Source organism: Rhinatrema bivittatum, chromosome 1, assembly GCF_901001135.1.
Source record: "Rhinatrema bivittatum chromosome 1, aRhiBiv1.1, whole genome shotgun sequence".
In the NCBI taxonomy this organism is placed as follows: Eukaryota; Metazoa; Chordata; class Amphibia; order Gymnophiona; family Rhinatrematidae; genus Rhinatrema; species Rhinatrema bivittatum.
This window is the reverse complement of record NC_042615.1, coordinates 617,045,254-617,167,149: the sequence shown is the minus strand read 5'-3', so window position 1 is coordinate 617,167,149 and position 121,896 is coordinate 617,045,254. Positions and strand designations below refer to the sequence as shown.

Genomic DNA, 121,896 nt, shown 5'->3' with positions numbered 1-121,896 from the left:
TCCAGTTTTTAATGCAGAATATTTTCAGATATTCATGTTTTTGTAACAGTTTAAAAGTTGAGACTTTTTTCCTTTTTACTGTGTTTGGCTTGGATATAGATAAATAGTGAGGAACTGCAGGTAGCACATGTGGTTAAGTAGCAGTGTCAGTAAAACTTTTTTTTGTCTCCAACTGCTGGAAGGAAGGCACAACCCAGGAGTCTGGACTGATCCGTGGTACTACAGGAATGAAAATTAGCAGGTAAGAATCAATTTTCCCATGTTATCCATGGCATGTGACATGTCCCCATGCTTTCTTTCCTATATTTTCTTTCATGTGTGCTACTAGGAGGAATCTTGATTTTAAGGTCATGTCTTACTTTCTAGCCGGCCATCTATTTTATTATTTTACCAGATATCTTTTACAAATGCCTCCATTTTCAAATACATTTTAAAGATGCTTTGTATAAAAAAGCAGTTTGTTCTAAAAGTATATATGTCCTTTATATGTCCTTTAAGAATCTTTATTGTGCATTGCATTACTTCATTTTTTTTTGTTTACTATAGCCAATTCAGTATTTTCCAAGAAATTCTGCCAATATTACAAACCTAATTTTATAAATGATTGCTTTAATGGTGCTTAAGCCTAGGTTTACATAACTCACAAAAAGGTTATTCATTCCTAACTTTAGAGTTAACTAAAGTCTGAACATCCTTTGGACAAAATGTCAAAAATATTTAATCTTTTTGGCCTGATTTGCCAAGCCACTTTGCATGCAAGCAGCAAAAGGTCTGAAAGAGGCTTCTATTTTATGCCATTCAGAAATGTATACATAAGTAAATCTCCCCAGTTGGCTCAAATGTATTTTCAGCATGAAGAAAAATGTTGTGGGTTCACGTGTGTCCAGATAATCTGAAATTGATGCGGTTCAGGACTTTTAGAGTAGAGCACTAATATGTAAGATATGACTGTTATAATTTCCATGTGTGCCTGGAGAGTTTGGTTTTAAGGTTATAACCCTGCCACACCCCCAGGGGACAATAAGTTCCTATTGCATGTACACAGCATGCTTCATGCTGACAGACAAGACAAATTCTAAAACAATCTGTCATCTTAAGCTGAAAAACAGTACAGCAAAATAGCTGCTGGCAGTAGAAGCAGGGGAGTAAGAGAACCACTACACCCCACACTTAGGGTGTCAGCCCAGATAAAATACAGGGAGTATCAGATACAAAACGTACTCAATACATCTGAACAGGAACCAGCTTATATATGGTAAATGAGCCTCATCAGTTTCTATCTTCCCAGATCCTATTACTAAGTACAATTATGCTCATTACACGATTAAACAGAGAAATAAATGTTTATTTTCTCAACACATGCACTTTTGAACCCACATTAATATTAATGTAATTCCACAAGCGATGACAATCATCATCTCTGAGACCATGGTCTGATACTGAGGTCTCACATTTCATCTAGTTACCAGATGCTGAACAAAAACAAAACGCTGACATTAATAGATCAACTAATTCATTCACATAAAATGGCTAGAACTGAGGGAGTGATATGGGTTCAAAGGGCCATTTTATGTCCTTCACAGCTGTCTAATGTTAGCAATTCCGAAAGTATATATAATGAAACTTGTTTAAAATCAGTTTAAAATAAGGGAAAAGCAGTTCTGTTGACCAGAAGTTTGTTTCCAATTTTACTCTAATGTACGCAGATAGTATTACATAGGTGCCACATTTTACAAAGATTTTGCTTGTTAATTTGCATTTCTACAAAAATAAGAAATACAATTAAAAAAAAAAAGAAAAATACAACCCTCCTGCTACATCTTAGATTAGTGTATGATTCATGTCTTGTTGAGACTCACTATAGAGAAACGGTATTGCCAGCATTATGCTGTTCATTCCCTTTAGAGGTATTATGATTTATTGTACTGTCTGAGCACACCATCACGCAAGACAGGTTCTCTAGTTACCCAAAGATTTTGAAGTATTTCACAATAACTCTGTTCATCTTTCTTGCCTATAAACCTTGCCTCCATGATGGAACAGCCCTACAGGGGAGGAAAAAAAAAAAAGACAAAACAAAATATGAAATATTAACATGCCATAATGAATCACAGGATGCAAAAAAGTATAATAATGAAAACAGCTTTTTTTCTTCCTTTACCTATGTGGAATGTGCAAAAGTGGTCCTGAACCTGTTGGTCCTGTATTTTTCGTACGTTCCACCCATCCCTTGGTAAATTGGCATAGCCTAGACGCATCTCTTTTAACATGAATTTCAACCTGTCAAAAGTTAAAAGAATAGAAATCAAAATTTACATCAATGACATTATGTGCATCTGCAAAATCAGCTCCAGGAAACCCTTCAAAAAGACCTGTACAGAGAAAAGGCAGAGTTGCTTACCTGCAACAGGTGTTCTCTAAGGACAGCAGGATTTTAGTCCTCACACATGGGTGACATAATTGGATGGAGCCCTGGTCCGAAACTTTGATCTCAAAGAGTCTAGAACTTTCAGTCATGCCCTACTAAGCATGTGCGGCTGTAGTCATCACACTGCCCCCTGCACAGAGTCCTTCAGTCCATGATATAGCTAATGCATGGAGAAACCAACTCCCAAGGGAAGCAGGTGGATTTTGTGAGGACTATCATCCTGCTGTCCTTGGAGAACACCTGTAACAAGGTAAGCAATTCTGCTTTCTTAGAGGACAAGCAGGTTGGTAGTCCTCACACATGGGTGAATTCCAAGCTATAGGTTGTCCGAGCAGGACAAAGCAGGAAACCACAGTGCTGAAAGGACCACCTCTTTCCCTTTTGCCTGTGAGGCAGCCGACCCACAAAGGGGTCTAGGTAGGAAAAGAATTGGGTTCTACAATGAGAAAATCATAGAAATGACAGACACCAAACCCCCTTGCATAGCAGGGGCACCAAAGGCAGAGGAGTGATGCGAGTGCCAGCAAGAAACATACTCCGCATCACAGAAAACATTACAGACAGGGTTTCAGATCAGGAAACTCTGACAATGACGGTAGGTCTAGAACTCCTGGATACAGGAAAACTTTAGAGCTGTAAACAAGAGAAGGACTCTTGGACAAAGACTACAGAGTTTCCTTCATTGTTACAAGACAACCGATAAACCAAATGGAGCTTGAGAACTCCTAAAGAAGAAACTACAGTCCACTGGTATCCGAAGGTAAGAATGCATCTGCAGAATTGTGCCCATGTTTGGCTGATAGGCACAATGGACAGAAACACCCAAGCAACACTTGGAAGAATAATCAGCAACAATGGCAGGTTTGTGACAGACCCTATGAGCCAAAGCACCAGACATAGCTGACCATGTAGGACAGCATTAAGAGTTTCAGGGAATGAAAGACAATCCTGAATGGAATCGCCGGCCCAAACCCCCGAGCAGGGAGATAAGTTAGGCCTGAAGCTCACCCACACTGCACCCTGTCAAGGGCAGGGCTATACATACTGTCTACAGGATAGTTCAGGTGAGCAGGAAGGCACTTTAGACAACCTAGTGAAGTGAGAAAAGCTAAAGGCAGTACTGGCCAGAACTTGGTGAAAATATAAGGAAAAGTGGTGTCTCTTTCCTTGCAAGTATACACTAAGACATACCATGAATGCCCTAGTTTTTCCTCCTCTCCCCTCGACATTCCAACTAGAAATCGGAAGGAGCGAAGAACACAAGGATGCAGACAGCTGGACTGCAGGGGTTAAAAACAAGTTGCTAGGTTGTATATCTCAACACCAAGCAAATAATTCACTGCTGATTTCAGTAGGGAATTACCCACTGAGACAGAGACCTCAGCCTGCTTGGAACAACTGAAACAGAGTGAATCCCCCAGGGAAGAAATCCAGAAACATTCCATCAAAAGACAGGAAGCCAGGGTACCGCAAGTGCAGACCCTTGTCAAACAGGATTTCTTCACCAGCCTGGAAACCCTAAGGGTACTAGGGCAGGGTTACTGTGAAAATATTGCTATGAAACTAGCTTAGGTATTAATACCTCAGTCACGATTACATATATTTCTCCCAAGGAAGCACAGGGTCACAAAATGGAACAATCATTGCATGAACCAGGACTACTCTGTCCGCATACAGGGTTATTGCTAAAATGGGGAAGTATAGCTTGCAAGCCCCTGCAACCAAAGAGCAGCACCTCTGTTGCGGGATCCCTCATCCCCAACTCTCTCAGCCATGGATAAGGTGATAGGTTGAAAAGTATACTTACCAAATAGAATAGAACCCTCCTCACTGAGGGAGGGTCCCTGGAGCAAGGATAACTGGCAATAGTGGTCCTTATCAAAAAATGCCCACTGAGCTCAGCAGGCATCAAGAGGTGACTCCTGGATGGGAGAAACCCCTCATCTTCACCAGGGAGCTACACTGGAATGGCTCCCTTGCGAAATAGACCTGCTGTGCCTTAGGACGACCTATGGGAAGCGCTACCGCTTGACCGGCTCTCGAAGCCCATAAAGAACAGAGAGCGGGCGCCAGTCAGAAACAGTGACACCCCTTCTCCAAGAAACAGAGAACAAGGGACACCACTTGTGTAGGGGTGGACAACCAGATGTCCAGAGGGGAACCCATAAGGGTTGCCCTGGAACCCAGTCAAATCTCCCGTCCTGAAGGGACAGGCAAGCAACGGGAATAGGGGGCCTCCCAATTCCGAAAAACCTTTCAACTCTCCAGTTGAGAGTTGAGCTACAATCACTGATCTGAGATTCAGAAGCGATCAATCTGCCACTGGCAGCTACCCTCAGATTGGGTAGGCCACCTTGGTAATCAACAGAAGGACCCCAGTAAAAATGGTCCAATGACCGCTGCTGCTGTCCCCTGGTCCTGACCTACAAGGAGATGCACAGATTCAAAGAATCTAGGCTCCAGTTTGGCAATAACTTGTAAGGGATGGAGCCCCAAGGGCTTCCCCACAAAGGGGATTTGTGACCCAGGAGGGGGCAAATTCCTCCTCCAAGGAAAGAAAAGACTCCTGACACTACTCTCCTAGTTTCTACTCCCCTAAGGGTTCAACCAGGAATGCAGGCCTAGGTCAGTTCTGAGGCACACAATCTGTTGTGCTCTCCACGAAGGACCAGACACAGACACACACACAGAAAAGGGTGTCTGGAAGAATAGAGCCGTCCACTGTAAAAGCACGCTGACTAGTACTCATAGTGGTATCCCATCCTACAGGTGGCAGCCCACCTACAAACCTACTTGCCGTGCTTGTGGGTAGAATCCCACAGCACCGCAAGGACCGAGCACCACTTGTTAGAGTCATTGACTGGGTGCTGCCAAAAAGCAATTACAGAGTGTGTGATGAAGCTTTCCTCGCCAGTGCTCCCCAGCACTTTGTGGTGCAGAACTGGTGAGGAGGCTGATACCTTGATGTGACGATGGCAGAACCCTGGCATGTTGAGTACTGCACAGACAAGGAGAATGCCGCCTGCCATCGCCCGAGGTCAACTTATACCATGCAAGAGGAACCACAAGAAGCAAACTTCCAAAGTCTTAAAAGCTCTGGATAGTTTAATAAAATTCGGGTTATGCTTGTTAGAGGATTTCTGATGCCATACCATCTAGGCTTAGTCTGGCAGGAGTTCAACACTGCCTATTTAATGTCATATAAACTCATCCCTACTACCCTTGTCATAGTTTCTGAGCATCAGTGGGGACAAGGCTTAATATATCCAAATAAACTAAACTAAAGAGAAGATGGCCCTGGGGCTTATTTTATGACCTCCTTTAATTATGTGCTTTGGTTGAAAATGCAATACAATTATAATCACTATAGATTGTTTAAAAAAATAAAAATTCAGATTCTTAACTATGCTCAGATCAGAACTGAAAGGAAGTGAAGTGAACACTCAAGGATTCCTTTCCATGTGTGCTACTTTGATTATCTAATGTTTTTTCATCTAATGCTTTGCTTTTGTAAGTGTGCTGTTTAAATAAAATGAAATACTAGAATACAAATTCACTCAATCTCTAACCTGGCTTTACATAAATACAAACCATACTGATGAGCTATAATGGATTAAAATTATCGTAACCAAAATCTATACTTCACATCCTAGTTATACTGAAATCTATTCTAATCCTTTTCATCAAACAATACAGCAAGTTCATTACCTTTTCTTTTAACTTTGCCAGTCTTTTTTCTCTCTCTGTGATTTCTTCTTCTTTTGCCTGTTTATTTAGAGCTTTTAGCTCTAATTTATGAAAATCCTGAAAAATATACCATGAAAGAAACACTCAGCAGGACTTTTGGTTTGAAAATAGAAAGCAAAAATGAAAACAAATGAAAGAAACCATCTCAGCATTTTAAATGTGATACACCTCTTGAGGGCATGAGCTTCCTTCAGCCATTATTAGTAACCAGGCAAGAATGCATTCGCTGGGACAGAGATCATCAGACTTTAGTCTTTAATTTCAAAAGTCCTAATAGAGGCAAGTGCTGCATGCAGAAACCAATATGCCATACAATTCACACCTCTGCTCCTTTGTTTGGGAAGGGTGTTCGAGGAGGGCAGCCTGTTCTATTGTTACCATCACATCATTTATAACTAGGGTTTCTGATATTAGGTATTTGTAACTAGCTCTCTCGCTCATTTTTCAAGCAATTAGGTCTTTTTGGAGAGTACTAGAAAGCAAGTTTGCTTACCATACACAGGGCTCACTGTAGACAGAAGGATGAATTAGCCATGACACATGGTGACATCATGTGACCCATCTCTCTAGCTCAGTAGAACTACTGAGCATGACAGGAGTTCCCACTTACATGTTGCCTTGTGAGCCACTCAGTCAATTGCAGAGCTTAGCTTTAGCTGGATAGTTGACTTTCCAGAGAGGCGGGTGAGTATTAAGTATGACTAATTCATCCTGTTTACGGACAGCCCTGCTTTCGGTAAGCAAACTTGTCTTCTCTGTTGACAAGCAGGGCTAAATTAGCCTGACACATGAGGGGTCCCTAGGCTGAAAGTTGCATTGAAGAGCCCCCATGGAAAGTGATCTACTGGAAGAACAGACTAGGCAAAACTGTTTGTCCAAAGTTACTATCGCTTCTTGATAGGTTGTCCAAATAGCAATGGGACATAAGGTTGTGAACTGATGACCAAATTGCTGCTTTGCAGATGTCTTCAATGGACACAGCTCTTACATAGGCCACTGAAGTAGCCATGGCTCTTACTTCTTCTTCACAGAATCTATGATCTGGAGGCCAGCCAAAGCATAGCAATGCACTATATAGTCTGCTAGTCAGTTGGACAATGGATGTTTGGCATCAGCTGCACCTAGCCTGTTAAAGCTGTAAGAGACAAGTTGAGAAGCCGGATGATGTTGTTGAGTTGTCTGCAGATAATAGGCCAAAGCCCTCTCACAGTCCAATTAACAGAGGGCCTTCTTCCCTTTATATGCATGAGGTTTTGGAAAGAACATGACCAAAAAAATGTCTTGATTCAAATGAAAAGCCAAAAACATTTGGTAGAAACTTGTGGTAAGTGTGGAGTACCACTCTGTTGTGGAAAAACTGTAGATATGGACAGTAATGAACCAATGCTTGTAGCTCGCTGACCCTTCTAGTTGAAGTGATAATGACTAGAAATACCACCTTCCAGGAAATAAACTTGGGAGCTGATTCCAATGGCTCAGAGGGAGGCTTCATCAGTTGTGCCAAGACAACACTGAGAAGCCATGGCACCAATGGCTTTGCAGCTGGAGGTCTCATATGTCACAAACACTTCATGAACTGATTCCAGAGGATGAATGGAGCTCTGCTATGCATCCACTGAGGATGGTAAGAAGCAGTGGCATTGAGATGCACTTTGACCGATGATAGACTGAGACCTGAAAAGGAGAGGGTGAATAGTTACTGAAGCAGATCTTTCAGAGCACAGGCGAACGGCCTTCCCGACGTCAAGAGGAAAATTGTTTCCATTTGAAATGTACACTTGTGTCAGACTGCTTCCTAGCCAAAATCATGTCTTTAATCTCCTTATATAATGACAACTATGAGATTAGCAAGCACGCCACATCCATGCCATTAAAATGAGGAAGGATAAGTTCAAATGACAGACGAACCACCCCCAGAGTTAGTAGAGCTAGATCATATCACAGAGGGATCGGTGGATGGACTGACAATCTGATGAGGTAAAAAAATCTTATTTGCCTGGGTCAAGCTTGAAGGATTAGGATAAAATGAGCCTAGTCCTTGAGTACCTTCTACACTATCCTTAATACCAATGGAAATGGAGGAAAGGCATATAGTTGATATGTATCCCATTTGAGCAGAAGGGCATCTGGAGTGGATTTGAACTTGCTTTGAAGACTGGAACAAAATTCATATAATTTCCTGTTGTCTGATGTGAATAGATTAATTGCCAGATAATCCCGAAGGTCAAATAATCTGTCTGCCACATTATGGTCTATGGACTACTTATGGGGACAGAAAACCCTGCTGAGACTATCCACCAGCATGTTGGAGATTCCAGGAAGATAAGTTGCTTGAATAAAATCTCTCCAATTGTAATTTTCAGAAACCCCTAGCAGAGGGTTCAAGACCCTGTACCCCTTTGTTTGTTTACATACAACATTGCAATTTGGTTGTCAGTTTGTAACAGAATTCTCTTTCCTTGAAGGAAATGCATGATCACTCGACACATGGCGAATGGCTTGTACTGTAGCTCGAAAAGGTTTATCTGAAAAAGGATGTTCCACTGCTGACCAGATCCCCCGAGTTCAGAAAGGGCCCATGTATGGACTCCACCTCCTGGTGGATGCATTCATCACCAACATTACCTGATGAGGCAGAGTTTGAAGGGGACTTGTGGATCTAGCTACCACAGACTACAGAAGAGACATTTTCATCTCTTTGGTAACCTTCATGGAGAGCGATAAAGGCTGGAAAGCTGTTTCCACTGGGTGCAGAAGCCCCATTGGACACTCTCATATTGAGATGCATCAAAAGGACCACATACACCACTGCCGCCATATGCCAGAGGACAACTGGCTTCCTTGGGCCTGGATTTAATCCCACTATAGTACATTCTGGACTAGTGCTTGAAGATGGAGCCTGATCTCATAGATAGAATGCTTTCTTATCCAATGAGTCTTATTCACACCCCAATGAACTGGATTCTCTGGGTATGAACCAGGTTTGACCTGGCCAAGTTGATTATGAACCTTAGTGAATGAAGTAGCCAGATTGTCGTAACATAGTAAATGTTTGAAAACAAGACCCAAGTAATCCATCCAGTCTGCCCAACAGGATTTTTTTTAGGATAGTAATTGCTGCTCTATGCAGGTTGTCAGTATTCTATATCCACAATATAATTCAGCAAGCCTCTTGGGCCACGATACACTTATACCTAACAATCTAATCAGGGCTAAACTGATGATTCTGGAAATTATTACACAAGAAGGAAACCCTCAGACAGTGGATCCTTCCTGTCTTAGTAGGGGCTAATGGTTTGTTTGATAAAACACTGAGCAATTTCTACATGAACTACCAATATGCTACCAGGCTTATACTAGAAACTTTCGCTAACAAAAGTTAAAACCATCAAGAACACTCACTAAACAAGAAGGCAGATATTAACTTGAAGGAAACCTACTTTTGACTTTTACGTAAAAAGATCCTCTCATATCCCTTTTGTCTCTTGAATACATCACAGAACCATCTCAAACTGTTAAAAGGGCCATCCACATATACACACACACAAACTTTTCAACCTTTTACAGACCTCACCTCTCAGACTCCATCAGCAGACTTTACCCCTTCTCTTTGTCTCTCTTTCTGTATAATAGCTGCACAATACTGTATAATATAACTTTGTAACAAGCTTATATCTTATATAAAATATTATTATTATACGATTACCTACCTTTGTTTCTATCTCCACCTTAAGATGAAGCTGGATCGAGTGAGACGGATCAGGATTGAAGACTAAACATTGATACAGCTCAGAGAGAAATGTAAAACTGTACCCAGACTCCACAACTTTTGAGACTCAACAGTTCTTGGTGATCTTTTACCACTCTTCAAGGAAAGGTGAATTCATCCCTTACTAGAGGTGGGTTGAGTTCTAAGGATTGAAACTTGTCAAAAACTCGGACCAGTCCTGGGCTGGACTTGCTGTGGTGCTTTAGGCTGACGCTTTTCATGCTGTCCACAAACCTGAAGCTGCTGCTGTGGAAGAAGCACAGTTGAGTGCAATATCACTGGAATTGGCGGAAGGGGAGTCTCTGGAAGGATGCTTATAAGAGAAGTAAGAACATCTACATGATAAAGGCTGCTCTGCCCCCATCAATAAGAAATGGATAGCCACATGCTGCCCCTTGATCTAAGCAATGATTTCTCTCATCTTGTCCCAAAAAAGACTGTCCTACCAACACAAATCAACAACCAACTTTTCATAAACATCCTCACATAGGCTGCTAGTTATAAGCCAGGCCATTGGGCATGCTCCAATTGCTGCAACAGAAGATCGTGTCACGTTGTCTAACAATTCATACCCTGACTGGAGATGATGAAGCTCACACTCCTCTGCATCCAGAAGGGCCTTTTGATAGCTCTCCTGTGCCCCATCAAGGGACTCTACAAGAGGCTTCAATTTATTGATCCAGCCATGTAAGTATTGTACCGCAAAGTTGATGGGCAGCAATGAGCAATCGAGCTCTAGAAGATGTTCTTTCCGAAGTTGTCCAATAACCTAAGATCCTTGCCCAGGAGGGGCGTTGGAGAAAAGTCTTGTCATTTTAGCTTATTTCAATGGAGACTCCACTACTATGGACTGGTGTGGCAGTTGGACCACACCAAAGCTTGGAGATTGTTGGACCCTAAATTTGAAGTCCAGTTTTCTGGCCACTGGGGGAGGAGGTGAAAGAAAGCTGGATTATCTCACATTCTTGTTTGCATCGAGTAAATCAGTATCGCTGCCAGCTCAGGAGTTTCCAAAGTGCAGAGGATCCCGAAGACTTCTGCATGGAAATCATTGTCTTATGAACATGAACTCTGATCGCCTTACCCAATTTAAACAGGAATTCAGCACAAGAAGTCTTCTGGGAGAGATTAATGTTCCAGCGGGTCAGATAAGAGGACTGAGGGGATCCCTGTAGACCCTTCCTCCAAGTCCAGAGGTGTACTAGCACTAGCACATGATCTAGAGGAAGTCAAGAGTGATCGGGCAAGGTCCTCTGTAGTCTCTGAGGGGAACAGTCCTAGGGACTACTTTAGATGGTGATATCCCAGCCTCCATCCTTGGCCTGGTTGGATTCCTCAACAGAGAGAGAGAAAGGGCTAGATTTCATAAATGGGACCTCTGAGGGCTCCCAAGGAATGGAGGCAATTAGGACTCTCCCTTATCTTGGGCAGGAGAGTTGAAAATTTGACTTCAGCTACCTGGTCCATGGGCTGCTGTGTCCTTTGACCCAGATTTGAGGAAGAAACATCCTCTTCTGAACCCAGTACAGGATTATCTTCTTGAGCAGCACATACTAGATTCTGGAACAGGGTCCCTTCCTAGGTCAGCTGTGCTGACGGCCACATGGAGACAAGAAGCACAATGGGGGTCCAGAATATCCAGACGAAGCTATGGGCCAACAGAAGGGAAGCTGCTCCAAGATGCTTGAAGTCAGGCCCATGGAGGCAAGATGGAGACAAGGGCACCAGCATAAAGGAAGGCAACTGAAAAGAGTTTTGTCCAGGTCGTCTTAATGTTTGCTCCTATATAGCGCACTTCAAATGCATTGATGGCATCGGGGCCAGCGCACTGATTTTGTCAACGGCACCAAAAACTGGTGCATTGATGGCGCTGAGGACTGGTGGTGTGTTTCAGTGACTGCTACAGTGCTGGCATTGAGGAGTGATGCTTTTTTGTCTGTGTTGACAGGTCCCACAAGGAAGGGGAAATGTCCTTATACACCAAGGAGTTTCCGGGCTCATTTGCTCGATGCTTCTGCTGTGCCTTGCTCAACCCCTGAACATAAGATCCAGAACCCAGTACTGCAGTTGGGGAAGTTTTGCCCAAGGAGCTTTTTCTCAACTCAGTGTGGAGGGAGCTTAAGGATGCTCTACTCTGGGAGGAGGAATGGCTCTCACTTATGACTGTTCCTCTAGGACTTTCAATCGCAGTTAGTTAAATTGTGATTTGGACCAAGGCATCAGTAACAAATATTGGGTTGTTGGTGATGGATGTCTTTTGGCCACAGACACTCTTTCTGAAACCACTGAAAATTGTTATTCTTTTACTTTATTTTTCATAGTAGCACTGAAAAGTGCTGTTGAGGAGCTGCTGAGGGAATTCTGAAATGAGTTAGTGAAATAAGGAACTTCAGAAAAATGAAAAAAAGGTACAAAAAAAGAAAGAGAAAGAGAGAGAATACACATCCATGCAGAAGCTCAGACAAAAAAAAAAGAAAGAATGAGGGGCTCACAAGTCAGGGCACACTTGGGAACTCCTGCACATGCTCAGTAGTAAAAACTTCTGAGCTTGACAGATTATTTCACTGCATAACATAACTAACTCAGCTCTGCTTGTCGATAGAGAAGTAGGCATTTATCAATTTTCATGGTGCAAAATAAAAATGTAGAGGCATTATTAGGTTAATTTAATAAGGCATAAATCTATTTATCTTCAAATTTATACATACCATTGTACAATTTTAACTTAAATAATAATCAACTTCACAATGCTTTCTTGTGGAGTGGGTGGGGATGGTTCAGAGGCTGAGAGTTCCCTCCTCTCCCCATTTCATTCTCTCTTCCCCACACCTCTTCACTCCTCCCCTTAACTCACTTCAACTGTCACCTGCTCCCATGAACATTTTTTTTTTCTTGGAATCTGCAGGGCTTGGCTCCCTCCTGTGGTGCCTCTTCTGGGTTCCCTGGCTCCTCCTATGGCCTTTTTTCCCCTCTTAGGCCAGCAGGGTTTGAGCTCCCCACCAGTATCCTCTTCCCTTGGCTTTTTTCTTCTTGGCCTAGCAGGCCTTGGACTCCTCTCCAGTCCCAGTCCAATGACCATCAGGCCATTGTTCTTCAGCCTTTTCTTGATTCGCAACAGTTGAATGTCATCATTGGAGCTCCTCAAGGTACACTTTTTTTTTGGGGGGGAGGTTCAATTTGAACTAAAGATCTAATTCCTCCACCAGGGGTCTTTCAGTTTCTTTTTTTTTTTTTTTTTTTAATGTAATTTCCAAAATTATACAAGACATTAATCTTGAAAAAAATAAAAAATTGAAATAGAAAAGGAAAAGAAGAGCGAGAGCCGCCATTCAATACAAATACTTATTAACATTCTTAAATTTTCAAACAAGTCCTCAATATAGGGGGGGGGGGGGGGGGGAAAACCAATCCACAACACAAGGAATAGATAAAGCAAAAGATCATGGAAGCAACGAATACAAAATAGGGAACTGTAGCAGGACTATTAAGACTGGAGGTCAACAGAAGGATCAGTAGAAGGTGCATTACCTATCAAAAATTGGGTCAACTGAGGAGGGTCAAAAAATTTATATGAATTATTTTGGTATTTGACCATACACTTGCATGGGAATTTAAGGAAAAAAAAAAAAAAAAAAGACTCCCCACTTATTGAACCCTAGAGCGCAATAAAAGAAATTGCTTTCGCCTCTTTTGGGTCTGCCTGTAGATATCCAGGAAAACTAACTTTGAACCATAAAAAAAGGTTCTAATCTATGCCGAAAAAGATGATACCAATATTTGTAATAGGGTAGACACCTAGGAAGATATGGAAAACAAGAGGAGGGATCTAGTGAAGCCTGAGGAACAGTCTAGAGTCTGAGAGCTAAGATTTAATACCAAAAAGATACACAGTCATGCATTTGGGCTCCAAAAACCCAAAGGAACGATATAGTATGGGGGTGAAATTATTTTAAGCATTCAACAAAAGTAGGATCTGGAGCTGATCACCTCTGATCTAGAGTTTTTGGTGGAACTTGCAAAATAAAATAGACAAAGCCATGGAGCCTGATGAGATACATCCTGGAATATTAAAGGAACTCAGAGAAGTTCTGGCAGATCCACTTAAGGCTCGGTTCAATAGATCTTTCGAGACTGGCGTGATGTTACAAAATTGGAGAAGGGCAGTTGTAGTCTCACTTCACAATAGTAGTAGTAGGGAAGAGGCAGAAACTAAAGGCCAGTTAGCCTCATCTCGATGGTGGGAAAATTAATGGGCACTGCTAAAGGAAAGGATAATGTATTATCTATATTCCAGCAGGCTGTAGGATCTGAGACAACATGGTTTTACCAGAGGAAGGTCCTGTGAAAGGAATCTTATTTATTTTTTGATTAGGTGACTAGAGATTAGATCAAGGAAGAACATCTGATGTGATTTACTTGGACTTAACATTGCATTCAGTCAGCAACCTACATCTCTATTAAGGAGATGTAGGTTGCTGACTGTAGGAGGCTCAGGAATAAAATGGAAGCCTAGGAGTGGATCACAAGATGATGGAATAGATTACAAATTGGCTAACTGACGGACATCAGGGAGTAGTAGTAAATGGAGCCTTCTCTGAAGAGAGAAAAGTGATAAATGGGGTTTCTCAAGGATCAGTTCTGTGCCACATCTTTGTGAGCAATACTGCAGAGCAGTCAGAATTTAAAAGTTTTCTTTTTGCAACAGTGTGTACATGTGTGAAAGAGTAGAGAGAATGAGAAGCAATCTAAGGAAGCTCAAGGAGTAGCTGGGATTCAATGCCAAGAAGTAGAAAGTCATGCATTTGGGGTGCGGTTATCCAAAGAAGCTGTACATGATGGGCAGTGAAAGACTGACATGCATGGATCGGGATAGAGACTTCAGGCCTGGATTTATCAAAATGCAGTAAATATCGCAAGCGTTAGGAAAAGAGGTGTGTTTTATGGTAATAGGCAGTTTATCGCAAAGTGCAGTAATACCTATGTGAAACGCTAACCTTTTCACACTTTGCGATACATTTCGGAATTGTTGTATTTCCTGCATACAACCACTGGGTGGACCATTTTTAGTATTTTTTAAGCTCCTTGAGAGCCAGCCTAGCTGAGAGAGTGAGAGTGAGAGAGAGAGACTGACTAGCCATAATGCCCTCACACTAGATAGGTATTTATATCTCTATGGGAAGCCCACCTAGTAACTCGAGGTGAGATTTAGTTATTAGTGTAGGGGTTAGGGGCCACTTTGACATTCAAAGTGAGATGTACGAACACCACAGTGCTCTCTTGTGAAGATTTGAGGACCATCAAACTACGTTGAGAGAACATTGCACAAATCTCATCTTTGGGTGAGTTTCCTCACTCCGAAGGTCCTCAAATCTTCACAAGAGAGCACTGTGCTGTGCGTACATCTCACTTTGAATGTCAAAGTGGCCCCTAAGCCCTATACTAATAACTAAACCTCACCTCGAGTTACTAGGTGGGCTTCCCATAGAGATATAAATACCTATCTAGTGCGAGGGCATTAAGGCTAGGCACACGCTCTCTCTCGGACAGGCCCTGATAGCTAGGCTGGCTCTCTGGGAGCTTCAAAACAACTAAAACCGGCATGGGCAAAAACATTGCAATCTATCACATAGCCTAACGCTAATGAAAAAGGTGTAGTTAAAAGGCTGTGCGATAGGGCTTCGCAAAACTGTGCCCAGCCCACTCCTGCCCCTAACTCCTCCTCTTTTTCAGATTTGCATCGCACCATGCGTTATGGTGCTATCGCAGGTGTTAAAGGTGCTTAACGCTTGCAAAAACGCCTTAACGCTATTTGATAAATGATACTGTTAGGATGATAGTGTCCTATGATCAGAAGGTAGAGGAGAAAAATATATACTGATTTGTGATGGGATATTCGACTCAATCTTCCATGAATGCACTTAATGGTTCATGTCATAAAAGAGTAAATCATGCCACAAAGTCCTAACTTCAGATGCCAAAGGGCAAAATGGACAGGAGAGCCAATAATCAAATTTGCTTATGCCAGAGTACAAAATGCACACATATTGCAACCTCAACATGAGGATTGTCTTGGCCACAAGAAATGGCCTGTCTCAAAGGTAATTGGAAAAATTTGGGTGCCAGCCAACATTTTAAGGAGCCGGTAAAAAAAATTATTTTCTCTATTTGATTTTTTTTTTTTATAATTAAATTGCTGTTAATTTTTTTTTGCAAAAGTAAAAGCATCTAATGAAAACTGTGTGTCTGTATGCATTTTTGAATGCGTACATGGACATCAGGAAAGAAGGACAGAGAAAGAGAGTGAATGGGATCGGAGAGAGTGATGGTGTTCTCCTGCTTATGATATGTGGATATTACCAGGGCGCAGTTGTTAGAGAAAACTCATTCCTGGTCCGTCCAGCCCAGTCCTGCAGTACTCATTCCCAGCCACCAACTTCCACTGCAAGTTTCCCTAAGCGCCGCCCCCAGCACTTTTTTTTCCCAGCTCCTGTTCCCATGCATCTCTTGCTCCTCTGCAACCAGAGCCTTAGCTCTGGAGCACCTCTCTGCCATAGCTGCTGACCTGGGAGATGCTGGCTGCCCTTTTCTTGCCAATGGTCCCTCCCGACTCACATGTTGCACACTGCAGGGATCCACCATCAGCTCTTCCTTCGAGCAGCCAATTGCTACAGGGGGTGGACAGGTCAGCGACTGAAATGTACCTACGAGCCATGCACTCTCAAACTTTGTTTGAGGGAAGAGAAGGGAGGGAGTGGATAACTTTTTTTTTTCCCTTTGTTTCTTTCCCTCATCACAGGATCACATTTAAAATCTGGATGTAGTTATTTATTAAGAGGTCAAAAGGATCTGAGTTAAGTTGTGTTACAGAAGAAAAAAAAAAAAAAGACATGCTGTGGAAATCTAGACTATAAGAAGACCTGGAATCTGCTAAAGGAAAATAAAGCAATAGCACAGAACCCAACATGTACTGCTCCTGTATCAAATGCCAAATTCTGTGGAATTTCACACAGTACATCCACTCATATGAGCATCTATTACCGGGATTTAAAACAAACAAACTGTTCCCAACAATAGGGAATTATATAAAACTGACAGTGGGTTTCTTAAAATTACTCAACAATTCAACCTCCTAATACTTTAAAATGAATTCAGCAACATTAAGCAGAAAGGCTAGAAAGTGCATCCATTGTGACTCAAAATAATCATCTTAATAGAGATGTAGGTTGCTGACTGCAATGAATTACTGTGTTTAGGTTGCACAGTAGCCTAAAGGAAATGAAATTGCTGCCTCTGAAGGCTGCTACCCTAAAGCTGGGGCTGTAGTGAGCTGTGCTGTTAGGGAGCCCAACAAACTTTGGCATGGAGCTCTGCTTGCAGGATTTCACATAAGCCTGCTAAGGAAAGAAAGAGAAAGAAGTATAGTAATTTTCACCCAATCTGTGGCCCTTTACTTATTGGTTTCATTTAACAACATATAAGAGCCTGCTATCCATTTAGGCTAACAAACTAAAGAAAATGAACAGCAGCGCCACACCACTCCCAGCCAACATGTAAAAAAAAAAAACGACTTACAATTGGGGAAAGGGTATGCAAAAAGAAAAATAATATATAGATATAGATCCAGAAAATGGAAATCTATAAACCTCAAATCAAAGTTCTGATTTTGTCTCTATTAATGTGTAGAAGGGAATTCCTGTTTACAAATCAGGACTTTGACGATAAGGTTGAATACTCATGTGCAATGTTGGAAACTGGGCCTGGCACCAAATCCAAAAATGGTAAAATGCAAGAGTTTGATGATTTTAATGTGCTTGTGCACACAAACTCACTGAAGGACACAGGAACTGAGGGGGAGGGGGAATTGATGTCCTCTCCTCCCCAACATTTTAGAATTACATTGCATGTGCTTTATATAGTTCAGACTATTTCACAAGTTCAGCTGGACAGAACATGTTATTCTGTATAGATATTGTGAAGGGGCAGTGGGCTAATAATCACAGAATCTCTCACCCAGAATATCAACCGGACTTTTAATTTCAGAATCATACTAGCTAAGCAGAGCTAATTTATTGCACAGCTATCAGTGGGCTCATTGGGCAGAAACCGAACCTCTGAAAGATCTTTACAAAATCAGCTTGCTGATTGCATTTTCCAGCCATTTCTGTATCAGAGAAGAAGCTAAAGATTGTTTTTCTTTGTGCCAAGGTAAGATTTGTAACTGAAGCTGGACTTCAATTATTTTGGCTGTGACTGTGGCCACCCTCTTGTTGCAGAGGGGAGAAACTGTTCAGTCTCCAAAAAACATAGCTTTTGCTTTGTAGTAATGCAAGACTTTCAAGTATGGGGGGGGGGGGGGGGGGGGGGGCTTTTTAAGTTACTGTCCAGGAAGGAGTAATTTGAGACCTTACCCAAGTTTAGCAAAGTATTCCACTTTTCCTCTGTGTAAAAGAAAAAAAAAATCTTTCTATGTATATACATTCCTCACAGGCTCTGAGGAAGATAACTGAAACAGACATCAGGAAGTCCCTCTGCCATTAATGAGAACTCCAGTTTTCACACTTTTCAACAAGACAATACAGTTCAGGCTAAGCCACTGATGACTGCCAAAAAAACAAATTTAAAATCACAATGGAAAACACTGTTACTCACTCTCTCCTGAAATTTGCAGATTCCAGCAGAGGCACTTCTCTGCCTCTCCTCCCTTTCTGCTTCCTCCTGTATCTGTTTTTCCAGCCTCAGAAACTCCTCCTGGATCTTCTTCTGCTGTGTGTACTCCTCCACCAGGAGTTTCACTTCCAGCTGCCGCTGACGCTCCTGTTTTTGCCTCCTCTCTCTCTCTTCCTCCTCTTTTGCTTGCGCTGCTTGTTTCACAGCAGCTTCTGATTCCTTCTGTTTCCTCCATGCTTCCACTTCTTCCTGCCGTCGTCGCCTCTCCTCCTTCAGCTTCTCCTTTTGGGCCTCTGCCTGTACTAGATACTCTGACTCCAGAACTTCCTTGGATTTTCCTTGATGCATTAACATTGCGTCTTTATCTTGCAGCTTCTTTAGCTTCCACTTTTGAATAGACTATATAAAAAAAAAAAAAAAAAAAAAGGACATTAAACCCCCCCCCCCAAATACACGTATTTTATTTTCTTTTTGTTATTTTCCCTATTTCCCCTCTTTCACTCTCTTCCCAAATCATCACCATATAAGTAGTAACTGAGACAGGGTTAGAAGTATGCACATTCCCTCAAGAACCCCAGATAAGGGTTTGGCATCAGCATAAACAGTCTATAAACCCAGGTCCCATCCTCTGACTGCAGGTACAGAGGGGTTTGATTTATTTGTTTATTAGTTTTTTTTTTTATATACCGCAAATAGGACAGGAATCTGCCCATCTAAGCGGTTTACAGTAAGACATTCACAGTTAAAAGCCGAACTAAGCTATCATAAAATAAATCACATTTACAGTAAAAACATTAATACAGTTTCTGCAGCAAGTATGCGGTAATAGTTATTGAATACTATAGGCAATGGTATAAAGATAAGTTTTCAGAGCTTTCTTAAATTCTTTAGTATTAGCGGTTAAGTGAATTTGTTCTGGGAGAGAGCTCCACAGGATCGGGCCTGCAATGGAGAAGGCCCACTTTCGAGTCGGTGCTAAACTTGCGATTTTTACAGACGGTACTTCTAGTGTGATATGTCCATGGATCGAAGCTGTCAAGTGGGTTTATATATTCTTAGTAGGGAGCAGAGCCAAACTGAGTTAGAATTATATAACAAATTGTGGATAATTAACAGAATTTTATAGGTGATGCGATAAGATACTGGTAGCCAATGGAGCTGCTGGAGGATAGGCGTGATGTGTTCTCTCCGAGGTAAGTTAAACAGGATCCGAGCTGTAGCATTTTGGACGAGTTGCAGGGGGTGGATAGTTGATGTGGGTAGTCCTAGATATAATGAATTACAATAGTCTAAGTTTGTTAGAATTAAAGCTTGTGTGACTGAGTGGAAATCTGAAGGTAGTAACAGGGGGTTTTAGTTATTTCAGCATATGTAATTTAAAAAAGGATTTTTTTTTTTTTTATTTTTTTTACTGTGGCTGATATGTTATTGGTCATTGCAAGTCTGGAGTCAATAAGCATACCTAGGTTTTTTGCATGTGGCTTTATAGGTATTGATTGCCCTTCGAATGTAAAACTTTGTGGGGGTTGGTGAATAGAATCCGGTACTGTGGACAGGTTAATTAACTGTTTTTGAGGCGTTTAATTTTAGTCTGTTGTGTGAAAGCCAGGTTTTTATTGTTTATGTCTAAATATGGGGTATATGCATGTGATTACCCACCCAGATTCTAGGGCAATCATATGCCTCTCTGGGAGCATTTACAAACCAAGTAAAGCCTGCTAGTCCATGCATGTATCATGGAATTCATTAGGAAGAGCTCAAAATGAAGTTATATTACTGCAGATCAGGACACTTGAGTTTTCTAATTCATTTTGTCATTACATAAAAGACAAGAGAAAATGCAAGAAAAATGCTTCCCATATATACTTGCTTTCCCCTCCCTTCATAGCCCATGTGCTTACCTTGTACCAATGCAATGACTGGGGCAAGCATGCTGTCCACGTTAAGCATGTGCATACACTTGAAACAAATGGGATAAAATGCAACAAATTAGTCCATTTTAATTTTATTTGTGGACCTCTGCAATGAATGGAGGTTGTCCACAAATTTAAATGAAATTTCTCATCTCAGTCGTTTACGTTTCCTATTCAAGTCTATGGCTATACTGAGCAAACAACAGGAACAGGCAGGGACTAACTGGTAACTTTAGCCACCAATTCTCGCCTATGTGACATGGCAGCTTCCCGGGAGCCAAGGTGTGACAAGTTGGCAAGAAGACTGGATGGAAGACAAATCAAGGTGAAGCATCTTTAAGTAGCATATAGTTGACATCTGGATCAAGTGATGCTGCCGTCTTCCCATTAAGAGGCCTTAGCACGTGCAAGAAACTATTTGATCCCTTGCATTTTGCAGAGATTAGTTGTACATTCAGAAGCTCTCGTAGAGAGGAAGAAAAGCTTTTAAAAAGAAGACATTGGCAAAGGGCTTTTTCTGATCTCTGCTGCGGTCTGTGACAGAGAGAGGCAATGGCACTACTTCGTGTGTTCACTGAAGGCAGTATAGGAGTGGAGTGGAAACTGAAGCAGTGCTAGTGCAGACTGATTTTGTTTAGCTGCAAACAGACTGAAGTGAAGTGAAAAGAAGCATAGCCTTGCTAGCTTTCTTCTGTTTCTAATAGTTTTTTTGTACATGAAAAAGGAATCAGTAAGTAGGGCATACACATACACTGTATGTGTGTCAGTGTGTGTGACAAGAGACATTTTTGTACATAGTGTGGAGAATAGCCCTAGAAAGGCAGAGACTGAGTTTTTGCCACCACTAGCAAGCTATTGCTGCTAACTATGCTTGGGAAGTTGGCTCTGTGCTTATTAAATGCTGACACGAACTCAGTCTGAACTAGACTGAATTAGTGTGACAGTCATACTCATTCAGTAGTGGAGTGGTACCGTAAATGCTGCTACAGCATCAAATGCTACTTTGATATCAAATCCCTGAGTAGGCACTTCAAATTCCATCATGCCACTGTGAGGAAAGGGCAAAAGTAGAGGATTGGGTGTTGCTGTAGAGTCAGCCCAGCTTGTGAGTAGTATAAACAGTACTAGCAGCAGAAGCTAAAAGGCAGTTCTTCCCCTAAAAACTTAAAAAGACTTTTTTTAGCTTCAGAAAGCCAATAGTGGAAACCAGTTCAAGCCAGAAGAAACTGAAATTGAAAGGATGTGCCACCGTCTACTGCTCTCCCTTTTGTTTTGAAGAGGGCAAAAGATGGAAGAGTCATCGAAGGTTGATGTTAGGACAGGAACAAGGTCAGGGGCAAGGACAGGAGCAGCAGAAGTGCAATATCCAAAGCCAGCAGTGCACTCCTTGATTACTGCTTCTGCAGTAATAGAAGCAATATATTCAACATCTGATTCTGAGGAAGAATCTTGTCTGGGATTTCATGAATCAGAAGCTATTGAAGAATTAGTAGCTGAAGAAAATTTTGGAGGTCTAGTTAATAGGGTCTTAGCTTCCATTGAGTTAATGAGGGGGGGGGGGGAGGGAGGGAGAGATGATAATACTGATGGGTACTGAGAGCAACCTCCAAGAAGAGCAGGTAGTGTGAGAGTGATGCTCTTGGCTTTTTTCCTCATGGTCCACCCTCAACCTCAACTCCATTGCCAGCCTCAATGCCCAAGAATGCAGAGAAAAGATCATACAAGGCATCCCTGACTTGCAATCACTTTAAAGTGAGGAAGGACATCAGTCCAGGAAAGCAAAAGGGGGGGGGGGGGGGGGGGCAAAAAACAAGAAGGAAGTCAGTCTAGCAAAGCCGTGAGGAATATAAAGCAGAGAAGCCGAAGTCCTCAAAATTCTTTATTTGGTATTTACTGTTTTACCAAATAAAGAATTTTGAGGACTTCGGCTTCTCTGTTTTATATTCCTCACAGGAAAGCAAGTGGGGCATCTAGCAACTGTTGGTAGGCAGCATCACCTGAAGAAGCAACATCCGCTTGCATTGGCATCAGCGGAAGGCGGTAGTACTAGTGTGGGTTCCCCCTCTGCCATTCAAAGCAAAGAAAAAGCTATAGGAAAGGAGTTAAAAAGGGGAAAACTTTCCCTTAAGCTAATCCAATGGCCCCTTCCATCAGTCAGGTAGCAATCGAGCAGTCTCCTGCCATGCGTCTGCAGCAGAGGAAATGAGATGGTGTTCTGTTTCACTGGCATGGGGAAGAGGCAGGCAGCATCAAAAGTAGTAATTAGGTGCATCAGGGAAATAATTGCTCTGGCTGACCTGTCCCTGCAGATAGTAGACCTGGCCTTTAAGTACCTGCTACACCTGTTAGCCCCCAATTATAAAGTGCCTTCCAGGACTACATTTACTAGACAGGTTATCCCCACCCTGGACACCCAGTACCATATTTGCATGCAGATGTAACTGGCTAAAGCAGAGGGGAGAAGAGTGCATTTCATCAACAATATCTGGGCCATGCTCTGCATGCTTACCTCTCCCTCATGGCACATTGGTTGGAGCTAGACAAAACAGGAGCAAGCAGCAGCTCTAGCAGGGACCAAGTATTAGGGAGCAGGTAAGGTGTGCTGTACACCCAGGTAATGGAAAGCATTCATACCTTGTTCAATAATCTCTCAGCCATAAAAAGGTGCTAGAGAGTTGGCAGTGGAGAGGCAAGAGTCTTCAGGCAGGTTTTTTTGTGACTGACAGTGGTACAAATATGATAAGGGCAATGGAATATGGGAGCTTTAGGGATATCTATTGCTTTGCACGCTTGCTGCATCTGGCAGTAAAGGATGGCAACTAATACTTCCTCCCTCACTTCAGTACACCAAAGCCAGTTTGCCCCCACCTAACCATCTCTCCCAACACAGGCTGTATCTAAAGCAGCTGGCAAGAGAGATCCTCGCCTTACCCTAGCAAAGCAGACACCAGTGAAAATTTATTTGACATACTATCCAACAGAGCCCATCAAGGACATGAATACAGATGTACTGGCATATTGGGCACACAGTCCATGGTTGAGCCACAACTGGCCAAGATGGCTTAGCTTTATCTTTCCTGCCCACCAACCAGTGTGGCTAGTGAATGTGTCTTTTCAATAGCAGGGGACATTGTGAGCCCTCAGCACTCAAGGTTGGTGCCATTTGATGGAAAAGCTTGTCTTTTTGAAAATCAATCTGCTTTTGATGGACTTTCCAGAATTTCCATGTGAGTAAGCACTTGCGGGTCTTGCTGCCCACTCTGCCTAGCTGCCATGTCCATGATGCTACACTTTGGGATTCTTGCTGCCATACTCTTCACATTATACCTTGGGGGTCTTTCTGCCATATCCAGATTTTACATCTTGAGGATCTTGCTGCCAGTCTGCCTTGCCGCTATACCCCTCATGCTATACACCTTGGGGGGTCTTATCAACTCAACCTTGCTTCCATACGCCACACTCTTCACCTGGGGTGTTCTTGCCACTGTGGGTGGCTGCTTTGCACTTCTTATGGTGTCTTGGAGTTTTCATGCCACTCTTAGCACTTCTTTGTCCCGCTATCAGTGCCTGAGTTTTTTTTTTTCCTGCCACCTTTGCTGTTTGTTACTCTTCATGGTGCCTTTGGGTGTTCTTGCCACTTTGTGCCACCTTTGGTGGTTCATGTCATTGTACCAGTTGCCCTCTTTTGAAGCCTTGGGATGTTCTTGACACTCTTTTCTCCTCCGATGATGCCTTGGAGAACTCCTGGCACTGCTGGTACGCTTTTGCCCCTTTATGGTACCTTAAGTTATTCATGCCACTTTGCCAATCTTGGTGTTCTCTTCCCCCTTCTGCTGTTTCTACCCAAAAGCTTCATAGAATTGGATTAGAAAACCCCAGTTTTGATGTTCAAAATAGGCTGCATTGTCTCCACCACTGATTAACAAACAAAAACACACAAAAAATATTTTTAAATTAATGAAACAAATGCAGATGACCTATGAAACAAATGAACTAAAATACTTTTGCATCTGCATATGCCTAGTCCATGAACCCCTTGAAATATTTAGATTCAGATTGTTCAAACTCTTACCTCTTTTTTCCTGTCCTCCAGAAACAAAAACTCTTGATACCATTTTTCATGCTGCTGGATATCCTCCTTTGTTCTACCTGGAATATACTCCGTAGCCTCTTCCATGCATGTCAGCTTTCCTCTCTGCTTTGCCAACAATTTAAGGAAATTCTGATGGTCATAATCATCCCAGCCTCCTTGTCGCCCTCCAGTATGTTGGAGGAACTTTTCAAATTCCAGCACCTCTTTCGGGAGATGGCTCACCATCACTTTTTCCACTGCCATCTTGCCAGAGGGCAATCTGTAGCCTCTCTCTGCAGCTGAATTAGCCAACACCCAGGTCTCTCTTTTTTTCTCTAAAGCAATAATTTCATTCATCACTTTTTTCTCCTCTTTTATAAGTTCTTCATAACTACAACAAACACAATGGAGGTAATTTTAAAATGAGTTACATGTGTAAATGCAATATACTATTGTAGCAACTGTCAAAAGTCATTTACCCATGTAAAATATACTTACACATGAATATCCTATGGACAATTCAATGGTATGTAATATAACAATTTTCAAAAGCCCACTTACATGGGTAAAGTGCATTTATAGATATAAAATCCAATTGTAAGCATGTAAATGCTTTTTAAAATCAGACCCAATGTTTGCAATAAGGCAGGTTCTTAAACACATATGGACTACAGTCAGAGCTGGCTAATATATATATAATATAATCTCCAGAGAAACACATTCTGTTGTGTGAATATTTATATTTATATATTTACATATAAAAATAAAAACAAACAGTACACAAAAACTTAAATGTGTTACCTAATCCTTAAAATGAATGAAAAAGTCTCATTATACTGCCAAGCTGCAACAATGCCAGAAAAGGCATATTACAATTTTTTAATCACTGGCATAAAAACATTCACTTATTAATTTCTTAAATTGAGATTCAATTAGTTGCAGTTATAACATCCATGCAAAACAAACTGTTTTGAGAAAGAAGGATGTTGAAATGTTTGCACCTGATTAGTTACTGACATTCAATTTATCATGTAGATTGTGTCCTCTAGTAAAAGCAAAAATTGGTGTCTCTTTGAAATCGTCATGAACTGCAAGAATGTCCCAGTGTCAAAGGATGATGTGTTGAATGCTACATATTCTTTGCGTACAGAGTAACACACAAACCAAACAGTTTAGAAAGGTTCTTTCAACAGTAAATCTCTATTGGCAAAAAAAGTTCTTTTGTGCACTTGTTTAATGAACTTGCGCAGATATCCTTTCTGTATGAACCTTTCGCTCATCTTATTGGCTTGGTTTTCATATTCATCTATGGTGGTACACAAGCAATGAAATCTTAAAAACGGACCAGCTGGTAGGGTGATAACTAGTAAAATGTAACAGTGGGGTTTGCGTAGATTATAGTCTATGCTATATGCTTTAGGAACATGGCTTAATTTTGTGGACGTCAATTTGTAGTTCCTAAGCGCCCCCCCCCCCGGGTCAGTCCAGACGCATGGGTTTTTCTCCAGCAGATAGTAGAGGTACAAAACCTGCAGTCTGGAGATTCAGGGGGGGGGGGGGGGGGAAATGTACTTCTGGGGTTATTAGAAACTGTGAGGGGGCCATCCCCCCCAATACAGCAGGGCAAGCAGTGGGGGTGATCTTTCCTTTCTTTCTACCCATGAACGAGAGGAGACTGAAAACCAGTGGTGCTGGTTCCCTTGTTTCCCCAGGGAGGACACCTTCTCTCCCTCTCTGGGAGTGGATATTTTTTATGCTAGTGATGATTTAAAAAAATTTTAATGCCTTTTCTGGCATTGTTGCAGCTTGGCAGTGTAATGAGGCTATGAACAGGCTTTTTCATTTATTTATTTATTTATTTATTTATTTATTTAACAACTTTTAATATACCGACGTTCGTATGGCACATCACGCCGGTTTACAAGTAACTCAATTAAAGGAGGAAATTACAATGAACAGGGGGCAGGGGATGGGAGCAGGCCAGAAAAAAGGAGGGGGGTAAGGGAGACAGGAGAAGAGAGAGAAAGATAGGTAGCGTGAAAGAGAGTAAGGAACAACCGTCAAAAATAAGAAATAGGAGGAACTTATTTACAGAAGGGACTATTTACAGCAGTTACAACTAGCAATAGATTAATTACATCGGATACAATGAGCAATTTTGTAAAATAGCAGAACGAGGGCGGGCAAAGGAAAGGCGATAAGGAGGTGCCTTAGAAGGGCTGGCAGGGTGTGAGGGATTAAGGCTGGGGGCTGTAAGTGAGGAACTAGGGTAGGAGTGACTAGGTTTGATTGGTTTCCGGATAGGCCTTTCTGAAAAGCCACGTTTTTATGCCTTTTTTGAAGGTGGCCAGGCAGGGTTCAAGGCGGAGAAAGGTGGGGAGAGTGTTCCAGAGTGAAGGGCCTGCTATGGTAAAGGCCCTTTCTCTCGTGGAGGTGAGATGAGCAATTTTGAGGGAGGGAGTATGTAGGATACCTGTGTGGGAGGATCTGGTAGGACGATTGGTTATGCGGAAGTGCGGTGAGTCCTTGAGCCAGGGGTTGGATTTGTAGAGGAGGTTGTGTAGTATAGTGAGGGTTTTATACTGTATACGGAAAGAGATGGGTAACCAGTGGAGGTCCTTGAGTATGGGGGTGATGTGGTCTCTTTTTCGGGTGTTCGTTAAGATTCTCGCCATCGCGTTCTGCAGGATTTGTAGGGGTTTGATGGTCGACTCTGGAAGGCCAATGAGGAGGGAATTGCAGTAATCCACTTTGGAGAGGATAGTGGTCTGCAAGACTAGACGGAAATCTTGTGTGTGGAGCAGTGGTTTTAGCTTTTTCATGATGTGGAGTTTGTAAAAGCCTCCCTTAAGAATGGATTTAATGTGAGCTTTGAAGTCGAGGCGTTGGTCAAGTTCGATACCGAGGTCTCTGACAGTTGGTGGTGGGACGTGGAGAGAGGATGTGATATTAGGGAGTGATAGTTCAGGTTGATTGGATATTATGAGTATCTCGGTTTTAGAAGCATTAAGGGCAAGGTGGAGGTTGGATAGGAGTGAATTGATGGATGTAAGATGGGAGTCCCATAGTTGGAGGGTTTCTTTTAGGGTATTTTGGATAGGGATGAGGATTTGAACGTCGTCGGCATATAGGAAGAAGTTCAATCCTAGGTCAGAGAGCAGGTGGCACAGGGGCAGTATATAAATATTGAAAAGGGTGGAAGAGAGTGAGGACCCCTGAGGAACTCCTTGTGTGAGGGAGATGTGAGAAGATTCAGCTTTGTCAATCTTTACTATGTATTCTCTATTAGCGAGGTATGAGGAGAACCAAGATAATGCAGTGCCTGCAATACCTATTTCTGCAAGTAGGGAAAGTAGGATTTGGTGATTGACTGTATCAAAGGCAGCTGAGATATCAAGGATAGCGAGGAGAAAGGATGTCCCTTGGCCCATACCTATGTGGATGGTGTTGGTGATTGCGAGCAGGAGATTTTCTGTATTACGCTCCTTACGGAACCCAAATTGGGATGGATGTAAGATGTGGTGGTCCTCGAGGAAGTCTGAAACTTGGGAATTGACTACCTTCTCAAGTACTTTGGCAATCAGGGGGAGGTTGGATATAGGACGATAGTTTGCTGGGTCAGATGGGTTAAGGGAAGGTTTTTTGAGGAGGGGTTTGACAACAGCAATTTTGAGTGGGTCTGGGACTTTGCCAGATGCTAATGAACAATTTATTATGTCAGCTAGGGATTTAGCGATGGAGGTGGGAATGGAGAAGAGGGTTTTTGTGGGGATTGTGTCTGCTATATGGGATGCTGGCTTTATCTTTTTTAGGATAGACATTATTTCTACGGTGGATGTAAGGTCTAGGGATTTCAGCACGGGGCCATTATGGTTAGGGAGCAGTGGGGTAGGGATGGGCGTGGGGAGGAAGCGCTTGATGATGTTTGCAATTTTGTTGTGGAAATACTTTGCGAGCTCTTCGCATTTTTCCGTGGGGTTGCTTTCTTGGGGTGTGGGACGGGAGGGCTTTGTGAGGTCAGCAACATAGGAAAAGAGGGCACTTGAGTGCACTTGAGTGCACTTCAGGACTTGAGGGCACTTCATCCATTTTAAGGATTAGGGAGTTCAGTATTTTTGTGTCATGTTTGTTTTTTTTCATACAATAAGATCAAGGACACTTTTTTGAAAGGTATTATGCTGGATTGTTCACTATAATATATATGTTATAGGGGTATATATCTATATCTCTATATATAGATATATAGTGAGATAGTGTGCCCCTATTTACCTGTGCAGGATGGGGCTAGACACCTGGTCCATCTTAAATCCCCTAAGGAGTATGCTCTGTGGGTAGGATCCTGCAGGGCAGGTGGAGCTCAGAGGGCATGACCAGAGATTGGGGAATAAAGGTCTGAACCTAGCTAGGATCAACAGACCAGGCTTGGGTCTCCAGGAAGAAGATAGCTCCTGTAGAATATTGCTGACCAAACACTGAGCTGAGACGAAGCTGAACTGTGAGTAATTGAGTATACTGTTCTGAAGAGAAGACAGATGACTTATGAAGCTATAATAGAGATACGTGTTTTAAGAAAGGCTGGAATCAGACTAGTTTATTCCTGTGGGAGTGTGTGTCTCCTGTAAAGAAATACAACCTGATTCCCCTGAAAAGTTATTGGAGTCCCAAAACTATAACAATTGGTTCGTTACTTTTGGTAAAAATGGATGGATCTGTGGCTCTTAAACCTGTCTCGGAGAAGAGCTTGCAAAAAAAAAAAAAAAAAAAAAAATTTAAAAAAGTACCGCCATTATTGCTTCTAACAGGAAAGTTCCAGCTATTTGTAGAACTTTTCTTTAGCCTTGGATACTGGAAACAGTCAAGAGGGAAAACGTATCTGCTAGAGTGGAACAGCCTATTGGTTTGAGCAACTGGCTACAAACCAGGGAAACCAGAGTTCAAATCCCACTGCCATTCCTTGTGACCTTGGGCAAGTCACTTTATTTTCCATTGCCTCATATACAAATTAGATTGTAAGCCCTCTGGGGATAGGGAAGGACCTACAGCAACTGACTGTAATCTACTTTGAAGTGTCAAAAAGTGGAATATAAGTAAAATAAATAAATGTTTCAGCTACAAGGCTGACTTCTTTCATTATGTGGACTGGGAATAAGCAGAGGAGTGTGTACCTAAATGCATAGAGAAATTGGGAATCTAAGCACAGACACAAGTGTGTAGCAAATAAAAAAACATTTGTTTTATGTTATTAAGCTAGTTGCATCCTCAGGGCTTGGACTTCTATAAATTTCCATTCACTGGATGGCACTGTAGACTACTTAATCTGAGATGATTATTTCTAACCAATACCAGATTTATATAGTGATGTCGTTAGATATGGGTGACATCACTAAAATGCTAGCTTGTTACTATGGATAGAAACTTAGAATAATGAGCAAATATGTAAATTTGTAATTTATCTCCTACATGTGTAACAGGAAATATTTCAGCTTTCTTTCTCTTTTGCAATTATCATATTTGCTGTAATTGATAAATTCCTAACAATAAAGTATACATTAATTATTCTATAAAGAACGTCTTCTTGTGGTGTCTAAGAAAAGAAGGGGGCCTGGCAGATAGATCCATGTATTCAGGGGATTTACAATTTTCACCTAATTTTTATTTAACAATGCATAGTAAATCTAAAATGTTTGTGTTTTTACTCTGGATTAAAATATTGAGTTTAACTATATCTCACTGTATGCAAAATAAGGCAACCCAAGTCTCCTGGATTTTCCAGAAGATTCCCAGACTGTCTGCTCACTCTATTTGCTCCTCCATTAAGAGGGTAATTTTCAAAGGGGCTTCTCTAGGTGAAAACTGTGCTTTACTTGCAGAAATGGCCCTTCTGAAAAACTGCTTAGCTGATACACATGTAAAACTATGTGCATACATCCTGGATGCGAGTAACTTTAAGCAAACAGGAGAGAGGGGTTCTGGGTGGAGTCTGGGCAAGATTTGCATTTACACGCATGCTTTTGAAAATGAAAAAGTACATACATTTCCCCTGAAAACTTTCTCTGCATAAAGCAGCAGGTGCAACTTTGTGCAGGTAGTTCACATGGGATAATTCTCAAAGTGAACTTACATGCATAGATTTGCTTTGAAAATTGGTCCAATTTACACATAACAGCCTGCAAATTTAAGCAGACTGCTATAAAATTATCCCCTTAGTCTCCCAGAACATATGGCCATGGGTCCAGAGGAAGGAAAGCTTATGGTTTCACATCTGTGCTGTGCACATCTCTTATCTAAACAGGAAGCATAAGGGAAGAAAGAGAAGCCAAAAGACTCAGAAACTTGAGCCCAAGTTCTTTGCCTGCTAGCCCCATGGTTAGTTTGCAACTACTTTGATCTAAATTAAGCCACCTGCCAACTTGTTCCTTCATTCTATTACCTGCTGCACATTGATGCAGACTGGAAGGAAACTAAAAGATGAAGGGAGAACTAGATGTGCCTGCTGGGTCACTGAGAACATAAGAACATGCCATACTGGGTCAGACCAAGGGTCCATCAAGCCCAGCATCCTGTTTCCAACAGTGGCCAATCCAGGCCATAAGAACCTGGCAAGTACCCAAAAACTAAGTCTATTCCATGTTACCGTTGCTAGTAATAGCAGTGGCTATTTTCTAAGTGAACTTAATAGCAGGTAATGGACTTCTCCTCCAAGAACTTATCCAATCCTTTTTTAAACACAGCTATACTAACTGCTCTAACCACTGTTACAGTTTTGGCTGCAATGCACCCGCCTCACCACCAGGGGTCCCTCTAGTGCTGGCTTTCCGGACAGGCCCAGTCCATCTTATCTGTCCACTCTGTGCTCTGGGTGTGTCCTTATAACCCTGCCTGCCAGTTGCCTCGGTGCTTCGGCATCGAGCTCACCTGGGCTCCCTGCTCTAGCCTTGCGCGGCCTTTCCTTTCCTTGCGCGGCCTCCTTCCTCGTTGTTCTCACCTGGCCTACGGGCCTTCTGACCTGCTTGCTCTGCTTACGGTGTGTGGCCTTCGGGCCTTCTGACCTGCCTTGCCCCGCTTATGGTGTGTGGCCTACGGACCTTCTGTGTGTGTGTGGCCTACGGGCCTTCTGACCTGCCTTGCCCCGCTTATGGTGTGTGGCCTACGGGCCTTCTGTGTGTGTGTGGCCTACGGGCCTTCTGACCTGCCTTGCCCCGCTTATGGTGTGTGGCCTACGGGCCTTCTGTGTGTGTGTGGCCTACGGGCCTTCTGACCTGCCTTGCCCCGCTTATGGTGTGTGGCCTACGGGCCTTCTGTGTGTGTGTGGCCTACGGGCCTTCTGACCTGCCTTGCCCTGCTTACTGTGCCCTGACCCAGCCTGAACTTAGACTCTGCTCATTGCCGCCTGCCCTGACCCAGCCTGAACTTAGACTCTGCTCATTGCCGCCTGCCCTGACCCAGCCTGAACTTAGACTCTGCTCATTGCCGCCTGCCTTGACCCAGCCTGGAACCAGACACTGTTTCTAGCTTCCTGTGTCTCTCCGCCTGGAGCCACCCTGCTGGGTGGTGTTCACGCCTCCTGACCGGAGCCCAAGCATAACAGTATGCCGAAGCCATCAAATTTCCAGGGGAAGAGATGGTCTGTGTCCTGCCGGTGAGTCAACTTTTTCACTAATTCAAGATGCCTCCTTCTTTAAAGTTTTATACCTGCAATTCCTGTCAGACTTTGAATTATCCAAGCTATCAGAACTGTCTAGCCTGTGAACTTGTTGGTCAGGAACACTGGTCATGCAATAATTGCAACAAGAAAAATGTCTCTGTCTATCAGGAATGTTTGAACTGTCTGGCTCCTAAACCAGGGTGGTGGAAATGCTCCTGTCTTCCGTGTTTGTTACCACCAGGCAAACCCTGCCCCCGGTGTTCTGCTCTAGGACCAGCTGTGCCATTAAAAAAAGCTATCAGCTCTCCTAACCAGTATTCTGTTTCTGGCTCAACTAAAACAGACATTTTTGCTGGCAGTTTGTGGATAGAAAAACCCAGGACTTACCTGGCCAAGAAGGCTTCTGTGACACCAGTGCTAGAGCCTCAGGAACAGGTTTCTCTCAAACGGAGAGAGTTGATTAACTCTAGCAGGGCTCTGCTGCCCACAGCTGCTGTTGAGACACTAACGAGCACATTCCCTAGACATCCTAGAACTGCCTGTGCTTTCTCTAAACTGCTCCTCCAGAAACAAAATAAGGAGCCTCAGAGTGTGGCTCGAGGTATCAAGCCCACAGCAGTGCTACTTGAGTCTTCTATGTGCACTGCTTCAAACCTTGCTGCTCTGCCATCTGAGCCTGCTTCATCACCCCAGGGGGGGCCCAAGCCTGCTGCATCGCCCCTAGAGGGGGCCAAGCCTGCTGCATCGCCCCTAGAGGGGGCCAAGCCTGCTGCATCGCCCCAAGAGGGGGCCAAGCCTGCTGCATCGCCCCAAGAGGGGGCCAAGCCTGCTGCATCGCCCCAAGAGGGGGCCAAGCCTGCTGCATCGCCCCAGGAGGGGGCCAAGCCTGCTGCATCGCCCCAGGAGGGGGCCAAGCCTGCTGCATCACCCCAAGAGGGGACCAAGCCTGCTTCATCGCCCCGAGAGGGGTCCGATCCTGCTACAACGCCCGGAGAGGTGTTCCAGCCTGCTGTTTCATCCCGAGAGGGGCCCGAACCTGCTGCACTACCCTGAGAAGAGCCTGCTAAACCGGTCCTGCTGCCACCCCCGGAGGGGCTCAAACCGGTACCACTAACAGACTTTCTAACTCAGCCATCTGAGCTTGTTGAATGGCTCCAGCTGTTGTTGCCCTCGGAGGGGCCAGATCTCATCTTTGAGTACCCCCTGCTAAGATGGGACCCAGGAGGAGGGGGAGGCCTTGAGGAGGGGGTACTGTTACAGTTTTGGCTGCAATGCGCCCGCCTCACCACCAGGGGTCCCTCTAGTGCTGGCTTTCCGGACAGGCCCAGTCCATCTTATCTGTCCACTCTGTGCTCTGGGTGTGTCCTTATAACCCTGCCTGCCAGTTGCCTCGGTGCTTCGGCATCGAGCTCACCTGGGCTCCCTGCTCTAGCCTTGCGCGGCCTTCGGGCCTTTCCTTGCCTTGCGCGGCCTTCGGGCCTCCTTCCTCGTTGTTCTCACCTGGCCTACGGGCCTTCTGACCTGCTTGCTCTGCTTACGGTGTGTGGCCTACGGGCCTTCTGTGTGTGTGTGGCCTACGGGCCTTCTGACCTGCCCTGCTCTGCTTATGGTGTGTGGCCTACGGGCCTTCTGTGTGTGTGTGTGGCCTACGGGCCTTCTGACCTGCCCTGCTCTGCTTATGGTGTGTGGCCTAGGGGCCTTCTGTGTGTGTGTGTGGCCTACGGGCCTTCTGACCTGCCCTGCTCTGCTTATGGTGTGTGGCCTACGGGCCTTCTGTGTGTGTGTGTGGCCTACGGGCCTTCTGACCTGCCCTGCTCTGCTTATGGTGTGTGGCCTACGGGCCTTCTGTGTGTGTGTGTGGCCTACGGGCCTTCTGACCTGCCCTGCTCTGCTTATGGTGTGTGGCCTACGGGCCTTCTGTGTGTGTGTGTGGCCTACGGGCCTTCTGACCTGCCCTGCTCTGCTTATGGTGTGTGGCCTACGGGCCTTCTGTGTGTGTGTGGAGCCTACGGGCCTTCTGACCTGCCTTGCCCCGCTTATGGTGTGTGGCCTACGGGCCTTCTGTGTGTGTGTGGCCTACGGGCCTTCTGACCTGCCTTGCCCCGCTTATGGTGTGTGGCCTACGGGCCTTCTGTGTGTGTGTGGCCTACGGGCCTTCTGACCTGCCTTGCCCTGCTTACTGTGCCCTGACCCAGCCTGAACTTAGACTCTGCTCATTGCCGCCTGCCCTGACCCAGCCTGAACTTAGACTCTGCTCATTGCCGCCTGCCCTGACCCAGCCTGAACTTAGACTCTGCTCATTGCCGCCTGCCTTGACCCAGCCTGGAACCAGACACTGTTTCTAGCTTCCTGTGTCTCTCCGCCTGGAGCCACCCTGCTGGGTGGTGTTCACGCCTCCTGACCGGAGCCCAAGCGTAACAACCACATCCTCCGGCAACAAATTCCAGAGTTTAATTGTGCGTTGAGTAAAAATGAACTTTCTCCGATTAGTTTTAAATGTGCCCCGTGCTAACTTCATGGAGTGCCCCCTAGTCTTTCTACTGCCAATGTACCTGTGAACATTTCTAGGCACAAGGAAAAATTTTTGTATAAATTGTTTTCATTGCTTTTCTTACTATATTGTGTGTTTCTTTCAGCTTATTTTGCTCATTTATTTTCTTTACTTCCCTCTCCCAGTCTTTTTTACTCTATCCATCCTTTTTCCTCCTTTAGACAGCTTCATCTTCCTTCCAGCCTCTCCCCAAAGCTCCTTCTCATCTCCATTAACCACATCTGGAAGTATGGCCAGGCCCGCACTAGGCCAGAGCTATATGTCCTTTTCGAGTGGCCACAAAGGGAAGTAGGACTGGGGAGGCAAAGAAGTGCCATACCAGCATGTTCTCTTCCTCTGGCAGACCAGTGTTCTGCACTGGCACCGCACTTCCCTCTGCATCAGCCTTTTCATCTTCTCCACCAGGCTGCACCAGCATGTTCTCTAACCCTGGTAATCTGCACTAAAACATCCTCTTTCCCCTGCTAGCCCACACCACACTGCATGAGCATCTCTTCTCCTGGTAGCCCATGCTACACCATGTAGAGATATGAAGGTCTTGAAAAAAATAATGAAGCTGGAAAGTGTCACTTTTTCACTTCTAGTTTTGGGGGGGGGGGAGTTTTTTTTCTAAATTTTCCACACATCTCTGTGTGATCCTAATATCTCTGGCACCACACTGTACCAATATATTCTTCCATTCTCACCTTGACAGTATACACCATGGCAAACTTCACTGGCATCTCCTGTTCCCTCAGTGACATAGAGCAGCATGAATTCTATAACAGAGCAGAGCTATAAGAGCACACCCTCCTGAATGGAGTTTGGCAGGAGCCATCAATGAAACTAGCACCCAGGATTTTTCCCAAGCTATCTACATTAATTGTCCTTGCTTTACTGTCTTCCAAACATTTTAAGATATGTAAGAGTAAGGTGAAATTCTTTATATATAATTGACTTTAAAAAGTCTCTCTCTCTCTCTTTTTTTTTTTTTTTAAATCCGGAAATGAGAGCCTTGTTAAACTTGTGGAGGTCTTCTGTTATAGTTCGGGAACATATGTTGATGATAAGTGACTTTTGCAGAGCACTCGGCCGAGGCAACAGCATTAGTCATTTGTCCATGTTCTGTTTTGACCTGGGGATATCATGGGCTTCTTTCGTGAGAATCTTTCGGAACTGAAGTTCGAGAGCACATGAGAAACAACAAACTCCACAAGAGAAATCCAGCGCACTGAGTGGATGTGGGGGGAGCCTGGAGCTCTTGGGGCACGCGGTGTGCAGCCTGTGAGGCTGGGGGGTGTTGGAGGGGGAGGATGGCACGAAGGAGCTGGAAAATAGGGCAGAGAGCGGTGGCCAATCCGGCGTGGGTACCATGGTGAGATCGGGCTTGGAGATCGGGCTTGGGCAGGCGTTAATTTCTGAGAGTAAAATGTGCACACTACTATTACCCCTTATATTGTAAGGCAGTGGTTCTCAACCTTTTTTCTGTTGGGACACACCTGACAGATGGTTCTCACATGCATGAGAGAAAGAGAGAGAGAGAAAGAGAGAGAGCTTATTTTTGCTATTATTCGCATTTATTATTATTATTATTGTGTTTTCTGGAGCTTTTTGCCCACGTAACGTTTACAAAGGAAATTAAACAAGCAATTTGTAGTCTTAAGAAAATTGAACTCATACATGCTGTTTTTTGGGGGGTTTTCCCAGAAGTCCCTTTTCCAGATATTTGTTTCCATAGGCAAAGAACTGAGCTATAGCTATGCTGTTGAAAAGGGGCCTTTGAAGTGAAATGTAAATGGTAAAATGTATTTTATTTGATTGCTTTTATATACCGACATTCATTGGAATATCTCACATTGGTTTACATTATAACCATGAAAACTAGTAGGACTAGGAGTCTTAATTTGATACATTGTAACATTGCAGAACATAGATAACAACTTAATGAGCTAAGGAATATAAGGATTGTAACTGTGAGAACTAGTAGGACTAAGGAGTCTTACTTTTGATACATTGTAACATTGCAAAAACATATAAAACTTAATAACTTAATGAGCTAAGGAGGCTTGAATTTACGTCAACTCTAAACATTAGAGCAAGTATATTATTTAAAACTTTAGTCTACAGATTAATACATTACAACATCATAGATGACTTAAGCCACCTTTTCCACTAATAAGGAGGTGCTAGGGATGCGCTATTGTCCCTAGCGCCTCCTTTTTAGCACGCGGACTAATTTAAATAGAGAATCGCGCGCCCAGTAGAGGCGCACCCAGGAGAGGTGGGAGAGCCGGCGCTCAACACGGAGCGCCGGCTCTCCCGCGGGTTTTTTGAAATTGGCCTGAAAGAGAATAAATGTAGAAAATCTATGTTTCTTCTTTATACATATTACTATAAAACCTATAGATAAAACTTGATTTTGTTGATCTTCGTGTTCAAATTATGCATGCTTTATGAAAAGAAATGAAAAAGCTGCTTACATCAGTCGCTGTTCTTTCTTGAACGAGCTTATTGCATTTTCAATTTCTTCCATCATTTCTCTGAGCTTATCAATGACTGCAAGAAACAGAAACAAAAAAGGAAATAGCTATTTTCCAAGCAATTCAGTATAGCCAAGATGCAGAATGTTTTATATTTTATTTATTTATTTGTTTGTTTGTTTTATTACTAGCAACACAAACAGCATCCAGAACTGCAGGCAGAAATCAATGAAGTGGGGCACAAAAAGCATTACCCACATAATTCCATGGAACACTTCAAAATAATTACTGAGCTTGGAGAACTTGAGAGCTAATGCCCACTATGAGTCACCAAAGCGGCACATTGCAGAGACTGGCTTGTTACTAAGCTCTGAAAAAATGAACTTTAAGTAAACCAAAAGTATTGCTATTTCGTTTCAGGCAATTACAGTTCCAATAACAAACACTCAGTGTGGAGGCATTGGCGAGCCATCGATGAAGATGGCTCTTTAGTGTCCTCGTCTCCCTCTCATTTTATTTCTCCTTTTGTGTAGTCTTAACACAGTGAAAATCTCAGGGGAATTTTTTGCTGCTACCCATTGTAAGTGTGTTTTTCAGGCAGATGTAATAAATTCAGGTTTGGTACACAAAACATTACATAAAAACAGAAATAATGTATTTAAAAATATATAAACAATAAACAGAAGTAAAATAAAACAAATCTTACAACAGGATGGGAAACATTTTAATATGAACAAATTATAATTTAAAAAACTGACACAGGGAGATCACGTGATGTGGTGAGCTGGGAGGACGCTCGCTCTCCAGCTCCAGGGCCCATCCCACCAAACCGCGAGAAATCCGGCCTCGTTTTCTTCCTTACGGTGGACAAAACCTACACACCGGGAAGCGCCTATGTCCATAGTCCGATATATGAATAAATTAAGCTCCCCGATGGCGACAAAAGGCGGACGCAGAGAGAAAGAAAAGTCGGTAGCGGCCTCTCACAAAATGGCGACCGCTGGGACCGGGGAATCCCCTTCGACTTCCCCGGGGATCACTATTGTGGACATCAAAGCGGCGATAAGTGAAGCCCTCGATGATAAATTAAACCACATTACCAACCAGCTAGGAGAAATGAAGGAAACGCTGGGCGAACTTCTACCTCGACTCGAACACATCGAGAACAGGGTTTCCAGCGTGGAGGATGACGCTTTGCAGACAGAGCGGAAAATGGCCACCGCAGAGAAGCAAATCAGCTCGCTAAACGCCAAATTAGAAGAACTGGAAAACAGATCGCGCCGGGACAACCTCCGCTTCTTAGGTTTCCCGGAGAGCGTGGATGACAGATCTCTCTGCACGCTGCTAGAAGAGTGGCTCCCTGAATCTTTACTCCTACCGCATCTACAGGGCAAGTTAGTCGTCGAGCGGGCTCACAGGCTTGGTGCCAGGAAAGAAGGCCAAACTCGCCCCCGCTTGGTAATAGCCAAAATATTAAACTCGGCCCATAAAAGCGAGGTATGGAGGGCTTCTCGAGGGAAGAGGGAGCTGTGTTATAAAAATCACCCGATTCGAATCTTTCAGGATTTTTCCGCGGCCATGTCGGAAGCGAGAAGAGGCTTTTCAAACGTCTGCACTGGCCTTCACAACAAGGGAGTGAAGTTTTCTCTCCTTTTTCCGGCTCGCCTCCGCGTGTGGCATGCGGACCAGGTTACTGTGTATGAGACCCCAGAGGACGCGAAAAAATTTTTGGATCGGCTGCCGACAGACTCTGGACTGTGAGTACCTACGGATTGACCCAGTCTGGTTAGATCGGAAGCCCCTTATTATATCCATCTTCTGGGGAGGCCGGTATAACGGGGGCTGCCGGCTCCATATGTGGAGGGGGGACAGGTACTGAGACTCAATGCCAAAAAATGACATTTAGCCCTAATGAAGGGGCGGGGGTGCCTTTTATTTTTGTCTCGGGACTTTTCCCACAAAGGTCGCACTGCCTGGGAAGGCAAAATGAACGATCTGAGGCCATGGCGCATGGTGGAGTAGCGGGCTAAATTTAGCCCAGGCCGGTGTTTGTTGTTCTTTTTATGGTGCGTGCCATGGCTCCTCTCCTCATCTTCTCTTTCCCCCGCCAGGCAGTTTTTGTTTTGTTTTTGTTTGTTTGTTTTTGGAGGCTGATGTCTGGGCCTACCCAGGCTCTAGGGCGGCCGGCTGGCGCGCTCGTGCTGCGCTCCCCCTGATGAACATGCATTTGGATTACAAACTGACATTGGCAAGTTTCCTAGCCACACCTGTTTTTTTTTTTTCTTCTTTTTCGCTTTTAAGTAGACAAAAAGGGATTTTCAAATGACTCAGGTATACCAGCCCGGGGAGGGCCGGATGAACAGTTGTATAGTTAACACTCCTGGCTGGTGGGATGTGGACCCTGGTCACATGAAACCGGATCTCTAGGCCTCTTGTTTTTGGCAGGAGGCAAAAATGACTGGTTCAGTTTTCTTGGGGGAATATGGGAGGAGGGAGGGGGGGAATGGGGAACGTGCGGGGTATCACAGCAAACCCTGGTTTCTCTATAAAGGTAGCCCTGGGAGTGATAGAGCGGTAGACTCACACTTATCTTCTGCTGGATATTATATGTGCTGGTGCGTGTTAAGATTTGCATATTTGTGTTCCCTTGGGAGATCAATGTTCTGTCTTGGGGGGGGGGGGGGGGGGTGTCAGGCTGGGGACCCACCCTCGACGAATTAGCAGAATTCACCGCGGTTCTCCAGCCACGACCTCATGTGATCGATGGTCAGGTTAATTTCTTGGAATATAAATGGGCTGGGAACCCCTGTAAAGCGGAAAAAAGTTCTGACACACTTGAAACGCCTTCATGCGGATATCGCCTGTATACAGGAGACACACCTTTCTGCATCTGAAAGCTTAAAGCTTCAAAGAGATTGGGTGGGCACTTGTGTGTCGGCGCCGGCGCAACACCGTAAGGGTGGAGTTGCTATCCTAATCAACAAAAATGTCAATATGCAGATAACTCAAACGGTACCTGACTTGGAGGGGAGATATTTAATTGTAGTGGGCACTTTGAACAATAGACCGGTTACTATCTGTACGATTTACGGACCGAATACTTATAACCAGGACTTTTTTCAGCACCTCTGTAACCTACTGTTAACCCACACTCAGGGCACGTTGTATGTCACAGGAGACTTCAACTGTGTTCATGATGCCTCCTTGGACAGAAGTGTGCCCTTGTCACAGCCCCCGGGGAAACAGTTGAAGGGCGTGGCTTTCCTATGTCAGCACCTCCAGCTTTTAGATGTCTGGAGAACCCTGCACCCCACGGAAAGGGACTACACCCACATTTCACGCTCTCACCACACACTCTCCCGTATTGATTATATCCTTATGTCCAACTCCGACTTTTTTAATGTAGCACAGGCGAGTATTGAGGCCCTAGCAATATCTGACCACTCTCCGATCTCGATATCGACTCACTCACAAATCCCACATTCCACTAGGATATGGCGATTTCCATCTTTTCTTAAGGATGATGCCCAATTTGGGAAGTTTTTGAAGGACAGGTGGAAAGACTATGCTGCAAATAACCGGCAACACGCCCAGACTCCCCACCTGTATTGGGAAACCGCAAAAGTGGTACTCAGAGGAGATATCATATCATATGTCTCTACTCGGAAAAAACAGATCAACAAATCTATTCTGGAGTTGGAACCCAAACTCGTCCAAGCCAAACAGACACTCATACAGCACAACACCCCTGATCATTGGAAGTCTTTCTACAGTATCTTAGGGCGATTAAACACCTTATTAGATAACAGAGCGCAGGCTTATTTATGGAGGGGCCAACAACACCTTTTCCAATATGGCAATAAACCCAGCCGGTTGATGGCCAATCTTACTAAAGCTCAGCGATCTCGGTCGTTTATTACAAATCTGCGCAAGCCCAATGGCGAGCTGACGACCAAGGAAACGGAGATTTGTGAAATTTTTAGGCAATTTTTCAGCACCCTGTACGCGCCAGAGACTGGAGACGAGGGGGATGTGGGGGAGGACTTTTTTCGGGATGTGGCGATACCCACCCTTACGGCCTCCCAACGGGCGTTCCTGAATGGCCCGCTCCAAACCTACGAAATTGCGCAGACTATTTCTGCAGCCCAGGCTGGAAAATCCCCAGGGCCGGACGGGTATTCATACGACTTTTATAAAATCATGTCCTCTTACATCTGCGACCCCTTGACAAGTTATTTTAGGGAGGGCCTTAGATCCGGTAGTTTTCCAACTCATTTTAACACGGCGCACATTATAGTGCTTCCCAAACCGGGCAAGGACCACACGTGCCCCTCCTCTTTTAGACCCATCTCATTATTAAATTGCGATCTCAAGATTCTCGCGAAAGTTCTGGCTGAGAGGTTAAAACTCGTGCTCTCTACCTTGGTTTCCCACACCCAAACGGGCTTTGTCAGGGGCCGGAAGCCCAATGGGACTATTGTAAAACTTCTTACAGCTATGACGATCTGCCAACACCAAGACATACCGGCCCTCATCGTGGGCTTCGACGCAGAAAAAGCTTTTGACCGGGTGGGGTGGACGTACCTTTTCTCGGTCTTACAAAGATTTGGGATCAGAGGTGATTTTTTACAGTATCTATCTTTATTATACACAAACCCCATCTCAACTGTTTTTGTAAATAATAGCTTGTCTGCGGGGGTGCCCATTCGCCGAGGGGTTCGACAGGGATGCCCCCTTTCGCCGCTACTGTACATTCTGGCCTTGGACCCACTACTACGAAAAATCGAAGGCTGTCCACAGATAAAGGGTTTTGGGGGCCCGAAGTACATTTTTAAAATAGCAGCCTTCGCTGACGATATGTTGGTATTTTTGACGCAGCCCCGACGCTCCCTTCCGGTAGTACTGGATGTGTTACGGCACTATGGCCGTTTTGCGGGCCTCAAGATAAACTACGCTAAATCTGAGGCTCTTGACGTCACTGGGACTTTACGTCCCACTTGGGGTGGGGATTTTCCCCTGCGATGGGCTGATGACTTCCTAACATATTTAGGCTTAAAATTCCCCTGTCGGGTGGTGGATTTCTACCAGGCAAATGTACGGGCCCTTCTGATGACCACCTTGCATACTCTGAAAAGGTGGACTCCCCTTCCCTTGTCCCTTCGAGGGCGTATACATCTTTTAAGATGATCCTCGTACCAAAATGGCTGTACCTTCTACAAATGGCTCCTCTTTGGCTGTTAAAACAGGACCACAGAAAACTCCAGCAAGCTTTGCGCTCCTTTTTATGGCGGGGCAAACGGGCCAGGATTCCTTTACAAACGCTCATGAACCCCATAGCTAAAGGAGGTCTGGGCTGTCCAAATTTGCTATACTATAACTTAGCTTGTTGTCTGAGACACATTCGAGACTGGCTCATGGCGACGTCTACGGTTTCCCCTTATGATTATTTACTGGAATGGTATGGCGTACTCTCCTTAAACCCCCTGGTACAATTGCCTTTCTCGATGGTGCCCCACCACCTAAAAAGGCAAATACTGGTGCATACTTGTAGAATGGCATGGCAATTCTTTTGCACTATCGGCCCTATACCCAGCCCTGTTACTCCACTCCTGGCGATCATGGGGCATGCTCTTTTTCCCCCGGGACAGCTAGGTGGGCCTTTTCAACGCTGGCATGGGGGGGGTCTCACCCACATCCTGGATGTATGGGATCGGACAACTGGGACGGTGTTACCGTTTTCAACTCTCCAACAGCGATACTCTATACCAGCTGAGGACCTTTACGCATACCTCCAGCTAACTCATTTCATTCACAAAGAAAAACGATCCTTTGAGGTTACACCGGCAGGTCATACGTTTCTAGAGGTAATCACGACGGGGAGGAGGAGACAGCTTTCGGTTTCTACCCTTTATAGGACCCTGCTGGGGTATTCATCTATCCAACCGCTACAACAATTATACAACCGATGGCAGGGGTGGCCCCTTTTCTCCCTAACGTTTCTGGAGTTTGTAACGTGTTTTGAAGATATACGAGATATTTCTGACAATATATTGTTACAAGAAATACAGTACAGATTTCTTTGGATGAGCCATATCACACCCTATAGGGCTTACCAGATGAAGCTCACGTCCACTCCCCAGTGTCTGAAATGCGGGGTAGATGTTGGTACTTACCACCATTGTTTTTGGGACTGTGCAAGGGTTGCAACATTTTGGAAACAAGTGCGGCAAAAATGTTCTGCGATTTTGAGACAACCATTACCCCCTGACCCAAATTTCTGGTTGTTCGGGATGGATGACTCCGTAGTTCCTCCCTTGCCAGCATCTGCACGTTTCTTTGCTTTGCGGGCAGGTGTGATAGGTAAACAGGTTATTCTAACGCACTGGGTTGGGACGGATGGGCCATATTTTGACCATTGGTTCCAGAAAATGGTGCGTCTTTGCTCCCTGGAACACGCTATTACTAGCCCGGCCACTCCAAAGAAGTCTGTACACACCTCGCAGTTATGGGCTGCTTTTGTAGAGCATCTGTCTCCAAGGGTGAAGACTTACCCGGATCCATGGTGAATTGGGACCCCGACACGCTCATAAGGACCCCAGGGAACACACCAAACCACAGGAACAAACACCGAGGCTCCAGAAGACAAAAGGCTTCACCACCAGCTACACCAAGGGTACCCTCACTCTTCCGATTGAACTGGCAGAGGATGAGAAACCGGGACTTTAGGGGTGGGAGGGGGAGGTTGGGGGGGGGGGGCTCTTTTTGGATGGAGAATTTTTGATAGTTCGAACAGTGTATCTCCTTTACTCCTCCTGAGAGGAATGTTGTTCTCTGTTTATGGTTTCTTGTAGTCTTGTTGTGTTTTCAAAAACTGATAATAAAAATATTTTCAAAAAAAAAAACAAAAACTGACACAGTGTAATATAAGATACTAAACCCCTGACATGATCATGTTTCGACATACAAATCTGCATGAGGGATGAAAATATAAATTTTCTTCTCTTGTGCCTATGATCATTAAAAAATATATAAAGTATGAGAACCTTATATAAAATGAATAATAAACACTAATAAAATACATAAAGAATGGAAATACATACAATAATCAGCCAAGAAATAGTAATAGCTTTGCAGCCCACAAGTCTACCCCCCCCCCCCCAACTCACACAGGGCATTAAGGAACTCAAAAAGCAAAGGGATTACAGTGGGCTTTGGTAGAATTAGACCTGTGATCCGGAGACACACGCTGTATCAAGTGACGCAAGTACAAAACGCCTTCTCTGTATTAGGTAATGAAGAAGCTCTTGTGAAAGAGATTGAAGTGTTATCCGAAAAGAAAGAATAAACCCAATGCATACAGAAATTCCAAAATACAATCAGTAACCAAAGGAAAAAGCTCATCGTGCTGGGTGACTGTCAGAGGCACTAATCTGAGAACTCTTAGCGAGGGAAACACTACAGTTAAAAGCCTCCCAGGATCATCAGCCAGCAGAAATGCTATTCAAATAGTCAAAGTGATCAAAGAAGAAAGCAAAGACTCTAAAGTTGATCCTATCATACATCTGGGAACCAACGACCTTGCTAGAAACAGCATCCAAGCGGTACAGAGAGATTTCCAGTCTCTAGTGAATCAGATTAGTCACATGGCGACAACCATTGCCTTTTCAGAAGTGTTACTTGTTCATGGAAAGGGAAAGGAGAGGCTAAGCCATATTAATAACTTCAATGTATGGCTAAAATCCTGGTGTAAGGAACAAAGTTTTGGATTTATTGGGGGCTGGGGCCGTGTATGGAACAGTAAAAAGCTCTTTGTCAAAGATGGCTTACATCTGTCTGTGGCAGGAAAAAAGGATCCTAAGACATAAGAACATAAGAACTGGGTCAGACCAAGGGTCCATCAAGCCCAGCATCCTGTTTCCAACAGTGGCCAATCCAGGCCATAAGAACCTGGCAAGTACCCAAAAACTAAGTCTATCCCATGTTACCGTTGCTAGTAATAGCAGTGGCTAATTTCTAACTCAACTTAATTAATAGTAGATAATGGACTTCTCCTCCAAGAACTTATCCAATCCTTTTTTGTTATGGCCAACGGCCGCGGCAAACCGCAACCGGGGCCAGTCACTCACCGGCGCGGTGGGCCCAACCGCCGACGTTGAGGCTGGCGTCGGTGGGCTTTTCCTGCGGCAGCGGCTGCTGCCTTCAACATGGCCGCGGCGTCCTCTCCGCGTGGCTAGCCCCGCCCCCTGAAGTTCCCTAGGTCCCCGCGCACGGCAGTAGCCTGGATTTAAAAGAGCCTCTACAGGAAATAGGTTGGGGTCCTTCCTGTAGGCTCCATCGTCAGGGAACTATTTAAGGCAAGATCTGTGCCTTCAGACCTTGCCTTGGCTTCTTGGCTCTCGTGGTTTGTTCCTGAGTTCTGTTCCTGTGTTTGATCCTCCGTGCCTGATTCCTGGACTGGCTGCTGTTCATCCCTGGTATCTGATTTTGGACTGGTTGCTGACTTCCTCTGGCTCTTGATCCCTGGACTGGCTGTGGAATATTCTTTGGTTCCTGACCCCTGGACCGGCTGTGGAGATTCCTCTGGCTCTTGACCCCTGGACCAGCTTGCGGAGTATTCTTTGGCTCTTGACCCCTGGACTGGCTGTGGAGTTTCCCTTGGCATTGATCCCTGGACTGTGCATGACGATCCTTCGACCTGCTGGAGGCGCCAGCTTCTGAGCACACGACCTGCAGAGGCGCCAGCTTCTGAGCACACGACCTGCTGGAGGCGCCTGCATCCAGATTACCCTCTTCCACTTCTTGTGACCCTCGGAATTGGCCTCGCCTTCCGACGATAGGACGTTCTCATTCATCGCCGGACCAAAGGTCCACCTCCCAAGTCATAACAGTAAGCCAAGGCCATGGACCCGGCAGAGGCCTCAGCACTAAGAGCAATTCCTGGCCTAGCTCAGAAGATAATGGAGCAACAGAGTATGTTGGAATCCACAGCAGCCTCCATGGAGCGACTTAATGCTCGGCTGGATGCCATAGTTGCTACGCACACTGGCACTCCAACCGCAAACCCTCCGCCAGCACCGGTTCCACCAGCTGCCTCAGGCTACATTCAACCAGTTCTTCCGTTACCAGCTCCACCCCGATACACCGGGGATCCTCGCTTATGTCTGGGATTTCTAGACCAGTGCAGTATGCATTTCCATCTGCAAGCACCACTATTCCCGGATGATATAACCAAGACCACCTACATCCTTTCTCTACTAGAAGGAAAAGCGCTGGCCTGGGCTTCTCCGCTGTGGCAGCGCTCAGATCCGGTATTACAAGACTTTCCACGATTTCTGGAATTGTTTCGGACAATCTTTGAGGAACCCGGGAAACAAGCAGCTGCCGGCTCTGACCTCCTTCACCTCCGTCAAGGAGGGCGATCCCTCTCGGATTATAATATTGAGTTCCGAACTCTCGCTACAGAACTTCATTGGGAGGAACGCGTCCTGAGAACCATATACCTGGAGGGACTATCGGCCAGAATTAAGGATGAGCTGGCCGCTCGGGAACTTCCGTCCTCTTTAAATTCCCTCATTGAATTAGCAAACAGAATTGATCGACGGTTACAAGAAAGAGCTCATGAGGGCTTAGGATCCAGGACACGTCCGGCAATTTCCCATGTTCCATCTTCTACCTCCACGACCCCTCGAGAATCCTCTACCAACGAAGGGACGACAGAGGAACCCATGCAATTAGGCCGAGGTCCTTTATCACCTGAAGAACGTCAGGGATGCCAAAAGGCAGGCCTTTGTTTATACTGTGGAGGTTCCAGCCATCGCATAGCCGTCTGCCCTATCCGTCCGGGAAACTACAAAGCCTAGGGTCCATGGGGGGAGTCTCCCTAGGTCTTACATCCCCTGCTCCCCCACTCACCTTACCCGTTACTCTCCATATTAAAGGACAGGAATTTTCAACCTTGGCGTTAGTTGACTCCGGGGCAGGAGGAGACTTCATATTACAAGAAATTGTGGATAAATTCCAGATTCCTACTCGTCCCTGCCCTAAGCCCTTGATCATCTCTTCTATTCACGGCGAACCCTTACCTGGGAGAATAACTCACCACACGGAACCTCTGGATTGCCGAATTGCACCTGACCACACGGAACAAATCACCTTTTACGTCCTCAGCAGAGCCATTCACCCGGTGGTCCTTGGCATTCCCTGGTTGCAACGCCACAATCCACAATTTGATTGGACTTCTTTGCGACTTACGCACTGGGGACCAGAATGCCGTGAGACTTGCTTGAAAGTTATGAATCCTGCTTCTGGTTTCATCTGCATCTCAGTCCTGAAGGATTTACCTTGTCAGTACAAACAATTTGCGGATGTGTTCTCCAAGAAGGCCGCAGACACATTACCCCCGCATCGAGATTTTGACTGCACCATTAAGCTGATTCCAGGATCCATCCCACTACAAGGGCGAGTCTACCCTTTATCTGCCACAGAGACTCGGGCGATGTCCGAGTACATCCAAGACAATCTATCGAAAGGGTTTATTCGAAGATCCACCTCTCCAGCGGGGGCTGGATTTTTTTGTCGGGAAAAAAGATGGGACTTTACCGCGGACTCAACGCTATCACCATTAAAGACAGATACCCTCTGCCCCTTATTGCAGAATTGTTTGATCGCCTGCAAGGAGCCCGAGTATTCTCCAAGCTAGACCTGCGAGGAGCCTATAACTTGGTCCGGATTCGGGAGCGGGACGAGTGGAAGACCGCTTTTAACACCAGACATTATGAATACCTTGTTATGCCATTCGGGTTAACTAACGCTCCTGCTGTTTTCCAACACTTTGTTAATGAAATCTTTAGAGACTTGTTATATATCTGTGTGGTGGTTTATCTTGACGATAATCTCCGCTCGCTAATGTCTATCAATGGCACATTCAAGATGGCGTTCGATGACGCACATACTCCTATTCGGATTATCTACATGTCGTTCCCCGAGTAAAAATATTCAAGATGGCGCCCGATGACGTATACACCCTTATTTGGATCTTCTGCAATTCAAGATGGTGTCCAGATGACGTAGATACCCTTTTATGGACACATGCACAATTTTGGCAGGCCTTTAAAGCTTTAAAATGTTAGCGTCTTCATTACAACACCGCTGCTAATAGATGACTCACGGCAAGGCGACAGACTGATTTCCAGCATCGCAGAAGTCAGTGCTTATGTGGGTCAGGTAAACTTTTGGTATGTGTTTTTTACATCGGGATCGTTTTGTCATTTGTTGTGTACTGCTGTCTGTTCGCAGAGCCACTTTGAGATGCTACATTCACAGCCAGATAAGAGTGATTCTTTACATGTAAGTGCCTCCTCACAGAGTCGCCGTTTTTAGAAAGTATTAAGTGGGTCTTCTAGATATGCACTTTTCATTATAATGTATTTATATTATCCACAGCTATTGGGCCGGCAATTTTCATATCCGACTCCCTGAAGAAGGAGGTTCTCTCCGAAACACTGAGTGTCGGTACAGTGTCGGATTTCCTCACTCAGCCGCATAATAATTGTGCTCTCGACAGTGAAAATTGGACTAGAGAGCTTTACAACATAAGTGCATATCTGTTCAGCTTCAGCCACGGAAGCCCTGGTTCAGCAGAACCAGGGGTCACGATTTGAAGCTCCAGGGAGGAAGATTCAGAACCAATGTCAGGAAGTATTTCTTCACGGAGAGGGTGGTAGATGCCTGGAATGCCCTTCCGGAGGAAGTAGTGAAGACCAGAACTGTGAAGGACTTCAAAGGGGCGTGGGATAAACACTGTGGATCCATAAAGTCAAGAGGCCTTCAATGAAGAGAGGGTGGCTCGCCAGAATGACGGCTACTGCCTGGACACAGTTACCGGCAAATCAGGTCCGGGCCCAGCTGGGGGGAGTGAGCCGGGCACCCCGATGTCACCCCCAGCACTGATGGATGCTGGAAGTGGAGCTCCCCCACGTGTCAGCGGCCTCAACCAGAGGGTATGGTCCCCTCAGGACCTCGCTACCCTCTGGGAGGCAGGCTCGGTGACCAGCAGGCAAGCCTCTGCGGTCCGAGCCCTAATCTGTCTTCTTTCTTCTCTTAAACTTCCTTTTTATTTATTTTTTTACACTATCTACCACCTAAATCTAGGTCTCAGCACAGACTGTAGGTCTGGCACCCTCTCCACCTGCTAGGAGACAGAAGAATACTGCCGGGCTGTAGGTGGCACCAGCCTAGATATAGGCGGAGTTTTTGTTTGTAAACTTCTGTCTCCATCTGCTAGAGGGGGGGCCAAACCCAGGAGTCTGGACTGATCCAGGTACGTACAGGGAAGGATCAATGTGTGGAGAGAGATGAAGAAATGGCAGAAATATTAAACGAATACTTCAGCTCAGTGTTCACTAAAGAGGACCCTGGAGAAGGACCGTTGCTAGTTAACAAGAAACTGGAGGGGAGTGGAGTAGATGTAACTCCATTTACAAAAGAGAATGTATGGGAAGAGCTATGAAAACTAAAAGTGGACAAAGCCATGGGGCCTGATGAGGTTCATCCCAGGATACTGAGGGCGCTCAGAGATGTGCTGGCGGGTCCGCTGTGTGACCTGTTCAATAGATCCTTATAAATGGGAGTGGTGCTGAGTGATTGGAGAAGAGCGGTGGTGGTCCCGCTTCACAAGAGTGGGAGCAGAGAGGAGGCTGGAAACTACAGGCCAGTTAGCCTCACCTCAGTGGTGGGAAAAGAAATGGAGTCGCCGCTGAAGGAAAGAATTGTGAACTATCTACAGTCAGAAGAATTGCTAGACCAGAGGCAGCATGGATTCACCAAGGGAAGGTCCTGTCAGACAAATCTGATTGACTTTTTTGATTGGGTGACTAGGGAATTAGATCGAGGAAGAGCACTCAATGTTATCTGCTTGGATTTCAGCAAAGCTTTTGATACAGTCCCGCACAGGAGGCTTGTGAATAAAATGAGAAGCTTAGGAGTGAGTGCCGAGGTGGTGGCCTGGATTGCAAACTGGTTGACGGACAGAAGACAATGTGTGATGGTAAATGGAACTTACTCTGAAGAGAGCGCGGTGTTAAGCAGAGTGCTGCAAGGATCGGTGTTGGGACCGGTCGTGTTCAATATCTTTGTGAGCGACATTGCGGACAGGATAGAAGGTAAGGTTTGTCTTTTTGCAGATGATACTAAGATCTGCAACAGAGTGGACCCGCTGGAAGGAGTGGAGAGAATGAGAAGGAGTGGAGAGAATGAGATGGGATTTGAAGAAGCTGGAAGAGTGGTCGAAGATATGGCAGCTGAGATTCAATGCCAAGAAGTGCAGAGTCATGCATATGGGGTGTGGAAATCCAAAAGAACTGTATTTGATGGGGGGTGAGGGCTGATGTGCACAGAGCAGGAGAGAGACCTTGGGGTGACAGTGTCTAACGATCTAAAGTCGGCGAAACAAAGTGACAAGGCAATAGCTAAAGCCAGAAAAATGCTTGGCTGCATAGAGAGAGGAATATCTAGTAAGAGAAAGGAATGATGATCCCCTTGAACACAGCCTTGGTGAGGCCTCACCTGGAGTACTGTGCTCTTTTCTGGAGACCGTATCTCCAATGGGACAGAGACAGGATGGAGGTGGTCCAGAGAAGGCTTGTCTTCCTTCCCGGTTTTCTCCTCCCCCCCAGCCTCCAGCAGCTGATTGTCTGGCTCCTTCAGATTCCACTCCCACTGCGTTCTCCTCTATCCCAGGGTGCAGCCTCCTGTCCTGGCAGAGCAAGCCAACACTTCCTGATCTCCACACTCCTGCCCCCACTCAAACCCCCTTCCCTCCCTCACCCCCCCCTCCCCCATTTTCACTCCCACTCCCTCCCCTTCCCTCCCCAATCATTCCCCACCCTCTCCCAATCTCATCCCCTCCCGTCCCCTCTCAGACACTACACTATGTGACTCACTCCTTCCCCTGTGGCACGGCATATCTGTCAGAGCTCTCGACGTTCCTCCCATCCCAACTCCCTCCCCCCGATACTCCTTGTCCGCGCTGTTCTGGTCTCCATGGAGAGAGATGCACACCTTGTCGGTCAAGTTAACTGAGTTTTGCTCTACTCCATATATTACTCTATATGCGTGACGACTTATGTCTTGAATTATAAGCATTATGTCCATCACTGTACCCCAATAATAAATAATTAAATAATTAATTTTAAGTTTAAAAATATAAAAATGCTCCTTACATTCTGGAGTAGGTTTAACATCTTTTAACTGTCGCTGAAGTCTCTTCACATTATTATGTATTTTTGCAAGTTCTTGCTCAGTTTTGACTCCTGCAGAGATACATATGTGTTTATTTAGAAACAAGCCATTAAAGCCCGTAACAATGGGCTACATTAAAACATTTTTTTCGGTTTGGTTTTTGGAAACTGTACTCTTCTAGACTTCTTCTCCCTCACTCCCCCTTCCCCTCTCTCATTCATCTCGGACACTCATCCTCCTCCCCCCTCAGTCACTCACCCCCCCTTCCTCCACTCACCCCTCACCTCAATTGGTGATTTTCAATTAAAAATTAATCTTAAATTGTAAAAAGGAAGTCTTATCAAGCAATCTGCTCTCTCCTTCAGTTATTTTCTGTAATACACACTTATGGATGTTCATTCAAACTGCTCAGTTGGAGGATATGCCCATCATCCCCATCAGTGCATGCACTGGAACAACTGGAACATTCCTGTGCAGGTTACCATTAAACCTTTCCCTTCACCACTTTGTATACATACATTTTAAAAATGTAACTTACTGTAAAATCTTTATCATAAAAACACCCCTAGTCTCTTCTATAAGTCTATAAGATGTGCATAGTGATATTTCTTATAGAAGAGACATGTTTAACTGCCAAAACAAGGAACAGACTAATCAAAGTCAAAATGTGCACATGAAAGCATCTCTTGGCATATGATAGTGTTGCTGACTGCATGGATTAATTTATGGAGGAGGATTAATTTATGCAGCTTAACTGTGCACAGGGACTTTCTGCAGAAGACGGACAAGCCTCCCAATTTGCTCAAATTTCATGTTCCGTTCCTCTCCTCCTCTCCCCCCCCCCCCCCCCCCCCTCAACACTATTACTCAGTGGTCCAGCAGCCTGATGGGAAAGGACATGTTATATGTAGTGCAAGGATCTAAATTAGATAAATAATGATTTCTCATTACTTTCTGCCTTCCGATTGTCAGTCAGCTTATGCTCATGTTCTTCCAGCATGCTGTACTCTGTCCTGAAATCACTCTTCTTGCTGTACAGGTGGCCATTTTTGTCTTTTTCTAATATAGCAATTCTGTGGAGAAAAAGATCAATTGGATTTAGAACTTTTAATGATGAAACAATAGCATCCCTTTCTAAAAATATGGTGAAATTATTTCTCAATACTAGTCAAGGCCCTTCATACATTCTTCAAACAGTATAAAACGCTGACCATTATATACAATGCTCTCATTAACTATCTCTCATATGTCATTAATCTGTTCCTGAAACTTCATAGACCTGTGGGAAATTTAAGATCAGAAGGACAATGTCTGTTGGATATACCCAGCCACAAGATTATCCCCTTGTTGAATACAGAGAGCATATTCTCTCAAAAGCTGGAGCATTGCTCTGGAATCAACTGTCCAACTCCCTCCGAAAACAGGCATCCAACAAAACTTTCAAAACAGATTTGAAGACTCATTGAAATTAGCATTTAATTGAATCTGGATTACAGCTCTCAGCTCAAGTCGCAGGTCTGCAATTAAGCTGTTTTTGTTTTACTATGTATTGTTAGGTTTTTTTCTAATATTTTGTCTTAGATGTTGTATTCTTTTATTTTTATGTATGTATATTTTTGTAAGCTGCCCAGAACAAGGGAGGGAGGGAGAAAGACAGACAGTCAGATGCCAAGCCTGCACTGCACATAAGGCACTCTTACTTACAGAGTGGTTTTCATGTGTGTGTGTGTATATGGTACACATAAATTAACAGTTTTACAATGTGTAAGTCAGAATGAACTTGGACAAGCAAGATTTCCTCTTGTTTTTTTTGACCCATTTACCTCCTGTTCCTTTGTACTTCCATCTCAACCGGAACCAAGGCTAGAATTTAGTGCCATAAGATGAAAATACTACTTACCTAATAATTTCCTTTCTTCTAGAATAGCCAGCCCACACTAGTTGTTATGCACTCCAACCTGCAGATGGAGACGAAGATCACAGACTCTTTGATGTCACTCCTATATAGCCCTGCACAGACATAAGCCTGCCAGTATTTTCTTCAAAAGCCAACTGTGGACAGCTAAATCAACTCAAATTTTATCAAAAATTAGTGTGCAAAATCATGTTTTTTGTATTTTAAACAGAAGCACTGGACTTAGCATGAAACATACAACAGAGGAAAACAGTAAATAAAAACATAAGAAGCTGCCATACTGGGTCAGACTAAAGTTCCATCGAGTCTAGCATCTTGTTTCCAACAGTGGCCAGTCCAGGTTACAAATACATAGTAAGTACCCAAATATTAAATAGATCCTATGCTACTAATGTCAGTAATATGGCTATTCCCTATGTCAACTTGATTAACAGCAGTTTATAGCCTTCTCCTCCAGGAACTTATCCAAATCTTTTTTATGCCCAACTAAACTAACTGCCCTAAACACATCTTCCAGCAATGAATTCCAGAGCTTAATTGTGCGTTGAGTGAAAAAGAGTTTTCTCCAATTTGTTTTAATTGTGCTACTTGCTAACTTCATGGCGTGTCCCCCAGTCCTTGTATTATACAAAAGAGTAAATAACAGATTCATATTTACCCATTCAAGTTCTTTCATGATTTTATAGAACTTTATCCTAACTCCCCTCAGCTGTCTTTTTTTCCAAGTTTCTGGATCAGCAGAGAACCTGGTAAGTGGATTCCTTTTGCGGGATAGTCCTATTGCTTTTCAATATATTTATAAATGATCTGGAAAGAGATACGATGAGTAGGCAATCAAATTTGCAGATGACAAAATTATTCAGAGTAGTTAAATATGGATTGTGATAAATTGTAGGAGGACCTTGGAAAGACTGGGTGTCCAAATGGCAGATGAAATTTGATATGGACAGTTCAAGGTGATGCATATAGGGAAAAATAAACCATGCTATAGCTACACAATATTAGGTTCCATATCAGAAGTTACCACCCAGGAAAAAGATCTAGGTGTCATAGAGGATGATACATTGAAATTGTCAGCTCAGTATGCCGAGGCAGTCAAAAAAGCAAATTATGTTAGGAATTATTAGGGAGGGAATGGTGAATAAAACAGAAAATGTCATAATGCCTCTGTATCACTCCATGGTGAGACCGCGTACAATTCTAGTTTCCGCATCTCAAAAAAGATATAGTTGCAATGGAGAAGGTACAGAGAAGGGTGGCCAAAATGATAAAGGGGATGAAACAGCTCCCCTATGAGGAAAGGCTAAAGAGGTTAGGGCTGTTCAACTTGGAGAAGAAGCAGCTGAGGGGGGATATGATAAAGATCTTTAAAATCATGAGAGGCTAGAACAGGTAAATTTACTCTTTCGGATAATAGAAGGACTAGGGAGCACTCCATGAAGTTAGCAAGTAGCACATTTAAAACTAATTGGAGAAAATTATTTTTCAATCAACTCACAATTAAGCTCTGGAATTTGTTGCCAGAGGATGTGGTTAGTGCAGTTAGTGTAGCTGGGTTTAAAAAAAGGTTTGGTTAAGTTCATGGAGGAGAAGTCCATTAACTGCTATTAATCAAGTTGTCTTAGAGAATAGCCACTGCTATTATTGGCATCAGTAGCATGGGATCCACTTAGTGTTTAGGTACTTGCAGTCTAGAGTGGCCACTGTTGGAAACAGGATGCTGGGCTTGACGGACCCTTGGTCTGACCCAGTATGGCAATTTCTTATGTGCTTATGGATATGCTGCTCTAGAAGAAATACCTTGCCCTGAGCCGTATCATACTGGATGCCCAAATACTCCAGAATCTGGGTTGGCTATAGCCTGCTTTTGGTTAAATTCACCACCCATTCCAAATGCTGCAGAAGTTGAACTACCCTGCTAGACACCACACGACTATCTGCCTCCGACTTAACCCTGACTAACCAGCCGTCCAAGTACAGATGGACTAAGATGCCTTCCCTGCAAAGTGCTGTGGCCTCAACCACCATTACCTTGGAAAAGGTTCTGGGCACAGTGGTCAAGCTGAAAGGTAAGGTCTGAAACTGGTAACGGCAACATAACACCACAAAACGCAAGAAGTGCTGATGCTGCTTGCAAATCGGAATGTGTAATTAGGTCTCTGTGAGGTTGAGCGAATGAGAAACTCTCCCTTCTGCACTGCCACAGTCACCAACTTAAGGTCTCCATCCTGAGAAGGTAACCCGCAAATCTGATTGACTTCTTTCAGATCCAGAATAGGGCGAAAGAAGCCCTCCTTCTTGGGGACCATGAAGTAAATGGAGCAGTAGCCTATACTTTCCTGATCCCTTGGAACTGGAACAACCGCCTCTAAAATCAATCAACTGCTTTAATGTGGATTGCACTACTGCTCTTTTTTCTACAGACTTGCAAGATGAAACCATAAAAGTGTCTTTAAGAGGATGTGTAAGTTCCAGAGCATATCCGCCCTGCACCATCTCCAGAACCCATTGGTCGGACGTGATGTGAGTCTATGTCTGATAAAATTGAGACAGGCAGTTGCCTGTCTCCAGCACCGGAGAATGGACCCCCAAAACTTAATTGGGAGGAACAGGAAGCTCCAGAACTAGAGCTTTCATTCTTAACAGGCTTCTTTGCTCAAAAGGACTGTGACCTTCCAAATGATTGGGACCTTGGATTACCTGAGCCTCTGGATGAATGAAAATGCAGAGTCGTGAAACCATTCTCTCAGTTAAGAGGTTGGCCTCCCCGTTTCTCCTATCTGGCAACCATGGAAACTTGAATCTCTCCACCAATTCATCATTTTTTCCAACTCATCCCCAAACAATAGACAACCCTTGAAGGGCAATTTCGTGAGATTCAATTTTGAAATAGTGTCAGCAGACCTGTTCCTAGCCAAAAACACCAAAGCCATCCCACAAGCCACCATACTCACCAGATCATAACCAGCATCAGCCAGGAATAGCACCTAGCTCCAAATAAGAGCCATTGTCACCCAGTGCTTCCTGAGCCTTCTGGGCCAAACACAGACTGGCCCAAGCCACCATACAACAGCAAGTGGAGATTTGCAGATTCATGGCCACCGCTTCATAGGCCTGTTTCAGAATCGCTTCAGTCTTCCAATCCCAGGCATCCTTCAGGGTCACGCCACCTCTTCCACCGGAATGGTGGTCCTTTTCTTCACTGAACAGAGTAAGGCATCCATCTTCGGAAAACAGAACTGCTCCCTAGGTTTAAGATCCATAGGGTACATACCCGCTAAGGATCAACCCCCTTTAAAATTAGCCTCTGGTGCACTCCACTCCAAATCAGTTCCTGCCCGGCTTCATGAGAAGGAAAAAACATGATGTCTTTCACAGCTGAACTCCCCCTGCCAGAGGGTAGTCTCCACCAGAACCTCCCACAGGGGTAAACTCCCTAGGCGGGACCTCCCCCATGCCTCTATACATCTCTGGCACATGCTGAGACACCTTCTGATAATGATGACCCTCATATGGCAGGCTGTACAAATATGGAGCCTCTTCCCACTGTGACCTCCCAAGGCTATGCTTTACTGTTCAGTGCACTCAGCCTCTTTAAAATGGCACCTGCTTCGTGTCCCTCCTAGTGGTGAATTGTGCAAAGAGCCTGCCTGTAGCTTAAAATGGCATCTGCTGCATGTTTCCTCTCGTGGCTCCGCTGACACACTGCTCACTGGTTGTTCCTTTTTTTGCTCTGGGCAGATGCTGCTCGCAGTTATAAGTTACCAGGGTCTCTTCTTCCCATGCGTGTGGCAACTGCACACCACTTCCTCTTCCAGGGCATGGGGGAGGGAAGAAGAGACCATGCTGCTGGTGCCGCTGACTCCAGCTGTCCTGCCGCATTCTGCCCAGGCTATCAGCATTTCAAGTCCAGGTGGAAGAAGAGTTTGCTTCTCGCTGGAGTAAAGGGGAGCAGCTGGATCAGTGGGGGACTGGGAAGTGTGGCGGCACACTGGTGTGTCGCGACATACTGGTTGAGAACCGCTGGTTCAGAGAATAGCAACTAAAATGATACATGACCTGCAACACAAAGCCTATACAGAGGCTTAAGACATTCAAAATGTACTCAGGTGGAGGGAAAATGAGGATAAGGAGAAATTTAATCTTGCTGTTAAATTTCCTTTCCTTGAGTCCTGCTACACCAGTCCAGGACACTCCCACTGGCTGCAAATTAATTTCTCTTTTTTGCAGACGAAGGCCAAGAGGAGTATGGCCCTTTCCCATAAAACAGGGAAAACTGTACATTTCTTATCTTATTCTGTTACTTTCCTTGGCTCTCTGCCCCTGTTTGGGACTACAGATTTGAATTCCCTCTCTCACCTCGAACGGAGGTTTCCCTTTTTCCCTTTGAGTTCAGATTTTTTTTTTTTAAGTGTCATTGCTCTGATAGAAGGTTTCTGGCAACTGCCTAAGTCCACAATTCCATTCCTTATCCTCCTGCTAGACCAGTCCTTACAAGTAGGAGATACCCAAGCTAATACTGGACTGGGCAGGAGGAAGACAGAGATGCCTTAAATACTCCAATCTAAATGCAGCATCTGCCTTAGCTTGCACATCTAATCTGTAATATTTAAACAAAAGAATGCAGGGATGGCTAAGCAGCTACCTTGTAGATTTCTTCTGGGGCTACTGCAGAGGCCTCTCCCACAAGGATGCTTGGGCCCTCATGGAATGTTCACAGAGCAGCATGGCTGATTGTCGACTCTTCAGTATGCATACCAATGAGATCATTTCTTTAACCCATCTGACCAGAGTAGCTTTGGAAGCTGCTTCCCCTTTCGAAGAGCCACTGTTTAACATGATCAACTTGTCTGTTTTCTGAAAGGAGTTTGTCAATTTCAGATATCTAAGGAGCATGTCATAAATGTCTAAGAGGTGGAGACTACTATCCTTACTGCAGTATTCATTAGTGGTGAATGCTGGAAGACATACAGACTGATTTAAGTGGAAAGGTGACATTACCTTAGGCTAAAAGGACAAAACCAGTCAGAAGATTACACAGTCAGGCGAAAAGATTAGATAGGGGTCTCTGCAGGTCAGAGCCTGCAATTCTGAGATGTCTAATGGAACAGATAGCCACAAGAAAAGTTATAAGAACATAAGAAATTGCCATGCTGGGTCAGACCAAGGGTCCATGAAGCCCAGCATCCTGTTTCCAAGAAAGGTCAAACCAGGCCCAAGAACCTGGCAATTACCCAAACACTAAGAAGTTCCCATACTACTGATGCAATTAATAGCAATGGCTATTCCCTAAGTAAACTTGATTAATAACAGTTAATGGACTTCTCCGAGAACTTATACAAACCTTTTTTGAACCCAGCTACACTAAATGCACTAACCACATCCTCTGGCAACAAATTCCAGAGCTTTATTGTGTATTGAGTGAAAAAGAATTTTCTCTGATTAATCTTAAGTGTGCTATTTGTTAACTTCACGGAATGCCCCCTAGTCCTTCTATTATTCGAAAGTGTAAATAACCAATTCACATCTACTTGTTCAAGACCTCTCATGATCTTAAAGACCTCTATCATATCCCCCCCTCAGCCATCTCTTCTCCAAGCTGAACAGCCCTAACCTCATCAGCCTTTCCTCATAGGGAAGCTGTTCCATCCCCTTTATCATTTTGGTTGCCCTTCTCTGTACCTTCTCTATCGCAACTATATCTTTTTTGAGATGCGGCAACCAGAATTGTTCACAGAATTCAAGGTGCAGTCTCACCATGGAGCGATATAGAGGCATTATGACATTTTCCGATTTATTAACCATTCCCTTCCTAATAATTCCTAACATTCTTTTTTGACAGCTGCAGCACACTGAGCCAACGATTTTAAAGTATTATTCACTATGATGCCTAGATCTTTTTCCTGGGTGGTAGCTCCTAATATAGAACCTAACCATGTAACTACAGCAAGGGTTATTTTTCCCTATATGCAACACCTTGCACTTGACCACATCTTTAACAAAAGATCTTTTAGTGTCACTTGCTTAACTGGTATAAAGGGTGGGACTAATAGAGCATTACTGACCAAACTGAGGTCCCACTGAGGGATCACGGGTCTGGGACAAGGGTGGGGGGGGGGGGGGGGGGGTGAATACGCTTCAAGCCTTGTAAGAAGCACATCATGTCTGAATGGATGGCTACTGAGAAACCCTTAACTGAACCTCTGTAGCAGGATATAGCCGCAACCTGTACTTTCATAGAGTTAAATGCTAGTCCTTTAGCCAAGCATCTCTAAAGAAAGTCCATAATATTCAGGATTTCTGCCCTCCAGGGGGAGAATAAGATCATCACAAACATTCTCAAAGAGATGCCATACCCAAATATATGCCAATAAGATAGAATTCTTACATGCCTTTTAACATGGTTGCTGGAACTAATGGAGAGAATCCCTTCCTGGGCAGGTGAGCCCTTTCAAGGGCCAGGCCTTAAGACAAAATGGATCTGAGTTTTCCATTGGTACTGGGCCCTGCAATAGCAATCCATGTTCCTTGAAGAGATGCAGAGAGACCCTGACAGTAGCCTTTCTGCCTCCCACTTGTTAGGTGATGTGCAGAGATAGACCATAAAGGCATCAGGAACAGGCATAGCCAGTTTGAAAGAGTATCCTCTCCGCATGATGTCTAAGACCCATTGGTCCACAGTAATATGGGTCCATGCCCTATAAAATCATTGGAAGTGCTCAGCCACCAGTACTACTTCAGCAGAAACCCACTGTATCTCACAGAGGCGGAGAGCTGCTTCCTGTCACTTCCAAAGGATTGCCCTTTGGCTTTCTGGCACCTTGAAAGTAGTAGATTTTACCCAGAGAACAGCCCCCCCCCACCTGGAGAGGGGACTGATTACTGGCCTAAATCTTCAAAATTCCTGGAGGCAGGGGTACTCTCTAGCACCTCATGAACCACAACTGGCTTTATCTTCTAGGAGTTTCTGGGGCTTGGATTCTTCTAAATTCTTAACTATATTTTCCGATTCATGTCCAAAAAGCAACTTACACATAAAAGGAAGTTTACAGAGGTGAGTCTTAAGATGCAGAATCTTTTGGAGATATAGGTCTATTATCTGATTTTAAGGGATGGATATATGTATATGTGGATGATATTTTGGGACTTCTGAATAATGTGCTTTAAATTAAAAAATGGTGGAAATTTAGTAGAGATATTATACTGTGATATTGTATTGTGGGTTTTAATTTACATATTGAGATATGAAAAAGTTATGTATAATTGAGTAAATATAGGTAAACCTTTTGGACATTGTTCCAGCTTATTATACTACAATAAACATGCAATATTTAATGTGAGTTAAAGCATTTGTTAAAGAGATTTGAGCTTTTTTTGATGAATAAATTGAATTAAATGATTAGATTTGTTTTGGGATTCCTTTTGTTTGAAGTTCAATTTAATTATAGTGAATCCATATGTTTATCTTCAGCTGTATTTTACCTTGATGTTTAGTTGCTCATTCCCATATCTTTGTTACTTCTAGGCAGAGTCCATGACTCTGTGCCTCCTTGATTGTTTATGTAAAACATTTGGTTGTCTGTCTAAACGAGGATGCTTTTTCCCTTGAGCAGTCAAGTAAAGGTTGTTAGAGTGTATCTGATCACTCTGAATTTTGGGAGACTGATTTGAAAACAGTTTTTCTTGGATTGATCAAGTTCCTAGAGTTCTCAATGAGCCTGTGTGCACTCCCCAACCTGTTGCAAAGAGTCATCCGTTTTCAATGTTATTTGGTGAGGGATGAAACACAACGGCACACCCTCTTGAAGAATGGGAGAGTTTAACCCACCAGCGCAGATCCTGTTTTATGTCTGTCGAAATCTGAACTTTTGTAGTTAACGGTTGAGTCAGCTGGTGCCATTGTGACCAAAGACCCCACTGGATATGTTTATGAAAGTAGGTTAGAGGAACTATGTGGCTCACTGCCGCCATTTGGCCTAGAGCAACCATAACATCTCTGGCTGTGGACTGATGGTGTGTTTAATAGTAACTTGAGAGTAGTCACTTGATCCAGAGAATCTATCCACAATCCAATGAACTCGATCCTCTGAGAGAGAATGAGAACTGAGTTTTTGAAATTTATTAGGAATATAGGGACTGCAGAAGTTGACTCATTGTTTGCAAGGAGGCTAGTACTCCTTCCTGGAAATATGCAGTCACCAGCCAGTCATCCAGATAAGGGAAGACTTGAACGCACTGTTGTCATAGATGTGCTATTATTACAGCTAGGCACGTCATGAAAATTCTTAGTGGTGGTGAGAGGCCAAAGAGGAGAAATTTTTACTGATAATGGGAAAATTTCACTTCAAAACATAGGGATAGATGGGAATATTTGGTATAAGCATCTTTGTGATTCAGAGCACACATCCTCTCCCCCTCTGGATGAAGGGGAGGATTGTGTGGAGGGAATTCATTTTGAATTTTTCCCAGTTTACATGCTTGTTCAGGCTTCTTAAATCCAGGATAGATCTCATATTTATTTATTTGTAATAGACATTTTTCTGCCACAAATACAATCTTTAAACCCACTTTCTGTGGCTTTTTTCTTTCCTGACATTGTGAGGAACAACTTACCTTTTTTTAGGAATGTAGCACTGAAAAGTGCTGTTTGGGGGGGGCTGCTGAGGCAGTGAGACAACTTTTTAGATAGAAAAATTAGTGCTGCGGCAGTCAAAAAAGCAAACAGAATGTTGGGAATTATTAGAAAAGGAATGATGAATAAAACGGAAAATGTCATAATGCCTCTGTATCGCTCCATGGTGAGACCGCACCTTGTATACTGTGTACAATTCTGGTCGCCGCATCTCAAAAAAGATATAATTGCGATGGAGAAGGTACAGAGAAGGGCTACCAAAATGATAAGGGGAATGGAACAACTCCCCTATGAGGAAAGACTAAAGAGGTTAGGACTTTTCAGCTTGGAGAAGAGACGACTGAGGGGGGATATGATAGAGGTGTTTAAAATCATGAGAGGTCTAGAACGGGTAGATGTGAATCGGTTATTTACTCTTTCGGATAGTAGAAAGACTAGGGGGCACTCCATGAAGTTAGCATGGGGCACATTTAAAACTAATCGGAGAAAGTTCTTTTTTACTCAACGCACAATTAAACTCTGGAATTTGTTGCCAGAGAATGTGGTTCGTGCAGTTAGTATAGCTGTGTTTAAAAAAGGATTGGATAAGTTCTTGGAGGAGAAGTCCATTACCTGCTATTAAGTTCACTAAGGGGCGGATTTTCAGAGCCCTGCTCGCGTAAATCCGCCCAAAACCGGGCGGATTTACGCGAGCAGGGCCCTGCGCGCCGGGAAGCCTATTTTACATAGGCCTCCCGGCGCGCGCAGAGCCCCGGGACTCGCGTAAGTCCCGGGGTTCTCAGAGGGGGGCGTGTCGGGGGCGTGTCGGGGGCGGGCCCGGTCGTCGCGGCGTTCCGGGGGCGTGTCCGCAGCGTTTTGGGGGCGGGTACGGGGGCGTGGCTACAGCCCGGGGGCGTGGCCGCGCCCTCCGTACCCGCCCCCAGGTCGCGGCCCGGCGCGCAGCAGGCCCGCTGGCGCGCGGGGATTTACGTCTCCCTCCGGGAGGCGTAAATCCCCCGACAAAGGTAACGGGGGGGTGTAGACAGGGCCGGGTGGGTGGGTTAGGTAGGGGGAAGGGAGGGTAAGGTGAGGGGAGGGCAAAGGAAAGTTCCCTCCGAGGCCGCTCCGATTTCGGAGCGGCCTTGGAGGGAACGGGGGGAGGCAGCGCGGCTCGGCGCGCGCAGGCTATACAAAAATCGATAGCCTTGCGCGCGCCGATCCGGGATTTTAGTGGATACGCGCGGCTCCGCGCGTATCTACTAAAATCCAGCGTACTTTTGCTTGAGTCTGATGCGCAAGCAAAAGTAGGCTGATCGCGCTTCTTTTAAAATCTACCCCTTAGAGAATAGCCACTGCCCTTAGCAATGGTTACATGGAATAGACTTAGTTTTTGGGTACTTGCCAGGTTCTTATGGCCTGGATTGGCCACTGTTGGAAACAGGATGCTGGGCTTGATGGACCCTTGGGCTGACCCAGTATGGCATTTTCTTATGTTCTTATGAGAGAGAAGTTTATATCAGTACTTGGAAAAAAGACTGAGGGGGCTCAAGAGGCAACACCCGAGCTGGAATTCCCCCACATGCTCAATACAGCAAAAGCTCTTCTAGTTTGGAGAGAGAAATCTGTCCTGTACCACCAGATGTCACCCATATGTCATGGCCAATTCAGCTCTGCTTATTGACAGAAAATAATTTAAACATATTTGAGAGACATAGGGCAGTGGAAGGAACCACACAGAGTATGGGTAAAAGATGTGGTGGTGGTGTGATCACACTTTCAAAAGTTTACTTTTGAAAGTGTGATCAGCGCACACAACACAGGTACAAATGTGCCTGTATACTTTGAACCTACATGGGAGCAGGTGCAAAGTATGCATGGAGATTTCAAAATGAAATCCCTGTACATATTTGCATTTCCCATCTATCTCCACCCCTTTTATTGTGCAGGCATCTGCATCCAGGATTTGTTTCTTACCCCCATAATAAACAATCACTCCTAATGAAGAGCAATTAAATAATGTTTTCATTTCACTAAGAAGAAATTTCAGGTCAGTGCTGCAAACTACAGTGTAGGACATAGGAGGTTAGATCTCCTGTCTTTCAGCCAAAAGCATGATAATGCATTCAGGCCTAAGGAGAGAGGAAAAATGACTCCTGCTCTCATGGCAGCCCATGAACACAGAGCACTGAGAGTGCACCTCTGAGTTCCCATAGACCCTCAGGCCAGTCAGAAATCCCCAGATGCACTCTGACATGCTGGATCAGGAGGGAGGTTCAGAGATGGAGGCTGAAAAAAAAAAAGACAACAAAATAAAAACAATTCAATAACCTCTTACCAAATAAGTATGCTTCGTTCATAACTACATTTAAGAGTTTCATAGAGCATGCTGGGGCAATGCTGTTTTAGGAACAGTAGAACATTTCATGATTAAAGTACCTCTCTACTGTCTTTATGACAACCACCTGTTTAAGAGTTAGAAAACACTGCCAGTTGTATATGTCTTAGAGCAACATGGGCTCTGCAACTTAAGTAACAGAAGAGAAAATAAATGTACTGCTATGTCTGCTCAACTTACTGATATTTAAATTTTTCTGCTTCCCGGATGAACTTTGCTTTCTTTGCTTGATCAGCTTTTATCTTCCAGTTATGGATGTGAAAATTAGAATCACTACCGGAAAGGCTAAAACAGCTGTCATTCTATATAAACCAGAAAAAAAAACCAAGCATTGTTAATAAAAGCATTATCAATAATGTGTGTTATTCATATAAGTACTAGCATACACACTACTGCAGAAGATGAATCCAAAAGATACAATGCCTTTTCCTTACAACCTACATTTGAGCACAATGACATTAAGGGACAGATGTGTTAAAAGAATTTTTCCCATTTTGTGTCTATGGGAAAAATTATTTAATACATCTGGTTAGAGTAAGTGGTAAAGAAAGAACCAAAATGGCATGTGACCAAAAGCAAGTCTGCATATCTGTAAACAGTGTTCTCTGTAGATAGCAAGATGAATCAGCCATAAAAATCTTACTGACCATGTGCAGGAGGACCCAGCATGCACACTGTCTCGTGAGCCCCTCAGTCTCTTCCAAAGCTTAAACTTTAGCAAGGAAGTCTACTAAGTAGGTTGGTGGGTATCAGCTAAGGCCAATTCAATCTGCCATCTATGGATAACCCCGTTTACAGCTAAGCAAGTTTGCTTTCTCCATCAACCACGAATCAGCCTTAACATGTGGGAACTCTCAAGCTGAAAGTTGCAATGCAGAGCAACTAATGAAACAGCCAACCCAGACCCTATCTGTGGAGAGTGTTCTACAGAGTGAACAGGCTGTGCAGAACTTCTTATCAAAAGTTAGTCTCGATAATAGGGGATTTAAAGGTATGAATTGAAAACCAAGTAACAGTTTTGCATATATCTTCAACGGAGGTGACCCTGAGATGAGTCACTGACGTCACTCTGGATCTCACTTGATGAGCTTTGATAGTCTGTAATCTATATGCCAGCCAGTGCATAACCCTGTGCTGTACAATCCACTAGCCAGTTACAGAGTTCTTTTGGCAACTGTCCTTACCAATTTATTGGGATTGAAAGATAATACCTAGAGAAGATGGATGGGTACACTGAGGCAGGGTTCTTTCCCCAGCCAATCAGGTTTTCAGGATCTCTCTAATGAATATGCACATATATAAATATTTCTCATGCATATTAGGAATATCCTGAAACCCCAAATGGCGTGGGTGGGGCAGAGGACCAGTTTGAGCATCCCTGATTGAGGGACTCAACACTTTTGCCAGATATGGGCCCATCACTAACCAATTGTCTAAATACAGTAACATGCAGACTCCCTAACAACAAAGTTGCACAGCTATGACTGCAAGACACTTCATGAACACTTTCCAGGTCACATAGGTGGTGCCAAATAGGAACTCAGAGAATGGATGCAACTGCAAACGTGGTGGGTTTCGACACACTCTGCAACAGTTGCGCCATAACTCTTGCTGACCAGCACCAGGTTTGACAGTCTGCATGGGTAAAACCATTGTCTGTCATAGCTCTGCCCTCCATGTTGAAGTTTTTAAGTGTCAAAACACTCCAATGAGAGCAAAGGAGCCCTAGCATCCCACACCAAAAAGGCTAACTGCAGCCTGGAGTGAGTGTTTCATGCAAATAAGATATACATGACTGGATGGCATTGGGTCTGCACACAATATATTATTTGATGCCACAGGCATCTTCTCCACCATAAAAGACAAAGGCACCTGTACTAAAGAAGCTACCTCTTGTTTTAGCATCAAGGAAGGGTCTGCTTCTGCAGGAGTCCATGTGAACTGTAGTTTCTTCAAACGCCAAGGGAGGCAGAGAGGGATCCCTTGTGCCACTTAGATGCTTTTCTCGGCACTATAGTCTTCTACACCTCACTCAACCCCTGACCTGTGGCACATCTGAAGACACCACAACAATGAGTGAAGGTGGTAAGCCTTTACTGCAGAGCTTCCCCCACTTTTAGCCCGTGAGAGCCCTATCTTAGCACCTGAAAATTCACACAACCCCATGCGACCAACAGAAATCAGGAGGATGATCCCTCTCCATCAATCACTCCACTCTTACCCTCCCCACACTCCAGCTGATCTCTCTCAACCTCTACCTTCCCTAGCTGATCTTCTCTAGCAACCTCTGTCCCTTTGGCTGATTTCCTCCTTTACCCTCTAGCTCCTCTCCCATTCTCCAGCTCTTTTTCGCATCCTCCCTCACCTCATCCCTTCTTCACTCATCCAACACTCTCACCTTCTCTCAACACTTCTCTCACACCCACCTCGGCTGATTCATTCTCGCCGCCCAGCTCCTCTTACACCCCCCTCTCTCTCACCCTCCACAGCCAAACCCTCTCCAGATGATCACTCCTCAAACCTCCCCCGCCAGCTGATCCTTCTTCTGAAACCCCCATCAATCGATCCAGCCAGCCTGTGAAACATCCCCCTTCTCCAAGCAACCCCTCGGCCAAGGTAAGCAGTAATATTTTAATTTGGGCACTAGGCCAGTGGTAAATGACAACTGGTGGGAATAGTGGGCAGGTTAATGACAGGTGCAACATTGTTTCTCTTAGGTAGGTTCAGTGGCAGGTGAGGAGAGAGGAATAGTTGCAATCTCCACCAGCCCATGAACACCTCCCCTCCATGGCTGGTCCTGTGATCTGGAAGTGGTAGCATTTAAAAAGTCAGAGGGCCTATAAGCCAGTGCAAGTTCACAGGCCCTATTTAGGCTCCAAACTTGCCTTGTGCAGGGTTTCCTGTTACCACAGGAACTCATGCACAGGCAGGGCCCACTGTGGGATGTGTAAACCCCTTCATTGCTCACAGGCTCCAAACTGACTTCCACTACTAATGCTGCTGCGAGCATCAGAAAAGTATAGCTGTTTGAAGAACTTGCAAATCCAGCTAAAAGGTTTTGTGACCCCATTTAGAGTCAGGATCCACAGTTTGGAAAAGTCCTACTTTACTACCTTGCGGAAAAGAGAGAAAATCTAAATTTGCCTCAGTTTCTTGAGGCACTCTGATAAGGCCTTGTTCCAGGAGGAAGAGCAGCTTTGCTTTCCAGCTTCCTCAAGGTTTCCATCTTCCAAGTGCGGTATTGTTGCATTCTCGGGGACATCCAACCACAAGAACTGAAAGTGTCATGATCCAGGCCCTAGGCCTCAAGAGCAGAGAAAATGGATATCTGTGATGGACATATGGCACCCACAGTAACAGGCCTTAAAACCACTTATCCCTAGGTTTCTTGGCCTTCTCCATAATCTTTTTTTTTTTTTGGCTAGAACAGAGAAAACAGTAGTAGAAAATGGAGAAATTATTTACCTGATAATTTTGTTTTCCTTAGTGTAGACAGATGGACTCAGGACCAGTGGGTTTATGCTTCCCTCCCAGCAGATGGAGACGGAGCAAGCTGATGTCACAGTATATACAGTCCTGCAGTGACCCCAGCCTGCCAGTATCCTCTTAAAAAAGCAACTGTGAACAGACTAGCAAAAAACTTGATTAAAAACATGATTTAAAACAGGCACATAACTGTACTCAACCAACAAGAAACACTGAACTTACGTAAGATTCTAGGTACCCCAAGCTAGGGACTGGATGAACATTTACCAGTAATCCCTTGGGATCCGTATCCCCACAGCAGGACTATAGACATATTCATGCGGCAGCCGAGGGCGGGAATCTGAGTCCATCTGTCTACACTAAGGAAAACAAAATTATCAGGTAAGTAATTTCTCTACTTCCTAGCATGTAGACAGATGGACTCAGGCTGATTGGGATGAACCAAAGCTACTCCTGAACAGAGTGGGAGGCTGCCTGTAGTCCAGTCAACACTGCACATGCAAAGGCTGTGTCCTCCTGGGCTTAGACATCCAGATGAGAAAACCTGGAAAAAGCATGAAAGGAGACCACATTACAGCTCGGCAGATATAGACAGGAGACAACAATCTAACCTCCGCCCATGACACTGCCTGAGCCTTAGTGGAAAAAGCCCAAACCTGCATAGGAAATGGCTTTCCAGTATCTACATATGCAGCTGTAACTACCTCCTAAATCCAGCTAGCTACATTAGCTTGAGAATCCGGAGCGCCCTGTGTACTCCCGCCATGGTGAACAAACAAGCCATGGTGAACAAACAAACAGACGATCCATCTTTCGAAAAGGTTCATCAACCTCCAGATACCGCACGATAAGTCTCTTGACATCCAAGGAGCGCCAAAGGCGATACTCCTCCACATCCCTGACCTTATCCAGGGATGGTAAGGAAATATGGACTGATTCAAATGAAAGTCTGAGACTACCTTGGGCAAGAAGGATGGAACAGTATACAGCTGTAAAACCCCTGAATACACCCGAAGGAATGGCTCTCGATAAGACAAGGCCTGCAGCTCAGAAATTTGTCACAACACTCCACTCCTCACACCAGGAGTGGAGTGTCGTGCCAGCAAAGAGGGCTTCCGCTCCACGTCCTTCTCTGCAGCGGCCATCACATCGGGAGCAGGAACTGGAGTTGTGCCGAAGAACTCCTCGATCCTCTGTTGAATCGGGCCAGGTAAGGGAGAGCTAGAAACATTCTCCCTGAGTATAGCCTTAAGCTTAGTATGAGGCATTTTCTCTTAAGAGGAAAATCAAAAGTTTAAAGAAACGCCACCAAGGAGAACTTCTTAGCATGCTTCTCAATTAGCAGCCAACTTGCCCCTTTTATTTATTTATTTTTAATATATGCGCTCAACTAGATGCCCAAAAATTATGCGTCCAAGACTTATGCGCACACACCTAAGCGCTCACCCAGGCGACCAAAATGAGAGCGCACAAAAAACTCATGTGCACAGTGCCACTTGAGCACCGATGGAAGCATGCAGCCATTAGGCAGCGCTTAATGTGGGCGCTCAAAATTCAAGGCTCTACCTTGCACCAAAAAACTGGGCGCACAACTGACACACAGTGAAACGCATACACCAGACTGACAAGCCAGTAGAGGGCAGCCTCTGAAAGCTTGTCAGTTGCGGCCTACCACACTGCACGCAGCAAAAAGCCTCAGAGCAGGGTCTAGCCTACAGACGTTGCTCAACCCGCCAGGTTGCCCACATCCCTCGACCTCCCATGGAGTGGGATGAATCTCGAAACAGTGGGCGGAGCTCAGAGACCAGGTGAGAGAAGGAAACCCTGTACAGTAAGAACTCCCACTAAGTCTTTGTATATATCTCGGCTTCCTGCACCCGCTACCTTTCAGCCACTCAAGCAGCTAAGTCCACGCCGGAAAAACCAGCTACCGGACCAAGGCACACCTCTGAGGGACCATGGAAATCATCTCAGGAATTCTCAACTGGAGGAGGGACCTTTAGGTATCATTGCAGGAGAGCGGGACTTTCTTTTCTTTAATATAGTTTCCAAAAATCTCCTTCCAAAAAACTCAAAGCAATCCCCATAGGGAGATGCACATCCACCAGCTGCTGGAGACAGAGAATACTGGCAGGCTGGGGTCACTGCAGGACTATAAATACTGTGATGACAGCTTGGCTTGCTCCGACTCCTAGCAGGGGAGCATAAACCCACTGGCCCTGAGTCCATCTGTCTACATGCTAGGAAAAACAAGCTATAATGCAAAACTTGATGCAGTAAACAGGCCAAAGACTAGAACAAAAGGAAAAAAATAAATTTAGGAACATGTCCATGCAGTAGCTTGGACAACTAAAGACTGAGGGTGGGCAAGAGGCAGCATGCACTCCGGGAACTCCTACTCATACTCAGTAAGAATTTTATTGAACACTGAGAGATGATTCCATGTTGGCACTGGTAGATGCTGTCATCCACGTTGTTATGTTTGATTTATGCCATTAAGAACTGCTATGCCACATTTCTAGTATTGTTTTGATTTCTTGTTGGTTTTTTAGTCTTATGGTTACCAACAAATATTTACTAAGATGGCAAGCTTTGCCCTAAGAGTTAGTCATAAGCAGAATTCTGCAATTATATCTTCCAGCAAACCTCATATCACGTTAGACACCAGTTTTATACAGACATTGGGGGAAAATCACTAAAAACTCAAAAATAAAACAAAATAAGCTTGCCAGAGAGGTAAAAACTAATAATAAAAAAAACTTTTTCAAGTACATTTGAAGCAAAAAGCCTATGAAGGAGTCAGTTGGGCGACAGAGGAGCAAACGTGGTGCTCAGGGAGGACAAGGAAATAGCAGAAAAAATGAATGAATTATTTGCCTCGGTCTTTACACCAGAAACATTCTTTGATAGTGGTGATTCTGAAAAACTAAAAACAAATCTCTGTGATAATGGAGGATGTAATAGATCAAATTGACGAAAAGTAATAAATCACTAGGAATGGATGGCATCCACCAGAATTCTAAAAGAACTCAAACATGAAATTGAAAACCTGTTACTTGTAATTTGTAATCCATCATTCAAAACGTCTACAATACCTGAAGACCAGAATAGAACACTGATTTTTAAAAAGGGCTCCAGAGGTGATCCAGGAAACTATAGACCAGTAAGCCAGTCATTGGAGCTGAGCAAAATGTTAGAAGCCATTCTTAAAAACAAAATCACTGGCCATATACAGTAGATAGACATGGCTTAATGGGGAAAGCCGCGCGCATGTTATAAAATCCAGGGTCGGTGCTAGCAAGGGGGTGCACAATAGTGCAACTTGCGCGTGCCGAGCCGCGCAGCCTGCCTCTGTTCCCTCCGCACCTTCCCCTCCCTAACCCGCCCCCCAGCCCTACCTAGAACCCCCCCCTTGGCGTAACTTACGCGCGCCAGCCAACAGCCGGCCCACAATCCCGCCCCATAGTGTATTTGGATTTTCAGAAGACATTTGATAAAGTTCTGGATGAAACTCCTCAGAAAATTAAAAAGTCTTGGGATAAGGAGGTAGTGTCTTATTGTGGAGTGGTAACTGGTTAAGATAGGAAACAAAGAGTAAAACTAAAATGGTCAGTTTTCTAAATGGAGAAAGGTCATTAGTGGAGTATCACACAGATCAGTACTGAGACCTGGACTGTTTAACATATTCAGAAATGATCTGAAAAATGGAAAGACAAATGAAGTGATAAAATTTGCACATAAAAAAATATTAAAAGATGTCAGAACAGCAGCAGATTGCAAGGAACTGCATAAGGACCTTGAAAGACCTGGACATTGGACAAATGAACGGCAGATGAAATTTTATATTGAAAAGTACAAAGTAATGCACCTAGGAAAAAATAATTTCAACTCCAGCACTGTGTACCTGTATTCTTTATTGGGAGTCACCACACAAGAAAAAGGACGTTGGAGTGCTTGTGGTCAGTACATTGAAATCCTCAGTTCAGTATACAGCAATGGTTAAAAAAAGCAAAATGATCCAAATAGGAATAAAGAATAAAATTGAAAATATATTTCCTCTGTACTGATCCATGGTGCAACTACACCTTGAGTAATATGCGCAGTTCTGGTCACCCCAGCTCAAAATAAAGACCTAGCGGAACAAGAAAAAAATGCAGAGGACAATCCCTTAATGAGATAATACATAGATGTTAGGGCTCTTCAACTTGGAGAAGAGATAGCTGAGAAAGGGCATAATAGAAGTTTATAAAATCATTAGTGGGATGGAATAGGTAAATAAAGGGCCGTTATTTACATTTTCTCCCCACCTGTACTTGCAATATCTTTGTAACTATTTAGATACTTCCATAATTCTTCCCTACCTCAACTATATTATATTAACACTGTACCCATGTATCTAGCCTCCCCACTCGACCACTTTAATACCGTATACTATACCCCCGTTTAACTCCCTGTTTAAGCACCTTAATAATACCTGACCCATGTATATCAACAATTCTGTACCCATGCATATATTCTCCACACCTTTTTTCACTAATACTGTTCAAATTATACCCCCCTCCCATTCAATGTACTTTTGCTGTTTAGTTCGATGTAAACCAATATGATGTTTCAACGAATACTAGTCTAGAAAAATGTTTAAATAAATAAATACTAAAACAAGGGGACACACTATGAAATTAACAACTAACGGATTTAAAACAAATTAAGCTGTTCTGTTTTCACAGTTTATTTTATATGTTTTCCTTATTGCACTGGCTCCCTGTGTCCTTTTGTATTGCTTCGCTTAGTTTTTCTGCAGGGCATATAACCTTTGCTCTAAAAGGTCATTAGAGCAGCTATTTGATTGAATTGAGCTTCCTGATTAGACATTACCTATTTTGCATTTCCTTACAGCATTTCTCCTTTCTCAATTGGTCCCTTTGACCCAAGGCATGCTGGAACAGTTTTGTTCTTTTGGAAGGATTTTTTTTTTCCAAGTTTTGAAAAAGGCTCTCAGCTAAACTCCCAGCATCTGCTGATCCTCTATCACAATTCTCTTTGGAAAAGCATTGCTCCTTACCAATTACAATTACATACAGAGAAACTTATTACAACTGACACAATTCCTGGGAACCAGTGCAGTTTATTCTTGACTCTATTTCTTTGCAGTGAACTTTATGTTATTCATTGTTCTAATAAATTATTTGAGAAGTTAAAAACTAAAGGCCAAATTTTCAAAGGCTTACGCTCGTAAAAACCAGGGCCTTGCACGCATAGCCGCTGTTCTGGGGACGCACGTGCTGGCGGTTGGCCGGGGCACAGAGATTACTGCTTCTCCATTACTGCTTCTCCAGAGGAGAAGCAGTAATTTGCATTATCACATTATAAAATTGGCAGGTCCATGTCCGTATGCTGGGAACCGTGCATACGTGGACAGCCATGCTCTTCTTTTAAAATCGACCCCTCAGTTTATCTGGTTATCTAAAGTTGGATCAAAGGTTAACTGGTTGCCTAGCAACACAAGGAAGAACACCTAGAACTAAAGGAATCTACTTTCTAGGACACACATATGCATAACATCCTTGGTCCAAACATATATTTGGTTCTGAAAAAATAAAATAGCCCTGTCAGGAGGAAATAAGTGCTCTGACATGTCAAGTTTGGTGTGGATAAGACACACTCAGCAATCTCATAAGCCGCCTTTTTGTGAGAAAAGTAGGCAAGGCTATTATTAGGGGAGATACTGGAGGAAGGGGGTGGGAAATAAGGGGACTACTCCAGCAATGTACTTTGGAGGATCCCATGCTACTGATGCAACCCTGCTCCTGAAATCTCTTCCTGTACATGAGTACTTGGCAGGTCAGGAGTTGCAGCAGTGGCAATACTTAAAAGAGGAACCCTTATCCCTCTTTTTTAAATTTTGGGCAGATTTACCTTGCTTCCTACACTACCCACAGAGAATGGAATAGTCACCTAGTGATTAAAGCAGAACCAGGGAAGCTAAGTTCAAATCCCGCTGGCACTTCTTGTGACCTTGGGCAAATTACTTCAGGTCTGGATTATAAACTACCTGGAGACAGAGAAATAGCTATAATAACTGAATGTAATGTGCCTTTAACTACTAATGAAAATATGCAAGATAAGTATATATAAAAAATAGGCTAACAAAAATTCCATTTCTCCAAATGAGGGCAGTGCTCTCACAAATCTGAAGACCAAAATAGTAGACTTCCTTTTTTTTTTTTTTTTTTTTTTTTTAAATTGGGAGAACATTTGGTAATCTATTTTTCATTATTAAAGGTTCTTGAAATAAATAAATAAAATATAACCCTCTAAACTAAAGCAGATTAAGCCATCTAATAAATAATAGCAATAAAGGCTAAAAAGCCCACCGTCTAACTTCTAATGCATCAGAAGCTGCAATTATGTTAATTAATAATAAAAGTCAGAGGGAGAGAAATACTCCAATTTTTTATGAGTTTCACTGATTGCCTATTAAACATCCTATTTTAAATTTTAGTAAGGGCTTTTAAAATTCAGAATATGCCAAGTCCAATATATTTGCAACAGCATATTACCAAATATGTTTCAACTAGATCTCTCCACTCTGCTGAGCAAGCACATCTTTCTCTTTTCTCAATATCTGCATTTTGTTCAGCCAGATTACACGCGCTAGCATTACCCCTTATTCAGTAAGGGGCCGAAAATGCGCATCCAACCCCCCGAACCTAATAGCGTCCGCAACATGCAAATGCATGTTGATGGCCCTATTAGGTATTCCCGCGTGATTCAGAAAACAAAATGTGCACATTTTGCTTTCAGAAATTAGCGCCTACCCAAAAGGTAGGCGCTAATTTCGTCGGGCACCGGGAAAGTGCACAGAAAAGCAGTAAAAACTGTTTTTCTGTGCACCCTCCGACTTAATATCATGGCGATATTAAGTCGGAGGTTCCGAAAGTTTCCAAAAGTAAAAAAAAAAAAAGTTTGAAGTCGGCCCGCGGCTGTCGGGTCGAAAACCGGACGCTCAATTTTGCCGGCGTCCGGTTTCCAAGCCCGTGGCTGTCAGCGGGCTCGAGAACAGACGCCGGCAAAATTGAGCGTCGGCTATCAAACCCGCTGACAGCTGCCGCTCCAGTCCAAAAGGAGACGCTAGGGACGCGCTAGTGTCCCTAGCGCCTCCTTTTACCACCGGGCCTAATTTGAATAGTGAATCGCGCGCACAGGAGAGCGGGCGTTTGCCCGCTCTCCCGTGGACTTTACTGTATCGGCCCGATAGTAAGTGACAGTCAAAGACCCAAGTGCTCTATCCAGTCATCAGCAAGTTGCTTAGGGTAGTAATTGCCACTTCATGCAGGTTACCCTCCCTGCCTTCTGTTAAGTGTAGTAACTTTCACTCCATACAGAAATGTTATACCGAAAGTTAACCCAGGTTACCCCATTTCTTCATATCCATCCTTTAGCCACTAGGGATCCTCTATGTTTATCCCACACCCTTTTGAATTGTTACCATTCTAGTCTTCAATACTTCTTTTGGGAGGGCAATCCATGCATCCATTACCCTTTCCATGAAGAAATATTTCCTGATGTTGTTCCTGAGTCTATCCCCCTTGGAGTTTCATATCATGAAGCTTAGCTCTACAACTTCCTTTCCATCTGAAAAGGTTTGATTCTTGGGCATCAGTTATAACTTTCAGGCATTTAATAGTTTGTATCATATCTCCTGCCTCTTCTGTCTCTAGTTTCAGCTCATAAATCTGTATATGTATGGCTTCCACACTGTGGAACTCCTTGCAGCTGGGCATAAGAATAGAAAATAATCTTTCCACATTCAGATGCATGCTCAAAACACAACTTTATGATTTCGCTTTTAACTAAAAATAAAAAATAAAAATTCCACAAAACACAAGTTAAGACAATGTCATTTTAAGATGTTTATTATTGTTTTATATTGTTTATTGATTTTGATTGCTAGTATTTAATATTTATATTTTGTCTGTATGGGTGTTTAATGATGTTTAAGTTTATCTTCTGCTCCGAACACTGTATTTTGTATATAGCAGTGGGCGGTGAACAAAAGAAGCCAGGGTTCAAATTCCACTGTTGCTCCTTGTGATCTTGGGCAAGTCACTTTACCCTCCATTACCTCAGGTACGAACTTAGGGGCCGATGCAAAAGAGTTGCGCTGAAAGTGGGTGTTGTGTGTTCAGTGCCCGCTTTCATAACGCTCCCCCAGGCACCTCTCCTGGGGGTGCGATGCAATATTTAAATTAGGGCTCATGCTGTCGAGGAGGCGCTAGAGGCGACTGCACGTCCCTAGCGCCTCCTTGACAGCGCGAGCCAGAGAGAGGTCCGCTGTCCGCCTGTTAAGAAAACGGACGCTGAATTTATCAGCGTTCCATTTTCCTAACCAGTGCACATGCAGAGGTTAGGAAAATGGACGCTGATAAATTCAGCGTCCATTCTCCGAACCTGACTACGGGCACCAGAAGGAGTGTATAAATCAATATTAAAGTGTCGGGCACTTAATATTAATTTATTCACTCCTTCACTTATTGCCCATTGGTCCTTTCACTGACATGTGACAATAAAGGGACCAATCGACAATAAGTGAAGGAGTGAATAAATTAATATTAAGTGCCCGACACTTTAATATTGATTTATACACTCCTTCTGGTGCCCGTAGTCAGGTTCGGAGAATGGACGCTGAATTTATCAGCGTCCATTTTCCTAACTCCTGCTAGCATTTTTTTAAACTTTTTTTTTTTTAAAGCGTTGTTCCTCCTACTTAATATCCCAACAATATTAAGTAGGAGGCAGTACAGAAAAGCAGTTTTTTCTCCTCCTTTTCTGTACTAATTTTAGAAGCGCTCAGCAATTAACGCCTGCTCCGCACATGTTTTTTTTTTTTGCACAGGGAGTGAATAGCTAATAGTCTCATGAGTGCTATTAGTTTCACTCCGCGTTGGATGTGCGTTGTAGAGGCGCTAATCCCCTTTTTGCATAAGGGGATTAGATAGCGCCTATACAATCCGCGTCCAATTATGAGTTATACAGTGCGCTGGGCTAGGCGCAGTGTATTGCATCGGCCCCTAAGAGTGTAAACCCTCTGGGGATAGGGAAATACTTACAGTATCTGAATGTAATCCAATTTAAAGGTGCCTGAAAAGCGAAATATAAAGCAAATAAATAAAATACATTGAATAAAATAGAAAATTTATAAATAAAAGATCACAGGATATTTTGATGAAAAAACTAAGCAGTCACCTCCAACATACCAATAACAAACAAATGCAGTGCATACAAAAATTAAATATTACAAACATTTTTAGGAACTTGCTATCAGAACTATAATGTAGTAGAACAGAATAATCCACTGCCTCCTGCCCACAATGAGCTTCAGATAGGATCAGACAGTAGCACTCTATTTCAAATCATCTACTAGTTCTATTTTTACTGTATACATTTTTCAAAGTCAATAGTATAAAATTACTTATCTTTGTCTGAAGGAATCACTTCAAACAATAGTGTTCCCGCTTCTATGTGCCCAACACAGCTAGCGTTCCAGCAGAATCCTCTGCCTTCCTCAGAAGTGTGTTTTAGAGTATTATTATGTCAAGAGTGAGATGGTTATTTGACCTCTGAGAAAGGCAGAGGATTCTGCCAAAATACTGGTCATCTTGAGCATGTAGGAACGAGAGCACTATTTGAAGTGAATCCATCAGATGAAGATTAAGTGTAGCAGGTTCTCAGTTTGTGCACAAAAACATCAACCAATGATGCTAAGGCTTTCCAAGATTCAAGTCCAGTGGGGGGGAAAGAAATCTTTCTGGGCCCCTGGCGCAGTCACTACCCTTTCAATCTGATGGCTTACACTCCAGCTGGATGATTCCCACCACATGCAAGTGTGTCCAATATAGGAGCAAGGAAGCAAAAATTATCAGAATGGGTAAAAAGAAATCCATTCACAAGGGCACTGAAATTTTTTATTTTTTTTTTAAGTTTTTTTTATATACCAACATTCAAGACGATAGTCCCATCATGCTGGTTCACAAGAAACAGGGGTGCAATTAAAATAAACTTTACAATTTGAACAATAGTGCAGAAAAGCAGTTACATGTAACAGGGAATCAATAACTTGGAGTAAGAAGGAAAATGAAGATCAGATAATTATATATATATATAATAACATTATAAGGGGTGGCTATTAATGCTATTACTAGCGAAGTATGTTGATTGAAGGGAGTTAAGTAATGTTGGAGTTAGGAAAGGCCTGCGTGAACAGCCACGTCTTGAGTCTTTTCTTGAATGTTGAGATGCTGGGTTCCATTCTAAGATCCGGGGGAATGGAGTTCCATAAAGTTGGACCAGCTGTGGAGAAGGCCCGATCTCTAAGCGTGATGTGTCTGGTAGTTTTGGCTGGAGGTACTTGAAGTGATCCTTTGTAAGCATCTCTTGTCGGTCTTGTTGAGTAGTGTAATCGGAGGGGGATATGGAGATCGATTGGGGCTAATTGATGGATGTTTTTGAAAATGGTGAGAATGGCCTTGTAGATTATTCTGAAGTGGATAGGCAGCCAGTGGAGGCCCATCAGGATAGGTGTTATGTGTTCTCTTCTCCTGGTGTTAGTGAGTATGCGGGCGGAGGCATTTTGGACCATTTGCAATGGTTTGGTGTGTGATGAAGGGAGACCAAGCATGATGGTGTTACAATAGTCCAGCTTTGCGAAAATGATTGATTGTAGAATTGTTCTAAAGTCATGAGTGTGGAAGAGAGGTCGTATTCTTTTCAGCACTTGGAGCTTATAAAAGCAGTCTCTGGTGGTTTTGTTGATGTTCGCTTTCAGGTTTAGGTGATTGTCAATTAGAACTCCTAGGTCTAGTGTTTGGTAAGGTTGGATGAGTGTGTGTGAGGGAGCTGTTTTCTGGTGTGATGATTAGAAGTTACGTTTTTGATGAATTTAGTATCAGGTTGAGACTTGTGAGAAGCTGTTTGATATTTTGGAGGCAGGTTTCCCAGTGAGACAGTGTTTTGCGAGTGACTCCTTGATGGGGATCAGGACCTGAATATCGTCGGCGTAGAGGAAGTGTTTGAGATTGAGGTTAGTGAGGAGTTCACATAAGGGTAACAGATAAATGTTAAACAAGGTAGGAGACAGGGATGAGCCCTGAGGGACTCCTACTGACGCGGGGTGAAGAGAGGATTCTTTATTATGAATCTTAACCTTATATCCTCTGTTGCTGAGGAAGGTTCTAAACCAAGATAGGGCAGTGCCAGAGATACCTATGGCTGTTAGTTGGTTGATGAGAAGAGAGTGATTGAGGTGAAAAAATAACCAAACAAGAGTCCTTGATGATGTTCAAATTAAATTGTTTACTTTAAGTTAAACAGAAGTATCCAGGCCAAAATCATGAAAATCAAGGAGCATCAAAAATATGAGAATAATGAAAACAATGGTTTCTTTTTCCATTCTAGATCTTCTCACCAGTCTTCTTTCTCTTGCACCACCATTCAAATAAAAAATATCTTCCCCAGTGAGGATAGGATAACTGGAGTGTAGCTCCAGCATATGCTGGTCAAGATGGGAAAATATCCCCAGATCCAAAACTATTAAAATAAATATAAAAATTCAAAAATCTCTTAAACTGTAATTCAAAACTTCAGATCTCTTGATGTCTCTAGTACAAAAGTCCAACAACTTCTTCTCACCCTTGCTTCTTCTTGTGCTCAGGCAAAAAGATCTTCCTGAATTCAGTCCTTCAGGATCCAAGGGGGATGCCCTTCCATCCAGGCTGAACTAGCCTATATCCAATAATCTCATCTCTGCTTCCAAAAATCCAAAAGCCCCAACCTAACATCCAGTGATGAGGAAAAAAGTATCCTGCAGCTAAACTCTTCATCCAATCTCAATTGCTCGAGACCCAGGGATGATCTCTAGCTTCTTCAGTTCTCTAACCCTCTAAAAACTAAGCATGTTCATGGGGATATTTATATCCTACACAAGGCTCCCCCCAAAATGAGGGGTTATGGGAAAGGGAGAAATTCTGAATATCAAAAAATCCTTCCCACTTCCCATTGCTGGAAAACATACATGGGAGCAGGACTGGCAAAGCCCCATCACATAAGTAATTTTTACTATTGACTTTGAACTGGTAGATGATTTTAAATAAAGTGCTACTATCCGATACTGTCTGAAGCCCATTGTGGGATTATTCTGTTCTAGTACATTATATAGGTCCTAAAAATTGTTATAATATTAAATTTATGTATGCACCTCAATTGTTTGTCATTAGTAAATAAAAGCATATCTATGGCATAAGTGCAGAAGATGTTGATTGATAAAGTGCTGTTTAAGAGCTTGTCTTGGTGTAGAAGTAGGACAATATTTGGCAATGGTCTAATTTATTCTCCAGTACACTATGCCCTTGCAAAGAATCAGCGTCTGCAAAATAAACATTGGGACAGCAATACTATGCATGCTTTTTACCTATTCAGAGTCAGTTACAAGCGACTAACTGCGAGAAAACTTGGATAAACCTAACAAAATCGTTATTAGCCATTCAACATATTATTTAACTTATATCAAATCAAGTATAATCCCACACAATATAATCTGGGGTTACTTTTTTTTTCCCTTGACTTACATTGGAGATCAGCTCTGACATGATACCCGTTTTAAGGTAGCCTGGATGTTGATGCAAACGCAGCCCTGGCAACCCGGCTTTCTTTGTTTCGGAAGAGGTAGGGAAGGGCTCCAGGTGTTTACAGGGTCAGGGGAACTGGATCCGAGAGTGAATGCTGGGCAGCGCTGCAAACCTGAAAGTGGACGAGAAAGCGGCCCGAACAGCAGCCGACAACAGTAATTATAGGCGAAGGAAACTCGTCTAACACTCCCGCCGGAAAGAAGCCCTAAAGGCGCCAGCGAGGGAAACAAACAACATCTCCTCCTCCTCCTCCTCCTCCTCCTCCTCCTGCTGCTGCCGCCGCCGCCGCCGCCTACGTCCGCTAGCGCTGGGGTATGTGCCGCTTTGAAAAGGACCGTTGCAACCTTTAAAATGGCCCGGCAAGAAACAAGGTGGGGGGGACGGGCGAGCAGAAAAAGAATGCGCACTGCTAGCGCGAGGGAGGGAAAAGACATTTTTCAAAAAAAAAAAAAAAAAAATTGGAGGTTGAAGAAATCGGTCAGAGGGAACCTCCAGCAGAAAGAGAGGCTACCTACAGAATGGGGCAAAATAAAAGACAGATGTAAGTGAAAGGGTAAAGCTGCTCTATATGACATGCTTAGAGCCAGTAGCAGAACGCCTTTTGATGGAGGGAGCATAGGATTGCCAACTTCTCCATAGACCAGGACTGGACGGGAGGGTGGGGTGGGGAATGGTACCCCCTCATTTGCATACATTTTAGATCCTGTCAGTGAACTGCCTAAACAGTGTATCTATGTATCTGCAGAACCGCTGAGAGCTGTGCTGTGCACCACCTCCTCTCCCTATGCTGTCCAGTCATAGCATGGGAAAGGAGACAGGGATACAGCACAGCTCTCCTTCGATAGGCTCCAACCTGCCTTTCTCTTCCTCTACCTAAGAGGCTATGAGAAAAGGAGGATCCACCTGCAAAACTGGACATTTAGCATCCGGTCGGTACTTCTGACAGGACACTGTACAGAATGCCTGAAAACCTGGCTGTCCAGTCCAAAACTGGACAGTTGGCAACCCTAGGGAGCAAGTCAATCAATCAAACTCTGTCTACCCTAACTCCCACTGCCAGTTCCTTACTTTAGGTATAGACTGCATATAATTATTAATTCCCAGACCAACCAATAAAAAGCTTGATGTCATAGCAGTAAAGGAGAAAACCACAACCCCCCTGAAGGAGTTCGATTCCATGAACCCCTGAACAATGCACAGCTGTGACGCCTCTCGTCTCATCATGCTGCAGTGAAACGCACAGCCATTTTGATTTACTAACATTTGCAACGCAAACGGAACCTAATACGTAATGACGTACTTACGCACTAACGTTTAGTGAACGTAACTCCATTTTGGATTTATATTTTGTATTGTATTAATACGAACGCTATCGCGAATGTCTAACCCGTCAATTAAATGACGAAACAATAGTCTGATCATAAGCTACACCTACTAGAGACCACGCTAGCTATTGCTTGCTCAGCAGTTTGTAAAATGTTTGTTCAGCAAAACCAGAACGCATGTGTGAAAGATAAGAACTGTAAAGTGTATAAAGGTTTGCTCCGAAGGGGGCGTGGCATGCAGTTGTACTAAGCCGTTGTCTTAGCTGCATCTTGCTGGCAATAAAAGTCTATCTTTGCGGATCAGTTGTCTGGACCTCCTTACTGACAGAAAAACAGACGGTTACATTGGCGAGCCCAGCCAGGAGGTACCGGAGACGCTATTTTAGCTCTCCAGAAGGTCCGGTAGTTTGGAGGCGGAGCAGTCCCCCAGACATACCTGGTGAGTGGCCACCGCTGAGTTCAGCGATCAGGTTTCTGAGGGGATCGTTCCACAGAAATTCTGCCGGAACCTCTGGATTGATGATCCGGGAAGAAGGCTTTCATGACGATCGGAAGACCCCTGCAGGCGAGTATTATGGGAATCTGGAAATAAGTAAAGACTAGCTAGCTCAGGAAATAGCCCGGTCTTTTCTGGCTGACCGAGGGGGGCCTTGATCACACCCCACGCAGTGTGTTAGTAGGAATTATGCTCCGAAAACCACGCGAATAATCTGTCTGGGAATAATAATCTGTCTGGGAATAATAATCTGTCTGGGAATAATAATCTGTCTGGGAATAATAAGTAGCGTATACGACAGTGGGAATAGGTTTCTTGTTGTGTGAAAGAGAGTGAATGGCCTCGCAGTTCTAGACCGGGCGACCGCGTTCTAGTCGGGGCAATTGTGACCCTTTGTGTCTGACGGATACGGACCCCTTACCTATCCGTCTTCCCTTCCCTCCTTTGTCTGTGAATTCTATCCTGATGGGAGGGAGCGGGTCGACTCCATTAAAAGTCATGACGGAACACTATAGTGAAGTGTTCGATGACCATAAATGTACAAAACCCGGAATGATTCAACGATGCACCCATAAGTGGCCCGGTTTCTGTGTAAATTGGCCTCCTACAGGAACCTTTAATTTCCAAACGGCCACACGGGTTCAGAAAATAGTTATACGAGAAGGGAATCCGGGTTGCCCTGAGGATATACCATATATAACCGCGTGGATCGCGGTTATTGAAAATCCTCCATCCTGGGCGAAGAAACTAGTAGAGGGAGCCGCCCTTGTAATGGTGGCTCAAGCATGTAAGATGGGAGACCGGAAATCCCCAAACCGGAAGAGAAAGGGCAAAGCGGCCATATTGGACTCTACAGAGCATGCGTCAGCTGAGGCGGCCATATTTGTAGTACAAGGGAATCCACGGACTCCAGAAAAAAAAATTAAACCCCTGCCGCCTCCAGCATTGCCCGACGCTGAAAATATTTTGCCGCCGCCATATGCCCCTAGTTATCCCCCCACATATCCCACGCCACCAAGCCCCCCAGTCCCAACCAATGCGCAAGCTGATCCAAGGATGGCACCATCTCATGAAGAACGACCCGGAACGGCGACCGCAAAGGAAGAAGGCGGCGGCGAGGCATCCGTGTCAGACGGAACTCGCAGTAAGACCCAAGCCGCAGCTAGTTTGCAATTACCAATCAGGGAAACATCAACTGTTGTTCCCGTAGCCCCAACTGAAGAAAACGAGCATCGTACTACGCAAACAATAAGATTATTTACTTATATACCTTTCACATCCAGCGATCTTTTTAATTGGAAACAGCTGGGGCCATCATATGCTGAAAAGCCAGAACAGATGGTAGACTTTTTACGGGGCATTTTCGCTGCCCACAATCCTAACTGGGCTGACATCCGGCACCTAGCCTCTATTCTTTTCACCACTGAAGAACGCCGGCAAATACAGTTAAACATGGAGGAGGCAGCTCGATTAGGAGCCGGATCAGACGGACGTCCCGAAGACACAGTAAGAGGCTTAGCCCCGACTGCGGATCCCAACTGGGATTTCCAGACTGCGGCAGGGCGGGAGCGCATAACCGCCTATCAGACCGCATTTCTTGAAGCTTTGAAGAAAGGAAAGCAGAAGGTTGTAAATATGGGAAAAATCAAAGACGTGGTGCAGCAGAGAGATGAATCCCCCGGGAACTTTTTGGAGTGATTAATGGACGCATATCGTCAATACAGCCCATTCGATCCTGAGGATCCCAAGTATCAATCTATTATACTGATGAGCTTCGTTAGTCAGTCCTGCCCAGACATCCGCCGGAAGTTGCAAAAGCAGGAAGGGTTCGAGGGCATGAATATCAGCCAATTAAAGGCAATGGCTGATAAAGTGTATGTAAACCGAGAACCGGATGGAGACGGCAAAGAAAAGAAAGAAACTAGAAAGTTAAGAGAACGTGTTAGTCTGTTAGCCGCAGCGTTGGAAGAAACTAATTTCGGGAACCCGTCTAGGCAGTACAACGGGTATCCCGGATTCCGAGGAAGGGGCAACCCACCCTCAAGAGGGCTGCCAAGAGGACGAGCGAATAGAGGAGGATTGGTTAGAGGTGGGAAAATGCCATTGGGAACCAACCAATGCGCATATTGTAAACAAGAAGGGCATTGGAAGTCTGAGTGTCCGGTGCGCCGGCAAGCAAAACCGGGAGAATACGCACCGCCCAAATCTAAAGAAACGGAATGGCAGATGACTGTAGGCGAAACTTCCGGCGAGGATAGTGAAGCATGACTAGAAAGGGGAACTCTTCCTCTAGACCCCCTTGTGGAGATAAGAGTGGGCGCTGAAACGTTCAAAGGACTGTTGGATACGGGGGCTCAACGATCTGTGATGACCACAGCCATCACCACGCCTACTTCAAGAAACATCTCTATAGTTGGGGCTTCCGGAAAACCATTAACTGCTCCTTTCCTTCAGAAACGGCAAGTTACAATAGGAGGACAGTTAGTGTCCCATCAATTCCTCTACGTGCCAGGGTGCCCAGTACCCCTCATAGGAAGAGACCTCCTATGTAAATTAAGGGCTACCTTGCAATTCGAACCTACCGGTGAAATAAAGGCATCCTTTGCCGATAGTCCAGTTTCCCTGATATGTCCACTACAAGAAGAATGGAGACTACACCTCCCCGTCCTTGAACAAATCACTCTGCATCGATACGAAAGGGATACCCCTCTTAACAAACAGCGCAGACAACTGATGGATAGTGTGCCCCAAGTATGGTCCGAACAGAATCCAGGAGGAATAGCTATCGACGCTATCCCCGTATGGATAGAAATGAAGCAGAATGCACAGGTGATCAATCAACCTCAATACCCCATTCCATACATGGCCAGAGAAGGAATTGAAATACATCTGCAAAGACTGTATGATTTGGGAATTCTCAGGCGAATCCGATCTGCTTGGAACACCCCTCTACTGCCCGTAAAGAAACCCGGTTCTACTGATTACCGACCTGTACAAGATTTACGGAAAGTGAATAATCAAGTAGCAGATCTAGTAGCCCTTGTACCAAATCCATACTCAATCTTGGCTCAAGTTTCCCCTACCTCTAAGTGGTACAGCGTCATTGACCTCAAAGATGCTTTCTTCTCCGTTCCAGTAGCAGAAGAATGCCAGAACATCTTTGCCTTCACATGGGAAAATGCACAAACTGGAATCAAGCAGCAGTACACATGGACTCGCTTACCGCAAGGATTTAAGCACTCACCCACGATGTTCGGGGAGCAACTGGCAAAAGACTTAAAAATGTACCAAGTAACGTATGGGCCAGTCATACAGTATGTGGATGACCTTCTGTTGTTTCGTGAAACGTATCACGAATGTGCTATAGCCACACTCCACTTGTTAAAGACGTTGCACTCAAAAGGATATCGTGCAAGTAAAAAGAAGGTGCAAATTTGTGAATTGGAAGTAGAATACTTGGGATTCCAAATCCGGGAAGGTACCCGTTGTCTTGGAATATCCTGTACCAGTTCAATACGAGGTCAACCTGTACCCACTTGCAAGAAAGAGCTCCGAGCGTTCCTTGGAGCTGCAGGATACTGTAGGCTGTGGATTGCTAACTACGCTGTTATCGCCCAGTCCCTGTACGATAAGCTGCGGGGAAAGGAGGCAGAATCTCAGCCTTTTCAGTGGGAAACCCATGAACTGACAAGCTTACAACAACTGAAAGATGCCTTGATTGAACCACCTGCACTAGGACTGCCAGATGTAATGAAACCATTCCATCTATTTGTCGACGAGAAAAAAGGCATGGCCATAGGGGTATTGACTCAAACTCTAGGCTCATGGGAGCGACCTGTTGCATATCTCTCGAAAGGAATGGACAATGTTGCAAAAGGATGGCCAGGTTGTCTAAGAAGCATTGCGGCTGCATGCTTACTAATTCCAGAAGCAGTCAAATTAACTTTTGGACAAATCTTGAATGTAACGACCCCCCACACCATTCAAGGACTGCTAGAAACTCATGGACCAAAATGGATGACTAATTCACGTCTTGTAAAATATCAAGCTCTGCTATGTGAAACTCCTGAAATCCAAATACAGGACAGCAAAAACTTGAACCCGGCCACTCTTATGCCGGCACCTGAACCCGTCGCACATGACTGTGAAGAGGTCATGACTACAATACATTCCAGCAGACCAGACTTGAGAGATCAACCATGGCAGGGAGCATGGACATTATTTACTGATGGAAGCAGCCAGGTTATTGATGGGATTCGAGTTGCTGGATATGCTATAGTTTCTGAAGACGATATTATTGAAGCTGAGCCCTTACCACCCGGGACATCAGCCCAAAAAGCTGAACTAATCGCTCTCACCCGAGCTTTACAATTGGCAGAAGGACAGACTGTGAATATTTATACAGATTCCAAATATGCTTTCCTCACAATCCAGGTACATGGAGCCCTATATAAGGAGCGAGGGTTCCTAACAGCCGAAGGAAAGCAATTGGCCAATGCATCTGAAATACATCAATTACTAAATGCTGTGTGGGCACCACAAAAGGTAGCTGTCATGCATTGTAAAGCCCATACCGGAAAGTCAGATCCTGTTGCAAAAGGAAACCAATGGGCAGATAAAACAGCAAAAGAAGCAGCCCGTGCACATTTATTATCAATTCCAACTACGACATGTCCACTTCTACAATTCCCAACAGAAACTCCCACCTATTCAACAGAGGAGAATGACTGGGCACAGGCTGAACAGATCCACCATCACGATGGCTGGTGGATTCTGCAAGATAACAGAATATGGATTCCAGAAACATTAGCTTGGACTATTGTCAAGGAAGCACATAACAAAACCCATCTCGGACGAGATGCACTGGTAAAGTTGCTGGGAAAGACGTATTACATCAATAAAATAATCCAACTAACAAAACACGCAATCAGCCAATGTGTCACATGTGCTAAAAATAATCCCAGAAGTGGACCTGGTCCATCACCTGGACATATTTTAAGAGGAACTACACCTTTCCAAGTTTGCCAAATTGACTTTACTCACATGACTCCGTCCAAAGGTTACAAAGCAATGCTGGTGGCTGTTTGCACCTATACAGGATGGATCGAAGCCACACCAACACGAACTGAAACCTCCAAAGAAGTTGCATCCTTGCTCCTTCACCAAATCTTACCACGCTACGGATTGCCAAGACAAATCAATTCAGACAATGGACCAGCATTCACCAGCGATGTTATCCAAAAACTAAGTAAAATCCTCGGTATCACATGGCATCTGCACTGCGCATGGCGACCGCAGAGCAGTGGATCTGTTGAACGGGCTAACAGAACACTGAAGAATCAGATAGCTAAACTATGTCAAGAAACAAAGACCAAATGGCCAGACATCCTACCCTTAGCATTGCTACATCTCAGATGCAGTCCAAAACGATCAGGGCTAACACCGTATGAGATGATGTATGCAAGACCTCCACCTCTCCCTTCTTTTCCTGAATCATTGCAGATACAAGGAGAGTTGTCACTAAGTAATCAGCTCAAAGGACTATATAACACCGTCATTGCAATTCAGGACTATACATGTGACGTTGAACCGCTAGTTTTGTTGACACCAATTCATCCATTCCAAGTTGGAAATTCTGTATGGGTGAAGGACTGGGATGAATCCGATTTCCTTAAACCACGTTGGAAGGGTCCATACACAGTATTACTCACCACTCCTACTGCTGTAAAGGTCTCTGGATGTCCTTCCTGGATTCACTGGACTCGCCTAAAACCTGCTGCCTCCAATTGGCAGGTCTCTAGGATTGGAGACCACAAGTTAAGATTCACTCAAAACAGGCAACAAGATAGTCCAGATTAGATGGTTATAGTACTTTGCTAAAGAGTACTAACATATACATTTTTCTTCCTTTCAGAATTAATCTACTGAACTACTTACAACTCAAGTCCAACGTGTTCACCCTCAACTTTCGGCTATGACAACCAGACTACTACTAGTTATTCTACTACTTTCCTGTTCTACAGCTACATCTCTTGTTCTGCCTCTAAGCAAAAACTGCACTGAATGTGTCAAGTTAATCCATACCACTACTCCAGATGGATTCCAGATTGTCTCTACCATTATACACCAATCTCAGCCACCTGACTCATGTGCAACTCAGCCTGCGTGCTCATTGAATACTACTCAAGGATACCAATCTTTTCACCGGTGCCTACAAAATGACAAGGTCATTTGTCATACACCTACAACTCCCAAGTACTATAACATCACTTTGACCGCCGGATTACCAAAGAGCTATACCTCAACCATCGTTCCAGAAGGAAAAGGCATCCTGTACTACATCAACTCGACCAAAGTCCTTGTTGGAGGAGAAACTACTGCCACCATTATCTTCAACGCCTGTGAAGCCATTGGAAAGCACCCGAACGCCCTCCACTGCGGATCCAAAGCCTGGAAACAGGCCTATGCTCACAACCATAAGTACCTTTGCCCTTACAATCGGGTGGCCAATCCATCTCAATGGCTACCATGTCAAGGAGACTTAATTTCATCAGGATGGGCTCTGGTATGTGACTATACAGGAGGAGGTTATCATGGTTGCCATGGAATTGGCCGGTTAACTGCAGTAACTGGTAATACCATGTCCATACAATGGCCCATACGGGGTGAAGGATATCCCTGGCAAGATACTTGGGGCTTTGGAATCGATGGAACAGGAAAAGACCCCATGACCTATATAACAATTACCCAACGTCGAGACAAACCTCGACCAATTATTCATCAGACTACTGTAGTGGGCTATCAGTCCTTCTTTGATGAAATATCACACGCCTCAGAAGAATTGAAAAAACATGCATTCTCCAAGCAAGCAAAGAATATGTTTGTCAATCTGGCTGAGAATATAGCTCTCTCTCTTGAAATTAAAAATTGTTTTGTCTGCGGAGGAACGCACACTGGGGAACAATGGCCATGGGAAGCTAAAGAGGTCTTCCAAACCGATCTAAATCAATTGAACGCGACAATAACTTACAAACGAAAACCTCACCCATATGAATGGGCTCTCCAAACAGATGTCATTGGCAGACATTGCATATCTCGACAACATTCCCGAGTATATACTACCTCTGTTGGTAATTCCCCATGTACTGGGGTCCTTACTGCTAACCTAACCAAACAAACCTGGTGGCAAACTGAGAATTTGACAATGCCCACCACCATGTGGACTGAATCAGTCCTCAACAAAACGTGGACTGATGCTGGAATGCCAACCACCCTCTTCGCTGCACCAGACGGCTATTATTTCGTTTGTGGCCGCCGGGCATATGAATTACTCCCGCTAAACTGGTATGGCACCTGTTTCCTAGCCACCATACGACCAAGTTTCTTTCTCTTACCAATCACAGCGGGTGAAACATTGGGTGTACCTGTCTATAGCCCTATGAAACCAAACAAACGTCGCAGAAGTCCTAAAGTTTCCATTGGTGACTGGAAAGATCAGGAGTGGCCCCCTGAGCGAATTGTACAATACTACGGCCCTGCCACCTGGGCTGAAGATGGATCCTATGGATATAGAACTCCAATATACATGTTAAATCGCATCATTCGCTTACAAGCAGTACTAGAACTCCTGACCAATGACTCCGCTATGGCACTCAATATCTTGGCCAAACAAAACACCAAAATAATAACAGCTGTCTATCAAAACCGTTTAGCCTTGGACTACCTCCTTGCACAAGAAGGTGGTGTCTGTGGCAAATTTAATCTCTCCAATTGTTGTTTACAGATCGATGATAAAAGCAAAGTTATCGAAGAGATTACTGATCGCATGATACGATTAGCTCATGTCCCTGTACAAACATGGACCGGTATCCTTGATTGGACTTCCTCACTACCAAATTGGCTTACTTCAATCCCCGGATTGAAGGACATCTTCATTCCTCTTTTATTTTTTATTCTAACTTGCATTCTGTTCCCTCTTTGTTTACCTCTTATTTTCAGAAATCTACGATCTATGATTGAAACCATTGCTGATCGCAGGGCTGCAGCACATATTATGATGATCAATAAGTATGTGTCAATTTCTACTTTCCCTGATTCTGATGGTTCTGACTCTGATGATATCTCTTTTGATTCTGATAATGATTATTTTGATACTAAACTCTAAAACCACCTAATCCACCGATAGGACCACTTTTGTTACTAGGGAAAGCCGGGCTACAAAGGGGGTTGACGCCATTAGGGCCCATCCGTCTCAAACCCGTGAAGAAACCAACGACCTAGTAACATTTTAGGGTCCACCTTAACAGTTATTAGTATTAATTTTTTGCTTCTCTTTTCAGTTACTTAACAGCAGCGAGTGATACTTCCACTATACATCGTCGTTGAAGTATCAAAGGGGGGAATGAAGGAGTTCGATTCCATGAACCCCTGAACAATGCACAGCTGTGACGCCTCTCGTCTCATCATGCTGCAGTGAAACGCACAGCCATTTTGATTTACTAACATTTGCAACGCAAACGGAACCTAATACGTAATGACGTACTTACGCACTAACGTTTAGTGAACGTAACTCCATTTTGGATTTATATTTTGTATTGTATTAATACGAACGCTATCGCGAATGTCTAACCCGTCAATTAAATGACGAAACAATAGTCTGATCATAAGCTACACCTACTAGAGACCACGCTAGCTATTGCTTGCTCAGCAGTTTGTAAAATGTTTGTTCAGCAAAACCAGAACGCATGTGTGAAAGATAAGAACTGTAAAGTGTATAAAGGTTTGCTCCGAAGGGGGCGTGGCATGCAGTTGTACTAAGCCGTTGTCTTAGCTGCATCTTGCTGGCAATAAAAGTCTATCTTTGCGGATCAGTTGTCTGGACCTCCTTACTGACAGAAAAACAGACGGTTACACCCCCCCCCCCAAAAAAAAAAACAAAACCAACAACATTACTAATAGAAGTGTTGATATTAAGCTACTCTGCTATACTATATATGGAGAGGGGGAAGAGCATCATTTATTTATTTATTTATTTATTTATTTATTTTTAATTTTTATATACCGGAATTCCTGTATGCAATACAAATCAATCCGGTTTACAAGTAACGAAAAGGTTGCCCTGGTCTGGGAGGTTAGACTGGGGTTTTTTACATAGAACATAGAACAATAACAATCAACTATTGAACATTATTACAAGGAACAGTGAAAGTAACAATAGTATTTAACAAACAGATAATATTATTATAACATTATTTGTGTTCACATTTTACAAGGAACTTTAGTAGCGTATATAGTCTGCAAGTAATCGGTTAAATAATATAATATGAGAAGGATGACTTAAATAAATAGATATTGCGAATAATCAAGTCCGTGTATGAATTTGAGTGTCAATGTGTTTGTGACACCTTGCAATGGTTGGATCTGAAAGACAGGAGGAGGTGCCTAGTTACACTCTGGGAATTGGAACGCTTGCCTGAAGAGCCAGGTTTTTAACCTTTTTTTGAACTCTGGAAGGTTGGGTTCGAGATCATATCATATCATATCAAGAGATGTAATTAGAGACAAAGGAAATTTGGCCTAAATATACAAAAATAATCCTAACTGTGTGCCACTCACCTGATTAAAAAAAACTTCCAAGCTTACCTCCATATATTGCTTCGTTATATCACACCACACATGCTTCAAAAAGAAGCTGTTTGGCACAATGCAAGTAAATGTGAGAGACTGAGAACATACCCTGGCTTATGAATGAGGTTCATGCATGTCATTATATATGCAAAACAAACCCAATATAAATTATGTTCCTTTAGAACTGCCCCCTCCTCCCCCAACACGCACACACACACATCTCCAACAAAAATCCAACAGAGCAGGATTTTTCCCTGTACACCTCACCATACAAAAAAAAATAAATTCCAGTTCTGTTATCATCTAAGTAACAATAATACAAACTCCCGTTTACCAGGCACCTTGTGAAATAATACAAAATCTTGAAAAAAAAACAACTCAGCTCATATATAACAAATCGGCCAGCAGCACTAACTCACTTGACTCCAATCAACAAGAAGGCAGCACTGCTAATATTACACCAGGCCCTAGAACACCAATATACTTATTAGCCATTAATATACTTATTATTATAATATACTTATTAGCCATTAATATACTTATTAGCCATTAGTAAACTCAGCAACTTCATCATGGACCAACATCACTAAAAAGATTGCAGATCAAATTTGCCCCATGACAACTAAATCTATCAATCCAAACAAAGACAACAGGAGACCCTGGTTCACACCGGAGCTAAAAAATCATAAACACGAGTTGAGATGCAAGGAACAAAATTGGCGAAAAAACCCATCTTCAACCACCCTCCTCATCTACAAATCATGCCTTAACTCATACAGAAACAACATCAACACAACAAAGAGAATATTCTTCTCCAAAAAAATCCACCACCTCATTTTTGATTCAAGAGCTCTTTTCTCCTATGTATCATCCCTCACAAAACCCCCGGCACCTACCATTCCAGACGATCAAGCACTCAATAAAGCGAACGAACTGGCTGACTTCTTCGACAACAAAATCACTTCACTCCTAGCCCCCCTCAAGGGACCATCTACACATCCAAAACACGTAATCAACCTCACCCCCCAATCTTCGCGATCACCCACTCAAACACCTCACTCAACCGCTCAACAACCACCACTCCCAACAGATCAACAACCATCGCACCCAAATGTCAAACAACCCAACACTTCACTAACAGTGCTCAACACTTTTGAGCTCACATCCACTCTAGAAATTGAGAATATTCTCAAGAAGATAAAACCATCCTCCCATCCATCAGACCATATTCCAACCAACAAACTGAGTCTGATCACCAACACCATAGCCAAACCTTTAGCAGACATTATTAACTGCTCCTTCACTCAAGGTCATGTCCCGAACCAACTCAAGTTAGCCATGCTCAAGCCGCTCCTCAAAAAACCCAACTTACCCACCTCAGACCCAGCTAACTTTAGACCCATAGCAAACCTCCCGTTGATTGCCAAAGTTATGGAGAAAGTTGTAAACAAACAACTTACAGAATATCTTGACGAAAACAATATCCTCACCTCAAACCAATTTGGCTTTCGTAAGTCTATGAATACCGAATCATTATTAACATCACTATCAGACACTATCATTTTCAACCTAGAAAAGGGCCAACCTTGCCTCCTCGCTCTCCTGGATCTTTCATCAGCGTTTGATACCGTTAACCACTCATGCCTCCTGCAACGCCTAATAGACATCGGCATTACAGGAGTAGCTTTTAACTGGTTCAAATCGTTTTTGGAGAACAGAACATACAAGGTCAAGATAAATAACAAAGAGTCCCACACCATCGAATCCAAAAGGGGGGTACCACAAGGATCATCCCTCTCCCCGACTCTCTTCAATATTTATCTACTCCCACTCTGTCAACTTCTCACTAACCTTAAGCTAAGACATTACCTATTCGCAGATGATATTCAAATCCTCATCCCTATAGAAGATTCCATACACAAAGCCATATCATTCTGGAATAAATGTCTGTCAGCTATCAACAATCTATTCACCAGCCTCAACTTGGTTCTAAACAAAAACAAAACTGAAATCCTCATTATAACACCGGAAAACTATACCCCCTCCTCACATTCTAACACTAATCAACATCCGGACACTGCAGGGCTCTCCACCACGCAACAAGTTAGAGACCTGGGAGTCATCATAGACAACAGACTCAGTCTCAACAAATTCGTCAACACCACAACAAAAGAATGTTTCTTTAAACTTCAAACATTAAAGAAACTCAAACCTCTCCTCCTATACAGAGACTTCCGCATGGTTTTACAAGCCATCATACTCCCAAAGCTGGATTACTGTAACTCTCTCCTCCTAGGCCTACCAGCATGCACCATCAAACCACTTCAGATGGTCCTGAACGCCTCTGCAAGAATTCTATCAAATGCCAAAAAGAGAGATCATATCACCCCAATTCTCCAGCATCTCCACTGGCTTCCGATTAAATACAGGATCCAGTTCAAGTCTTTAATGATGATACATAAGGCCTTACACAACATCGCACCTCTCAACCTAACATTTCAAATTCAATTACACACATCTGTGAAACCAACCAGAAGTGCCTATCAGAACAGACTAATCACACAACCGGCGAAATCCGTTCTGAGGAAACGTGCATTATCCACAGCGGGCCCTTCACTTTGGAACTCGCTCCCTCCAGACCTTCGTTTGGAACCATGCCACTCTACATTTAAAGGGAAACTTAAGACTTGGCTTTTCAAACAAGCTTTCCCCTAGAGCCAAGAACTCGAAGAAAAGTCTTTTCAAGCCCACAACGAGTTATTCAGATCTATTATTTTCTTCCTTTTTTCAATCAGAAATTTACACATGCTGACTTCAATGTAAAAACTTGTTTACTTAGTTTTTGTTCAATGTAAAATTTCTTTTTTATTCTGTTCTATGTAAACCGCTATTTGTAGCGATAGTTACTGTTCTTTGTGAACCGGGGTGATATGTATATTATACAGGAACCTCTGGTATATAAATTATTTAAATAATAATAATAATAATACTTTCTGTTGGGAAAACACAAAGAACAAGATTGCTGCAAATCCCTACACACTGGCAGAATACCTCAGCTTGTTCACACTTGCGAAACACAGACATCCCATCCTGCGTGCCTTCTCATGGACACACAGCCAGGCCCCTCCCCTGCACTCACCAAATTGCAAGCCTATCCCCTCCCCTGTCAGTCACTTCTCATCAACTAGCTTTGCCCCCTCCCCAGTCAGCCTGTCCCCAACCAACTAACTGTTGCGTTCGTGCCTCTTCTCGCCTCTCGCTCCACCCTCTCTACCTGGGATGCGACTCCTTTCGGCTCTGACGGACAATGCAGCCGCGGCTTCTCTCCGCCTCCTTGGTTCCGGTTCCCCCGGGTGGCCTGACGCTTCGGATCCGCCATGTTCCTGATGACGTAAGGGCGCGCGCGCTCCAGACTTGTACCAGCAAGGACGCGAATCTCGGGAGCGTCCCTCCATAGTGACGTCATCTAGCTGCACTTTAAAAGGTCTTTGTTTGCTAACGAGTTAGCAAGGAACTCCAACTGGACTTGCTTTGGCAGTCCACGATACTTGCACCAACGATCCGAGTCAGCTGGGGAGCCCGTCCCCACTGCTCGGCCTTTTCAAACTTACCAGGAGTACCCGCTCCTCGGGGCTCCGCTCTCTCTTCTTGATTTCAGATTGCCAGAACACTTGAAAGACTCTTCATTCCTGGAGACGATCGCGGACGTGAACACAGTGAGTTCTATTACATAGGAATCGGTACTCGCTCCACGAGGGCCTACATTCCTATTGCTCTGAAGACTTTTTTCCGTCCAAGACGTTATCACAGGTACAGAGATCAAGAGTTACATTGGCAAAATTACAGATAGGAACCGGTACTCGCTCCACGAGGGCCCATGTTTCTATCTTCTACTCTAGAAGCCATTTCATATACAGCAATTGTGAGTTCTTATTACAGACTGTTTGTGGGAATCAATGCTCGCCTATGGCTCCTGTTCCTGAATGTACTGAAGACTCTCTGTGGCATAGAGACCATTGCAGACATCTACTGTTGTGAATGTACTATCTTGTATCCAGTATACCCTGTCTACTCACTACTTCTAGTCTCTCTCTACAGCTCAACGACCTAGAGATATATTCCAGTATCAGGACTTCAGCCTTGCCAGACACAGCGACTCACTACTGTCACCTTTGGTCCAGCTTCCAGTCTAATAAAGAACTATTGTGTTTATCTCATATTCTAGCCTAGCCGGTGGTTCCTCTAAGGATCTCCTCCTGGGAGCGCTGTCATCTGCCATCGGCCCAGGGATTCACCATATACGCCCAGTGATTATTCCTTTCACTATTGTCACCCTATGGGAGCCAACCACTACAGACCACTGACTCCGCTCACAGAAGTATTATATATTCAGCTACTCCTCTTTCTCTGAGACTTGCCAGCAGCTTATATATATACAGATTGCTACTCTGTAGCGAGGGGCATGATAGATTGCTATCTCGTAGCGAAGGACTATATACCTATTGCCAACTTCTCTTCCTTGAAGAGTTGCTCCATAACAGATTGCTACTCCTTAGCATATTGATACAGCTTGATATTTCCTTTCCTTATAGGAGCACCTAACAGCAGTTCGCTAACAGAATATCAGATAGCTAACTCCTCCCTTCTGGAGGAGCAGGTCATGTCATATTGCTACTCCTTCCCCTCTCAGGAGCACAGCAGAACAGCTTGCCAACTCCTCCCTCCTGGCGGAGTGAGTGACAACAGATAGCTTGCTCCTCCCCTTTGGAGAAGGAGGGCGTAGCCGATTGCTAGCTCCCTAGCAAGGTCGGTAACAGATTGCTAGCGCCTTAGCAAGGTCGTAACACTAACCAACAGCAGCACTGTACAAAAATATATGATACAGTCCTTTCTCAGTAGAGCTTACAATCTAATCAAGACAAACGTACAGGGCAAAAGAGACGTTGGGAATGTCATTTGTTAAGAAAATGGTAAAAAAATAATGAGGCTGTAAGTGGGACAATCAAGGGTTAAGATTTAAAAGCAGCCTCAAAAAGGCTGGTTTTAAAGGCGGGTCTTAAATTCCTTGGTCTGCTCGGGAAAGATGACAGCACCCAGCCATGTTCTTTCTCGGACCTTCAGAATAAATTTGACATTAGCGATACTTCCAAGACTTTTCATCGAAAGCTCCTGGAGGAACTAGAATGCCTCCAAAGTATTAACACTTATTCAAGAAAGTATTCCCCTTAGAGGGGTTTCTCTCTTATACAAGGCTCAGCAGTCACACCATATTCAACAGGACCCACCTTTGGCCCTTATACAGCTTTGGAATAGAGACTTGCAGCTAGACTGGGATACTCGTCATTGGGATAGAATATGGAAAAAAGCTCATAAAATTTCGTTATGTGCCCAACGGGATGAGGTAATGGTCAAGCTTCTCCACCAGGCATATCGCTACCCTCTTTTCTACTCCAGGTTTAGTCCAATCTCCTCGGGCCTATGCTGATGGGGTTGTGGAGGAGTGGGGTCTTTTATACACGTTTGGTTGACCTGTAGATTTGTCACTTCTTTCTGGCAACAGGTCGCATTTACAAGCTTAATTATCCTGGGGAAACCCATTGACCTGCGTCCTGAACTCTGTTTATTGGGCCACTGGGGCGACCACCATTCCCTGTACGTACAGGATCAGTCCAGATGGTGGGTTATGTCCCCCGTCCAGCAGATGGAGTCAGAGTAAACTTTCGAGGGTGCTGGTATATAAGCTGGTGCACCCTCTTAGATCCTCAGTATCTCTCTGACTCCAGCAGATGTGAGGAGGGGATCTCGTTGTTTCCCCTAATTAGTGGTTATTACACTATATATATTTTATTCTTCTGTCTTTCTTTGATGGATCAAGTTATTTAAAAAAAAATTTGTTCCTGTCAGAAGGGAGCCGGGTTTTTTCTTGACTCCCCTGATCATCCTGCCATCAGGACTGCCTCTTACCTCTTTTATGTTGCCTTCTCACTCTCCTTGTGCTCTGCAGGGGTAAGCTTGGGGTAGTTTTATTTGCTTGTGTTTCTTTTCTTTCAGCGCAGGTTTGGCGCATTCAGAGGTGGATGCTGGTGGGGCCAGCCTCTCCCCTCCTTCCCTTTGCGGCGTCTCACCTCCCCCGTGGCCCTGCGACGCTTCATTCCCCGGGGCCGCAGGCGGCACGGAGGTCCCATTCCCCTGCCGCCCCTGGGGTTGAGGGTGTTTGGGCGGGTGTTTGAGGGCACGGCGAGCCCGCTCTTCCCGCGCCGCAATCTCCGGCTTCGAGACTCTCGGCGTGCTGCGCCCGATTTCTGCCTCTCGCGATGCAACGCGCGCGCTGTCCGTCCTGCGGCGGCCCGGGCCAGGGCACCTCGAGGGACGGTCCATGCGGCCGTTGTCTCCCCGGGGGGGAGACGAGCGCCGCCCCGCCGACAATCTCGCCGCCGCGCTCGGAGCGCCGCGGGCCTCGAGGGGTAGCCCCGCCCCCATCTTTGGCGGGAGCGGCGGCCATCTTAGAACTGGAATGCAGCGTGGGCTCAGACACGGAGGAGCCGACTGAAGATTTCTTGCCATCTGCCCCCCCGATCTCGGATTCGGAGCCTCTGCCTTCCACGTCCGGGCTCCCCAGAGACCCCCTGCCCCCCCCCCCCCCTCGGCGGGTCCGCTCAGTTTTTCAGCGGACTTCGTGGTGCTGATGCACCAGGCTTATTTGCAGAGCCTGAGTCCTCAGGGGGGGGGCAGTTCCTTCTCCCCCCGCCAAGGCCCCCAGGCCCTCGGGCGCTACGACTGCGGTACCGGGGACCGTAGGGGGCGGCGCCAGGTTGCCCCTGAGTATACCTCTCTCCCTAGGGGGCCCGTCACCCTCGCCGAACCTGGGGGGCGACCCAGTGTCACAGGTAGATGACGATTTGGGCTTAACAGCGCACCTGGAATGCGATGATCCGCGGGTCCTTCGCATCTTTCGCAAAGAAGAATTGGCGGATCTCATTCCCCACGTTCTTAAGGAATTGGACCTCGACGCTCCCATTGAACCCCCGGGACCCCCGGCTCCTTCCGTAGCCTCTGCTACCTCCAAGGGTGACCCTGTCTTGGCAGGCCTGCGCCCCATAGCGAAGACCTTTCCCATTCACAATTCATTTCTCCATCTTCTGGTGAGAGAGTGGGATAACCCGGAGGCGTCCCTTCGGGTCGGCAGGGCGATGGACAAGCTCTATCCTCTACCGGGGGACTTCCTGGACCTTCTGAAGGTCCCCAAGGTTGATTCAGCGGTGTCCGCCGTCACGAAGAGAACTACCATCCCGGTCACAGGGGGCACCGCGCTGCGAGATATACAGGATAGAAAGCTGGAGGTCGCCCTCAAGAAAATCTTCGAAGTCTCGGCGCTGGGGGTCTGGGCGGCTATCTGCGGTTCTCTGACTCAGAGAGCCGGGCTTCGATGGGTTCAACAGCTCCTCACCTCTCAACAGTTACCGCCCGAGGAGGCAGCCCAGGCAGACCGTCTGGAGGCGGTCATTGCTTACGGGGCAGATGCTCTGCACGACCTGCTGCGGGTCCTGGCAAGGACCATGGCCTCGGCTGTTTCTGCCAGGCGACTCCTGTGGCTCAGGAACTGGGCGGCGGACGCCTCCTCTAAGGCGAGTCTGGGAGCTCTGCCCTTCAAGGGCAGGTTTCTCTTTGGAGAAGACCTCGATCAGATCATCAAGACCCTGGGGGAAAATTCGGTCCACAGGTTGCCTGAGGACCGGCAGCGTGGTTTTCGATCGTTCTCTGGAACTTCCAGGAATCGCTACCGCGCCCAGAGGCGTTACCGAGGCTCCAGGACGCAGGGCCCTAGGACACCTTCCACCAGGTCGCAAACGTGGACGCGGCCCTTTCGGGGTCGCAGACCTGCCAGGGACTCCTCGGCACAGGGAGCCTCAGGCAAGCCTTCACAATGATGCCAGGCCAGTCCACTCCTCGCTGCCCCGGATTGGAGGTCGCATCGCTTTGTTTCGCGAGGAATGGACCAACATCACCACGGACCAATGGGTCCTAGATATCCTAAGAGACGGTTACGCGTTGGAATTTGTTCGGCCTCCCAGGGACCGGTTCATCTTCTCTCCCTGCGGGTCAAGTCTCAAGCACCTGGGGGTGCAACACACGCTGGACAGGCTGCTGACCCTGGGAGCCATCTCGCCCGTCCCCTTAGGAGAGGTGGGCTCGGGGCATTATTCGATTTACTTCGTGGTTCCCAAAAAGGACGGATCCTTTCATCCCATACTGGACCTCAAGGAAATCAACAAGGTGCTCCGGGTCTCCAAGTTTCGCATGGAAACACTCCGCTCTGTCATTGCGGCAGTGCATCAAGGGGAGTTCTTAGCTTCCCTCGACCTCACGGAAGCTTATCTGCATATTCCGATCCATCCGGCCCATCACAGATTCCTTCGTTTCAAAATCTTGGGTCAACATTTTCAGTTCCAGGCGCTGCCCTTCGGCCTGGCGACCGCACCCAGAACCTTCACCAAGATTATGGTGGTGGTAGCGGCCGCGCTCCGGAAGGAAGGCATTCTGGTTCACCCTTACTTGGACGACTGGCTTATTCGTGCGAAGTCTCTGTCGCAGGGACGGACGGCGGTCGACAGAGTGGTGTCCTTCCTGCAGTCCCTTGGCTGGGTGGTGAACTTCAGCAAGAGCAGCCTGCGGCCAGCCCAACAGTTGGATTTCCTGGGAGCGCGGTTCGACACGGCTCTGGGCAAGGTCTTCCTGCGTCCGGACAAGGCTCAATCTCTGCGGGATCAAATCATCCGGTTTGCTTCTCTTCAGACACACACGGCGTGGGATTATCTCCAAGTCCTGGGTTCCATGGCGTTCGCGATCAGCTTGGTGCCCTGGGCCTTTGCACACCTGCGGCCTCTGCAAATGTCCTTGCTCTCGAGGTGGAAACCAGTCTCTCAGGACTACCAGGCGATTCTCCCGCTTCCCCCGGCCGCCAGGTCCAGCTTGAGGTGGTGGCTGGATCCCAGAAACCTAGCTCAAGGCTGCTCCCTGGAAACGCCGGACTGGGTAGTGGTCACTACCGATGCCAGTCTGTCCGGTTGGGGAGCAGTGTGTCTCAGGAGCTCGGCTCAGGGCCGGTGGACAAGGGATCAGTCTACCTGGTCAATCAACCGCCTGGAGACCAGGGCGGTTCGTCTGGCTCTCGTGCAGTTTCTGCCTTTGATCAGGGGGCGAGCGGTTCGAGTCCTCTCAGACAATGCGACGACGGTGGCGTACATCAATCGACAAGGGGGCACCAGGAGCCGCCTTGTCGCGTGGGAGGCCGCGCGCCTGATGGCGTGGGCGGAGCGTTTCCTGGATCAACTGGCGGCATCCCACATTGCCGGGGTGGACAACATTCAAGCAGACTTTCTGAGTCGTCAGGTGTTGGATCCGGGGGAGTGGTCTCTCTCCGACGAGGCGATGTCGCTCATCTTCCGCCGGTGGGGGACGCCGGCGATGGATCTCATGGCGTCCGCCGCCAACGCAAAAGCTCCTCGCTTCTTCAGCTGCAGACGGGAGCGCGGCGCGGAAGGCGTCGATGCTCTGGCTCTCCCCTGGCCCACTCAGATTCTACTTTATGTCTTTCCCCCCTGGCCACTGGTGGGAAAGGTGATACGGAGGGTGGAGTGGCACCACGGTCAGGTCATCTTAGTGGCTCCGGAATGGCTGCGGTGTCCATGGTTCGCGGATCTGCTCGGCGTGTCGGTGGATGGTCCACTTCGACTCGCGCACCTTCCACGTCTTCTTCATCAGGGCCCAGTATTTTTGGAGCAGGCGGAACCCTTCTGCCTTGTGGTGTGGCTTTTGAGAGGAGGGGTCTCCTGAACAAAGGCTACGCTATTCCCGTGGTGGACACACTCCTCAAGGCGCGTAAGACTTCAACATCGGTCGCCTATGTGAGGGTCTGGAAGGTCTTTGAAGTTTGGTGCTCGGCGCGGGGTGCCCTCGCGACCGCAGCTTCCCGCCATCACATCCTGGCGTTTTTGCAGGACGGGCTGGAAAAGGGTCTTTCCTACAATTCGCTCCGAGTGCAGATGTCAGCTCTCGCGTCCTTGGCTCGCGCCTCAGGCAGGCCGGACCCGTCATCTCATCCGGACATATCCCGGTTCCTCAGGGGGGTTAAGCACTTGCGGCCGCCGGTGCGTCCCCTCTGCTCCTCCTGGAATCTCAACCTGGTGCTGCGTGCCCTGGGAGGGCTCCCCTTCGAGCCTTTGCGTCACGCTTCCATCAAGGACGTCACCTTAAAGACGATTTTCCTGGTTGCAATAGCCTCGGCAAGGCGTATCTCAGAGCTACAGGCGCTGTCGTGCAGGGAGCCCTTCCTGCGGTTCACGGACTCCGGGGTTTCTATGCGGACGGTTCCCTCGTTTTTGCCTAAGGTGGTCTCCTCGTTTCACATGAACCAGGTGGTGGAACTTCCAGCCTTCCCAGGGGACGCCCCTGCGGCGCTTCGGTGCCTGGATGTTAAAAGGGCGCTTCTTCGCTATTTGGAGGTGACGAATGAATTTCGAATATCCGATCATCTCTTTGTCCTCTGGTCTGGTGCTAGAAAGGGCCAACAGGCGTCCAAGACTACCATCGCGCGCTGGCTTAAGGAGGCGGTGGCTGCTGCTTACATTGGTTCCGGGAAGGATCCTCCGGCGGGCATCAAGGCGCATTCTTTGTGAGCCCAGGCCACTTCCCATGCAGAGTCTCAGCTCGTCTCCATACAAGAAGTCTGCCGGGCGGCGACTTGGAAGTCTCTCCACACTTTTTCCAGACACTACAGACTCCATGTACCGGTAGCGGAGTCTGGTTCTTTTGGGGACAGGGTACTTTGAGCAGGGTTCTCAGGGACCCACCCGGTTTAGGGAAGCTTTGGTACATCCCACCGTCTGGACTGATCCTGTACGTACAGGGAAAAGAAAATTACTTCTTACCTGCTAATTTTCGTTCCTGTAGTACTAGGATCAGTCCAGACGCCCACCCGGTGTGAACCTGCTCGACTATTCTCTACTGTCCTTCTGTCCTCTGCTCTTCCCCTTCGGGGGTAGTTGTTTGTTTTTGTGTATTGTTCTGTTCGACAGTTCTCATTGCACGTTGCATAAATTTGTTCGCAGTTTAAACCTTTTGGTTGCACTTATGCTTGATCCATCATCCTTGCTCTGTCCAGTACTCTGGCTTGGCTTTGATATTCTCGATACTGAGGATCTAAGAGGGTGCACCAGCTTTTATACCAGCACCCTCGAAAGTTTACTCTGACTCCATCTGCTGGACGGGGGACATAACCCACCGTCTGGACTGATCCTAGTACTACAGGAACGAAAATTAGCAGGTAAGAAGTAATTTTCTTTTTCACCTCCTCCCAAAGAATCTTGGCGGAGCTCTTGATACATGCAGGCAGATACACTATTGCGCTCATGTGGAAATCTGTCCCTGCCCTTGGTTGCTGGAAAAAACAGGTCCATGAGATAGCGCTAGTGGAGAAGTTAACCCATTTGCTCAAACATACTATGTCCCCATATGATGCTATTGGACACCTTATTGGAATTACTGGAATGCTCTAAATATCCCTTGAGGTGCTCCCAATGTCTAGGCTCCTCCTGCTGGATATTGTTGGTTATACCCTTGACACACTGTTACATATTTTGAATATGCGACGTATGATTTTCTTTGTGCTCCCAGATCACTGTGCTTATACATGCTATGTAATGGGAAGATGATCAGTTTCTCCTTTTTTCTTTATTGATCACTTTTCTGTTTTTTTCTACTGTTTGTTATATACGAAAAACTTTCTAATAAATAAAAAGTTAAAAAAAAAAGTGGGTTTTTAAACAGGATTTAAAAAAGGCAAGTGAGAGAGCATGACACACCAAATCAGGAAGTCTATTCCAAGCATATGGTGCAGCCAAGTGGAAAGCACGGAGTTAGGAATTTGTGGTATATAAGAAGGGCATAGATAGAAGTGACTTACCTGATGAGCAGAATGCATGAGGAGGAGATGTTAGATTATTGTAAAGGGCTTTTGGTGGGGTTACCAGTTAAAAGTACTCAATGGCTTCAAGCTTATACAAAACATGGCATCGAGGTTAATTTTTTTGTGCCAAAAAAGAGTTCATGCAGTCCTTCTATTAAAACTATTAAATGGCTACCTGTCCAGTTAAGAGCCCAGTTCAAGATAATGTATTTAATGTTTAAGATTGAACATGGTGAGGGAGTGAGGAATTTACAACACTTGTTCCAGACTTAAAGACCAAATTGAAGTCTTCAGTAAGCATCAGAGTGTTTATTCCAAATGCCAAAGGTTAAGGAAGTGAAGAAAACCAACATTCGGAAAATAATTTTTTCAGTAATAGGCACAGAACTCTGAGATTTAGCACCTGACTTTAAAGGGTCAAGCGTAGGAAACTCACAGGCGGCGCTCAATTCTGACATCACCTGAGCCCTGTATAAATTGCAGGGCTCAACCACTAGCTCATTGCCTTGGCAATCGGGTCGTTCACTCTGGTGTCTCTAGTTTGCCTGTTGTCTCTTGTTCCAGCGTCTCCTGTTCTAGCGTCTCCTGTTCCTTCGTCTCTCCATTCCTGGTAGTACCCTTAAGACTGATCTCACGGTACTGACCTTTGCTTGCTCCTGACCTCATCTGACTGCTGCCTGGAACTTGACCTTTGCATGACCTGACTACTCCCGGACTGACTACAGGTACTGACCCCTGCTTTGGCTGACCATTCTGGACTGATACTTTGGCCTTGATCCTTGCTATCCACTCGGACACTCTATTCTAGCCTCCTGCGACCTCTGGACATTCTTGCTTGGACATCGACCACGCACCCTTGTTCGTGGTGGGCACTCCCCTGCGCTTCCTCTCTAGGAGACCCTGCGAGGCCCACCTAAGACCAGGCGGCCCGGGTACCCAAAGGCTCAACCTGTGGAAACCCCGGGTTGCTATTGGTGAAGCTCCAGCTAGCCTCTGTCTCCTCGTGTGCTCTGCCTCCTGGTGGCAGGCGCACTCTGGGTCCGACCAGAGGGCCGTATCAATCATGCACCAGACCAAGGGTCCACCTCCAGCGCAACAAGAATGGCCAGAAAATAGATGAATATTCAGGAACTTTTATTAATTCACAACAGAAAAACAATTATGCATATCTTTGTAGCTTATAAACAAAGAAGCAGTATAACAAATTACAGTCTCTCAGTCTGGGCCTTTCCTAAGATTCCTCCTGTTTCCCTGGGGCCTTCTGTTCTCTCCTGGGCCTGGTTAGATATGCAGCTTCCCAGGGTCCTCCTCCCAGACCAGGATTCCCTATTGTCTGTGGCTTAAGGTAGACTGGGCCAGGTCTCTAGATCTGGTCCCTTAAGGTATTCTGGGGTTTTCTTGAATATACCCCTTCACAGTGCTCTACAGATGAAAATGTGAGAAATCCCAACTTGCCAATGGTGAAAAAACTGTACCTGAAGTACAGGGTTCAACAGTCTTCACGCTTTGGTGTCATACAATTGCCGCATCATTCAGTGGTGGTTGAATCCTTGATAAAGAAAGCAAAAAGACACACATTCACTCCAAGTCACCTGCTGAAAAAGACCACAATTTTCTAGACCAATTTGGTAAAAAGGTGTTTCGAGCTACCATATATAAAATGCTTACATGTTTCCAAAGGATCAGCCTGTGCTTTCACGTCCAGAAGCGCACTCTTCCTCTTTCTCTAGCTGTTATTTCTTCTTATACACTAAATGCTTGGGAAAATCAGCAATGTTCCCTCCTCTGAGTTCTTATCAATCTCAGGTGCAGATGTGTGGCCTTCACTATCTCTCAGGCTTTAGTATAAGTTAATTGCTTGCTTTCTCATTATTGACCCTACTAGAATAACTAAATAAACAGACTCTTGGCCTGTTCGCAAGCATTTCACAGTGCAAAACAGTAAATATGAGTTCACTCAGAGTTTCACCTGTGGCTTTCAAACTAGTTGGTGTCTGGGTGAGAACTCTGAATCCATACAGCCCAACTTCTACATACATCCTCAGCCAAAGTAACAAAAATGGCTCCATGGTGCATGACTGCCAGAAAAAACTGAAGCCTTTACTTCAATCAGACAAGGAATCTGAACTATTACCAGCCCTTTCTGGATGATGAAGAAGGTATTTGCTACCTGTTATGTACAGACTATGAAGCTTTTGATTCAGTCTCTAGAACCTCTGCATCATCCATTGGCGCTTATCGTATGATGTGTCTTAGAGCCAGCAACATACAAAGGGACATGCATGAGAAATCAGCAGATGTCCCCTTTCTCGGGGATAACCTGTTTGGTGAAAAACCTAGGGAGACCATGGTGCAGATTAAAGACCAAAATATGGCTGTGCAATCCATCTTGACAGGCTCAAGCAACTTCTGTGCCATAAAGGCCTTTCTAACATTATAAACAGCCTTATTTCCATAGGTGCCCCTTTCGGACTAATCAACAGTACTATACAAAAACTCTTCAAACTCAACATCAACAGCCTTTTTCTATAAGACCTTGACAAAGAGAATAAATACCAGTGCCCATTTTTTAACCTGTTACTCAATCCACACCTCTCAGTTTTGTTTGGGGACAGAATCTAACTTTTTGTGGAAAAGTGGCACCTCATCTTCAATGAGCCTTGGGTCTTTCAAATAATGTGCTCTGGGTACCACTTGTGTTTCTCTCACCTACCTTCTCCATCACTGTTCTGTGCTGCAGCCGGATCTGACCCATCATTCGCAGCTATGTTTGGAAGTGCAGACACTTCTACAGCAGCGGGGGATAGAACCCTTTCCTGGGTCCCAACATAATCAGGGATTTTACTCCCAGTACTTCCTCATTCCCAAGAAATCAGGAGGTTTGTGGCCCATTTTGGATCTGAGGCATCTGAACAAGCACCTGCTTCAAGAGAAATTCAAAATGAATTCCCTCAGCACGATTCTCCTCTACATGCAGAAGGGTGAATGGATGTGTGCATTAGTCCTCAAGGATTCTTACTTGCACATACCCATCCATTGTTCCCATTGGCACTACCTTTGATTCAAGGTGGATTGTACCCATTAACAATACAGGGTACTCCCATTCAACCTCTCAGCTACCCCTAGTCTTCATCAAATGCCTGACAGTGGTAGCAGCTAACCTGCGACATCAGGGAATCCAAGTCTTCCCTTATCTGGACAACTGGTTAGTCCCAGCAGGTTCTTGGGAATCTATGATCAGCTCTCTGCACCAGTCAATCTCATTGCTACATAGCTTGGGTTTTCTGATCAACTTCGAGAAGTCGAATTTCGTGCCAGCCCAAAAACTGAAATTTATAGGGGCGTGGATAGGCTTCTTACAGGAGAGAGCATTTCTTTCCTCAGACCAAGTGACCATAATGCTTTCATTAATTTACAAATTACTCTCATCTCAGCTGTTAGGGCTGCTGGTCGCGGTGTCCCATGCCCTGTCACCCCTTCTTACCGGCGCGGCGTCCTTCAGCTCCAGGGCGCCTGCCACGGTGGCCAGCCATGCCCGGAGCGCTGTCTCTTCCTTCTCTGTTCCTGCAGGCCTGTCTGCTCAGGACTTCCCAAGGTGCTGCCGTCTCTGGAGCGGGCCCCACCCTCTCTGGGCCTTCCTAGGACCCCGCGCGCCTTCCTCTCCTAATTTAAAGGGACCACGGCAGGAAATTGCCTTGGCTCCTCCCCTTTGCCCTGCCCAGCCTTTTTCTACTTAAGGCAAGGTCTGGCTCTCAGACCTTGCCTTGGCTTCTGCTCTGGCTCCTGGTTCTGGTTCCTCTTCGGAGGTTTGCTCCTGCTTCGGCTTCTGTGGCATCCTGTATCCTGTGTTCCTGTTCTTGTTCCTGCTCCTTGAGTCCGTTCCTGCCTCCAGATTCCTGTACCTGCCCTCTGTGCCTTCTTCCTGCTCCAGTCCCATCCTTGGTCTCCTTCGGACGGACTTCCTGGCTTCGACCTTGGACTGAATATCGGCGTACCTCTGGCTTCTGACCCTGGACTGGATATCGGCGACTCTCTGGCTTCTGACTTCGGATTGGTTATCGATGACTCCCTGGCTTCTGACTTCGGACTGGCTATCGGCGACCCTTGGGCTTCTGATCTTGGACTGATCTTGCACAATTCCGCTGATGCTTCCATTCTTCTTCATAGGGGCACACCTAAGACCATCCGGCCCCCGAACCCAAGGGCTCAACCTGCGAGGAACGGGGTTGGTATTGGCGAAGCTCTAGTCAGTCCACTGCACCAGTCCGGCCGCACCTTCCGATGGTGGGGACCTACGGGGGTTCGCCCTTGCAGGCAGTGCCAACTCCACCTCAGGCAAGGGGTCCACCAGCCTTGTCGCAACAGTAAGCCAAGGCCATGGATCCGGCGGAGGCCTCCGCCTGACTATCCATTCCAGGTTTAGCCCAGAGAGTCCTGGAGCAACATCAAACCTTGGAGGCGTTGGCATCCTCCATCGAACGTCTCGACATTTGCCTGGAATCGTCTGCAGTGGGCACTGCCTCTTCCTCAGTAGTGAGTTCTCTCAGGGTACAGTCACCCGCTCATCAGGCCATCTCGCTTCCTTCTCCCCCACATTATGCAGGCGATCCCCGCCAGTGTAGAGGGTTGCTTAACCAGTGCAGTATGCACTTCTGTCTCCACTCTTCTCTATTTCAGGACAACGTAACCAAGACTACATACATCTTATCCCTGCTGGAGGGCAAAGCCCTGGCCTGGAAATCTCCCCTGTGGGAGCTCGATGACCCAGTCTTTTAGTATCTTCCCCGCTTCTTGAAGGTGTTCCGGACGGTGGTTAGAAGATTCTGGGTGGCAGACGGCTGCAGGTGCCCGGCTCTTGCACATCCACCAAGGAAGCTGTTCCTTTTCGGACTACACCATTGAATTCAGGACCCTGGCTTCAGAGCTCCACTGGGGTGAGAATTGCCTTGGGTCTGTCTTTTTAGATGGGCTATTCACGAGAATCAAGGGTGAATTGGTGGCTGTTGCAAACCTGCCCTGTTTAAGCTGCATAGGCAGCTTCTTCACCTCCTTCTCCTCCCTTTTCCTCCTTCCTCCGTGGCTGGAGGTTATCGAAGCATTCCATATGCGGCTGGAGCCGCCCCCACACAGCCTCTGTGGCCCGGAGGCTGCTGACTGTTAGCACTGCTGGGAACCGCGGCAGGGAGCCACACTGTTTCACCCTCAAGTGGCCCGGAGGCCGCCGATGCTATCCCCACGTGGCTGGAGCCATGCTTCTGCACCTCATGAGGCCCAGAAGCCGCCGACATGCTTCCTACGTGGCAGGAGCCGCTGTCTGCATCTCCATGCGGCCAGGGAGCCACGCTTCAGCACTTCTATGTGGCCCGGAGGCCATCGACCCTACCTGTCCCCCTTCGTGGGGAGAAAGGCCTGCATCCCCAACCTCTCCTGTGGCACGAAGCCGCCTGCGTTCCATTCTGAAGTGGCCTGAACGCTGCCGCTCACCTCAAGGCCGCTCTGAGGCCTAGTCCAGCGTCGGGGCCTGCTCCTCCTCAGCGTTGCAGCATGGGCACTGTCCAGGGTCCTGCCCCTTCCTCCTAGGGGGCAAAGCCGCGTTTTCCTTCCCTTCTTAAAGGGACAACAAGGGAGTGGTTCATCAGTGATGTCATCAAGGGAGCCACCTTTCCTGCAGTATAAAAAGGTTCAACTTTCATTCCTTCCTTGCCTTCGCAAGGAGCCAGTCCTCTTTAGGACTTCTCTGTAATCCAGCTTCTCACGGCATTTCATTCTATGTGGGATCCCGTGTCTTCGTCTTCTCCTGGTCTCTCGTCTCGTCAACTTCTGTGTTCCAGATGTTCCTGATATTCATCCATCAGATGTCTTCACGTCTAGATGTCTCTTTCTTCGGATGACCTTCCTTCGTCATGGCAATGCAAGTTTCCAAGAGGTTCCAGCTTTTATCTTCCTCGCCAAGGCGTTCCCTTGAATCATGGGCCCTGTCTAGATCCTCAGAGTCTTTGACTTGCCCCTACTCCATGAATTAACTCTATTCCCCATTCCGTTCTGGTGGGATCCTTGTCTGGCCTTGACTGGTTGTGCAGGACACACTCGGTTCTGGTTTCATTAGAGTCTTCACTTCATCTTCCTTTCATCCTGTGTGGGGAATCACCAGCGTGGTCCGTGACATGTCTTCATTGGCTGAGTAGGGCGCGTGATGTGTAGTACCGACTCAGCATTCTGCAAGCAACTCGAGTGGGGAACCACTAGCGTGGTCCGTGACCAGCCTTCCCTTGCTGTGTAGGGCGCGCCACCTGTGTGGTCCGAGACCAGTCCGGCTAGGTAGTGTAGGGCGCGTGATGTCCAATACCGACTCAGTACTCTTCAAGCAACTCATGGCCTTCCTGAGTTCCTTTCTCTACGTGTTCAGAGTCTCATTTCACTCCACGTATCCAGAATCATCTCTCTCTACGTATCCAGAGTCTTGTCTCACTTCAAGTCTTCGTTTGATGTCCTCATCCTTCGACCACTGTTCGCCCAGTACCAGTTGCTGCTCCGTGCGGCAGGTGCGAAAGGGCTTGGAGTAGTCGGAGGACCACTCAAGAGACCAACATTGCGTTGTTTAGGTCTCTCTCTACTGCGTACAGGTTTGGCTGTGGTCAGGGCCATCAATCCTATATCTTCAGCCCATGCTGGGGCACCTCTCACCATCCTCGGTGCTTGCCGGAGCTCCTTGGCACATGAAAACCCCAAGATGGGATCGCTACCTGCGTTCCCACAACAGTGGCCAGGGAGCTTCCTCCTTCACTAGATTCCCTCATCGAGTTGGCGAGCCGGGTGGACCACCACCTGCCACGGCAATCTCCTGCCGCACCGCGGGTTGCTCCCGCCACAGAGACAGCGGTTGGCGGATCCATGCGACTTGGATGGGGGCCCCATGTCTCCTGAGGAACGATAGAGGCGCCACAGGGCAAGTCTCTGTTTCTACTGCGGGAGATCAGGTCACCTCATCGCTCTTTGTCCTTTTTTCCTGGTAAAACTCCAGGGTCCAGGTCCTACCAAAAGAATGATTCTAGGCTTGACCTCTCTGGTTCCTCCACTTACACTGTCTGTGACTCTCTCTCTGGGAGAATGCGAATTCTTCACACTGGTTTTGGTGGACTCTGGGTCTGGAGGGAATTTCATCATGCGAGACATAGTCGAACAATTGCTCATCCCTACTCATCCATGTCCTAGACCCTTATCTCTTTCTTCCATCCGCGGAGATCCCCTTCTGGGTAGAATCACCCACATGACAGTCCCGCTGGAATGCTGCATTGATCCCAATCACTTGAAACAGCTCGCCTTGTATGTAATCCCGAAGGCCATCCCCCCCAGTTGTCCTCAGCATCCCTTGGCTCCAGCAGCATAACCCCCAATTCGACTGGGCTTCTCTCCGGCTCACCAGATGGGGACCCAATTGCCAGAAAACTTGTCTGAAACGGAAATCCCGCTCATCTTATTGCTTCAACACCTCGCTTTTGGAAGGACTGCCTCCGCAATACAGTCGATTCACCGATGTTTTTTCTAAGAGAGAGGCCGACACCTTGCCACCACACTAAGACTTCGACTGTGCTATCAATTTGATTCCTGGTTCTACACCTCCTCGTGGGAGGGTCTACCCATTATCTATCCCGGAGACTCGCGCCATGTCAGATTATATCCGAGAGAACCTCCGGAAGGGCTTCATCAGACGGTCCACCTCTCCAGCCGGGGTTGGGTTTTTCTTCATCGGTAAAAAGGGTGGGATCTTGCGTTCTTGCATTGATTTCCGTGGACTGAATGCCATCACCATCAAGGACCGGTATCCACTTCCGCTGATATCCGAACTCTTCGACCGTCTTCAAGGGGCTAAGGTGTTTTCTAAATTTGATCTCCAAGGGGCCTATAACCTGATCCGGATACGACACGGCGATAAATGGAAGACGGCATTTAACTCACGAGATGGCCATTATGAATATTTAGTTATGCCGTTCAGCCTTACCAATGCACCCGCGGTCTTTCAGAATCACTATTGAATGAGGTGTTCCGGGACCTTCTTTATGAGTGGGTGATCGTCTATCTCGATGACATTGTGATTTTTTCCAGCAACTTGCGCATCCACCGTCAACATGTCTCTCTGGTCCTCCAATATTTGCGGGAGAATCATCTGTATGCGAAGCTAGAAAGATGCATTTTTGAAAAGGAATCCCTACCCTTTCTTGGGTACATTATTTCCAGTCGAGGCTTCCAGATGGATCTGACTAAGTTAAGAAGCATTCAAGAATGGCCTCAACCCATTATTTGCCTTATGTTTAGAACTCCTAGCGGAGAGCATCAGGGTGAATAAGAATATACAGAGGATTACAGTCCGGAACTCTATGTATAAGATAGCATTATATGCTGACGATGTCTTGTTTACTCTGGGAGATCCGGAGCGATCCCTGCAGCATTTAATTCCAGAGCTGGAGGTGTTCGGAAGGGTGTCGGGTTTCAAGGTAAATAAAGAAAAATTGGAGATTCTATCGGTATATTTACCCCCTACCCTGACTGCTTCTTTTCAGCAGCAATTCCCCTTTATCTGGACCAAGCATTCTGTTAAATATCTCGGAGTGCATTTAAGTTCAGACTGTAAAGATCTGTTTGATTTAAATTATCAACCGTTGTTGAAGAAGGTAGCACAGGATATTCAGAAGTGGGAAAGACTGACACTAACATGGCTGGGTAGGATCGCGGCTGTTAAAATGACTACGTCTGCGACTGGCCTACCTGTTTCAAACGCTGCCGTGTATGGTTCCACCTCCTTATTTGAGAGGGCTTCAGGCTAGAGTTTTCTCATTTATCTGGAAGCGGAGGCCACCTAGGGTGGCTAGGCTGGTGCTATATCAGGCAAAAGCAGAATGGGGCTTGGGAGTACCCAACCTGCTTAAATATTATGTGGTTTCTCAGCTGCAGGCGATAGTAGATTTTCATAATCTAAAATTGATTAAGCAATGGGTTCAGATAGAGAAAGATATCACTGCTCCCATGTTGATGGAGGATCTATTCTGGGGTAGACATGGCAGACACATGGAGCTTGCTGCGCTCCCGCCCAGTCTGGCTACAACGGTGACACTGTGGCAGTGCTGGAGGACACGAGTGGTGGGAGAGCGTACTTATCTATATTCTTCTAGGATCAGGGGATGTGCGGAGTTTCCGGCAGGTAAAAGAGGGAAAATATTTCTGGACTGGACACAAAAGGGGTTGACTACCCTCAGACATTGATGGTACGATCAAGGGATGAAGACATTCAAGCAAATGGGTCAGATGTACCAGTTGCCAGCATCTGACAGGTTTACTTACATGCAGCTTTGCCATTTTTTACTCTCTAAAGTAGTGCGGGAGGATATGCTTAAAGGGAAAACGCTTTTTGAAGTGTACTGTGAAAAAGCTCATTTGATGACGGGGGTAATTTCCAAAATCTATATTATCCTTAACGGTGCTGTGACTCATAAGTTAAGACATATTCAAGCTTGGGAAAAAGATCTAGGAGCTCCGTTAACGGAGGGGGAATGGGATGAATGTTTTCTGGCAGTTAGCCGTAGTTCTATAGCTGCTCAACTGATAGAAAATAGCTATAAAATGTTATTTCGTTGGTATGTTACTCCTTGTAAACTGAGGAAAATGGGAAGGTGTGGGGATGCCTTGTGTTGGAGGAAATGTGGGCAAGAGGGAGATTTTTACCACATGTGGTGGACGTGTCCAGAGGTTAAAATATTGTGGACGCATGCAGAAAAATGGCTACAGAACTTATTACATTTAGACATACAGCTACGTCCCAGGGAGATGCTGTTGAACTTTTTGGATAATAGAGTGAATAAAGAGCAAGGCTATTTCATCAGAGTGTTGGCCCATGCGATTCGAGGGGAGATTGCCCAGCATTGGAAAGACACTCGAGCACCCTCTCTATCATCTGTGATACGCCGATTGAAATGGATTTCTCATATGGAATACTTGACAGCTGTGCGCAGAGACTCAGTAGTACAATATAACAAAGCATGGCGACCTTTTCAGCAATGGACTGACACCCACAAAGCGTGATTATGGAACGGGGGAGGAAGGGGGTGGGGGGAAAAGGGGGGGAGTTTGAACAAAGTTGGTTTTGTTATCTCAGTTGATCCAGTTACTATGGTCCATGTGGGATAACACTATGCCCAGATGGGATATAGATGACACTAGGCCAGCATTGGTATGGTGTATTTGTTTACTATAATGTGTTGTTATATCTTGCATGAACCTGCTAATAAACAGTGAATTATAAAAAAAAAAAAAAGAATGGCCTCAACCCACTGGACTAAGAGCTCTTCAACGCTTCCTCGGTTTTGCGAACTATTATCACAACTTCATCAGAGACTTCTCCAAAGGGGTTTTTGATATTCAGAATTCCTCCCCTTCCCATAACTCCACCTTTTGGGGGGAGCCTTGTGTGGGATATAAATATCCTCTTGAACATGCTTAGTTTTTAGAGGGTTAGAGGATTGAAGAAGCTAGAGATCATCCCTGGGTCTCGAGCAATTGAGATTGGACGAAGGCCTTACCTCTCACTGCCTTACCTCTCACTGCCTTACCTCTCACCGCAAGAGGTCTAATGTTAAGACATGGCCCGCCGAGGCAGAGGAAGTCTTTCAATCTCTTAAAAGATCTTTTCTGCAGAAATCTCAGAATGTCTCAGGTATCTGGACCCTTGTTCACTGTGGAAGTGGATGCCTCTGCCGAGGGGGTAGGAGCCGTTCTTAGCCAACATGATTCAGGAGGGACACTACATCCATGTTCATTCTTTTCGAAGAAATTCTCCCCAGCAGAGTGAAACTATTCTATTGGAGACAAGGAGCTGCTAGCCATCAAGCTTGTGTTTGAAGAGTGGTGTCAGTGGCTGGTGGGGGTCCACCACCGCATTTCCGTGTACATGGACCATAAAAATCTTGAACACCTGCAACAAGCTCAACGACTGAACCCCTGCCAAGCCAGGTGGGCTCTCTTTTTCACAAGGTTCAATTTTGAACTCTGCTACCGACCCGCTAGTAAGAACATAAGAGCAGATGCTCTTTCTTGTTCCTTCTCTGCTGAGGATCTTGAAGAATCAGTTCAAACCATTCTAGACCCAGCTTGCATCATCCTTTCAGCCACCCAGACTATCCCTCCAGGCAAGACAGTAGTCCCTAAAAGACTCCGCAGCAAAGTACTAGCTTGGGCACATGACTCCCATGTAGCCGATCATCCCGGACGGGCAAGGACTCTGAACCTCCTCCAACAATATTACTGGTGGCCAGAAATAAGCAAAGATATCCGTGCTTATGTCGACTCTTGCCCCACCTGTGCCCAACCAAACCACAGTGGGGAAACCCTGGGGCCTACTACAACCTAGTAGGCCCCAGGGTCTCCACGTCTCCACAGATTTTATTGTGGATCTTTCAGCTTCTGAGGGCAACACTGTGATCTGGGAGGTAGTCAACCGCTTTTCAAAAATGGCGCACTTCACGCAGTTACCCGGTCTCCCATCTGCTCCTCAACTGGCCAGTTATTTTTACAACACATCTTCCGTCTCCATGGCTTGCCACAGCATATCTCCTCTGTCCGTGGCTCCCAGTTTACTGCCAAATACTGGCAGAATCTCTGCAAGAAATTCCGTATTGCTTTAGACTTCACTACTGCCTACCACCCGCAAGCCAACGGTCAGGTTGAAAGAACTAACCGCACTTTGAAGTAATTTCTTAGATCTTATGTCAATGCTCACCAGGATGACTGATCCAGTCTCCTTCCCTGGGCTGAATTTTCCCACAACTATCGCTTCTGTACAACAACTGGGGCCTCCCCCTTTCAAATTGTTCATGGGAAACAACCCATCCCTCCCCTGCCCCTTCCATTGACCGTCCCATCTCCTGCAGTGCAATTGACAGCAGCGAAACCTAAGGGGCTATGGCTGCACACTCGGCGAATGCTCCGGGAGGTGGCTTAGTCTGCCAAATGCATTCTGTATTTCAGTATTAAGTATACAAGGGAAATCCCTGGATTCATCTTCTTCTGGTTCTTCTAGGATAGGAAACATGGACAGAATATTTGTGTTTGAATTTGTCTTTTGTACTAAAGAGCATAGAATGTATAACATAATTTAAAAGTAAGGTGGAATATTTATTTATAGAATATAAAAACATATAAGCATCAAACAACACACTTAAGCGATTTCACTTTAACTGTATTATAACAACCAATATGCAATATTCTAAGTGAAAACCCCTGGTCACCACGGTGCAGAAAAAATAAAATAGTGTGACTGCTATGTAAGTCCACTTGAATGCACATAAAAAAGGTTAACAAGAAACAAAAAAATATATAAGTTGCTACCTTTTTATTGGATTAACAATACATTTCTTCACTAGTTTTCAAGAGCTAATACTCTCTTCCTCCATTCAGGAACAAAGTCTTATTCTGACCTCCAGTGGCCACCAGAAGAATACTCTGATTTATTTTGTTACAGAAATAAAGGTTATCCACAAAATACCAATACCGATAATCCCTTGTCCAATAATATTTACTTATCAAAAAAACAAGAGAACATAATGATTTTGAAATAAAAGATTCATTCATGATACAGTATACAAGGATAGATAGATACATTGGTGAGGAGAACACTTATGTTCTCTTGTTTTTTTGATAAGTAAACAGAAATAAAGGTTAACAAATATAAACAATATATATATATATATGTGTGTGTGTGTGTGTGTATATATATATATATATATACACACACACACACATGTAAATATACTGTTTTCTAACTGACCTAATGAAGAGAGGATAACTTGTGAAAGCACGTCACATATTAAATTAGTCAATGAAAAGGTATAACCTACAACCTGTTAGTTGACTCTTAATTCAATGTGAAAAAATAATTCAAAGGCTGTTCTCTTGACTTATTACCATTTTTGTAATTTCTCCACTTCTTTTCTTACCTTTTTGTTTTAATCACTATGTATATTACTTTGGCAACATATGGAAAATTGTCATACCAATAAAATTATCTGAATCTATTCTTCTGGTGGCCACCAGAGGTCGGAATAAGACTGAAAGAAAGAATATCACTGTGAGTTGTACCGAAACAGAAAATAGAAATCATTAGCATGTATGTGCTGATATTATCTGCTGAGAACTGTAGATCAGTGCAATATATATTTAGTAAAAAATAAATAAATATATAAATTAGCAATCAGACTTGATAAAAATCAAACACAGTTCTCCAGCTGGTAAATTACTATCCAATTACCAATTACCTAACCAATTACCTAACCTGCCTCTCTTCCCCTCCCTTCAAAAAACACAAAGTCTTAAAAAGCATAAAACATAACCCACTATAGCAGCAGTGATAACACAGCAAAATTTCCCATTAAAAAGTCCACGTGATAGATCTGCATGTTCAAAGGGGCAAACCCCTTCGTCTCTCCCCTTCAGCAGCAATCTACCCTCGGAACAGGGCTGAGTCTTCATTCCATTTATGGCTCTGATATCACTGGTAGGTGGAGCAACATCATCTGGGTCCTTCTCTGTGCAGAGAAAGGAGGATCACAGATTAAAGTAGGCCCGTCTGCTGACCCTTACTCCTGCTGCTGACTGCTACTATGCAGTTGAACAGAGCCAGCTTTTCAAACTGCCAACCAGCTCTGACATCACCGGTAGGCAGGGCAACATTTTCCAGGTCCCGCTTTGGTATGGCTGCTCTCTGTGGTGCAATTGTGGACTCTTGGGTCGAGACAAGGTTGGCACTACCTACAGGGAGGAGCCCTGCAGGTCCTCACCATGGACAAGTGGACGTGACTGGAGCAGAGATACAATGGGGCCTTCACCAATACTAGCCCTTGTTCCCCGCAGGTTGAGTCCTTGGGTGCCGGGGCTGGCTGAACTTAGGTGTGGGTCTCTGGATGGTGAAGAATCCATTGCAGGCTGGAGATCCACTGTCAGCCATCAGTTCAGGCTAATGGTTAGAAAGACCGCAGGCAGAGTCAAGAGGTACCAGAGGTCAGGGAAGAAGGCAAGCAGCAAGAATAAAGACAGGCCAGAAGTCAGGGCAGGCAGAAGATGAGCGAAGTCTAAGGAGGTCCTAAGTCAGCCAGGCATCGATTCAAGAAGAGGACGAAGTATTTGAAGCCAATGATCCAGGAGTCCAACACGTGAGGACCTGTTTCTGAGGCATCTGAGTCGGGGCAGGTCTGGGTTTAAATACCCGTGACCTGCTGACATCATCGGAGGGCACCGCGGGAGTTTTCCTGTCACGGGTCCTTTAAAACAGCCCGCAATGCATGTGCGCCAAAGGCCATCCCCCGCTCAGAGCAGCGTCTCTTGTGCAGCTGGGCCCGCACAGCAGCCTGCCGCATCTTCACTGTAGTATTGGGAGAGGTAAGAGCAGCTGGCCATGGGCCCGCTCTCGGCCGAATGCAACAGTATCCCCTCCTCTAGGGCCTCCATCTGGAGGTTTGGGTCTTCTAGGGTGAGCTGTATGGAAGGTCCTTAACAGACCCTTATCCAAGATGTTCGAGGCGGGTTCCCATGTGTTCTCTTTGGGGTCATAGCCCTCCCAGGAAATTAGGTACTCCCACTTGTGATTCCTTCAACATACATCCAGCACCTCCCTGATCTGGTAAACTTGGTTTTCTTCAGAGGATAAGTCTGGCAGTTTTGGCACTCTTCGGGAGGGCCAGGAGAGCACTAAAGGTTTGAGTAATGACACATGGAACACATTGTGAATCTTTAGAGAAGCAGTTAATTGCAATTGGTAAGAGACAGGACCAAGCTGGAGCCTAATGGGATAAAGTCCAATGTAATGTGGTGCGAACCTCATGGAAGGTACCCGGAGCCAGATGTGGTGGGTGCTTAGCCAGACCCTATCTCCTGGTTTAAACTGAGGAGCCAGTCACCAATGAAGGTTTGCTGTCTTCTTAGCTCAGTCGCCTTCCGAATCATGTCCTCAGTTTGAACCCAGAGGGTGTGTAATTCCTTAGCCGTCAGCTGGGCTGCAGGTGATGAGACAGAGAGTGGGGCTGGAAGAGATGAAGCTGGATGCCTCCTGTACACTATCAAGAATGGGGAGGACCCTGTAGCAGTATTAACGTGGGAGTTGTGAGAGATCTTGGCCCACGGAAGTAGTGTAGCCCAATTATCTTGCCATGCATTGATAAATGCTCTCAAAAATGTCTTCAGGGTACGGTTGGTGTGCTCTACCTGGCCGTTATTGTGCTCTACCTGGCCGTTGGTGTGCTCTACCTGTGGGTGATAGGCGGTGGTGAAGTCGAGCATAATATTGAATCTCTGGCAGAGCAAGTGCCAAAATTTGACCGTGAACTGGATGCCTCGGTCAGAAAGTATGTGTTGCGGCAGACCGTGAAAACAAATGATGTGAGAAGAGAAGTGATGTTACGATCCCGGGCCATGTCCCGGTCCCTCCACCTACCTCGGGGGCGGCCCGGGCCGTTCCGAAGCTTCCCCAGGCCTGCAGGCCCTCCAGCGCGGTTGGCCCCGCCCCCTGACGCGCGCGCGCGGGGAGGAGCTCCCCTCAAAGGGGCCAGCGCGGGAAAATCCTTCAGACAGCTGTGGATGACGTCAGACGCCTTCAGGGTATAATTACCCTGCACCCAGATCCTTCCAGTTCCTTGCAACAAGGTTCCTGGTGTTGCTGTGCTGTTGCTGCGTTCTTGGTTGTCCTTCGTCCCGCTTCTGCTCTCCCTCCGCTGTTTGATTCTTCTGGACTTCGACCCCTGGACTGGCTTTGGATCGCTCTCTGGCTATGACCCCTGGACTGGCTTTGGATCGTTCTCTGGCTCTGACCCCTGGACTGGCTGCGGACCGCTCTCCGGCTTCGACCCGTGGCCCGGCTTTGGACCGCTCTCTGGATACCGACCCCTGGACTGGCTGCGGACCGCTCTTGGACCCTGACTCTTGGATCGACTTCTGGATTTCCTACGACCTGCTGGAGGCGCCAGCCGTCCGAAACCACGACCTGCAGGAGGCGCCTGCATCCGGACCACCCTCACCTTCAGGAAGTCGCCTAAGTCCCAGCGGCTGGGTCCCTATGGGCTCCTCCTGGTGGGACTTCGGCTTCCAGGGTGAATCTCCAAAAGTTCCAGCGGCTGGACTCCTAAGGGCTTCTCCCGGGGGAGTACCGGTCTCCAGGGTGAAGAGTTTCCCACCGCCCAGGTCCAACATCGTCCATCCGTCCAGTGGGTATCTAGTCCTTGGTCACAAAGGACTTCACCATAGTCAAGTGTGTCAGCCAGCATCGAGCCTTCGTACTGCCTCTTGGTTGGGACTATTGCTGAGGATCGCTACCACACTCCATTCTCTGTCCCAACCAGCCCAAGGGTCCACAAGCATAACAGTTTGCAAGGCCATGGACCCGGCGGACCTTGCGGGCCTGAAAGCCATTCCCAGCATAGCCCAGAGGCTGCAACAACAGCAAGCATGCTTGGACACTCTGACGGCCACAGTACAGGCCTTAGCCGACCGCGTGAGTGGAACCTCGGCTGCTAGTTCCAATGCACCCGTAGCTGGGGCCTCTGCTGCTGCTTCTGCCCCTATCCAGATTCCAGTACCGTCGCGATTCTCCGGAGATACGAAGCTTTGCCGAGGTTTCTTGAACCAGTGCTATATCCGGTTTGACCTTCTCCCGCTTCAGTTCCCAACTGACCGAATCAAGACCAGCTTTATTATTTCCCTTTTGGACGGGAAACCTTTAGCCTGGGCGTCCAACCTTTTGGAGCGCCAGGATCCTCGTCTGAACAACCTGGTGCACTTCATTTCAGCATTTAGGCAGGTCTTTGACGAGGCCGCCCATAAACCCACCGCTGCTTCTGAACTGCTACAACTACGGCAGGGCAGTCGGCCCTTGGCTGACCATGCTATGGACTTCCAAACCCTCGCTGCCGAATTAAATTGGGGAAGTGACAGCTTACATAGTATCTTCCTGGAAAGCCTCTCTTCAAGATTACAAGATGAATTGGCGGGCCGAGATCTTCCCGACGATCTGACTGGACTAATTGAATTAGCAGGTCGAGTGGACCGCCGCTTACAGCGTTGTTTTCGGGAGAGGACAGCACCCCATAGAACCGACACCTCTGGAACCATGTCCGTACACCGTGGAAATTCTCCCCCAGCTTCTTCATGGCCCCAAGATGTAGAACCCATGCAGGTGGGTCGAGGTCCTCTCTCCCAGAAGGAAAGAAGAAGACGTCGGTCACTAGGTCTGTGTCTGTACTGTGGGGGCAAAGGCCACATCCTTGCCCATTGCAGCGAGCGTCCGGGAAACGCTTGGACCTAGGGACGATGGGGGAGCTAACCCTAGGTCATGCCGCCGCTGACTCCCCATGCTTTGTTCCAGTAAATCTGCTACTCCCGGACGGGGAGTTCGAGACCCAAGCCTTGATCGACTCAGGGGCCGGGGAGAGTTTCATCCTCCAGGAGCTTGTGCAGCAACTCCAAATTGGGGTACAACCCCAAGAACCTCCACTCCGGATATCCTCTATTCAGGGGAGAATTCTTCCAGGTACCATTGCTACACGTACCTCACCCCTCGTCTTGCATACAGGCGCCCTGCACCAGGAGGAAATCTCCTTCCTCATCTTAGAGAAGTCTATGCATCCTATCATCTTGGGGTTACCCTGGCTTCGGAAGCATTCTCCAGTCATTGCTTGGGATTCGCTCCAGTTGGCGTCCTGGGGTCACGCCTGCTTTAGTACCTGCTTGACGGATTTACCCCGTGCCCCAGTGGCTCTAATGACTACCCCTCTGGCGTTACCTCTTCAGTACCGGGAGTTCCATGATGTTTTTTCCAAGGAGAAAGCTGAAATTCTTCCAGAGCATCGTCCATTCGACTGCGCAATCAACCTC

At 45.4% G+C, this 121,896-nt stretch overlaps 1 protein-coding gene across 5 annotated transcripts; it reads right to left on the bottom strand.

The window, feature by feature from the left end:
- Positions 1-1,324: 1,324 nt before the first annotated feature.
- On the bottom strand, positions 1,325-80,861 carry CCDC112 (coiled-coil domain containing 112). Of its 5 annotated transcripts, XM_029571367.1 has the most exons (13): positions 80,520-80,861; positions 77,007-77,037; positions 64,591-64,712; positions 64,213-64,301; positions 53,390-53,447; positions 52,441-52,562; positions 51,471-51,560; positions 37,252-37,327; positions 24,597-24,987; positions 18,594-19,010; positions 6,137-6,232; positions 2,162-2,280; positions 1,325-2,045 (listed from the first exon to the last, which is right to left on the bottom strand). In XM_029571367.1, the coding sequence occupies exons 6-13, from the start codon at positions 52,487-52,489 to the stop codon at positions 2,015-2,017; spliced, it is 1,269 nt and encodes a 422-aa protein (XP_029427227.1). In that variant the 5' UTR covers positions 52,490-52,562; positions 53,390-53,447; positions 64,213-64,301; positions 64,591-64,712; positions 77,007-77,037; positions 80,520-80,861; the 3' UTR covers positions 1,325-2,014. The 5 variants fall into 5 exon arrangements, with proteins under 5 accessions (XP_029427227.1, XP_029427216.1, XP_029427208.1 ...); XM_029571356.1 differs by lacking the exon at positions 64,213-64,301; XM_029571348.1 differs by lacking the exons at positions 53,390-53,447; positions 64,213-64,301.
- Positions 80,862-121,896: the final 41,035 nt, after the last annotated feature.

What these genes read in the sequence shown, in the direction of transcription:
- CCDC112 (XM_029571340.1), bottom strand. Translation starts at nt 80,540, where the DNA reads ATGTCAGAGCTGATCTCCAAT. An exon ending in TGGAGGACAGGAAAAAAGAG is followed by an intron (nt 19,011 to 24,596) that starts GTAAGAGTTTGA and finishes TTTTTTATATAG; the next exon opens with TCTATTCAAAAGTGGAAGCT. An exon ending in CTTTTGCACATTCCACATAG is followed by an intron (nt 2,046 to 2,161) that starts GTAAAGGAAGAA and finishes CCTCCCCTGTAG; the next exon opens with GGCTGTTCCATCATGGAGGC.